The 144,179-nt window shown below is 37.4% G+C and overlaps 1 protein-coding gene across 1 annotated transcript; it reads left to right on the forward strand.

The window, feature by feature from the left end:
• The first annotated feature begins 501 nt into the window (after positions 1-501).
• SDHAF3 (succinate dehydrogenase complex assembly factor 3) lies at positions 502-66,794 on the forward strand. Its single transcript, XM_045494867.1, has 2 exons — positions 502-813; positions 64,592-66,794. The coding sequence occupies exons 1-2, from the start codon at positions 520-522 to the stop codon at positions 64,793-64,795; spliced, it is 498 nt and encodes a 165-aa protein (XP_045350823.1). The 5' UTR covers positions 502-519; the 3' UTR covers positions 64,796-66,794.
• Positions 66,795-144,179: the final 77,385 nt, after the last annotated feature.

A 144,179-nucleotide genomic window follows, 5' to 3' on the forward strand; every position in this document is an offset into this window, starting at 1 on the left:
AATGTTTTTCTGTGATTTTTCAGCCAATTTGACTGGAGCTAATGAAACCTGCTGGTTTAGGGCTCACTTGAAAGAGGCTACATTCAGGGCCCAAACTAAGAGCACACTGCTGTGCAAAGTATATGGGTAGGTGGTCTCGTGAATGTACATATTAATCCTAGTCCCTCTCTGATCCCTCTCGGAGAAGAGAAACACTCGAAGACACCTGAAGTGGGTCGATCCAACCACGGAAGGCTTCCTGGAGGGGCCCGACTTTGAAAAAAGCTTTCCCAGGCCTGTATCCGAGGGTAAGAAGAATAGAAAAGAGAGTGTGGCGTGACTGAGGGGGTAACAAAAGGCCCACGCCAGAACTCCGGTTGGCTGCCATTCTCCCGGGAACAAATTGGGCTTCAGTAACCGCGCCAAAGGTGTATCTCCACTAAGGCCACGCCTCCTCCAGGCAAGGACCCGCCCATTTCCCCGTCCGCCACTGCGGCTCAGGTTTCCGGAAGGTCCTGATTTTAGAGCGGACCAAACCGGATGAAGGTCGCGCGCCCTCTTCCGCCCGTGTGCCGGTTCACAAAGACCCCTCTTCTAAGTGGGGTGGGTACGCGTCGTCCTTTTGCGCAGGCGCGCGGTGTGAGGTCCACGCTCGCCTCTATGCCGGTAGGGCACGTCTCGCGGGTCCGCGCCTTGTATCGACGCATCTTGCTGCTGCACCGGGGTCTGCCCCCAGACCTTAAAGCCCTTGGTGACCAGTACGTGAAGGACGAGTTTAGGAGGCATAAGACCGTTGGTTCTGACGAGGCCCAGCGTTTCTTGCAGGAATGGGAGGCAAGTGAATGCCACCTTTTCTTTGCCCCAGACCCTCAAAGGTGTCCCGGTTTGTCCCCGTGAGAGCTTCTGTCCCTGCTGGTTTCCCGCGGGCTCCACGCAGGATCGAACAGCGGCAGCCTGTTGCGTTTGAATTAAACAGCGCAAAGCTGTTCAAACAGTACTTCCCAAAGTTACATCACCTGCGGGTCTATTTCTGCCACCGGTTCCTGGCAGGAGCAGATCCCGTTACATCAGCGTCTCCAAAACAATTCGTCTTGAGCTCATTCCCATGCCAGGCTCTGGAGGAATGAGGATGGGAGGTTACAAAATTGAATAAATCACCGTCAAGCAGCTTGTTGCCTCTCCAGTACCTTGCACGTAGCAAGCGCCTATTAATAAATTAATGGTTTTCTCGTAACGTAGTTTTCAGACTTAGAGGCTTGTTTCCATACTGTTTTCTAAATGTCCGTGCCCTTTCTCGGGTCTTAATAATGTTCTCAGTTGACTGATAACAGATACCGGATACAACCGCAAGCAGTGGAGGAGAAAAATGCTCAGAGTTAAGTCAGGTGAAAGTTGATTTCTCGGGAATTTCAAGTTTCGTTACTTTGTTGCATGCTGTACTGTACCATTGCATTAAATCTCAGACACGTGCATTGGGGATTAGCCCTTTGACTTCCCATCCCTTTTTTAGAGTGAGGCTATTTAGAATATTTCGTGGGGTTAGGGGCCTAGCATAATTGCCTTAGTTACGATTTGCGAATATCAATAAATGAATGGATTGGGAGTTAGAGCGTCATCTCAGGTATTTGAAAGCATGAAACAGTGTTAGTAAAAGAACAGAGGTAAGTGATTCTTTGAAAGCTTAAAGTTGATGGCCAAATTGATGTCGGGTTTGTTTTTTTTTTTTTAATTATAAAGATTATGGTTTGAGTGAACACAGAACGTTTTCACTGAATCTCAGAATTCTTGATTGTAGTTTGCAAGATGGTTATTTAGACAATGGTGAAATTTAGAACTTTTATAAAAATCATGTGTGTTGGAGGTAATTAGACTGCATGGAGACAGGGAAGTTGAATCTTAAATGCAAATTGCTTTCTTTTAATATGGTAACTTGGTCTTGGAGCCAGAACTGGATTCAGATTCAGGTTCTGGAATTTATTAAATTTCACATCGCTTAATTTTTCCTAGTCTTATTTTCTTATCTGTAAAATAATAACAGTATTTATGCGCCTCTAAATTAATGTCTGTAAATTTATTTGTAAGCACTTTTTAAATTGCTAATTGCAGTGAATCTGTAAGAAATTAGGGTGTTTAAGTGACATTTTTAAAGCTAAGTCAGTTTGTGACAGGACAGAAAGGAGAATCTAGCACTGTGCTGAGAAGATATAAGGGCACTTTGAGAGGTCCTAAAGTGTAAGAACTTGGAAGTTTTTTAGCAAGAGTAAAAACTCAGAATAAATTGATAATAGGCTGGAGGAGAGAGGCATAAAAATAGAAACAACCAGTTAAATAAAAAATGTGTTGATCAACCTACGAGGCTTGGTATCAGGAATTCAGCCTTTTTTAAAAAAAAAACCTGTCAAAATAATCTTAGGCTTACAGAAGAGTTTCAGAGACAGTACTGAGTTCCCATATATTCTATATCCAGCTTCCCCTTACATTAAGTTAACATTGTGCATAACCATGGTGCAGTTATCAAAAATAAGAATGTAACGTTAAAAAAAATAAAGGAAATTAACATTGCCACAGTGATGTTAACTACAGGCCTTATTCACATTTTGCCAGTATATCCCCTAATGCTCTTGTTCTGTTGCAGGATCCAATCCAGGATCCCACATTGCATTTTAGTCATCCTGTCTCCTTAATTTTCTCTCGTCTGTGACAGTTCTTCAATCTTTTATCTTTCATGTGTTTGACATTTTTTTGAAAAATGTTGGTAAGTTGTTTTGTAGAATATCTCTCAGTCTGGGTTTGCCTGATTTTTTCCCCTCATGATTAGATTGATGTTGTGCGTTAGTGGGAGGGTGATACCGTAAGAGTGATGAGTTTTCCTCAACACATCATATCAGAGGGCACGTCATACCAACATGACTTATTGTTTGTGATGTTAACTGTGGTCGCTTGGTTAAAGTGATTATCTGCCAAGTTTCTCCACTGTAAAGTTATTATTTTCCCTTTTGAAATTACTGTATCTATTGGGGGATACTCTGAAGATATACAAATATTTTGTTTCTCCTTAAAGTTTGCCAGTTAGTTTAGCATTCATCGATGGATCTTGCCATTGAGTTCTCGTTGTGATTTTCTACTGCCCTCATTCCCTCTGAATTTATTTCTTGGAATGTTTCTGTGGGTAAGCCTTGTCCCTTCTTCCCCATTATTGATCTAGCATTTTCATTTATTTTTTTGGAATGAAGAAAAGTGTATTTTAATGTGGCTAGGGCCCTGTAATTAATGAGTTCGCAGCTGGGTAAAGATTAGTTTAAACCTAGCGATCTAACTATTTGGGTAAAGTAATAATTCTCACAGTTTCAAGGCAGCTCAGTCTTTCTCAAGTCTGGGAGTTAGAAAGGGGGTAGGGTGGATTCTGCCAAGAGAGCTAGTTTTTCTATTCCAAGGATGAAGACTAGAGAAGATTCTAATGACTTGGAGGGGAATAGAACTTGGCTAGCACAGTGATACCAACAAGTGATATCCTTCAGCCTTCTGGGCTTTTTTTCTCTCCTATGTGTTCTTCAAAATATCTGATTTATGATTATGTTATATATGATGCTACTATTTATGGCATGGGTTTCTGTTGTTTTGGTTAATGATGATTACATATTTGGCACGCATAAGTATTACTAGCTTGATGCTTATGTTTATGTCAAGCTAATTAAGAGTAACACAGTTGTAGACTTACTGTTCTTTGTGGACTTTGGATTTTGATATTCTCATATATTTCTAAAATTACTTAAGAACTTGATTGTATTCTGAATTTGCTTTACTTTAAAGGGTAAATTTGGGTATGGGTACCACTGGGGAAAAGAGAAAGGAAGGATCAGGCATATTAGAGGTCCCAGCATTAGGAAGAAAGTTCTCTGTTCCTTTCGTTTGTAATCATGGAAAACTGGCAAATAATAGAGCGAATTCAGCTGGGGAACTTTCTGTTCAAGGACCACTTAGGGGAAGGTAGGAGGAAAGTATTTCATGTTTTCTAAGGATAAAAATGTATATGCTTACATACAGAGAAAATAGTGAATTTATATAATATCTTACCATAAGAGAAAAAAAAATGTAGGTTCAGGAAGAGTTGTTGGGAATCTGTTAGGGAGAATGTGTGTTGTAATCTTACCTCAGGTCTTTCAGGAGGCAACTCTTAGCAGTGGAATTGGGGCTGGGTAGATGAGGGGTCTTACTTATTATTGCATTTTTAAAGTTCTAACTGCTCAGTTTTGAAGAATAACTGATTTAGGTAATACTTTCCTTTTTTTTCCCCCTCTCTGTCTGCCCTGTTGTGGCGAGAAGGACTATTCACCACTTATTTTCTGGGAAATCAGAATAAACGTTGAAGATTAAATAGCAAGTAAAACATGGTTGTTATAGAATGTGAGATGAAGAGTGATAAACAGCTGTCAGGACTCACTCTGAACAGACTCTGTGTGTTTAATTTTTCCTTTTCTGCCCCATTTGTTTATGTCCATTGTTTTCTTGTCAGGTTTCTTTGTTTTTCCTAAATAGCTGTTTTGCTCTGAGTCTGTTGGGATATGTTTATAAGTAGAGATTATTTCTGGAAAGAAGTTGTTTCTTTTTGCTTACACATTCTATAAGTAGTTATCGATCATATTATCGATCACAATATCTATCTTATTATTGCCAGGCAAAGTGCTAGGCATTGTGGCACACAAATATGAATAATAATTGTATTTTATTTTCATAGTGTCCAAAATTTAGTAGCGTATATTAGACAATTGTAATACAGTACAGGGGCGCCTCAGTGGCTCAGTCGGTTGAGCATCCGACTTTAGCTCAGGTCATGATCTCATGGTTTGGTTCATGGGTTCGAGCCCTGCATCAGGCTCACTGCTGTAAGCACAGAATGCGCTTCAGATCCTCTGTCTCCCCCTTTTCTGCCCCTCCCCTGCTCACTCTGTCTCTCAAAAATAAATAAACATTAAAAAAATTCTAATACAGTATGAAAGTGTCTGTTAAATGCGATGGGAGCAAGTAGGGAGTGGAGACGGTGGAGGGCCACATATAATGTCTAGTTGAGTCTTGAGCAAATCAAAGTTACCATGTCAAGAAAAAGATTTTCTCAAAAGTGGGAATAACATATACAGAGGTTTTGAGGTAAGAAACAGTATGACTTTTTCTAGGATTTGCAGCGATGTATTTAGAATTTAGTGTTGTATATGAGAGATTAGGAAGAGATGAAGTTAGAGAGGTAGCAAGAGCCAGGATATTCTAAGGATTTTAGGAATCCCTGAATTTTAGGATTATTTGGAATTCCTAAAAGATTTTAAGCAGTGGTGAAATGATTCGAATTATATTCTAGAAAGATCACTTTAGCAGCAATATAAAGGAATGATGAAGGATGAGTCAGATTGAAGGTAGGGAGTATTATTAGGAGAGATGTTGTAATCCCAAATATATATGTGCCTGAACAAAGACAGGTGTTGAGAATGGGGAGTATGGATTTAAGTGTTATCCTTTATAATGTAGAATGGGACTTGACTTGGTGACTGATGGAGGATTAATGAAAGAAGAGGAAATAGAATGGATAACTCTCAGGTTTTCGAACATGATACCAGTAACCAGAGTAGGTCTGTAGAAAGGGCAGATGAAGAATGAGTACAGTATGGTACATTTTGTGTTAAGCATTTTGGTGGGACAGTCAGGTGGAAATGTTCTGAGGTGTAAGTCTCATACTTAGGAGACAGGTTGTGGCTGGAGATAGAGAGGTGGAATTCACTATCTGTAGTTAGCTGGTCGTTCAGAGGTATGGTTGAAAGTGCCCAGGTTGGGTAAAACCTGGGCGAAGGTAGGCAGAAATAGACCACTAACATTTAGGAGTTAAGAGAAAGAAGGTAGTAGGATAGTGCTGGAACTGTTTAGTTCTTTTCTTCTGCAGTTGGTTGGTTCTGGCCTCTTCTGCACAGGAATGTACTTTTGTCCTTATGTTTAATTGTGTAGATTTGTATGATGGTCTAGATATTATGTAACATTTGCTTTTTTGTTTTATTTTGTTGTATTTGAGAAGAGGATGTGCTTCAGAGTTCATGTAACCATCCATTTGTAACTCACAATATCCTTGTCTTAAAACTTTGAAGTAGATCATCAGATAAAAAATGTATGATTAAGTTGCATGTCACCTATATTTAGAGTTTCCCTAACTTAGGATAATTAGGCTTGAATGGGTATTTTGCAGTTTTTATAATTGTATGCCTTTCTTACCTGATTTGGGGACCTCATTTTGTCGCTTATTAACATCCCGATTTGTGGTTTGTGTTTGAGCTTGCAGAAGAAAAGGAATCCTCTGTTCCATAGATGGATCGTAGATGTTGGGGGATGCATCTACAAAGTAGGAGGGAGTCATTTGTGAACTTCTCAGTCGTGCTGTTTATTCAGCAAGTTCCTCAATATAGTGTTTTTGTGATGGTTTATTGAACGGTGATGTATATTTTCTTCATTAAGCTTTACCTTTTAAAAATTTTTGGCCATATTGTGATCCTTATCTAATGTGGAACAGGGGATAAAGGAGAGGATATGAAACTATCTTTGGAACATAAAATTTTTTCCCCTTTCTGAGGTATTTGGCTTTGTAGTGATGCTTTTAAGATGTTGTTTTTATTTAGGAATATTTAACTTTTATTGATGTCACGAGATGTGTTATAACAATGCTTGTGTTATAAATAGCTAAAGGTATTTTAAAAATCCCAATTTGATCAATATTGCATGTATTGACATTACTGAAACATGGAGGTGTATTTCTTTTATTTAAATGATTTAAAATTTATTTGATTTTTCAGGCTTAAAATAATGATAGTAGTATAATAATATTAATATGCTAGTGGTTATGGTTCTAAAATACATCTCTACACCCAATGTGAAGCTTGAGCTCACGACCCCAAGATCAAGAGTCAGGTGTTTTACTGGGTGAGCCAGTCAAGCACCCTAAAAAAATAAAGTAAAGAAAATAGATCTGTATGTGTGTGTGTATACATAACACACAGTCTTAAAAATTTGAAATAAATGTTTGCACAGAATTTAAGAAGATAAAGGATTGTATATGCATAAGTTTACTGGTTTAACATACTGTTTTTTTTTGAAATATATTTTACAGTTGCTTAAGAAGAATAAATGTCTGAAATTTTACATAGAGAGTATTAGAATTGACTGAAGGGGAGCTTCGGATTGCTAAAATAAATTCATTTTTTATTTTCAGTTAATGCACTTAAAAAAAGTCAAGGTAATGTACGCACATGGTTAAAAATTAGTATAGTACGGTTATAATAAAAAGCAATATTTTTTATTCCTTACTTATCTCTGTAATTGAACGTTTTTCATTATATTTCTTTATTATGTCTCAAATACCTTGTGAATTTTGGTCATCTGTCCTTATTTACAAATAAAGCAGTAAGAAACAGAATTCTGCATACAGATAGGCTTGTTGATTGGAAACTTACTTTCAGGGTTAGAGTTTCAATTAATCTCCCTTAGATTTGCTTCTCACTCCTAGTTTCTTTACCTACCTGTATTTGTGTTCAGTTGGTTCTGGTGGTTTGGCTTCATCTTCAGCTATATTCTCTGTTCTGTATTCTAAGCTTTGGCTCCCTGTATCTGCACTGTTTTATGAGCTATACTCTGCTACCTGCTTTCTGTCATGAGAAATGTATTGAAATCTCTTGGCTGGTAGTGGCTCCATTGTTCTTTAGTCATTATGGATTACTCCTTCTAGAAATTCTTTACTATCAGGTTAAGGAGGTTTTGAAGGGGAGGAAATAAGAAATACGCTGCTGCTGCTGCTGCTATGATTTCTCCAGTCTGCCATCTTAAACTGGAACCTCCATTCTTTCATTTTTAAAGATAAAGTAACTAAGGCTTACAGAAGTAAAATGACCTATTTGGTATCACACAGCTAGATAGGACAAAAATCTTGTGCTCTTACCTCATGAAATTAATGTTTCAAAAAAATACTAAACTTTTGCAATATAAAATGTTTATTGGTGTTTTTCCTTTGAATTTTGCTTGTTTGCTTGCAACAGTTTATTTGTATATTTGATTCTTCCTCCAGTTTTTGTATTTTTCCTAAGGGAAAGAGAAGCTTCTTAATCATATTTTTATCTTCTACACCTCTAGCATAATAAATAAAAGTTTAATTATTATTTACATAATGATTTATTTTTAAGTTTATTAGCCCAAGATGCTAGTTGCCACACATTTCTTTCTCAAAATTTTTTTCAGTAATGAAATGAGAATGGAAGTTGCTACGATACATCTGTTAAACTGTTGTTAAAGTTGGGCACATACATTTTTCTGTAATTTTTGGAAGGTTTATTTAGGCCTCAGTGGTCTCAGTAAGAATAGTATTTTATCCTTGAAGATAGGGATGGACCAATACATTTTTTTACCTCTAAGATATGCTTATATTAGATGAGTTAAAACCGTATCAAATTGGCTTAACTTATTTACACTTTTATGGTAACACTGATTTTTCTGTCTAATCTTTTCTGTTGGTTTTAGGGTAATATGTTTTTATAGTAATAGAATGGGTAAGAAAAAAACAAAACAAAAACATTGTATTTGTTTTTTTAAGATTTAATGTTTTTAATTTTTTTAAATTATTTTTTAATTTACATCCGAGTTAGTTAACATATAGTGCAACAGTGATTTCAGGAGTAGATTCCTTAATGCTCCTTACCCATTTAGCCCATCCCCCCTCCTCCAACCCCTCCAGCAATCTTCTGTTTGCTCCCTGTATTTAAGAGTCTCTTATGTTTTGTCCTCCTCCCTGTTTTTATATTATTTTTGCTTCCCTTCCCTTATGTTCAACTGTTTTGTATCTTAAATTCCTCAGATGAGTGAAGTCATATGATACTTGTCTTTCTCTGACTAATTTTGTTTAGCATAATACCCTCTAGTTCCATCCATGTAGTTGCAAATGGTACATTTTGTTTTTGCAATACAGTTAAAATTAATATAAAATTAAGAACTTCTCAATTTTAGAAAGTTAAAAAGGCAAATGGAATATATTTGGAATTAATGTGATATATGATTAACAGCATTAATATAAAACACTTATTAGCTTGGATAGTGAAAACACTAACAGCTTTAATAAAATAATGGGTAAAAGGGACTCTAATATGAGATCATTCTATGATTTATATACAAGGATGTTAATTGTGCTGCATGTATATGGTAATAATGAAAAATCTAAAGCAGTGTAGATATTCAATGATGGAGGAAGAATGAAATGATAGCATAGCCATATGATGGATGGGTTAGTATGCAGCTAGCAATAGCATTTCAGAAGCATTAACGGCATGGAAACCTGTTCATGATATAATTAAACAGAAACAGTGTTTATCTTTTGGTGTCATGGTTAAGGATGATTATACTTTTCTTCCTTGAACCTCATATTTTCCAGATTCCAGATCGAGTTTTGTAAATGCAATGAAAAAAACTATTCAACATTGTAAATGGCCAATGAAATAAGATAGAAGAAATAAAAGGTATCTGGATTGGAAAAAAGGAAGAAAACTGTGTTTATTCACAGACAATATGATTATGTAGAAAGTCTGATGGAATCTACAAAAAAATCTAGAATTAGTAAGTTAGTTTAACAAGGTTGTATGATAACATGATCAATACACAAAAATTAACTGTATTTTTATATACTAGCAATCCAAACTTGGAAATTAAGATTTAAAAATACTGCTTACCATAAAAAATATTAAATACTCAGAGATAATTCAGACAAAGGATATACAAACCTGTACACTGAAAACTATCAAGTATTGTAAAAAAAAAAAAAATATGTAGGCTCAAAATTAAACTTTATCTAGTTACTAACCACTAGAAGACCTATTTTAGAATTGTTAGTGCTCTAAACTGAGATCAGAAAAGAATCATCAGGGCCATTTTCTGGCATAAAGTTTTTGTTTTTTTTTTTTTAAACAACATGAAGAATCTTCTCCTGCTTAATTTCCTGGAGATCATACTTAACTATTCATTGATTCTCCAGTAACTTAATTTGATCAAAATTCAGTTGCTACTTAATAACTGTTAAAAATCTATTGTATTTTAATTTTTCACATTTGCTTTTTTCCAAGTATTGTAGAAGTTGTACCAGGCTGACAGGACTGAGAGGAGAGATTGGTTAACTGTTGGTTTGTCTGCTAGTAGGTCAGTCAGAGAGGATGAAGACTGGTGAGTGGGCTAACTTGGTGGCTTGGAAGCCAGTAGGTTTAGGACAGAGATTCCAGGTAGGAATGTGCCCCCCAAGATTGTGATTATAATTCCTGGTGATTGATCTTGTAGGTCTGGAATTGGACTTTGTGTACCAACATACCAATATACCCAGAGACGATCAGAGATGTTGGCATCAGACTCATACTAACTAAATTTATAAATATTGAAGTATGAATCAGAATGATGATTGAAGTATAAACCAGAATATTCATTTCTGTGGGTGGGGGAATGGGGACTGGTGAAGGGGGCTCTTCTTTTCCAGGAGTCAGAATATTTATATTTAGACCCAGGGATCTCTTTCTTTCTTTCTTTTTTTTTTTTTTTTTTTAATTTTTTTTAATGTTTATTTATTTTTGAGACAGAGAGAGAGGGGGAGAGGGTCAGAGAGAGAGGGAGACACAGAATCTGAAACAGGCTCCAGGCTCTGAGCTGTCACCACAAGCACAGAGCCTGACGCGGGGCTCGAACCCACGGACAGTGAGATCATGAACTGAGCCGAAGTCGGCCCCTTAACCGACTGAGCCACCCAGGCGCCCCGACCCAGGGATCTCTTTTACAGAGATCTCAGAATTCAGAATTTTTTAGATTTTTAGAAAGGTAATAAGGAGTATGACTGAATTTTATGAAATACTCCAGTGGAATCTGGGATCGTACCTGTAATCAAATATGTTAATATTTCTGTAGTAAAATATTTGACAGTTAATATTAAATAGAATAAATAAAGGGCTCATGTCCATTTAGGTTAAGATTTGTTGCCAGATAAGTTCTGAAAAAGCTTTGTTTTTTTGAAAGTTTTTTGACATCAGAATTTTAAGTGCGGGATTGTGGACCTCTATTAAGCTTTCTGGGAAACTGAATTAGTATTTAGAAGGTTGCCCGGTAAACATGGAATTAAAATAATGGGAAGTGGGTAGGCATGAGAGATTTTTCATCAGGCCTCACTGTATCTGCAGCAGAAAACATCGTGGGTTCTATTGCTTCACTGTTTTTTTTTTCCTGGATAGTGCTGAATGCATATCAGCAAGTTTGCCCCCTCTGAATAGTTTATTATTTTATTATTTTCATTGTAAGCACTTCATTTCTGTCAAAGCTTTGTTATTATTATTGCTATTAATGTGCTAATAGATTCAGCTACCTAATTTGTCATCTGGGCCTGAGAGAATTCAGATATTTCCCATTGTGTGTTGATTTAATTAGCTTGATTCCCAAGGAAGGATCATATTTATCTTATTTACAAGTTTTTGCTCTTCTCAACTTGTAAATCACTAGAGCTTGGAAGCATTTCCAAAATAAACTGCATTTTGACTTCTGTGCTCTCAAAAAATAAGTATTTATGCTTTATTTGAATAGAATTTAAATACACACATAAATGTTTTATTTTCCTTCAAAAAGATTTCATTATTATAAACAAATAAAAATAGAATATTACATACTGTATGTTTAAGTAACAAAGGTTTCTGGACTTTGATGCAGTGACTCTTCATTTTGCTGAAGGTGAGGAGACCTACAGCTTGTTTAAAAACTATCCCATTGAATAAAAAATACATACACTTCTCATAGAGACTTTCCCCCTTCCAAACTAAGACTGGCAGTAGATGGCATGGCAAATACATATATACATTTACCCCAAAACAACCACAACAACATCAGCATGTAGCATCAGTGGGCCTAGTTTCATAGCACACATTCTAAACCATGACTCCTCCAAAAGGCATCTTGTTCACTGCCTCACACTTCCCAGCATGGGCCGTGATAGTTTGTGTATGTTACTTAGCCATTTCATAAGCAATGGGTACCTAGATTGATAGCTCAGGATTCCTAGCCAATGACCCCAGTTAATACTGCTTATAAAAAATACCATGAACATCTTTAAATGCCTTTACAAAGCTAAGAGCAAGATGTGCAGAGTGAGAAAAACTTATTTTAAAAAATTTGGAAACATGTATAACTTTGATAATAGTGTCTGAGTGCTCTAAAACCCATGGCTACTTCATTCATGTAAATCACTTAATACTTCCAGGATGCTTTTAGAAAGTGCAGTATGATTCTGTTCTAATTTTGTAATTAAATCTAATGAGGGTAGAGACAGAGAGGTCTATACCACGTTTTCTTCACTCTGGAATTCATGTGGAGATACTCAGTTTTCTCTATCCTCCGCTCATCCTCAAACCCCTCCATCTCCCCTCCTCCTGTCATCCTCTTCACTTTCTTCCTCTTCCTCTTTTTTTCTTTTTTAGGCAACAAGCTATCTCCTTTGTACCATCAAGTTTTCCCTCCTGGCTAAATTCTTTTTCTTTTTTTTAGCCTCACTACCTTATTGTGAGGCTGGTTTTTTTTTTTTTTTTGGTTTTTTGTTTTTTTGCTGTCAGATTACTCAACATCTGTTTGGTCTTCAGTGGAGATGCTAGGGCTTTTGGCTTTGATCTTAGGGTGCACTCTGAACAGAACAGAAGAAATTAGCCAGTAATGGCCATTTGGGGGCGTTAGGATCTTTCCTCCTTCCCCAAATGGTCCAAAATGCTCCATTTTTGGATCATCAAATTTGGATTTCCTTTCCCTACATATTGTCTTCTATATCTCAGGGCACTTAGAACACTGCAAAGGAAAACAAAGCAAAAACTACGATGCTTATTGGGATCTCTGGATTTTTCTTCTTTTGTACAGATGCTGCTTTACCTGCATAAAGAAGGCAGCTGGACTGTTTGCTCTGGGCCACCTTTAGCCATATTAACTATGCCAGCCTCTGCGTATAGTTTTAAAGAAGAATTTGGTAGTTTAATGATTATTATTAGGATAGTTACAAAAGTATATAATTAAGAACTATTTAAAAATATATATTTCTATGCCATTTTCAGCTATTGTATTTAATCTATCAGTTTCACCTTCTAGATTTGTCAAGCTTTGGGGACAAAGATTGTAGTGATAGAAGTTTCTGAAGCTTGATACTTTTGTAACTACTTTTATACTATATTTTTGAAAAGTTGTTTATAAATGGATTTTTTTTTTAATGTAACTATACTTTAAATATACTGGCAAACTTACTATTAAGGGAATTCTTTGTGAATCCTTTTGTGGTGAATAATCAGCCCATAATTTGTTTCTTTGTGTAAACCTGCATTTGCATACATCAAATTTGTTTTAAATAGGGTGTGTCTACACATGTCGATGGCGTGTGTCTAAAAAGAATAAAATTTAATTTCTGTTTGATGTGAAGAACAAATTCAGATTTGGCACTTTTGATGAGTGAGACACACCAGATTATTTTAGTTCTATTCTTTTCAACTAAATGCTATCAAAATGTGCTCTACACCCTAAATTAAGGAGGTGGCAGTGTTCATATAGTAAGATTGAACTACAGTATATTTTTAAACTATATTTTCTTAAATACTCACTGGGCTAGTGTGAAGTTATCCAAAGTTTAAAAAGTTATTTAGTTTTTTTCTATCTTAAAAGCAAACTGTATCCCAAATCCTAATATTTTTTCTTTTTGTTTTATCTTTGTAGTCATAGAAGTAGATGTATATGTTGCTTTTTAGTTATGTTTGTTAGCTTTCTACTCTCTGTAGTTTGATTCCCAGTAGTTTATTGCTCTGCTTAATATTTGGAAGATACTAATGATAATGTGTCCTCCTTTTGTGGATTTTAAAATGGTGTTAACCAGAATTAGCCGTAAACATCTCTTTAGTCCATAATATAGCATAAACATGGTATATTTATAGTGAAAACATAAAATGTATTTGCTGTTGTGTAATATTCTAACTGCTCTGTGGTTAAATAGACTTTTTCTGCAAGGCTGTCTGGGGAGCCTAACTACTATTTGTTACATTGTTTCTCTGGGAAAGTTATACACAAATCAAAGCTGAGAGCGTTGGGAACTTGGCTGCATCTTTTAGATCCTTTGCACAGCCTACTGGATAGTCAGTCAAAGGAAAATCCTCTCTCAATTGAACATGGGTACTGTTGGGTCCCTTGGAAAGTAAAGCCTTTCCTTGACAACTGGAGGAGTAGTCAGTGGGTTAGGGAACCTTTGGAAATGTCCTGGGATTTAGGAGAAAAGCCTTTTGTACAAAAATAGAGCCAAACATTTGTTTTTCTATGGTCTTTACAAATTGAGTGTATTGAGGGATAGTCCAGAGGACATTATTAAGGTCAAAAACTGGAAGGGAAGTAAAGAATCAGAAATTGTTCCAAATATGGGCCTTGAATTGCGTGAGGATGTTGGTCACAGGATGTCAGGGAGGACTAGATGGAAGCAGCCCATCTGAGTTTATTGGTTCACTCATTCATTCAATGCCTACTCATTTTCAGGGGATTCAGAGATTAATACATGGTCAGTATCTTTAGGGAGTTTATTAAGTTGGCTACAAGACTGTGTAAGATAGTATGAGACACATTGTACCTTAAAGAATAGCAGCTGGAAATGTTGGTCTTTGGGCAGTAGGGCAAAAACCTGTATGAGTACAGGAGGAAAACTCCTTCAGCCAATTGCATCAATGATTAGGCAGTTTTCTACTCAGTGTATCTATCTTGTCTCTTGATGTTCCTTCATAGGGATCCATTCTGTTGTATTCTAAAGATCTTTTTATCTTTGAGTTTCTTTTACCCCGGGGCACCTGGGTGGCTCAGTAGGTTAAGTGTCCGACTTTGCTCAGGTCACAATCTGGTGGTCCGTGAGTTGGAGCCCTGTGTTGGTCTCTGTGCTGACAGTTCAGAGCCTGGTGTCTGCTTTGGGTTCTGTGTCTCCCTCTCTGCCCTTCCCCTGCTCGCTCTGTCTCTCTCTCACAAACATTAAAAATCTCCCTGTGGGAGATTCCATTGTAAACTGTTATCAGTAACACTTTAATGATTATCTGACATTGACTAGTCCAGTCACATACCCTGTGACCTTGGATAATTTGATTAACCACTCCAAGCCTGTTTCCTCATCAGTAAAATGGGAATACCAGCAGTAGTTACCTCTGAGGTTAAGGAGTCAGTAAGATAATGTATTCACAACGGTTGCCTTGAGCCATAATTAGTTCTCAATAAATGCTAGCTACTTAACCTCTGGCGTGGGGTAGGAAGGAGGCAAGATTTGTTGACGGTGCTAAAAACAAATTTTGTGATTTCATTTTTAACTCTTCTTTCTCTCTTATCATCTATATCCAATTAGTTGCTAAATTCTGTTGATTTTGTTTCCTATTACCATATCAGAACCCTGACCTATTTGCATTCTCATTACCTCTAGATGTTTATAGCAATATCATAAATAGTCTTGCCTCATCTCTTTTAATTGTCAGCTTATAAAACACAACTTTGACCGTATCATTGCTTTTGTCAAAAATCATCATTGTTTTCCCATTGGCCTCTCTTTAACCTAGAGTTTGAAACTGTGCAAAATCTGGCTTGAATATATTTTTCCTTCCATCTCAATATTCTCTACCATGTAGCCTACGATCCAGTCACATTTGACTGAGTGTTGTTCTCTAAACGTGACTTGAAGTTGTTTTGACTTTCACTATTCATTTGGTCTAAATGTTTTCCTTTTTCCATATGGCCAAATCCTAAAATTTCTTTCACAACAGCTTCAGTACTTTCCTATCTACTCTTTCTTAATTAATTCTTCAGTATATAGCAAAACTCTATCTTCTAATTTCCTAAAACATTCTTTTTTTGGCATTTTTGTTTTGATAATGTTTCAACATTGTAGTATAGTTATTTATGCACGTTCTTTTGGCACTAGTAGATGGTAAATCCCTTGAGGACAAAAATTCTGTTTTACCTATCTTTGTGTACTTTAAAGCTCCTGGGACAGTGTTTTGCTTATAAAAGCTGTTCAGTGAATCTTGTCTTTTTTTTCCCAAAAGAAAATTTGTGTGATTGTATTTCAGATGAAGACCAAACATACTAATAGCCATAGTTAGATTAAAAAATTAATCAGTTGAATGTGTGTAGCCTTTATAAAGATTAAGAGTTATGCAAAGTCTTTTACCCTGATACGAGAATTCTTAAATTGTATTTCATAAATACATAAGAATTCAGTGTTAAATTTCATAGGGTACTAGGCTTAGTCCAAGCAGTTTAATTCATGTTTTTGTCTAGATATATTGATAAGTCACTAGGCATATGAATGTAGGTACAGTTTATAATTGTGTTGTTGTTGTTGCTGTGTAGCTGTTACTAAGCTTTTGGTCTTTATAAAATTTATAACCAACATGTGTGGTTCTTAATTACTCAGGACAAGTTAAAGTAGTTTTATATTCCTGTTTCCTTTTCCATTGAAGATAGTTTTTAAAGTGCCTAAAGTGGGGAAGAGGTGAGGAACAAATATTTAAGGAATTTAAGATCATGAACTGCAAGAGACCTAGGATAGCCATAATTGCTAAGAATCTTGGAAACAAAAAAGAGGTTGAGTGTCCGTCATGCAGTTTCCTTAAGCCGCAGTCAACACCATCTTCTCTCAGGAAGAAGAGAGGAGCTAAGAGCAACTGTGCATAATCATTTTCACTAAATTCTTCTAAGAATATGTATCTTGTTTATAACTGGATTCTAATATTGGGAAACAAATCCTCTACCAAGACACTGGAATTTTCCAGTATCAGAAGAGATACTGGTATTTTTTGTGAAGTGTAATTTCAGAAGTTTCCACATGATGGCAGAAGATCCTTATATCTGGAAAGGCTGTTGAATAAATTTCAGAAAAGTTTGTTTCGATTTTATCAGAAATAGGGGCGCCTGGGTGGCTCAGTCAGTTAAGCATCCAACTTCGGCTCAGGTCATGATCTCATGGCTCCTGAGTTCAAGCCCCGTGTCGGTGTGTCGGGCCGTGTCAGGCCGTGTCAGGCCGTGTCGGGCTCTGTGCTGACAGCTCAGAGCCTGGAGCCTGCTTTGGATTCTGTGTCTCCCTCTCTCTCAGCCCCTGCCCTGCTCACACACTGTCTCTGTCTCTCAAAAAGTGAATAAACGTTAAAAAAATATATATTAAAAAAACTAAAAAAAAAATTTTTTTATCTGAAATAGTGTTTTGTCTTTTCATGTTGCAGCTAGTAATTTTCCTGTTTGTATTGTCTCATATAAATATGTATATCTATATCAAATATTCTTGCCATTTAAAGGATTTTAAATGTTTTCACTAATTTTAAAGTAGAACTTTTTTTCTATTTTCTTGTATACAGGTTTAATCCATTTTTGAAGGTTTCATGGGTTTCCCCTGAATAGTGTTTAAAATAATTGTTTTGGTAAGTGTATTTTTTCTTGATTAGTCAGTTTAGGGGAAATTTAGTTTGGTGGTTTACTATTTATAAATGTATCAAACCCAGTATGTGGACTTTTATTTGACTTTATTTTAGAAATTAAGGAATTGATGCAACATACATTCTTTTATGTTAACTTGCTTAGAATTTTGAATGGTTGTCTTAGGCTTACTGTTTTCACTATCATAGTCAGATCTTCTGTGAAAGTGCCCTTGTCTTAATTTAAGAAATTCATTTCATTCTGTAAATATTAATGCTTGCCATGTTTCATATACCACTGTAGACACTGATAATTCATAATCATAAAAAAATTTCACCAGGTATAATCTTTGTTTTCTGGAGTTGACAATCTTTCAAGGCAGATAGCTACCAAAATACATTATTGTTTTTGAGTTAATATTTGTGATTCTTACTAAAACAGTGTACTTTTAATAAAAATTTAAAGGTCATCATTTGACCTGAAAAAGATCAAAGTAAAAATTTGGAAATTTTGTGGAAATTTTGTTTTGAACATTAGATGATTATCTAGTTTGAAAAAAGGGAATGGCATGGCATTTTTTACCTGTGGCTAGAAACATTATGGCCTTTTTCAATGTGCAAGTGTTTTTTTTGTATTGTATAATTTGACAAAAGTGGGACACCTGGGTGTAAGGCATTAAAGTAAAATTGTACAACACACATACACATATATAAAAGGTATATTTATTGACCTACAAATTTGGCTTTTATTGATAGACCTATACAATAGTTCTTTATGAAAACTTTCCAAAAATAAATTTTCAAAATATAAAAATTATATATATCTGTTTACTTTAAGGCACCTCCCCCCCTTTATAGTGATTATATGAACAATACAAAAAGAACATAAATAGGATAATAACTCTTGGGATATAGTAATATCCTTTCTTTTTAGCTGTTTCTGTCTATAATACTGTGTCACTTTTTTCCTGAAGAACACAATTTTGGCAATATTGTTTTGTTATTTAAAATTTTTCCTTAAAATTGCCTGCAAGCCTTTTCAAAGTTACATTTTATCATTAACAGCTTTGAATTGTTGACTTCTTTGAGAAAAACATCTTTCTGTAGGTACTGAGATATCAAGGGAGCTAAAGGTAATTCTGCTCAATGGAGGATTTCTCAAATTAACCTTTTTTTTTTTTTTTTTGTATTTTAAGGTATCACTATTTAAGCCCAAATATTTTAACAGGTACTATCTTTTAATCTCCATTTAGAGTAACTTTCTTTGACAAATATTTTTACAAGACAGACCTTGTCAGATAAGTTGTCTTTATGATTATTTTGAATGTTTTGCCAAATTTAGATGCTCGAAAATCATAGGCCTTTTCAATTTTTATCCATTTTAGTGTGAGTATAAATATATCCATTTATAAATAGCTCCTTTAAAAAAGATTGCTGTCAAAAGTTGTAATAGATATGTAATGATGGAATTTCAGAATTAAATCTTATATGCTGTTTGTGCTTTTAAAATTTAATGTTTCTTTTAGTAGCAACAAATTTCAGTCTTCTTGTTTACAAACTTTGTTTTTTAAAAATGCCATTTGTTGTAAGTTAAAAGCTTAAACTTTTTGCTTCTTTGTCTCATAAAGAATTCCTACTGATTTGAACAAAATGCAACCAGAATTTAAAAACTTGTTTACAAAAATGTTCAATATTATTGTAGAACTCTTAGGTTGATGTACAAGTTAGTTTTTTTAAAGCTCCAATATTTTTAAAATTTTTAATGTTTATTTCTGAGAGAGTGTGAGCAGGGGAGGGGCAGAGAGAGAGGGAGACAGAATCCAAAGCACACTCCAGGCTCTGAGTTGTCAGCACAGAGCCCGACGCGGGGCTCAAACTCAGGGTCCCCGAGATCATGACCGAGCCGAAGTCGGACGCTTAACCGACTGTGCCACCCAGGCACGCCTTTACATCTATAGATAATAGGCAGCACAAACAGAAAGTTGATACAACTGTGCTGAAGCATTGCATTCAGTGTCAGCCTTGTTACAGAATTTTGTAGATTACTTTTACTGTGAAACTACAGATTCGTAAGAAGTGTTATTTTTAACAACAGGTACTGTTCTGATTAGAATATCACAGTTTGGGCACAGTTATAAATTACATACGCACCACAACTAATTACAAATACCGTATATTCCTTCTCTGAGAGTCTCTAAATTTAACAATCTCTGTTTCTTTGGCACTACACCAAAACATATTTGTATTATCACTGTAAAAATGATGTTGAGCTTTTTAACAGAATTTGAGTAGCACTGACAATAATGTCAGATATTTTACCTCCAAGAGAGTGAATTTCGGTCTACTCTGGACCAGGAAGTTATGAATCTGGAGCGTTTGTGTCTGAGTGCACTTGCTTATCAGTCAGGCCTTGCATGCCATCTTCAAAAAGAATATGTTACTTATACTGCATCAGGAAAGGGTTAGGCAAGAGTTGTGAATTATTAGTAGTCATCTTCCAGATTTAACCACTTAAACTGAGAGCTTGTCTTTGTTGCATCTCTGTCACTACTAGACTCGACTGGCTGAAGTTGGAAGTACAAAATGGAGGTATGCCAATACCACCCCAGCTGTCTTAATGCAACTGCTAATATTTTGGTAAAAAGTGACAAAATTCAGGACACATTTTAAACTGGATGAAATGTGAGAACAGTGGTAATAAACCAGGATGATCCTCTAACCAACCAGAATGTGTGGTTGTTATACTTTTATCCACTTAATCAGGTGATAGTTTTGGTAGGGAAGTGGTATACTATAGTTTTATGAATAAAGTACTGAATTTAGTCAAGATTTTTTTAGTTTTGGACTCTGTGCACTGATTTGCTCTATCACCTTTGTTATGTTTCATAGTTTATTCTTTACTTTCTCCATCTTCCAAATAAAAAGAATATTTGCTTTAGACCCATTTTGCTAGAAAGTACAAATTAGACCTGGCAAGATATTTGTATCTTATAGAAATCTAAACCTAAAAGAATTATTGGCCACATAACGTGAAAAGTTAGGGCTGCCAACAGCACTCCTAAGAAATACCAATGAAAATTTCCACTAAGCTTAAGTAAGAGCTTAGATCCAGACCTTGCTGGAGGGGGCACAGCTATAACTCACTGGATGACAGAGAAGTTGCTGTGGTGCCGTGCTGGCAGACCTTGCTAGAAATCTGTCATTTGGAACTTGCCGGAAATTAGCACCCAAGCTGTATACAGGGAGATGCCTCACTGAAGAGGGGAGCTGTTGGCTACTGGTGGTTTGGCCACCAGGCACTGTGTGAGCTGAGAGTTCTGGAGGCGCCCTGCTAGATCAAGTGCCAGGAGGCAGAGCCCTTTACCCAGGCAGTGTCTCCCCTGTGCCCTCTACTGACAAAGTGTAGCACTGCGCCAGCAGGCAGAAGGAAAGTATTTAAAGGGCCCAGGTCCATTTCACAAAGTAGGCTTTTGGTGAATTTGGAGCAGAGCAGCTATAAATTAATAATTGGCACAAAACCAAACAGCTTTCTTATTTTGCTCTGCTCTAGTAAATTACATTTTCCATTCATCATGAAATTTGTAATAGCTTCTTCCAGTTCTTCTGGCTTTTGGATCTATTCAATTCTGTATAATTCTGCATTAATATGTCTTTCTTTTAAATTTAAAGTTGTCCATACTAGAGTTTTAAGCTGAAACAAATGTAATTATATATAATTTTTAAAAGAGGTATTTTGACTTAATTACCAATCGATAGTTATACTGTAAGTCATGCTGTCTTGCATCAAGTATTCTAATGTGCATGACATTAGAGATCACTTGAACTGAATCGGTCTGTGGACACTAACTAGATTAGCTGTGTGCCTGTGTGTAGTGCTACAAGTAATGCTTGCACTTTCCTTCCCTAGTACAACACAGTAATATCTTACACAACACAGTTGTTAAAGTAAAATGTTTCCTATCAAAACAAGAAGTTTGTGTTTACTGGGAAAATATTTTATGCTGGTTCAGGTTTTTTTTTTTTTTTTTTTTAACTTTATTTTGAATTCGTTATAGATTTATAAGAAGTTGCAAAGATACGTACGGGGCGGGGAGGTGTTAAGCTACCTTTGCCCAGTGTTAACATTTGTATAACTGTAGTACATTATCAGATCTAATAGACATTGTTTATACCCCAGATGGTTTATTTTTATTTCTGCAGTTATAAATGCACTTGTGGCTGTGTATGTTGATCTATGCAGTTTTACATGGGAAGTTTGTGTAAGCACCACCACAATGATGACACAGATCTGTGCTATCATCACAAGGCTTGGGCCACCCCTTTGTAGCCACACTCGCCCCATCCCTTCCCCATCCCTAATCCCTGGGGACTACTAATCTCTTCTCCACCTGTGTAATTTTGCCATTCAGGAATGTCGTATAAATAATCATAAAGTGTGGAACTTTTTGAGATTTGCTTTTTCACATAGCATAATTCCCTTGAGATTCATCCAAATTGCTTTGTGTATCAATAGTTTGTTCTTTTTAATTGCTGAGTAGTATTCTGTGGTACACATGGTTCCACAGATGGCTTAACCATTGTGAAACCATTGTCCATTGGAGGACATTTGCATAATTTGCATTTCTTGGCTATTACGAATAAAACTGTTGTGAACATTTGCATATAAGCTCCTGTATGAGAATGTTGTAATTTTTCTGGGAGGAATCCCCAAGAGAGCAGTTGCTGGACTTGCAGTGCAAACCCATTCGAAAGGAATCGTCAAACTATATTCCGGAGTGACTGTACCATTTTATATACCTACCTGTAATGTATAATTGGCTAGTTTGTGTGTGTGTGTGTGTGGCCATTTTGATAGTTGTGTAGTGATCTCTCATTGTGTTTTAATTTGCATTTTTCTAGTGACTTACGATGGTGAACATCTTTTCATGTGCTTATTTGCCACCTGTATATTGTCCTTGAAATGTCTGTGCATGCCTTTTGCCCATTTTCTAATTGGATTTTTTTTGTGTTGTGTTTTGATAATTCTTTATATGTATTCTAGATACCAGTCTTTTGTAAGATATGTGGTTTGCAAAAATTTCCTCTAGTCTGTAATTTGTTGTTCATTCTTGTAACAGTCTTTTTCAGAGCAGAGATTGTTTTTTGTTTTTTAATTTTTTATAACATTTATTTTTGAGAGAGAGAGAGAGAGACAGTATGCGTGCATGTGAGTTAGGGAGGGGAGGAGAGAGGGAGACAGACGATCTGAAGCAGGCCCTGGAGCTGTAAGCACAGAGCCGGATGTGGGGCTCAAACTCACAAACCTGTGAGATCATGACCTCAGCCGAAGTCAAGAGTTGGCCACTTAACTAACTGAGCCATCCAGGTGCCCCCAGAGCAGAGGTTTTAAATTTTGAAGTCTAGTTTATCATTTTTTTCCTTTTATGGACTATATTTTTCAAGTCAAGTCAAAAAGTCTTCACCTACTCCTAGGTCCTGAAGATTTGCTCCTATGTTTGTTTGTTTGTTTTCTGGAAGTTTTATAGTTTAATATTTAAGCCAGTGATCCATCTTGAATTATACATGCACTGCAAGGTTTAGCTCAGGGTTCAAATTTTTTTGGCCTATGGATGTCCAATTGCTTCAGCACCATTTGTTGAAAAGACTATTTCTCTTCCATTGAATTGCTTTTGCACCTTGTTAAAAAATCATTTAGGCATGTTTGGGTGAGTCTGTTCCTTGGTTCTCTAATTGGTTCCTTGGTTCCTCTGGTTCTCTAATTTGTTCCATTGATCTGTATGGCTGTCCCTCCATCACACTGTCTTGTTTGCTGTAGCGATATAGTAAGTCCTAACACCAAGAAGTGTGACTCCTCCCATTTTATTTTTCTTTTCCAAAATTGTTTTAACTATTCTAAGACCCTTTTTTCCATATATACATTTTAGGATAAGCTTGTCTATGCCTACAAAAAGCATTTCTGGGATTTTGATAGGAATTGTGTTAAACTTGGAGAATTGATCTCTTTACTATGTTGAACTGCTTCAGTCTTAAACGAAATAAAATTAAGAATTCAGGTTCTCAGTAGTCCTATTTCAAGCGTTCAATACTCATGTTGGCGTATGGCTATACTCTTGGACAACATAGCTCTAGACTTCTGTACATGCTCGTCCCTCTTTCTGGGACAACTTCCTCCTATTTAGCTGACCACCTTCTTATCCCTTGAGTGTCAGCTTAGATGGCACCTTGTTCCAGGCACATTCTCTGCCTCATGTCTCATTTCTCAGCCCAAGTGCTCCCATTGAACTCTGTATTCATTTCTATTTTTGGCAGGTGTTTTCTTACTGTTTTTTATTACATTGTGTGCTAATTACCTTTTCACTTGTCTGTTTGATCACTAAATTATAAGCTGCTTTAAATCAAATTGTATGATTATCCTTGTATCTCTAGCACCTGATGTTTAATGTGTACTCAATAAATAATTGGTGATGTATTAACCGTTGTATCACATCTAATTAATCTACTCATAATTTTCTAGAATTGTGGTTTTTATGTTTTTGGGGCATAGATTTATATATACTTACTGTTTTATAAATTCTGAGTATGTCTTACCATTAGCTAACATTTAAATCACAATATGCATTTAAGGCAAAGTGTTCATCATTAACAGTAGTGAATGTAAATTTGTATTTCAAGTAGTCTTGTTACTTTTGAAAATTTTGGGCTGAGTTTTTTAGACTTGATTATATTGCCATTTTTCAAAACGTATGGCGTATTTGTCACAACCAAAGAACCAGTATTGTTACACTGTTACTAACAAAGTTCATCCTTTATTCATATTTGCCTAATTTTTACCTAATGACCTTTTTCTGTTTCAAGATTCCACCTAGGAGACCACATTGCATTTAGTTGTCATGTTTCCTTAGCCTTTTCTAGACTAGGAAAGTTTCTCCGATTTTCTCAGTTTTTGATGACCTTAACAGTTTTGAGGGGTGCAAGTTGGATATTTTGTAGAATGTCTTCCAACTTGGACTTGTCTGATGTTTTCCTCATGAATAAACTGGGGTTATCAGTTTGGGGGAGGAAGATCACAGGAGCAAATTCGATTCTCATCACATATCAAGGGTACATTTTTACCATTATTTTTACTTCATTAATCTGGTCGAGATACTAGTAGTACGTGTACTATTAGCATGATGTACTGGCATGATTACAGCAAGGCAATCCCCCAGGGTAAGGCAAGAAGATAGTCAGAATTTCTATAAGCTTCTCATTGAAAAAATAAGGGACATTTTGTTCTATTGGTATTTAAATTACAGGTTGTCACTGGCATCCTCCTAACTGTGTGACAGGATCTTGTAGGATTCACTCAGTAAATGAGGTTAGTTCTCCAGTACTTCCAGGCCACCCAAACTGACAGAGACCTCTCCCTATAACCTCTACATCTGCTTCTGGTGTATGGTGTTTGGAGTATATGTTTGGTATATGGCACAGCAGTAGGAAAAGTGTCTCTTCTCTGTTATTTTCTTTGCTGGTGCGTGTGTTATTAATACTGTGTTCAACCAGAAGATTCTTTATAGGCATCTTTTAAAGCCACCTGTCCATTTTATGGATTAGTTTAATTAAACTTGATAATATAAATGGAAAACCTATTTAATTGGCTTACCAAGCCAACACATCCAAATACCAAATAAGATATTTTCCAAATAAGGAAAAGAAATTCATGATACTTTTAAATATGGCATATGGCAACATGCTCAAGGAAGTTAGTATTTTATGTGTATATGATATTTTTTGAGATGCAGTTTCTGAAATTTTTTCTGTGTATTTTTGGAGCATTTTATAAAACTATTGTTATTTTTTTGTTAAAAATATGAATTCGAGATGAATACAGGTTTGGGGCTTTGGTCATTCCAGGTAAACCGTGCACAATTGCATGTTTTTCATTTGTTTCTTTGCCGTCCACAGCTTAAGTGATTCTCTTATTATTCACAGCTCTTCTTTGTCATATATTTCTCATCTGAAGCATTATTATTCAGAAGAATAATTGCATTGATTTGAATACAATTTGAATAGATTTGTATTGACTCTATTACTTTTCATTTTTAGCTTGAAAGTAGTTCGTAGTTGTTATTTTCAGTTCTTGGTCCCAGATGTTAATGCTAAAATTCTCTGAATGTGGTGAAACTCACTTTATAAGATAGATGTATTCTAGCAAAGTTAAATTTGAGTGTATGTAATTCCATTTACATAACGATATGTTTTATGTAATTTAAGATATGGTGGGGGGGTAGCTGCTATGCGCTTATAGAAGAATACGCCTATATACACATAGGAAAGCAGCCTATTTTTACATTTTTCTTGTTAATGTTTTTGTTAGTAATTCAGCAATATAAAGAAAATATATTTGTTGATAGACAAAGTGAACAGAACGTAGTATAAAAAGTCACTCACTTTTCTTTAAGCAAACTCTTCACTTTACAGCAAAATAACACACATGTCTTCTAGGTTCCTTAGATTCTAGGTCTGTATTATTCATATAATTAATGCCAATTTCTGTAACAAATAATCCCAAAGTCTCAGTGGCTTACGATAAAAATTTATGTCTTGCTCTTGAAAAGTGTGTGTGGATGTACCTGTTCAGGCAGCCCTCCTCAAGGGCTCTCCTCTAAGCAGTGGCACAGAGTCTAAACTTCTTCAACATTTTAGATATATGGCCCTGCATGTGACCTTTTAAATTCCCAGAAATATGTGGGTGCTTTTTAAAACCTTTACTTTGCAAAGCATCTCATTCATTAGCCTTTATTCCAGGTTTTTTGGTTAGTCTGTTGTTTGTCTTAACTGTTATCTCTTGCCCCAGGCATCAATAACCTGCCTTACAGGTTTTTGACAAATGTCCCTGGGTGGTCCCCTAGCACTGGGGGCGTTCTGAGAGGAGGAATTAAAGCAAGGCCTTTGAGCTGCTCCTGTAAGGAGTCACCAAACAGATCTCAACAACAACAAAAAAAATCCCAATTGTTTCAGAATAAGGTCTGTTCTGTTCCCTCTGATACTGGATACCTGTATTGGGAACATGAACTTTTGTCCTCAACCACTGCCCAGTTGGAGAACATGGGACGGGACCAGAATGCGTTAAAATACCACAGAGCTCTCTGACCAAGATTTGACTGTTTTTCTTGGCTAAACATTTACTTGATTGCTACAAGCTTTCCATTAATTTCCAGAGTTCTGAAAAAGTTGGTTTTGACCATTTTTGCTAGGAAATTTATTGCTTTTGTGGGGGGATGAACTGTTGGAGTTTCCTACTCTGCCATGTTTGGTGACATCTCTTTGTATGATTTATAATGTTTGTGAATGGTTCGATTCTGAGGATGTTGGGAAAGACAAGGACATGTTACCCACTGAGTGCTGATGGAAAAGTATCAAATAGAGATGAGCTCTAGGCAGTTGTAAATACAGGATTATAGTGAAAGGCAGAGGTGTCAAGGTTTGAGATTAGATTTTGGATTTGGTAATGTTGAACCTCTGGAATTTAGAAGTGAATTTGTAGAAAAAATAGCCAAGGGCTGCTGAGGCTTTTGTTTTGAAGAACTGTACACAGTCATTGTATAAAAGGAAACCTGTGTAACTGGTATAGTAGAACTTTTTTTTGAATGGGAAAATTATTTTTGGAATTTGGTATAAACTAACACCGTTTGTCATCTTTATTATTTATTTTTGAAATTTATTTATTGAAATATCATTTATTCATTATCCCATTAGTTTCAGGTTTAACATCCCAATGATTCAATATTTTTATACATTATGAAATCCCCACAATAAGTATAGTTACCATCTGTCACCGTACATAGTTATTACAATATTATTGACTGTATTTCCTATGCTTTACATTACATCCCCATGACTTATTTATTTTATAACTGGAAGTTTATCTCTTTAACCCCCTTCAACTGATTTAACCCTCCCAACCTCTCCCTGCTCTGGTAACCAATAGTTTGTCTCCTGGATCTTCAAGTATGTTTCTATTTTGTTTGGTTGGTTTTTTTTAGATTCCACATCGAAGTGAAATCATATAACGTGTTTTTGTCTGACTTATTTCACTTAGCATGGTACTCTCTAGGTGGATTCATGTTGTCATAAATGGCAGGATTTCATTATTTTTTAATGGCTGAGTAATATTTCATTATCATCCCCCTCCCCCCATTTCTTTATCCATTCGTCTGTCATTGGACACTTAAGCTGCTTCCACCTCTTGGCTACTGTAAACAATGCTGCAGTGAATGTAGGGCCTTTGTCATCTCTTAAAAGAATAACTAGATTGTGGTCTCCAGTTAATAATTAGCTGCTGTTGGTTGGGATTGGAAGAAGGAATGATTACAATAGCAGTGTTTCTCTGCTTAGTTTTTAATCAGAGGATCACTAATTTGTACTAAATAAGAAAGACCTAAATAGTGCCTTTATTTTTGTTACCTTTTTTTCACTTTGCCAAATTCCTTCTTCCTTCCAAAATTCAGGTAGCTTATTTCTAGTTACTATTGATACAAGGGCTTTTAAATCTCTGCTGAATCTACTTTGAACAACCAATTTAACAAATACTTTCTACCATCCTGTCTTTCAAGTAATCAAACTGATCTTATCCTGTTTTTTCTTCTCCCTCCCCTTTTCTCATATTTAACACTGTTACAAGCCTGCAGGCATTTAAGAAAAGGCAATGAGACAAAATCTGTCAAAAATTCCAATATACTTTGCCAATTTCCAGGGTGGAATAAATACCAGAGGTTTTAATTATTTGGAGCTGCCAAAAAAAAAACCCATTAAATTTCAAAAGTGTAGTTCATAAATATAATATTGACTGAATCATAGCCTCTTGGGAATTTCAAAATAATTTCTCTCTAGTGACTTGTAGGTTATTTGTCTTTTAAAAATCAATCCATAATTAGACTGGAAAGGGAAGAATCTATCATGAAAGTTTTAATTGCTCCCTTAGTGTATTTTACCAAAGTAGTAACATTTTTTTTTTTTTTTTAATTGGGAAAGGAGGACAGTATACTATAGACTGTGTTATTGAAAGTAGAAACATCGGGGTCCCTGGGTGGCTCAGTCGGTTAAGCGGCCAACTTCAGCTCAGGTCATGATCTTGCGGTCTGTGAGTTCGAGCCCCGTGTCGGGCTCTGTGCTGACAGCTCAGAGCCTGGAGCCTGTTTCAGATTCTGTGTCTCCCTCTCTCTGACCCTCCCCCGTTCATGCTCTGTCTCTCTGTCTCAAAAATAAATAAACGTTAAAAAAAAAAAAATAAAAAAAAAAGTAGAAACATCAAAAGCATTTTCCCTAGCATAGTGGTTTAGATTAACAATTTGTGTATCTACCATTGAAATGTAGAGATTTTAAGGAGATTCTGTTTAGGGTTGAATATTCAATTTTGTGAAAATGTACTCTTTAAAATATTCTTGTTCTATCATTGTATGAAGTTTAGCATAAAAACTTATTTTTGTACATTGGAGATTATGTACACGCTTTGGAAGCTGGTCTCATTATAAGGCCAGGGCCTAGCTCTGTGAAATGAGGAAACTTGTTAAGAGAGATAGGAGCATAAATCCCACGGAGTGCAGCGTCTCCATTTCTTTGCATTTTCTGACTGTTTGAATATGACCTTACCAGACTGGGAATCGAGAAAGGTGAGAAGTAGAGCATGCTGGCCAAGTTCCCCTTTACTCAGTAGGCAGTGTGGGAGAAGGGTCCAACGTACTCAGTCACTGTCTCATTCCTGGAAACCTGCAGTGATTAAGGTTCTTAGTAACTGCAGTGTCTGATACCAGCTTGTTTAAAACTATAGTCAGGCAGGTCACAGTGTTTTTGGAAAAATTGTCTAAAGTCCAGTGCAAGCTGAGTGGAGTATACATCAAATTTAACCATGTGTGACTTGTATTATCTTCATTATTTTATCTCTTCACTCTTATGACCGTTAAGACTATTTGTTATGGAAATTAATAATTTTTTTCATTTTATTGATTTTGTGGTTGTATTTAAGAGCCTTTTAAAAATTGACTCCTATTTCTGTTTGAGGAGTTATTTTATTTAAAAAGAGTGGGTAAGATTGTATTTGAAATGATAAATTTGTTTTGTAAAAGAGAATTATTTTTCTTAAGGTGATTCTACTATAGTATGGTGTAACATTGAGAAATAAACCGGAGTTTACAGTTGGACTTACTACAATAGGTATAATATATAAGAGAAATATGCCAGAGCTTAGAGTTGGACATACTATGTAGCCAGATGCATTATAAGTGATCAGAAATTATATCTTCATAGTTTGCATTTTGAGTCATTTTAGGGATTGGCCATCATAGAAATGTGTCTAAGTTTTCTTTATTTTGATTAAAGTCTAGAATTCTTACTTAAGGTGAAATTATTTGCCATATGTAACACAATATGGATCTCTTGTCTCTGGTAAATACAGGATTAACATGTTTAGGTAGATGAAATTTCCCAGAAACTTTACTTTGCTAACTATGTGATATGTATAAAACTGTTTTTTTTTTTTTTTTTTTGCATAATATTTTTCTTAAGTTAATCAATTGTAGGTCTGTTATTTTCATCTTGAGATCAAATTGAATGCAGTAAATTTCCATTTTAATATAATGAATAAAGATTTTATTGAGGAAAGTAACCCTCCTCCAGGCTCATACGACCTGAATATATTATTTGTGTTTATTTAAAAGTGCTTGAAGTTTAAGATATACCAAAGTAGAATAAAATAACAAAAAATCTTGCTAAGACTCTGACCTTTATAGTCACTTTAATTTTAATACTGATTAATTTTTACAGAAACTAAAACTAGCTACAAATTATGATTGCTTCCATTGAAATTTACTTTGGTACTAAGCTAAGCTCCATTTAACCATATTACTTTCTTCTCTAATAGACATTCAGTTGATTTCAGTTTTGTTCTAGGGTCCATGTTAGCTTTTCATGATTAGAATCACAATAACAATCGCAATTTATATATTGCTATGAAGAATTGAACACACTATATAACATTATAAAATACTAGTACTTTTATTTGAATCCTTTATTAAATCTTAAGCTGTCTTCCTGGCTACTAAAAATTGTTTAAAATTTAATTTAAAAATAGTCCTTAGAAACTTTGTTTGGTTTATTAGTATTTATGGACATGTGCTATAGAACACATTCTATGGTTTTGATTAAGAATTAAGAGAGGATGAGTCAAAGTGGTAAAAAGTGTGATATTGTAAAGTACTTTTTTTTTAAAGTTACTTATTTTGAGAGGGAGGAAGGGAGAGAGAGAGGGAGAGCATGAGTGGGGAAGGGGCAGAGATGTGGCTTGATGTTATCAACTGTGAGATCATGACCTGAGCCGAAGTCAAGAGTCAGATGTTCAGCTGACTGAGACACCCAGTACATCTTTCTTTTTTTAATGTTATAGTATTTATTTTGTTGTAATTTATAGTTAAGAAAGAGACTTTTAGGGGCGCCTGGGTGGCGCAGTCGGTTAAGCGTCCGACTTCAGCCAGGTCACGATCTCATGGTCCGTGAGTTCGAGCCCCGCGTCGGGCTCTGGGCTGATGGCTCAGAGCCTGGAGCCTGTTTCTGATTCTGTGTCTCCCTCTCTCTCTGACCCTCTCCTGTTCATGCTCTGTCTCTCTCTGTCCCAAAAATAAATAAACGTTGAAAAAAAAAAAAAGTAAAAAAAAAAAAAAAGAAAGAGACTTTTATTTGGTGAAAAGGTCTTCAGGGCATCTCTTCCATACTATTTCCTTTCATTAACACTTAAAACATTGCACATTTGTTATTAAACATCTATCATATCAGCTTCTGGATATTAGAGGGCCAAATAAAAAGCAGTGTTTATGATAATTGTCCCCTATTCCCCGGATGTTTATGTTAAGTAGAACCAATTTTTTGCATGGGCTGTGTGTGTGTGTGTGTGTGTGTGTGTGTGTGTATACATGTATATATATACATATATATGTATATATATATTTGTATGGAAATTGATAGGATGCAGCCTTTGTTAAGGAAGGAGTCAGGAAAAGAGAATGTTAAACCATTAATAGTAGTGGTTCTCAAACTTCAGGGTACATAAGAATCATCTGGAGGGCTTCTTGAAACACAGATTGTTGGATCCTACTTGAAGTTTCTGATTCTGTAGATCTAGGATGAGACTAGAAATTTACATATTTAACAAGTTTCAGATGATGCTAATGCTGACTCTTTCTGTCTTAGAGATTTAAGACAAATGAGGCTGACCGAAAAATCAGAGGAAAGACTTCGCTTTAGGAAATGAAGGCAGGTTGGAAATCTAAGAAGCAATTAGGGTATAGGGTCATGGAAAAACTGGATCTAGTTAAGCAACACCCATATCACCTGCCAAAAGAACATAATCATCATTCTTTTTATTTTTTCAAAGCTGTAAGTTTACACAGTTTCAAACTTCAAGTGGCACCAAAACATTTATAATAAAAACATTACTGCCCTATCCCATTTCTCCCCATTCTTGCTTTTTTTTTTGCTTCCTACAGGTAATCGCTTTTTTTTTTTTTTTTTGGAGGGTGAGGGTAGGGGCAGAGAAAGAGGGAGAGAGAATCCCAAGCAGGCTCCATGCTGTCAGCATGGAGCCCAGAGCTGATGTGGGGCTTGATCTCACTATCGTGAGATCGTGATCTGAGCCAAAATCAAGAGTTGGATGCTTAATGGACTGAACCACCCAGGTGCCCCAGGGCAATCACTTATTCTTAAGTCACGTGATTTGATGTGCAACTGATCTCACACAAACATGCCTTTTTAGTGTATGCATTTTACCTATACAAAACAAATTTATATGCATCTACTTGAAGTACAGAAAAGGGAAAGCATAAACATTTCTAATGTGCAAATAAGTAGAATTGAGTAAATTATATTGATATGTAAAATATCATTGATACTGACTTTATTCAGTTTGCTGTAATTTTTTTTTATGCAAATCTTAAGCTATAAAGAGCTTCTATAGCTATAGTTTCAATGTTGGTCTACCTATTTTCCCTGCAAGGTTTTAGACTGATAAATGAGAAAAGGGAGGGCATTTCAAATGGTAAGAATAGCTGGAGTAGAAGTTTAGAAGCAGGAAAAAGTGGACTTAGAAATGGATCTAATGAGGAAGGTGATTTGATATGTATTTTCTTAATTCATCTTTCATTGTCTATTATAGAATAAAACATCTTCGTTCCAAATAGCTTTAGATCTAGTGGCTGTGATAGATATATAAACAAGAAATTTAAAAAACTGGTACATGCCGGTGTAGAGTTGGAGATATATATATATGTGTGTATAGATAGATAGGCACATATACATACACAGTAGGATATACCTACTAGGAGTAGGGAATACCTATTAAGTTGAAAATAATTTGGTTGGTTGATAGAATTTAAATTTGATACAGTGAGAAATAGGACACCAATGTGGTTTCTAATGTAAGAGAATGACTGTATTTAATGTCATTGTTTCTGAATGTATAGTGGCAAGGTGATAATTATCCCCAAACTAAACTTAAGGTGTGCTGATTCATGGTTCTTTTATATAGCTGTGACAGTTATGCTGGTAGTCCTTTTGATGAATTGTTTGAATTAGCGAAGAGTGAAGTTTTGGAGTAAAACCAGTCTACCAATTTGGGGATGGAGGGAGGACAGACTAACATAATTTCTCATAATTTTCTGCACACTGAAGCCATATACTATTGTCATATAAAGCAATTGTGTAGTGAACTTAAACTACAATAAGAGTGGCAAAATAAATATATTAGGAACATAGTTGAAATGTTACCATGGCTATGAGGAAACTCTAATGGAAAACAGTAGCTTGGAGTTCTTTGATCAGTGAAGGAGTAACTCACTTTTTAAAAGATTAAGCTGTAGCTGGTTGAAAAGCAAAGAGATGGTATCTCAATGAGAATCATCCTCTGAAAACTGTTTTTTGTTAAGCAGGTTTAAAATCTATCATCATTTGAGAAAGTTTATACATATATAATGGCTACATTTTAGCCTTTAAATAAAAATTAAAAGCTAAAGGAAACTGATGTATTTACTGAGACTATTATGTTTAGTGATGCAGGTTTTACATAGAGAGAGGAGGGAAGAGAGGAAGGCATGGACATCCTTGGAACTGCTTTGAAGTTTAGTTTTAAGAAACCAGGTTATACTTGTATTTATATACTGGTAAAATACATTTCTTAAGATTAGCATATCTGAAATAAATTTTCCTGTTTTTGTTTTGTTGCTTTTCTTCATTTTTGTTACTATTTAGTATTTCTTTATATGGTTTTTAAAGTATTTTGTTTATTTAAAAATTAACATTTGACTCAAATATAGGATTAAAGAGACTTTCCTGCCTTTTACTATTTTTTTTAATTAAAAAAACTACAAAAAATCTTAGAGGAGGTTTTGTGAAACACAATAAAGGAGAAATGAAAACCACCCCCAGATAATCACATTTTTATTAATACAGAGTATCTTCATTTCATTGGGACAAATCAGGATCTGAATTCTGGTACTTAGATTTGCAAGTTCATCCATTCAAATTTGTCAAGTTGTGTGTTTTGTGAAATGTAAGAGGTAATATACAGACTGTAATGCTAAATTAGTGATTTCCCTTGTGAGACAAAATTTGTCAGGTGAATTGAGAACGTGGGTTTTAGTTGGCCAGCACATATTATTCCTTTTCCCTGCTTGTTTTCTTTAATAAACATATATTAAAACTTTGTAATGCTGGACTCTGGAGGCGTGAGTGTCTAGGCCTGTTCCTTTGCCTCCAGGTCTTTGCCTTCAAAGTCTTACATGAAGAACATAACATAAATAACCTGCTGTAAGATGTGTGCTCTAAAGAATGTATGCAGAGTGTCAGGGGAGCACCAGAGGCAAATGGGGTATGGGTACAGATGTAATGGAGAAGAAAGTGACACATGAGCTGAATCTTGAAGTCTTATGCCAAATGAGTAAGGACATTCCAAATAGAGGCAATATATGCCTGCTGTTGATGCAGGAATGAGAATGGGATGTATTTGGGAACTATAGGGAGTTTGTAATCAGGCTGGTGACATAAGCAGGGGCCAGATGATGAAGGATCTTGTAGAATAGTAGAAATAATAGTCACCATCCTTGGAATTTGAAGAAATGGCAAGTCCAAAAATAATTACACATACTGAGTGACGTATATGGGCTTTTATAACTAAGTTTTTATAATGGTAGAACTTTCTCCACCATAATGTCACACTTAGGGGATCAAAATACTCATTTGATCCAGTTACTCTGTCACTTGAAAATGCTTGATAACATTTTATAAAATGTAGTGCTGTTTTTCATGCCAAGGCATTTAAAGAGGAGTGTTAAGGATGGTTATACACTTCAGCTTTGTGTTTTCCTCATGCCTTTTAGTTTTTTATTGTGTTGTTTTATAAACAAATTTTTGTTTTCTCTTCCTGTTATTTCTTTTTGAACCTACCAATAAATATCCTAAGTTCATTTTTTATACGCTTAATCATACAGTCTCTTTTAGTGATTATTTGTTTTTTGTTTTTTTTTTGGTTATAGATAAGTGGTTTCTGGGTAGTTCATATAATATCATTGTGACAATGATAATGCTACACTTTCTTACTTGGTTCATTAGAATAATGTTTAGGGGTGCTTGGGTGGCTCAATTGGTTGAGTATCTGACTTCAGCTCAGGTCATGATCTCATGGTTCATGAGTTTGAGCCCCACATCGGACTCTGTGCTGACAGCTCAGAGCCTGGAACCTGCTTCAGATTCTGTGTATCCCTCTCTCTCTCTGCCCCTTTCCTGCTCACCCTGTGTCCCTCTCTCTTTCAAAAATAAAGAAACATTAAAAAAAATTAAAAAAATAAAAGTGCAACTAATGGTTCAGAACTAGTGATGGGTAAAATTAATGGCACTTGGGCACAAATTGAGGCCAGGGCACAGGTAAAATTGTATTCCTTACTGCTTTGCACTTGCAGTTTTCTTTTCCTCACTTAAAAAAAAAAATTACTCTGAGAGAGAGAGCAAGCAAGCAAGCAGGGGAGGGACAGAGAGGGAGGGAGAGAGAGAGAATCCCAAACAGTGTCTGCACTGTCAAAGAAGAGCCTGACACAGGGCTTGAGCTCAAGAACCAAACAATGAGATCATGACCTGAGCTGAAATCAAGAGTGGGACACTTAACCCACTAAGCCACCCAGGCGCCCCTGCAGGTTTTTTTTTTTAAATTTTTTTAAAATGTTTGTTTATTTTTCAGAGAGAGAGAGCATAGTGAGGGAGGAGCAGAGAGAGAGGGAGACACAAAGCAGAGTCTAGGCTCTGAGCTGTCAGCACAGATCCTGATGCAGGGCTCGAACCCATGAACCGTGACATCATGACCTGAGCCAAAGTCGGATGCTTAACCGACTGAGCCACACAGGTTCCCCTGCAGTTTTCTTTTTTTATTGAAGTATATAGTTAATAATGTCATATTGGTTTCCGGTGTACAGCACTGATTTGACAGTTCTATACATTACTTAGTCCTTACCACAATAGTGTAGTCACCATCTGTCACCGTGCAACATTATTACAATATTATTGACTATATTCCCTATGCTGTACTTTTAATCTCCATGACTTACTTATTTCATAACTAAATTTGTACCTCTTAATCTTAATCCCCTTGATCAGTTCACCCATTTCTGTCCCTCCCCACCCTACCCCCATCTCCCATTTGGCAACTATAAGTTCTTTGTATTTAAGAAGTTTTTTTTTTTTCCTTTGTTCGTTTTGTTCTCTAGATTCCAAATAAAAGTGAAATCATATGGGATTTGTCTTTCCCTATATGACTTACTTCACTTAGCGTAATACCCCCTCTGTCCATTCATGTAGTTGAAAATGGCAAGATCTCATTCTTTTTCGTGGCCCAGAAATATTACATTGTGTGTGTATGTGTGTGTGTGTGTGTTTGCATTTGCGTGTGTGTATGTGTATCCTGTCTCCATTCTTTCATCTATCAGTGGACACTTGAGTTGCTTTTGTATCTTGGCTGTTGTAAATATGGGGTTATGTATGTTCTTGAATTAGAGTTTTTGTTTTCTTTGCATAAATACCCAGTAGTGGAATTACTGGATCACATGGTATTTCTATTTTTAATTTTTTTAGGAACCTCCATACTGTTTTCCACACTGGTTGCACCAGTTTACATTCCCACCAACAGTGCATAAGTATTCCCTTTCTCCACGTCTTTACCAACACTTTTTTTTTTTTTTTTTGATACTAGCCATTCTGACTGATGTGAGGTGATATTTCACTGTGATTTTGGTTTGCATTTCCCTGATAATTAGTGATGTTGAGCAGTTTTTCATGTGCCTGATGGCCATCTGTATGTCTTCTTTGGAGAAATGTCTGTTCAGGTCCTCTGCCCATTTTTGAATTGGATTGTTTGTTTATTTGTTTGGTGTTGAGTTGTAGGGTTTTTTTTTTTTTAATATATTTTGGATATTAGACCCTAATCAGGTATATCATTTGCAAATATGACTTCTTCCATTCACTGGATTGCTTTTTTGCTTTGTTGATGGTTTCCTTTCCTGTGCAAAAGCATTTTATTGTGGTGTAGTTCCAGTGGCTTATTTTTTGCTTTGTTTCCCTTGCCCAAGGAGACCTCTCCATAAATACATTGTTAGGGGTAATGTCCAAGAGATTACTGCCTATGTTTTCTTTAGGAGTTTTAGGATTTCAGGTTGCACATTTAGGTTTTTAATCAATTTTGAGTTTATTTTTGTATATGGTATAAGAAAGGGGTTTGGTTTCATTTTTTTTTCCATATAGCTGTCCAGTTTTCCCAGCACCATTTATTGAAAATACTATTGGGGCGCATGGGTGGTTCAGTCAGTTAAGCGTCCGACTTCGGCTCGGGTCATGATCTCACAGTCCATAGGTTCGAGCCCCATGTCAGTCTCTGTGCTGTCAGTTCAAAGCCTGGAGCCTGCTTCAGATTCTGTGTCTCCCTCTCTCTCTGCCCCTCCCCTGCTTGTGCTCTCTCCCTCTCTCTCAAAAAATGAATAAATGTTAAAAAAAATATCTTTTTTCCACTGTATAGTCTTGACTCTTTTGTCATAGATTAATTGATGATATAGCCATGGATTTATTTCTGGGCTCTCTCTACTGCTCTGTTGACCTATATATCTTTTTTTTTTTTTTTGTCAGTAACATACTGTTTTGATTACTGTAGTTTGTAGTATATCATGAAATCTTGCGTTGTTGTATCCCCAGTTTTGTTTTTCTCTTTCAAAATTACTGTGGCTATCAGGGTCTTCTGTGGTTCCACACAAGTTTTAGTATTATTTGATCCAGTTCTGTGAAGAACATTGGTATTTTGAAAACACTGGTATTTTTATAGGGATTACATTGAATGTGTAGATTGCTTTGGGTAGTTTGGACATTTTAACAATATTCCTCCAGTCTATGAACATGGTATACATTTCCTTTTGTCATCTTCAGTTTCTTTTGTAAATGTCTTGCAAATTTCAGAGTATAGGTCTTTAACCTCCTCAGTTAAATTTATTTCTAGTTATGTTCTTTTTGGTGCAGTTGTAATTAGGATTGTTTTTTTTTTTTATTATTTTCTCTTTCTGCAACTTCATTATTACTTTATAGAAATGCAACTGGTTTCTGTAAGTTAATTTTGTATCTTGCAACTTTACTGAATTCATTCATTCTAATAACTATATAGTATGTCATCTGCAAATAGTGACAGTTTTGCTTCTTCCTAACCAATTTGGATGCCTTTTATTTCTTTTTCTTATTTCCTGATTGCTATAGCCAGGACTTCCAGTACTATGTTAAATAGAAGTGGTGAGAGTGGACATCCTTGCCTTGTTTCTGATCTTAGAGGAAAAGCTTTCTGTTTTTCACCATTGAGTATGATGTTAGCTGTGAGTTATTCATATATGACTTTTATTATGTTGAGGTATGTTCCCTTTAAATCCACTTTGCTCAGGGCTTTTATCATGAATGGATGGTTGTGCTTTTTCTGTTGTCACATGCTTTTTCTGCATCTATTGAGATGATCGTATGGTTTTATACTTGTGATTTTGGTGTATCACACTGATTGTGAATATTAAACCACCCTTGCATCCCTGGAATAAATCCTGCTTGATCATAGTGAATGGTATTTTAAATGTATTTTTGAATTTGGTTTGTTTAGTTGAGGATTTCTGCATCTACACACACCAGGGGTATTGGCTTATGGTTTTCTTTTTTATAGTGTCTTTGTTGGGTTTTGGTACAGAGTAATGCTGGTCTTGTACAAGTTTTCCTTTTCCTTTTTCTTTTTTATTTTTCTATTTAAAAAATTTTTAATGTTTTTATTTATTTTTGAGAGAGAGAGATTGTAAGCGGGGGGGGGGGGGGGGGGGGGTGGAGAGGGAACACAGTATCTGAAGTGGGCTCCAGGCTCTAAGCTGTCAGTGCAGAGCCTGTCGCAGGGCTCAAACTCACGAACTGTGAGATCATGACCTGAACCAAAGTTGGACACTTAACTGACTGAGCCACCCAGGTGCCCCTTTTTATTTTTTGGAATAGTTTGAGAAGCGTAGGTATTAACTCTTCTTTAAATATTTGGTAGAATTCATCTGTGAAGTCATCTGGTCCTGGACTTTTGTTTGGAGTTTCGTGATTTGTGATTCAGTTTTGTTACTAGCAATTGATTTGTTCAGATTTTATTTTTTTCCTCATTTAGTTTTTGAAGGATGTATATTTCTAGGAATTTACCCATTTCTCCTAAATTGTCCAATTTGTTGGCATATTCATTTTCATAATATTTTATTATAGTTCTTTGTATTTCTATGGTGTCAATTATTATTTCTCTTTCTTCGTTTCTGATTTTGAGTCCTCTTTTTCTTGATGAGTCTGGCTAAAGGTTTATCAATTTTATCTTTTCAGAGAACCAGCTCTTGGTTTCATTAATCTTTTCGTGTGTGTGTGTGTCGTATTAGTCTCTTTATTTATGCTTTAATCTCTATTATAATTTCCTTTCTTCTACTAGTTTAGGCGTTGTTTTATTCTTTAAGATTTTTTATTTTGTTGAGGTGGTCTGTATTGCTACGAACTGTTTTTGCTGTGTCCCAAAAATTTTGGATTGTGTGTTTTCATTTTTACTTGTCTCCATGTATTTTTTTATTTCTTCCTTGCTTTCTTGGTTAACCCATTCATTATTTAGTAGCATGTTGCTTACCCTCTGTGCATTTGTGTCCTTTCTAGATTTTTTTAAACTTCTAATTTTATATCATTGTGGTTGGAAAAGATGCATGACATTTCAATCTTCTTAAGTCTACTTTCCCCTCTACGTTTTATGTATATGACTTCGTATTTTATATCTTTTTGTGTCTCTTGAGTAATTTATTGAGAATTATTTTGTGGCCTAACATATGATCTATCCTGGAGAATAGTCCATTTGCACTTGAAAATAATGTATATTCTGCTGTTTTGGGATGGAATGTTCTATATATCTGGTTCATCTGGTCTGTTGTGTTGTTCAGAGCCATTGTTTCCTTTTGACTTTCTGTCTGATCTATTTATTGATGTAAGTGGATGTTAAAATTCCCTACTATTGTTATATTGTTGTCAATTTCTCCCTCCATGTTAATGGTTGCTTTACCTATCTACATGTTGCAATGTTGGGTGCTTAGATATTGACACTTGTTATGTCTTTTTGTTTGATAGTTCCCTCTATTGCATAGTACACTTCGTTGACTTTTTATAGTCTTTGTTTTAAAATCTATTTTGTCTGGGGTGCCTGGGTGGCTCAGTTGGTTAAGCGTCTGACTTCAGCTCAGGTCATGATCTTGTGGTTCATGAGTTTGAGCCCCACGTTGGGCTCTGTGCTGACAGCTCGGAGCCTGGAGCCTGCTTCAGTTTCTGTGTCTCCCTCTTTGCCCCTTCCCCACTTGAGCTCTCTCTCTCTCTCAAAAATAAATAAACATTAAAAAAATAATAAAATAAAATGTATTTTGTCTGATATAATTATTGCTACCAAGTTTTTTTTTTTTTTTTTTTTTCATTTGCATGATCTATGTTTTCCATTTTTTTCCCCCTTTTAACCTGTATGTATCTTCAGGTCCGAAGCAAGTCTCTTATAGACAGCATATAGATGGATCTATTTTTTTTTTTTTTTTTAAATCTATTCAGTCGCATATGTCTTATTAGTGGAGCATTTAGTCCATTTACACTCAGAGTAATTTTTGTTAGGTATGTACTTATTGCCATTTTGTTAACTGTTTTCTGGTTGTTTTTATAGTTCTTTTGGTTCCTCTTTTTTTGCTCTCTTTGCCTGTGTTTGATGGCTTTGTTTGTGTGTATAATAGGTTTTTTATTTGTTGTTACATTGGAGTGGTATACATGTGTATATCTGTCTATATTAAGTTGATGGTAACTTAAGTTCAAATCCATTCTTTTTTTTTTTTTTTAATTTTTTTTTTCAACGATTATTTATTTTTGGGACAGAGAGAGACAGAGCATGAACGGGGGAGGGGCAGAGAGAGAGGGAGACACAGAATCGGAAACAGGCTCCAGGCTCTGAGCCATCAGCCCAGAGCCTGACGCGGGGCTCGAACTCCCGGACTGCGAGATCGTGACCTGGCTGAAGTCGGACGCTTAACCGACTGCGCCACCCAGGCGCCCCAAGTTCAAATCCATTCTAAAAGTGCTCCATTTTTACCTCCCCTCCATATTTTGTGTATATGATTGCATATTTTACATCTTTTTATTTAGTCTCTTGACTAATTTTATCGACATAATTCATTTTACTACTTTTGTATTTTAATCTCCATACCAGCTTTATAAGTGATTAATCTACTACATTTCCTTTACTATATATTTGCTTTTATAATTTCCTTTTGGTTATAGACTTTTCACTTTAAGCCCCTCTAACATTTCTTAGGCTGGTTTAGTGGTGATGAACTCCTTTAACTCTTGTTTGTCTGGGAAACTCTTTATTTTTCATTCTATTCTTAGTGATAACTTTGCTGGGTAGAGTATTCTTTGTTGCAGGTTTTTTTCCTCTTAGGAATTTGAATATACCAGCAAAGTTTCTGCTGATAAATCAGCTGACAGTCTTAAGATAATCTTATGAAGTTTCTTTGTAACTCTTCTGTATACCTCTTTTATTTTCTCTTGCTGCTTTTAGAATTTTTTATCATTATTTTTTGCCATCTCAATTATTATATGTCTTGGTGTGGACCTCCTGGGGTTAATCTTGGTTTAGGGGATTTCTGTGCTTCCTGAATCTGGTTGTCTGTTTTCTTCCCCAAATTGGGGAAGTTTTCAGCTATTATTTCTTCAAACACATTTCTGTCCCTTTCTCTCTCACTTCTCTTTTAGGAATCCCTATAGTACAAATATTATTACACTTGATAGTGGCACTGAATTCCCTTAACCTATTCTTATTTTTTATTACTATTTTTTTCTTTTTGCTGTTCATCTTAGTTGCTTTCCATTATCCTATCTTCCAAATTGCTGATCCATTCTTCTGCATCCTCTAATCTGTGGATTCCCTCTAGTATATTTTTTTCATTTCTTGAATTCTTCAGCTCTATGGATTTTTTATATTCTCTGAGTTCTCAGTTCTTAACACTCCTTTCTCAAGTCCAGTGGGTATCTATGATTATTACTTTGCATTATTTATCAGACATTTTGCTTGTCTCCCATTTTATTTCATCCATTTTTTTTTTTTTTTTTTTTTTTGTCATTTTGTCCTCTTTTTTCATTTAGGACATATTCCTCTGTCTCCTGATTTTGTCTAACTCTTGTGTTTGTTCCTGTGTATTAGAGAAGTCGGTTCCATCTCCTGGTCTTGACAGTAGAGGCTTTGTGTACAGAAGATCCTGTGGTGCCGTGGAGCCCAGTCCCCTTTGGTCATCAGAACCAGGTGCTCCAGGGTATCTTCTGTGTGGACTGCATGCACCCTACTGTTGTGACTGTGTTTGGTTTCAGCCCAGCCAGCTGCAATGATCTGCTTAGCTTGCTGTGGGTGTACCTGGCAAGGTTTGGTCCCTGTGCTATTGAGAGGCTTCTCTGGGCCACCACAAGCCTGCAGGTGGGTGGGGCCAGCAGTCAGACTAGGTACCTGCAATTAACCCCTCAGCCACACTTGCAGGTGCATTGAAAGTCAGGGCTTTCTCCCTGTGCAGCCAGACCAGCTGAGAGGCCCAGCTACACAAGAACTGCGGGCATGCTGGTGTGTATGGTTACCTACCCCTCTCCTCAGAGCAGTAGTCACTTTGGAGCGATGGTCCCTGCTGAGGCTGCTTGCAGGGTGTGGTGGGGCTGGAGCTGCTTTGGACAGAAGTCAGCCAAGGCAGGCAGGCTGGATGGACGGGTCCTCAGGGAAATGTAGGGGCCAGGCATATGGTACTAGCAAGGTAGATGCTGTTAGTGCTGGCTTCCACAAATGTCTGGCTATCTAGGTTGCGACCTGCTACCACTTTGTTTTTGGAGAAACTTCCTGAAGATCCCTGCCCTTTCAGCACAGGTTCTGACATTAGTAAATAAACTTCATTCACATATTTCCTAGGCACTTTTCAAAGTGCTGCTTCTGTGCTGTGTCTCCAGCCCAGTTTATTATCATGCTGACTCTTTAAGGTCAGGGACTCAGTTTCCTGTCAATGTTGACTTTCCGTGGTATTAAGCCCAATGAATTCTAAAGTGCCTGGAATTAAGTCCCACTTATTTGAAAAGCTCCTGAAGTTAAGCCTCACTTGTTTTCAAAGCCAGGTGTTATGGAGACTGATCTTCTCAATGTGGGTCACCATTGCCAGTGTGTGTCTGATCTTCTGACTTTTCTGTGCTTGGGGTGTCCTCCCATTTATATTTAATCTTGCTGGAGTCTCCACCCCTCCTATCTTTTCAGTGTGGGCTCCTGTCTCTGATTACTTGCAGAAGGTCTCTTCTGCTAGTCTTCAGGTCATTTTCAGAGCTAGCTGTATACATGTAGCTGTTATCTTGTTGCATCTGGGATGAAGGGAGCTCAGGATCCTCTTCTGGATCTTCCCTGAAATCCTTTGCATTTTTTTAAAAGCAAATTTTGCTTAAGAATGTGCCTAACGAAACAGTAAATGTTATTTTATTAAACCTTTACCTTTGAGTACATGTCCTTTTAATATTCTGTGTGAAGAAACAGGAAGTACTCATGAAACGGTTTGGCTTCATACCAAAGTATAATGATTGTCTTGAGTCAAAGCGCTGATAAAGATATTTGAGTTGCAAGTTAAATTACTCATTTTTTAAATCGTATACAATTTTTACCTAAAAGAACTGGCAGGTAATCATTATTTGGACTTGGGTATTTGCAGACATTTTTTCAAAAGTGAGTGGAGTGAGCCTATTACTTCATGGAAAATTACTGATATTGTTTGCCAAAGATAAAATTTGACCTTTTAGGTAAAAAATTAGGATTTTGGAAAACTTGTATCTACCACTGTAAGCTTGACAGTTCCCAAGACAAAGATTTTTCTCATTTTATCAGTGGTGACATTAATAAATGTAATTTAAGAATATTGTGTAGTAAAATGTCAGCATTTGGGAGATTGGCATAACTTAGCACTATTTTACAAATGACCAGTGCATGGTATTACAGAATCACGTTGGAATAAAAACTTCATTCAAAGGGTGAAATGGAATGATGAATTTCAATGTAATAGAGTAGGAAAAATTCATTGATACATGGTATATTACAACCTTTCAGAAACTACCATTTGTTTAGTTTTGGGGTAGTCTCAATATTATCCACAATTATCAGAAAAAGTACTAAAAATGGATCCCTTTTCCAACTATTAATCAATGTGAGGTTAGATTTTCTTCAAATACTTCAATCCAAATTACATAGTACAACAGAAAAGAGTCTGTAGCTGCCTTTTGAGTAAACCAGTCATCAGATTTGCAGAAGTATAAAACAGCATCACTCTTCTAAGAGGTTTTGTTTTTGAAAAGTTATTTTTCATAAAAATGTGCTGTTACAATGAGTTTATTGATAATACATTTTAATGAATAATTTAAAAATGTTTTAATTTCTAATATGGTGAATATTGGTAGATATAATCTACATAAGCAAAAATTTTTACCTTGTATTTAAGAGTATAAAGTTCTGAGACCAAAATATTTAACAACCGTTGAGCAAAGATAACCTTTGAAAATGTCATCAGTGAGAAATAAGATATTGGGGTGTGTATGGATGTTTCCATACACTGAAGATATCAAATCTTAAGTTATGAATCTTTAAAAAAAACTAGATAAAGTAGGTGTATTTGAAGACTAGGCATTAACTTTGTATCTCTAATACCCTGAAAGAGCAGTTTCTAGTAGATATTTGGACAACATTCATTATTTATCATTAATATGGTAATGACTGAGCACTTTCTTTGATATAGGCACCGTGTTAGATGAAGGGAATATAGTGAAAAAGATAAGTGTGTCCCTGTTTTCATGGACTTCTCATTCTAGTGGGGGAAATGAAAAGATCAGATTCGGATCAGTACTGAGCAGGAAATGTAGGGTACCGAGGAAAAGAATGCCAGGGTTATATAGGAAGGGGTAAGGAAGGCCTTTCTGAGGAAGAGACATTTATGGTGTGACTTGAGGGTAAGAAGCTGGCTGTGAGAACATTCTAGGCAAGAGTGTTCACAAAGACACATAACCAACAAAGAGAATTCTGCAGTATTTTATACACTGAATACAAATGCCTTTTAAAAATATTAACTGTTAATCATTTAATTCTCACAATAATCCTGTACTATACATATTTGGTACTTCTGATTAATAAAGATGTCCAGGTTATTAGCTTGATAATAGTTTTTATCATTTTAAAATTTCCTGTGTTAATGGATTATAGTATTATACATTTAATTCTATATCTAGAACATAATAAAGTATTATAAAACTTACCAAAGCAAATCATGATATGAAAGAATAAAGTTCCTAAATAAATCATAAAAGGTACAAACAATACATTTACCTTCATAGTTTTTTTTTCCTTAAATTTTCTTTTAACATGGAGCTTGATCTCACAAACCATGAGATCATAACCTGAGCCTAAGTCCAGAGTTAGATACTCAATCAGCTGAGCCCCTTACCTTCATAGTTTTAAAAAATGATCAGGGTAATGTATTTTTTGAAATACTATGTTTATGTTTTTAGGCGGTAAAGAGTTACCTTTTAAGTAAGGTACCTTGTGTAAAAATACTCATCTTAAGTACGATGCTAGTATTAAGCTTCCAGGAACTTTTGAATGAAACATAAACAGAAATGTATTTAGTTTTTACTGACTTCTCATTTCTGCTATTGTGAAATATTTGATTTGTATGTGTCTAATGTCAAAGACATACAGAATTCATCGTAAACAAGTATAAAGAACATTTGTGAACCAGACCTTCTCCAAGTTTCCTTACTACATCCTTAGCCAGGAGGGAACCTTCCATGTTAATGTGTTTAGTGTCTGTCTGTCTGTCTCTCTCTCTCTCTCTTTCTCTCTTTTTGCTGTGCTGTGAGTAGCAGCTACCACCTTTTTTTTTTTTTTTTTTTTTTTTTTTTTTTGCTAATCCCTGGAGTCACAAGTGAATCCTGAGTTTATTTCACTTCACTGGGCAGAGGAACCTGGGGAACTTGATTCCAGAGGGGCCCAGCTTCATGGCCACCTGAGAAATAGTTATTCATGACACTGATGCTACTTTCTTTTCTTGTTGTTTGTATTCCGTGAATCAGTGTGATGATTATAACTATTTGGGTGTTAGGAAATAACACAGGTGGTATTTGATATGTTTTGTGCCATAAAAATGATCTGTCATCACTGACATGAAAATAATAAAATCTGTCAGAGAACCAAAAAATCAAATTTATTACTGACAACATAGATTCCTTTTTTCTGTAATATTAAATATTCTGTATTAATGACTTGGGCAGCTGTGCTTCAAATCTCTAAGGTGTCTTTGAATTATTGTAATTCAGGTAACTTTCAGGTTTCTTATGGGGGGGGGCAGTGTTTTTGTTGTTTTTGTTCCTTCAGGAGGCATGGCATTTTTAATCAGTTCTCTGGGGAAAGCTTGACTAAATGTTCTAAACTTTTTTGGTTTGATGTTGCTGAATAAAGCTTTACAGTAATTAAATAATTTTTGGGAGGGATCTAGGAGGTGTCTCTTTTGGAGTTTACATTGAAGGAGTACAAATAATTTAATTTAGCAAAACTCTGAAAAATTACTTATTTTAGCTTTCCAGGAAATTGTGGGCATGGCAACACCATATATACCTACCTTATAAGGGGAATTAATAATACATATAATATGTAGTTCAAAAGAAAGATAGCCTTCTTAAACCACTTGTTATCACTTTTAGAAGGGGCCTATGAAAAATGCTTTTCTAAGTTTAGCTTTTCTAAAACTGTTCTGTGAAAGTTATTTTTTTTTAATTTAGAGTTTGACAATTTGGATTATCATATTATGATTTCTTACAGAATTAAAACATTTCTGACTGTCTTTTGGGTTGTTCAGTTGCAATTTTGTTTTAAACAACAAGGGCCAAGTAGTAAATCTGTGATTAAACAAAATGTGAGAATTTGAGTTTTCGTTAATGTTTATGGCAAATTGATTTGGTTTCTGCTGTTAGGGCAAATCATGAAAAACCAGAGCTGTAACTTCCTCCACTCCAGAATGTCTCCTATAAAGCTTCTCTTTGTTTTGTTTTCCTTCCATTTAATTGTTTTATAATATATATTAAATAATAATAAAGAAACATTACAGAGGTGAAATGTTCAGAACAAAATATGAAAGACCACCCCTCAAACTTTTGTGGGCATCCTTTCAGTTTCATTTTCATGTATAAATATATAAATATTCTATTACATATATAAATTTGTACATATTTAAAAAAATACACAAATGACATTTACATAATATTCTGCAAGTTGCTTTTTTCACATGTCTTGGAGAGCTTTTTTGTTGTTGTTGTTGAGTTAGAGAGAGAGAGAGCACATGTGCAGGGGAGGAACAGAGAGGAGAGAGAGAATCCCAAGTGGGCTCCATGCTGTCAGCATAGAGCCCAGCATGGGGCTCAGTCCCAGGAACAGTGAGATCATGATCTTAATCGATACCAAGAGTCAGACTCCTAACCAGCTGAGCCGCCCAGGTGCTCCTTGGGGGGCTTTTTTTTTTTTTTTTTTTTTTTAAATTTTTTTTTTCAACGTTTATTTATTTTTGGGACAGAGAGAGACAGAGCATGAACGGGGGAGGGCATAGAGAGAGGGAGACACAGAATCGGAAACAGGCTCCAGGCTCCGAGCCATCAGCCCAGAGCCTGACGCGGGGCTCGAACTCCCGGACCGCGAGATCGTGACCTGGCTGAAGTCGGACGCTTAACCGACTGCGCCACCCAGGCGCCCCTTGGGGGGCTTTTTTTAAGCTGTTGCGTGCTATAGTACAGGTGTAGCATATTTAATTTGACCAACCCTTATATCTCTCTATATACATATAAGACTTTTTTTTTTAATTTTTTTTTTCAACGTTTATTTATTTTTGGGACAGAGAGAGACAGAGCATGAACGGGGAGGGGCAGAGAGAGAGGGAGACACAGAATCGGAAACAGGCTCCAGGCTCTGAGCCATCAGCCCAGAGCCTGACGCGGGGCTCGAACTCACGGACCGCGAGATCGTGACCTGGCTGAAGTCGGACTTAACCGACTGCGCCACCCAGGCGCCCCTAAGACTTTTTAAAGATATGAATGGGTCTAGTAGCTCTTCTGTCCTGGTATTCCTATCACTCACAATAGTCTCTGCTGTCAACAGTCCATAGATTTTTGTACTTGATTCCTGGCTTTCTGTGACTCTATCACTGTCCTGTGTTCAAATGTTACTCTCTTACTAACAGTGTTTGTTATTGGCATCTTAAAAAATTGTGGCCCAGGTTTGTTCATAAGAACCAACCAGTCTTAATTTTTTTATGCCAGGTGTAAAAGGAATCGTATTCCACTTTGATGCTAGTTTGTGGGGCAGCTGGTGCAAATCCAGTGATTCACATTATGAATACAAGTCGTAATTTAATGGTACACTAAGTGAATTTAATCAGGGTTCACAAGCATATGCTAAAGTATCAAGATGAAATCCTATTCTTTTGGTAAGGAAACTGTGAAACCTATTTAAAAATTATTTTGGTATGTTATGCTTAGATTTAAAAAAATATGTATGGCTTAAAAATTATTGTAATGGTAAGGTATTTAAGAAATATTTCCAGAAACAGAGAGAAGAAAAACTGCTGATAAATGTAGGCTTTTTTTTCTCTCCATTAAAGAACCTTAGTGTGTTCTCTAGTGAACACTTACTAGTGAGGAAGGAGAAACTTAAAGAAATGGTTAATTGGCAGTAGGAGAGAGTGAGGATAAAACAACATGAATTAACAATAGGAACTAAAAGGGAGAAAACTTTGTTACCTAGGCAATCATCATGACCTCATTAGAAATAAAGATCTCAGGATTAAGAAAGGACAGTGTCAAAGCAAACTAGTTTTCTTCTTTGAACGCTGATGACTCTTACGAGAAAAAAAAGTTTATTTTAGAAGTTGACATGGCAAAGAACAGATAATATTGAAATTAATTTAAATTTGGCATTAAAGACACCATGTCCCTCATTCACTGCAAGAAAAAGAATTGTGAGCTATGGTTTTTGGTTAGAGAAGTTAAAGCAATATGAGAGGAGACTCTAGAGTCACAGGGTTGTGCTTAGATTAGGCTGAAGGTAGCTTTCCAGTGCTTGGGAAGCTTTGTAGCCAAGTTGAACTTCAAATGCATAATTGAAATTTAGGAGTGATTGAAATAGTTTTAGTTGAATGGTATTTATACATGGCTAATTCTGTTTATTTCAGTTTGCCTCTGATTTTATTCTTTTAAGTTATATGTATGTATGTATATATATACATACACACATTTTTTTAGTTAATGGAAAAAATTTCAAACATACACATGTAGAGAGGATATAACAAACTACCATGTGTCTTTCAGCATTTATCAACTATGGCCAATCTTGTTTCATTTGTACCTTCATCGACTTTCTTCCCTCACCCTCAGATTATTTTAAAGCAAATCACAAGCATATAATTTTATTCACAAGTATTTTAACATTTATCTCTAAAAGAAACTCTAAAATTGTGATAATACCATTATACCTCCAAAATTAGCAGTAATTCTTAATATCCTCAAACATCCAATCAGGTGTTAAAATTTCCTAGTCATCTCTGTTAGTGTTTTTATTTGAATAAGAATCCAGATAAATTGATACGTTGTAATTGACATATCTGTTAAATCTCCCTTTTTTTGAAATTAAAAAAAACCTTAACTTTTGGAGTTAACTTGGGAGACTTGGGAGTGGCAAAAATAGTACAGCTTCCCTACATGTTAACATCTGGCATAATTATAGTGTAATTATAAGAACTAAGAAATTAATATTGGTACAATATCATTAACTACTTAGTATATTCTGCTTCACCAGTTTTTATACTAATGTTTTTTTTTTTCTATTCCTGGGCCTAATCCAGTACTCCACAGTGCATTTGGCTATCATGTTGCCATGGTTTCCTCTGGTCTATGACAGTTTTTAGTCTTTGCCTTCATGACATTAAAATGTTTGAAAACTACCAGTATTTTGTGACGAGTCCCTTAATTGTGCTTTGTCTGATGCTTTCTTACGATTATATTGAGGTTGTACGTTAATAGGAGAAATACTACAGAGGTGGTATACCCTTTTCAGGGCAGTATTATCAGGTGGTACCAAGCTGTCAATATCACATATTACTGGTGATGTTAACCTTGATCATTTGATTAAGGTGGTGTCTTCTTGGTTTCTCTGTTTAAAATTAATTTTCCTTTATTAGCTCTTAGATTGGGGTGCGTTTTGTAGTTTTTTGTTGTTTGGATTTTGCCGATTGGATTTCCATAGTGATGTTTAACACATTATTCTGTAAGTTGGGTTAGATGTATAGGCTTATTAGGTATAGGTTGATTTTTGGTATAGGTGATAAGTATTTCCATTAAGGGGTACATCTTGTGGTTTCTCTTCTTAGGTTATCCTTTTAGTTTTATTAATTTACAAAGCTGATAAAAAATCTCATACATTTCACTTTTATTCTTTAAAGCAAAAAAACAAAAAACCCTGTGCAATAGAAGTCAGTTTACTAATACTTTAGAGATAATTTTATTAAACTGACAATGTATTTTTATCTTTTATATACATTAAAGTCATAATCTAACAGATTCTATTCACTTTGTTGCCAGTATTTAGTGGTATCAGCTGGATTCACGTTTAATACACAGGTAGAGAAGTAGAAAGTATAGTGAAAGCAGAGCTAGTCTCTGAAAATTTTGTTTTATCACTGATAAACTGGTACTGTAGGTCCTTTGCTTTTTCAGAAACCCTGGTGAGAAATGGAATTAGCAAACTGCACCGAATTTTCCTTTTGGTTATACCCTAAGTTGTTATCATAGCATGGAGGGTAGTTTTTTTCTGTAGAAGACTTTTCCCAACGTGTTTCAGTAGTTTACTGCTGTATTAGTTTCCTGGGGCTGCTGTAACAGCACAACATGATGGTTTAACACCCTGAGGAAACACAGTGCATTTCTTTTCTTTCCTTTTTCTTTTCTTTTCATTCCTTTTCCTCTTTTCTTTCATCGACAGACCATAAGTCTTCCAATTTAAGGAAAATTCTGGGATAGCTTTATTTTTAGAGGCTAGCATGACCAAACTTGAAACCAAGGAATGCTGTAGCTCATGTGGTGTATTTTTCTATTGAGTTTCTTCCCTCCCTGGAGGTAGATTTCCTTGGCAGAGGACCTAGTTAGAAAATTCTTATTTTATTGCCGCTTCTTCCTGTATCTGGATACCCCATATTATGGTCCCAAAGTTGATATGTCTAGATCTGTATATTTTTTACTTTCTTCTTGTATCCTGCCAGTAAAGGAATGTTGAAAATACATGGGGCAGACTAGTAAGCAAGGCTGGGAGAAGGGGTGTTCTTTTTTCTGTTTGTGATAGTCTTTCCACCCAAAATGTGTATTGATCATTCCTCAGGTTTTTTTTTTCATTTCACTAAACAAACATGAGTTTGAGTCATCAGATTTTTTAAAAAAGGAGATATTGACATATAATATTGTGTTAGTTTCATATGTACAACAGATTTGAATACATAGTACTTTTTCTTTATCCATTTATCTGTCCATTGACAAATAGGTTATTTCCATGTCTTGACTACTGTAAATAGTGTTTCAATGCACTTGGGAGTACAGATATCTCTTCAAGTTAATGTTTTCTTGACCTTTGAATAAACATCTAGTAGTGAAATTGCTGGATCATATGGTAGTTCTATTTTTAATTTTTTGAAGAAACTTGATACTGTTTTCCACGGTGGCCGCACCACTTTACATTCCCACCAATAGTGCAGTAGAGTTCCCTTTTCTCTCTGCATCCTCCCTGACACTGATCTTTTCATTGTCAGCTGTTCTATCAGGTATGAGGTGAATATCTCACTGTAGTTTTGTTTTGCATTTCCCTGATGATTAGTGATGCTGAGTACCTTTTCATGAACCGGTTGATCACTTGTATGTCTTATTTGGAACAATGTCTATTTAGGCCCTCTGCCCATTTTTAATCAGATTTTTTTTTATTAAGTTGTATTATTCCTTTATATTGGATAAAGGATTTTGGATACTAACCCCTGAGCAGATATGATTTGTAAATATTTTCTTTTTCCATAGGTGGCCTTTTCGTTTGGTTGATGGTTCCCTTTACTATGCAGAAGATTTTTGTTTTGCTATAGTCCCACTTGTGTATTTTTGCTTTTGTTGCCTTTGCTTTTGGTATCAAATTCAAAAAATCATTGCCATGACTGATGTCAAGGAGTTACCCCCTGTTTTCTTCTAGGAGTTTTATGGTTTCTGATCTTACATTCAAGTCTTTAATCCATTTTGAGTTGATTTTTGTGTGTATGGAGTAAGGTAGGGGTACGGTTTTTTCAATGCCACTTATTGAAGAGACTGTCCTTGCTCCATTGTATGGTCTTGGCTCCCTTGTTGTAAGTTGACCATAAAGGCATGGTTTTATTTCTGGGCTATTTTGTTCTTTTGATCTATGTGTCTTTTTTTTTTTTTTTTTTTTTAAACACTGTACTGTTTTGATTACTATAGCTCTGCAGTATAGTTTGAAATCAGGAAGTGTAATGCCTCCTGCTTTGTTGTTTTTTCTCAAGTTTATTTGAGCTATTTGGGATACTTTGTGGTTCTATACACATCTTCTCTGAAAGTACCACAGAAATTTTGATAGGGATTGCATTGAAAACGTAGATTTCTTTGGGTAGTATGAACATGTTAGCAATATTAATTCTTGTCCATGAGCATGGAATACCTTTCCATTTATTTGTGTCTTTGGTTTCTATCATCAGGGTCTTATTGTTGTCAGTATACAGGTCTTTCACATCTTTGGTTAAATTTATTCCTGAGAATTTTATTCCTTTTGATGCATTTGTAAATAGGATTGTCTTCTTACTTTCTCTGATAGTTCATTATTAGTGTATAGAAATACAACTAATTTTTGTATATTGATTTTGTATCCTGCAATTTTACTGTATTAGTACTAACAGTTTCTGCTGGAGTCTTCATTATATTTATTATAATGTTATGTCACCTGCCAGTAGAGACAGTTTTACTTCTTTTTTTCCTATTTAGATGCCTTTTATTTTTCCTGCCTGATTGCTCTGTCTAGGACTGTCAGCAGTGTTGAATAAAAGTGGTGAGAATGGGCATCCTTGTTTTGTTTCTTGTTCTTAGTGGAAAAGATTTCAGGTTTTTATCAATGAGTCTGATGTTAGCTGTGGGTTTGTTCTTTATGGGCTTTATTAGGCTGAGGTACATTCCTTCTATGCTCAGTTTGAGAGTTTTTATCATAAATGGATATTGAATTTTGTCAAATGCTTTTTCTGTATCTACTGAGATGATATGATTTTTATCCCTTGTTAATGTGATTTATCACACTGATTTGTGGATATTGAACCATACTATGTCCCAGGGATAAATCCCACTTGATTATGGTGTATGATCCTTTTAATGTATTGTTGAATTGGGCTTTGTAATATTTTGTTGAGGATTTTTGCAGCTGTGTTCATCAGTGATATTGACCTCTAATTTTCTGGTGGTGCAGTGTCTTTGTCTGGTTTTGGTATCAGGGTAATGCTGTTTTGTAAAATAAGTAAAACAGGAAGTATTCTCTCTTCTATTTTTAGAAGAGTTTGAGATAGATTGGTGTTTTTAAGTGTTTGGTTGAATTTACCAGTGAGGCCATTGGGTCCTGGACTTTACTGATTATGTTTCTTACTAGTAATTGGTCTGTTCACATTTTCTATTCATGATTCAGTCTTCGTAAGTTGTATGTTTCTAAAAAATTATCCATATCTTGTAGGTTGTCCCAATTTGTTGGCATATAAGTGTTCATAGTAATCTTTTATCTTTTGTATTTTCTGTGGTATTGGTTGTAATGTATTTTTTTTTTCTTGGCAAATCTAGCTAAATGTTTGTTTTGTTTATCTTTAAAAAAAATGCATGGGGCGCCTGGGTGGCGCAGTCGGTTAAGCGTCCGACTTCAGCCAGGTCACGATCTCGCGGTCCGTGAGTTCGAGCCCCACGTCAGGCTCTGGGCTGATGGCTCAGAGCCTGGAGCCTGTTTCCGATTCTGTGTCTCCCTCTCTCTCTGCCCCTCCCCCGTTCATGCTCTGTCTCTCTCTGTCCCAAAAATAAATAAACGTTGAAAAAAAAATTTTATAAAAAAAAAAAATGCAGCTCTTAGTTATGTTGAACTTTTCTATTGTCTTTTTTTGGTCTCTACTTCATTTATTTCTGCTCTGATCTTTATTTCCCTCTTTCTATGAACTTTGGGCCTAGTATTTTCTTTGGTTCCTTCAGGTGTAAAGTTAGGTTTATTTTTTTTTATTTGAGGTGTTTCTTTATATAGTTGCTTATCACTGTGAACTTCCCTCTTAAAACTGGCCTTTCTGCATCCCGTAAGTTTTGGTGTGTTGTATTTCGTTTTTCTCAAGAGATTTTTTGAATTTATATTTTGATTTTTTTTTAATGTTTTTTTATTTTTGAGAGAGACAATGCAAGCAGGGAAGGGACAGAGAGAGAAGGAGATAACAGAATCTGAAGCAGGCTCTAGGCTCTGAGCTGTCAGCACAGAGCCTTTTGTGGGGCTCGAACCCATGGACTGTGAGATAGAGACCTGAGCCAAAGTCAGACGCTCAACCAACTGAGCCACCCAGGCGTCCCTAAATATGTAAAAGTTTTAGCATTATCCCACATAACATTGATCTTAAATTTATTTAATGTTTTTTTTTCTTTCAGATTGGATAACTTCTGATATTTTTAAGTTCATTGAATCTTTGTTCTTTCAACTCCAGTATGGAAAACGTTATGCTATTAAGCCCATTCAGTGAGGTTTTTGACATTTCAGATACTGCATTTTTGAGTTCTAGAGCTTTCATTTGGTTCTACTCATTCCTCATTTTGTTTTGAGATTTCTCATCTATGCATTTGTTATGACAAAATTTTTACTTACTTGCACATAGTCATAATAGCTGCTTTAAAATCCTTTTCCACTGGGTGTACCTGGCTGTCTCAGTCAGGAGAGCATGCAACTCTTGATGTTAGTGTTGTGAGTTGGAGCCCCACATTGGGTGTGGAGAAAAAAAATCCTTTTCCAATAATGTCTGAATCATTTCAGACATTGTCTTTTCTCTCAATTATGGATCACATTTTTCTGTTTCTTCATGGTTCTAGTAATCTTGGATTTTTTTTTTTCTGGACACTGAATGACAGATGCATTGTAGAGACATTATTCCACTATTTTTTTAAAGTGTATTGATTTTATTAAGCAGTTACCTGGCAGAACTCAGATTCTAAGCTCTGTGTCTTCTTTGACAAGAAGCTGCTGAAATTTCTATTCCTTTCTTTTTATGCCTTAACTGGGCTGTTTGAGTCTTGTCTTGAGCATTCATAGTTAAGGGATTAGCCAGAGATTTTGGCAGTTTATTTACAGGGTTCCCTTTCAGTAGCTCTTTTTTCCTGAGATTTCCCCTTATAATTTTCCAATTGCTGTGCTTATCCCACAGTGTCCTCTGATTGTTCAGTTACCTCTCAGTACCAACTGGGATCTTAGACAAGAAGTCATAAAAATGGGAGCCTAATCCAGTATTCTCTGTCATTTTCTGGAGTCAACTCTTTCTTATTTTCTGTGTGGCTTTCTTTGGTTGTTCTCCAGTGTCTTGGGTTTGTTGTTTGATTATATCTGTCCAGAGTTTACAAGTTTATCTTGTGGAGTTGTTCTGATAGACGCTACCTCACCATTAATTGAAGCAGAACTTCTTGCATAACCTTTTTTTAAAATGTGATAAAAATATAGAACATAAAATTTGCCATTTCAACCTTTTTTGCACATATAATTCATGAACATTAATTGCATTTATAGTGTTGTGCATTGTTTACCACTATCTGTACCCAAAACCTTTTTTACCCAAGCAGAAACACTATGCATGTTAAGCAATAAATCCCATTTTCCCAACCCATGGTAACCTCTATTCTGTTTTCTGTCTCTCTATTTGCTTATACTACATATTTCGTGTAAGTGGAATCCTATAATATTCTTTTGTGTCTTGCTTATTTCACTTACTATAATGTTTTCAAGGTTTGTCCATGTTATAGAATTACCACAACTTCATTCCTTTTTAAGGATAAATATTATTTTATTGTATATCTAGATCAGGTTTTGTTTATCATCTCATAATGGACACTTGGGTTGTTTCCACATATTACCTATTGTGAATAATGCTACTATCAACAGAGGTGTAGAAGTATCTGAATTCATGCTTTTATTTATTTTGAGTATATGAGTTGAATTGCTGGATCATGTGGTAATTCTTTAACCTTGTGAGGATCTGTCGTATTGTTTTCCACAGTGGCTTTACCATTTTGTGTTCCCATTAGCAATGTCCAAGGGTTCCATTTTCTTTAGGTTCTTGCCAACACAACAGGGCTTTGATTTGCATTTCCCTAATGATGTTTAGTATCTTTGAATGTGCTTGTTGACCATTTATATATCATCATTGGAGAAATGTCTGCTTAAGTCTTTGCCCACTTTTTAAATTGGGTTGTTGTCTTTTTGTTGTTGAGTTGTATCAATTTTTTATATAGTCTTGACATTTTTATCAACTATATAGTTTGTGAATATTTTTCCTATTCTGTAGTTTTTCACTTTCTTAATATTTTCTGGTGCACAGAAGCTTTTAATTTTGTAGAAGCCCAGTTTATTTTTTCTTTTGTTGCTTATGTTTAGGGGTCATATTTAAAAGTCCATTTCCAGGGCACCTGGGTGGCTCAGTTGGTTAAGCTTCCAACTTTGGCTCAGGTCATGATCCCACGTTGTGGGTTCGGGCCCCACATCGGGCTCTGTGCTGACAGCTCAGAGCCTAGAGCCTGCTTCAGATTCAAAAATAAAAATAAAAAAATTTTATTTTTAGGTCTGAAATTTCATGGATTTTGTGTTAATTTTTGTATATGATTGAAGGGTACAAATCTAGTTTTCCCAGAAGTATCTTTTTTTTTTTTTTTTAATGTTTTATTTCTTTTTGAGACAGAGAGAGACAGCGCGAACAGGGTAGGGTCAGAGAGAGAGTGAGATACAGAATCCAAAGCAGGGTCCAGGCTCTGAGCTGTCAGCACAGAGCCTGACGCAGGGCTCGAACTGATGGACTGTGAAATCATTACCTGAGCTGAAGTCAGACACTTAACTGAGCCACCCAGGTGCCCCCAGAAGTATCTCTTAAAAAGACTATTCTTTCCCCCCACTGAACTTGACACCCTTGTTGAAAATCAGTTGGCCATATGTGTAAGGCTTATTCCTGCACTCTCACTTCTCTTCTTTTGGTTTATATGTTTATCCTAAACCCAGTACCACACTGTTTTGATTATTTAATGTAGCTTTGTCAGTTTTGAAGCTGAATGCTGTGAATGCTCCAAATTTATTTTTTCTTTGATTGTTTTGGCTGTTCATGGCCTCTAACATTTCCATGTGAATTTGAGTGTCAGTTTTCCTATTTCTACAAATGAATAACTTTCTAAAATCCACTTTTAAGATTCTGTTGTGGACATCCATTCATGCTGATACATACACATTTAGTTCATTTACTGTTAATGGGTTATAAAGTAGTATCTGAAATTCCAGTCCAAGATGGTGAGACACTAAGACCTTGCTTCCAACATAGACATACCAAATCTACAACTATTTATAGACCAATTCCTCCTGGAAAAAAAAAAAAAAAGAGGGATGACTGAACAGTTTCTGTACAATTTCCATCTCTCTTGCTGTTCTCTATGTGGTAGCAAAGGGAACCCCTGCCTCCAGCCACTGCAAACTATACTGGGGAGGTATAGTACTGAGGGACAGTAAGCAGATATGCTTTCTCTAGGCCCCAGAAAAAAAAGTTGTGGTTTAAAAGGGCAGCTAGAGGGGCGCTTGGGTGGCTCAGTCAGTTGAGCATCTGGCTTCTACTCAAGCCCCGCATTGGGCTCTGTGCTGACAGCTCAGAGCCTGGAGCCTGCTTCAGATTCTGTCTCCCTCTCTCTCAGAAATAAACATTAAGATGATTAAAAATAAATAAAATAAAAGGGCAACTAGAATGTAAAGGAATGAGCCCTAGAACTCTGCCAAATGGCAGCAGAGTTGTTGGTGAGCACCAGACTTTATGCTTCCTCTACATTTTGAAAGTACAGATCAGAGGCTGGGTACCCTGACAGGACTGCTGCCTCAAGGGGCTGCAAGTCATCTAGCATACACCAGTGCCAACTGCCCTGAGGCACAGTAAAAAAGGCTGCCATTTAAAAGAGCAACTAGAAGAAAACCAAAACTGGAGATATTACAATTCCAGACTCAAATTATATTACAAAGTGGGAGTAATTAAAACAATACGGTATTGACATAAAAATAGAAACATAGATGAATGGAACAGGAAGCCCAGAAATGAACTCATGATTATATGGTTAATTGTTGACAAAGGAGGAATGAGTATGCGATAGGAAAATTTCTTCAACACATGGCGTCAGGAAAACTGGATAGCCACATGGAAAAGAATGGAACTGGGACCACTTTCTTTCACCATACACAAAAATGAACTGAAGATGTATTAAAGACCTAAATATAGGATCTGAAACCATAAAACTCCTTGAAGATAACACAGAAGTAATTTCTCTAACAGTGGCGGTAGCAACATTTTTCTAGATACGTCTCCTGAGGCAAAGGAAATAAAAGCAAAAATAAACTATTGGGACTATAGCAAAATAAAAAGCTTTTACACAGTAAAGGAAACAATCCACAAAACAAAAAAGCAAGAAGATATTGCAAATAATATACCCAATAAAAGACTTGTATCCAAAATATATAAAGAACTGATAAAACTCAACTCCCAAATAATCAAAAAATGGGCAGAACACATGAACAGACATTCCTCCAAGGAGGACATCCAGATGGCCAATAGACACATGAACAGATGCTCAATATCACTCATCATCAGGGAAATGCATATCAAAACTACAATGAGATATCAAGTCATGCCTGTCAGAATAGCTAAAATAAAAAACACAAGAAATAACAAGTGTTGGCAAGTATGTGAAGAAAAAGGAACACTCTTGCACTGTTGGTAGGAATGCAAACTGGTGTAGCTATTGTGCAAAACAGTATGGAGTTTTCTCAAAAAGTTAAAAATAGAACTACCCTGCTGTCCCACTATTGGGTATTTGCCCCAGAAATACAAAAACACTAATTCAAAGGAATATATGCACCCCTATATTTATTGAAACATTATTTATAATAGCCAAACTATGGAAGCAACCCAAGGGTCCTTTGATATATGAATGGATAGAGTATGGTATGTATATACAATGGAATATTACTCAGCCAAAAAAGGGAAAATCTCTCCTTTTGCAACAATGTGGATAGAACTAGAGAAGATAATGCTGTGTGAAATAAGTTAGAGAAAGACAAATACCATATTATTTCACTCATATTTGGAATTTAAGAAACAAAACAAATGAGCAAATGGAGGGAACACAGACAAACCAGGAAATAGACTCAACTATAGAGAACTGATGGTTACCAGAAGGGAGGTAGGTAGGAGAATGGTGAAATAGATGAAGAAGATTAAAGAGTACACTTACCATGATGGAAAAACTATAATATAAAGGATCCAAACAAGAAGGGAACTGCTGGGAGGGGCTGGCAAGAGCTATGGTTATGTTTTCCTTCCACCTTGATACCATGGACAGGAGAAAGGTCTGGGTGCCCTAGCTGACCTATCACCCTAGTGAGCCCCAGGACCCTAGCCTACACCAGCCCTCGCCATCCCATCAATGCAGCCTCAGAGCGACATAACCCAGGATGCTCATGGTCAGTACTTACTGCAGTTACAGACATTGTGCCAAGGTGACACAGGTGGAAAGCACCCTGGAACACTCTAGGCCTATACCACTTTGGTTCCAGAGGGCTTGCTAGGGCACCTATAGCTGAGAGTGCTTCTGCAACTCCCAGGTCCTACCTGCACTGAGCACCCTGGGACCCTCCCAGTGTGTGCCCCACCTTGGCTCCAGCCACCCACTACATAGCCATCCCCTACCCCACCAGGGCACCCTCTGCATTTAGTACCCCAGGACACCCCAGTTTTCCCTCACTTTACCTTTAGCTGTCCTGCCAGGGTGCCCTGTGCACAGACAGCTTTGGGACTCCCAGCCCACGACAGCTGTAGCTCCAGCCAGCCAAAGTCACCAGGCATACGTAGCTTCCAGTTGGGATGACCATACACAAGACCTTTCTTTCAAGTTTAGGAGAATTCTAATTCATATAAGCAAACAACAAATGTTAAGCAAAATGAGACAGAAGAATATGCTCCAAATGGAGATAAGCCATATGTCTGATAGAGTTTAAAGTAATGATCATAAAGATGGACTGGAGGAAAGAGTGGAATAACTCAGTAAGAACTTCAACAAAGAGAAAATACCAAAAAGAACCAATCAGAGTTGAATACAATAACTGAAATGAAAAATACACTAGAGGGAATCAACAGATTAATGGATGCAGAAGATAAGGTAATGGAAAGCACCCAAGCTGAACAGCAAAAAGAACTTTAAAAAATGAGGATAGATCAAAGGATGTCTTGGACAATATCAAGTGGACATTCACATTATAGAGATCCCAGAAGGGAAGGAGAGAGGGGAAGAAAATAGACATCCAGATTGAGCAATCACAGAGAATTCCAAACAAGATGAACCCAGAGAGGTCCACATACTTGACCCATAATAACTGAAATGTCAAGGGTTAAAGATAGAGAATTATAAAGCAGCAATAGAGAAGCAAAAAGTATATACAAGTGAAACCCCATAAAGCCTCTGCTTATTTTTCAGCAGAAACTTTGAATGTATAATGTCATGCCCTTTGGGCCTGCAAAGAGCTGAAAGGAAAAAATCCTACAAGCAAGAATATTCTATCTGGCAAGGAGAGAGAGTTTCCCAAAGAAAAGTTAAACTAAACCAACCTTAAATGTTAAAGGGGCTACTTTAAGTGGAAAAAAAAAAAAAGGCCCTAATTGCAAGTAGGGAAATTTTATGAATAAAAAGATGTAAAATATAACAACATTTACATGACCTGGGGAGGTGGGAGTAAAAAAAATTCTTTTAGAATTTTTTTGAACCTAAGTGGCCACCATTTTAATATAGATTGCTTTATAATTGGGATGTTATATGTAAACCTCATGGGAACCACAAACTAAAAATTTATAAGAGATATACATAGAAAATAAAGAGAAAAGAAGCCAAGCATAACACCACAGAAAGTCACCAATCGCAAGGGAAAAGAGCAAGAGAGGAAATGAACAGAGAAATACAAAAGCAACCAGAAAACAGTTTAACAAAATGACAGTAAGTACATACCTATCAATCATCACTTCAAATGTGAATGGTCTAGATGCTCCAATTAAAAGACATTAGATGACTGAATGGATAAAAAAACAAGACCCATTTATATGCTGTCTACAAGAGACTCACTTCAGAGCTGAAGACACACATAGGATGAACGTGAAAGAATGGAAAAAGACATTCCATGTAAAAGGGACAAAAAAAACAAAGTGGGGTAGCAATACTCATATCAGATAAAATAGATTTTAAAACAAAGACTATAACAAGAGACAAGGGCCCATGTAATGATAGAAGGATCATCCAGTGAAAGAATATAGCAATTATAAATATACACTCAACATTGGAGACCTAAATACAATAAAGCAAATAATAACAGATATAAAGAGAGAAATAGAGAGTAATACAATACACTCCACATTGGAGACCTAAATACAATAAAGCAAATAATAACAGATACAAAGAGAGAAATTGAGAGTAATACAATAATAGTAGGGGACTTTAGCACCCCACTTATATCAATGGATGGATCATTCAGGCAAAAAATTAATAAGGAAACAGTAGCTTTGCATTCAAGACCAGAGGGACTTTTATATTCAACATTCTATCCAGAAGAATGTATATTCTTTTCAAGTGGACATGGAATATTCTCCAGGATAGTTTACATGTTAGGCCATAAAACATGTGTCAAAAAATTTCAGAAGATTGAAATCATATCATGCATCTTTTCTGACCATAAGGGCATAAAACTATAAATCACAAGAAAAAAACTGGAAGAAACACAAACACGTAGAGACAAAACATGCTACTAAACAACCAGTGAGTCAACAAAGAAATCAAGAGGAATTTTTAAAAAATACATGGAGACAAATGAAAATGAGAGCACAACAGTCCAAAATCTTTGAGATGCAGTAAAAGCAATTTAAGAGGGAAATTTATAGTCATATAGGCCTACCTCAAGAAACCAGAAAAATCTAAAGGAACCTAACCTTACACCTATAGAAGCAAGAAAAAGAACAAAGCCCAAATCTAATAGAAGGAAGGAAATAAATCAGAGCAGAAATAGATCAAATAGAGGCTTAAAAAAACAGTGGAAAAGATCAATGAAACCAAGAGCTGGTTCTTGAAAAGATAAGTATCTTGAACAAACCTTAGTGTATTTGTCTTTTCTCTTACTGAAAAGTACAATGAGATTGTTTCCAATTTTTGCTTTAACAAGTAATGCCACACTTCTTGTGCTACTCATTCACATGTTTGAAAGTTTCTTTAGGACCATAGTTCTCAACCTGGGTCAGTTTCGCCTTCCAGGGAACATTTTGGTAATGTTTGGAGACGTTTTTGATTATAAAGACTGAGAGGAGGTATGCTACTGGAAACTAGTGGGTAGAGACTAGAGATACTGCTAAAACATCCTACCTACAATGCAAGAACAGACTTCCATTCACCCCACTACAAAGTATTGTCCAAATTATCCAATTTGTTAATACTGTGAGGGTTGAGAAACACTGTTCTGGGGCATATACTTAAAGGTGGGATTGATAAAGCTTGGAGTATGTGCAAGTTTTTTTCAGTTACATGAAATAGAGTTGTGTAAAACATGAAGAAAATATTTTCAATACAGGTTAAGTTTTGGAGTGTATTGAATTAAAGTTTCTGTGGTGATGATGGCAATCCAGCAATTATAATCAATTTAATTATCTTAAACCAGATAGAGTTAGTGGCATTATATAGAGTTAACTAATTTATCTACTTACCCAGAAGGTGCATATAATTTTTTAACTTCATGAACTAAAATACATTGTTACTTACTGTCTGATTAAAAGATTACGGAGTGAGAGTCTGCTTTAAAAAAGTATCATTTGTGCAAGACAATAGTAGCTGGACTATTTAGGCTGAAGATGCTAATTGAATGAGAGAAAAAATTAGAGCATGAAAAATGTAGAATTTTTTCCTGACAAAGATTATTATTAAATACAGAGAAGTTAAAGGTTTGAAAGCTTTCTCTCTAGTGTGATTTAAATTCTTTTTTAATGTTTATTTTTGAGGGAGAGAGACAGAGTGTGAGCGGGGGGGGGGGGGGGGGGGGGGGGGGGGAGGGGGGGCGTTGCAGAGAGAGAGAGGGAGACAGAATCGAAAGCAGGCTCTAGGCTCCTAGCTGTCAGCACAGAGCCCAACGCAGGGCTCAAACTCACCAACCGTGAGATCATGACCCAAGCAGAAGTTGGACACTCAGCCGGCTGAGCCACCCAGGTACTCCTACCTCTCCTACCTCTAGTGTGATTTATTTATTTATTTTTTTTTTTTAAAGTTTTTTTTTTTTTTTTTTTTTTTGGGACAGAGAGAGACAGAGCATGAACGGGGGAGGGGCAGAGAGAGAGGGAGACACAGAATCCGAAACAGGCTCCAGGCTCCGAGCCATCAGCCCAGAGCCCGACGCGGGGCTCGAACTCACGAACCGCGAGATTGTGACCTGGCTGAAGTCGGACGCTTAACCGACTGCGCCACCCAGGCGCCCCGACTCTAGTGTGATTTAAATTAATATTTTGGGATGCCTGGGTAGTTCAGGTTCAGCATCTGACTATTGATTTTGTCTCAGGTCATAATCTCATGGTTCGTGAGTTTGAGCCTTGCACCAGGCTCCACATTGATGGTGCTGGAGACTGCATGGGATTCTCTCTCCCTCTTCCTGTCACTACCCCCTCTCAAAAATAAGTAAACATTTTTAAATTTAAGTCTATAAGACCCACCTTTGAAAATTTGATAGTCCCAGATTTGAAAGCTATAACTCTGAAAAACTATAGCCCAAGAACTATCTGCAATGCTTGTGTGCATACAATTTAGTATCTGACTTTTGGGTGGTTTATGCATGTTCTTGAAGTCTATCTGCGGGCCACTCCCAGTCCCCAGATTTCCAGGTTAAGAACTTTGCTAAAAATCTATGAAAACTCTTAAAGTGCTAAAAATAAGATACATTTGAAATTATCACTGAGTAGTAAAGACACATCTATATTGTTTGCATCTTCAGTGATGGAGAAAAATAGGTGACTTGGAATTAGAATTTTTCAAATCCTCTAACATTGAAGGAGTGAATATGTATCTTAACTTTATAACCTTCATTTTTCTTTGTCTTCTGTTAGGTGTATGCAGCAGTGCTATGGCAACAAACTAATGAAAACAGACAAAATTCAACAGAAAGAGTGTGTTTTGGAGTTGCCCTACCAGAAGAAAAACTTAATGACTTTCGTGATGAACAGATTGGACAGTTGCAGGAGCTGATGCAAGAAGCTACTAAACCTAACAGACAATTTAGTATTCCTGAGTCTAGGAAACCAGAATTTTAGTCTATACAATAAAGCTTACACATTTTAAGTTCAGAACCCCTTACTGGGTTTCTAAAAATGTATTTCTTCAGCTTTTAGGCTTTGTGAATGCCTTGTGTTCATGAAATATTCTTTAATTTGGGATTGGTATTAATGTTGTCTACAATATGTAGATCAATATGGCTAGTAAACAAAGCTTTATATGATTGAAGTAACAGTACTTGCTGGATGGGATTTGATTTTTTAAGTACATAAGAAGGAATGACTTTAAAATGGACAAAGTTGTGGAATTTTGCCAAAAGGTTTTTTTGTATGTAAATTTAATGCTGTTCTTGTTCAAGCATTAGCCTCATGGCTTTAGCTTCAACAGACAAGTATGTTATGATAATGACAGATGTGGAGTTCCAACAAGGTTATTATTTACATACATGGATTGTCATCCTGAAAGTTTCTTCCTTTCTCTTTTAATAATACATGTATGATTACTCATGTAAATATGCCTTCCCTGAGTCACTATTTATATACAATGAAAGATTAAAAAGAAGCTTAAAGAGTCAGTATTATACACTGTATAATCTATCATGCAAATGATACTATAATGTTTGTACAGTGTCTGGTAGTAACAAATGACCCCTTAAATTATGTAATTTATAGTTACCTTGAGAATCTCATTTATTGCCTCATCATTGGGGAGATAAAAACACTTTCATAAATTTGTCGTAAGTTATAAACTGAAATAATCAAGTGGTAATCCCATTCATGTGTTTAAAATGTTTAATTTTTTAAAAATTACACACTTGTGGGGCGCCTGGGTGGGTCAGTCAGTTAAGTGTCCAACTTTGGCTCAGGTTATGATCTCATGGTTCATGGGTTCGGGCCCTGTGTCACACTCTGTGCTGACAGCTCGGAGCCTGGATTGTGTCTCCCTCTTTCTCTGCACCCCCCCCCCCCTTGCTCACACTCTATCTCTGTCTCTCATAAATAAGTGTTTAAAAAAGTAAATAAAAATTACACACTTATAACTTTAGTTTTGTATGTCTACTTTGAGATTCTGAAATGATCATTTTTCAGATGCTATTTCATTTATTCAACTACTTAAAAATTGACTCATACTTACTCTCTTTTGCTGGATTGGGCTTTTTCTTTGTGTATGGCTGCCAGACTCCTCAGTCCTTTTTAATATTCCTCATTGAATCAGTCTGGAGGTTGATGCTTGTCTTTTTTCATTGAGAGATAGGTGGTCAATCAGTAATGAATCTAGGCTCTACATTGTAGGCTCTAGGAATACAAGAAATGAATAAGATAAAAGCTCTTGCCCTCCAGGAGTTTAAAATCTAGCTGTGCATTTAGGAACCATTTCATCATGAACAAATATATCACATCCTCAAACTCTTTCAATCTTTTTTGTCTTCCTAGCTTATAGAATCTAATACCCATAAGGACACTGCTTCTCTGTGTTTTGTGAAGTGGGGGTTATGGGTCATTTTACATTCACTGTAATGTATAATCCCCTGCTAATGTCTCTTTCAACCCGTCACTGGGCTACCCTCACATAATTCTTTTTCATTTGTAGTGTTTTCTTTCTGGTTATACTTCCCTATTCATTTTCTTTGGCAACTGGCTCATACTTCTCCATCTCAAGTTTTGCTATCATTTTGGTGACCTTAACACTACAATCTGTATGGGTGACATATCTAGTACCTAACTGGTCTCTGATGGTTCATTATTCACCACCCATAAAAAATTTTTGGGAAATCATAGCCATATTTATTGGCCATCACACAAATTACTACCTTGAGGTATTTCACAGTTTTACTACTATATTGCAACATTCTTTTGGGTGACATATATTTGAGAAGCTGTGCTTTTAGTGATTGCTGTGGTAAAATTATCACAAACTAGTAAAATGCTCAATATGAGTACAAAGTTTGAAAATCTGTGTTGTGTCTAGTAGATGCTAAATTTTTAGGGCATAAAACCTAAGTTGTTTGGACTATGTAATAAATGAAACTGCAGTGTTTTTTGTTTGTTTCTGTTAGTTTTTGCTGTACGTATGCTGTGTAAATACTAAAACACTAAGAGTGTGTAAATTGAGAAAGTCTGGGAAGTGGTGCAAAAATTAGTGTTAACTGTGAACTCATTAGTGTTTTGACCAATTTGTTCAATGTTCTTTTATTTCATTTCTGTCTCAGTCTGACCTCGTTTCTGTGATCTTTCACTTCCTTCAACCATTTAGCAGTACCCTCAATGTCATTGTCTCCTTTTTCTTTAACCTCATCTACTGCTCTCACCAATGTAACCACTCACTTGCTAAAATCAATAGGATACTAATCAGTACAAGACGGATGTGTTATCCTGAGTCTTGATAGTGTTAACTATTCCCTACTGCTTTTAAATCACTCCTGCTTGGATGACATGATACTGTATATAGAAAACACTAAAGACTCCACCAAAAAACTATTAGAGCTGATAAGTGAATTCAGTAAAGTTGCAGAGTATAAAATCAATGTACAGAAATCTGTTGCATTTCTATATTCTAAAAATGAAGCAGTAGAAAGAGAAATTAAGCAATCCCTATCAAAATAACACCAGCATTTTTCACAGAGCTAGAACAAACAATCCTAAAATGTGTATGGAGCCAGAAAAGACCCTGAACAGCCAAAGCAATCTTGAAAAAGAAAACCAAAGCTGGAGGCATCACAATCCCAAACTTCAAGCTGTGTTGCGAAGCTGTAATCATCAAGAAAGCATGGTACTGGCACAAAAACAGATCAATGGAACAGAATAGAGAACCCATAAATGGAACCACAAAGGTATGGCCAACTCATCTTTGACAAAGCAGAAAGAATATCCAGTGGAATAAAGACAGTCTCTTCAGCAAATGGTGCTGGGAAAACTGGACAGTGACATGCAGAAAAATGAACCTGGACTACTTTCTTACACCATATGCAGAAATAAACTTAAAATGGATGAAAGACCTAAACATAAGACAGGAAGCCATCAAACTCCTAGAGGAGAAAGCAGGCAAAAACCTCTTTGACCTCAGCCACAGCAACTTCTTACTCAACACGTCTCCAGAGGCAAGGGAAACAAAAGCAAAAATGAACTATTAGAACCTCATCAAAATAAAAATCTGTTGCACAGCAAAGGAAACAATCAGCAAAACTAAAAGGCAACCGACAGAATGGGAGAAGATATGTGCAAACGACATATCAGGTAAAGGGTTAGTATCCAAAATCTATAAAGAACTTACCAAATTCAACATCCAAAAAACAAATAATCCAGTGAAGAAATAGGCAAAAGACATGAATAGATACTTCTCCAAAGAAGACATCCAGATGGCCAACCAACACATGAAAAAATGCTCAAGATCACTCACTCATCATCAGGGAAATACAAATCAAAACCACAATGAGCTACCACCTCACACCTGTCAGAATGGCTAACATTAACAACTCAGGCAACAACAGATGTTGGCGAGGATGCAGAGAAAGAGGATCTCTTTTGCCCTGCTAGTGGTAATGCAAACTGGTGCAGCCACTCTGGAAAAAAGGATGGAGGTTCCTCAAAAAATTAAAAATAGAACTATCTTACGACCCAGCAATTGCACTACTAGGTATTTATCCAAGGGATACAGGTGTGCTGTTTTCAAGGGGCATATTCACCCCAATGTTTATAGCTGCACTATTGATAATAGCCAAACTATGGAAAGGGCACAAATGTCCATAAACAGATGAATGGATAAAGAATATGTGGTGTGTGTGTGTGTGTGTGTGTGTACAAGTATTACTTGGCAACCAAAAAGATGAAATCTTGCCATTTGCAAGTGGATGGCACTATGTGGATGGAACTAGAGGGTATTCTAAGTGAAATTAAAGACAAGTATCATATGACTTCACTCATGAGGAATTTAAGCTACAAAACATATGAACATAAGGAAAGAGAAGCAAAAATAATCTAAAAACAGGGAGGCGGACAAAACATAAGAGACTCTTTTTTTTTTTTTTCAACGTTTATTTATTTTTGGGACAGAGAGAGACAGAGCATAAACGGGGGAGGGGCAGAGAGAGAGGGAGACACAGAATCGGAAACAGGCTCCAGGCTCTGAGCCATCAGCCCAGAGCCCGACGCGGGGCTCGAACTCACGGACCGCGAGATCGTGACCTGACTGAAGTCGGACGCTTAACCGACTGCGCCACCCAGGCGCCCCAAGAGACTCTTAAGTATAGAGAACAGAGGGTTGCTGGAGGGGTTGTGGGAGGGGGGATGGGCTGAATGGGTAAGGGGCATTAAGGAATCTACTCCTGAAATTATTGTTGCACTATATGTTAACTTGGATGTAAATTAAAAAATAAATTATTAAAAAAAGAAAGCAATCCCACTTACAGCTACACCAAAAATGATAAAATACTTAGGAATAAACCTAAACAAAGAGGTGAAAGATGTGTACTCTGAAAATTATAAAATACTGATAAAAGAAATTGAAGATGACACAAAGACATGCAAAGACACACCATGCTTGGATTGGAGGAATATTGTTAAAATGTTCATACTACTCAAAGCAAGCTATAGATTGAATGCAATCTCTGTCAAAATATGAACAGCGTTTTTTGTAGAACTAAAAATATCCTAAAATTGGTATGGTAACATAGAAGATCCTGAATAGTCAAAGCAATCTTGAAAAACAAAACTACAGGTATCACAATTCTAGAATTCAAGTTGTATTATGTAATTATACAATCAAAACAGTATGGTACTGGCACAAAAATAGACACAGATCAATGGAACAGAAAACCCAGAAAAAAACCCATGATCATATGGTCAATTAATATATAACAAAGGAGTAAAGAATATGCAGCGGAAAAAAGATAATCTCTTCAACAAATGGTGGGGAGAAACTACAGCTACAAGCAAAAGACAGACAGGTATGTGAAACTGGACCACTTTCTTACTCCATACACAACAATAAACAAAGTGGATTGAAGACCCAAATGTAAGACCTGAAACCATAAAAGTCCTTAAGAAGAGCACAGGCAGTAATTTCTCTGGCATTGGCTATAGCAACATTTTCCTAGATGTGACTCTTGAGGTAAGGGAAGCAAAGACAAAAATAAACAATTGAGACTACCTTCTGCACAGTGAAGGAAATAACAAAACTAAAAAGCAACTTACTGAATGGGAGAAGATATTTGCAAATGACATCTGATAAGGAGCTAGTATCTAAAATCTATAAAGAACCGATAAAACTCAACACCCCCAAAATGAATAATCCAATTATAAAATGGACAGAAGACATGAACAGACATTCCTTCAAAGATGACATCCAGATGGCCAACAGACACATGAAAAGATGCTTAACATCACTCGTCATCAGGAAAATCAGAACTACAATGAGATATGATCCTCACACCTGTCAGAATGACTAAAATAAAAAATGCAAAAACCAACAAGTATTGGCAAGGATGTGGAGTAAAAGGAATGTTCTTGCACTGTTGGTGGGAATGCAAAGTAGTCCAGCCACTGTGGAAAACAGTATGGAGTTTCCTCAAAAAGTTAAAAATAGAACTATCCTACGATACAGTAATCCCACTACTGAGTATCCCCCCACCCCAATACAAAAACAGTAATTCAAAGGGATACATGTACCCCTATGTTTATTGCAGCACTGTTTACAACAGCCAAAGTGGAAGCAGCCAAAGTGCCTATTGATAGATGAATGGATAAAGAAGATGTGGTTGTTAATACACACACAGGAATATTACTCAGCCATAAAAAGGAATGAAATCTTGCCTCTTGCAACAACATAGATGGAGCTAGAGAGTGATGAGGGAGCATAAGACAAGTTGGCAGGTTACAGCTCCCCCCACCCCCCACCAGGTGGGATATGTGTGATATTCCTCAGACACTCCTGGCTGCCCAAGAACAAAGAAAAGGGGAAAAACAAATGGTTAACTGATAGAGATCATAGTCCTGCAGGACCTATCATCCCTCCATAGTGATGTGGGAAACAAAGGCAGAAGGAAATGGCAGAACTAAATTTCCTTGTAACTTGCCGCCTATTGACAAACATTTGAGGCTGGCAGAGTAAAACGTTTCTCCAGGAACTCCCTAATGTCTTAATACTAATGCTTTGCTAGAGGAAAAAAACAATGCTAGCTTGACAATAGCTAGGCCTCCAGTATCCTGTGAGTCTTTAGTATATGAAAGTCTCACTGGAAACTTCCCCTGGACTTTACCTACCCCCAACACCACAGTATAAAACCAGTCTTTCCTCATGGTCTCCAGGCACCTCTTCCTACCCACGGGTCCTGTCCACGTGCTTCAATAAAATCACCTTTTCGCACCAAAGACGTCTTCAAGAATTCTTTGTTGGTCATTGACTCTGGACCTCACAAACCCCACTGTCACCCCCCCCCCCAAAAAAAAAACCTCATCAGAGAGTACAGTGCTACGCAAAATAAATCAAGGAAGACAAATACCCATATGATTTCACTTATTTGTGGAATTTAAGAGAGAAAACAAAAGAGCAAAGACAAACCAGACTCTTAACTATGGAGAACAAACTGTTACTAGAGGACAGGTGGGTGTGGGGATGGGTAAAATAAATGATGGGGATTAAAGAGTACACTTATGATGAGCACAGAGTAATGTATAGAGTTGTTGAATTACTATATTGTACACCTGAAACTAATAACATTACATGTTAACTATACTGAAATGTAAAAACTTAATAAGCCGCTCCTGCTTGGTTTGTATACTGCCTAACTCTCCTTTATGGTTGTAATTTTTCTTTCATTTTTTCTTTTCTAATAATGATGTTCTCTGAGATTTCATCTTTAGGACTCTTCACACATCCATTGCTACAAATACTAGCTGTACTCTTAAACCTATAACACCAACCTAAATCTCATTTTTGAACTTCAGATCTGTATTTGAAATTCTATTTGGCATTTCCAACTCATTTAAAGACGAACTTACTTTCAGGGAGTCTGGGTGGCTCAGTAGGTTTAGTGTCCAGCTCTTGGTTTCAGCTCGGGTCATGATCTCATGCTCATGAGATCAAGCCCCACGTGGGACTCTGCACTGACAGTGCAGAGCCTGCTTGGGATTTCTGCCCAACCCCTCCCAATCTGCCCCCGTCCTTTCCCTGCTCAATGCTCTCTCAACAATAAATAAAAATTTAAAAGAAAACAAACTTTCTTCCCTTATCAGTAAATGAATATTAATAAATAAAAAGTTTACCACTTCAAAATTCTGTAATTCAGACTAGATTTCACCATTTCTCTAGTGACCTCCTTCTCATTATACAGCAATTCTGACAGCTTCATATAGTGGATTGCAAAATGGCCATAGTTCTCTACTGCCTGGTACCCATGCCCTTTGCAATGTGACTTTGCAGTTCCTCCCATTAAGATTTCCGTCTACTTTCCAATGCTTCAAACCTGGACTGGACTTATTTCTTGATTTGCTCAAAAGAGTGTGGATAGTGACATCTTACAGTCTGGGACTCAGAGCCCTGTACACTCTACCTGCATTATTGGTAATCTACCCATCTACCATGTGAACAAGCTCGGATTGGCCTGCTAGAGATTGAGAGATCAAGTGGAGGAGGTGAACCACTCTAACTGAAGCAATCCTATATCAGCCAGCTCTTAGCCAACTGCAGATACATGAATAAGTCTAGCCAAAAACCAGAAAAAAACTGCCCAGCAAATTCCAGCCCAAATTGTCAGTGATTATCTAAACAAATGGTAGTTCTTTAAAATCATTATGTTTTTTGGTAGCTTGTTGTATAATTAAAGGTGATACACTCTACCCAAAACCATTCGCTTTTCTCCACTTATTAGTCTGATATTTTACACTTAGAATTTTTTATTGCCCCTGTAGTAACCTATGTGCAGTTTCCTTCCTATATGTGTCATGTCTTTGGCATGTATTAAGAACTTTAAAAATTATACCTTTTGGACCCATTATCTCTATTTCTAGGATTCTATCATAAAAAAAATTTCAGAAATGTGGGCAAAATTTTTGATATAAACATGTTATTAGAATTGGTTTTTAAGAGTGAAAACTTAAGAACAGAAAAATTCCATAAACATCAGAAAGATTAAAGTGATTTGTGATAATATGTATAGCTCAGAAATTTAAATTTAGGTTTACAAAGAATTTTTAATGACATGAGAAATGTCCTGATATTGATAACTGAGAAAACAATGCTACACAATATACCAACACTTTTACAAAGATGTTAGATTGCCTTTTCTGTAATGTGGCACAGTATATTAATCTGAGCAATTCTCTCACTGAAAACAAAAACTTAGAATACAAAACAAAAAATTTTTGAGAAGCATCTAGAAATTGGCAATGTCCTATAAGATTAAATAATTCCAAGGTTAATAACTAAGTGAAATTGCTGAAGACTCTGGCCTGTGGGTGAATTTCAGCTCTGGTTTTAATGGTCCTTTGGAACCCAGTGTGCAGCAAACAAAGCAGAGAGCCCACCTGAGGTGAAGAGCAAGCCAGAAACAAACCTGCCCCAATATTTGTGCAAAGTTGCAGGCTACCCAAATTCAAGCCATCTGAGTGGTAAAACACATAAGTGAATACAAGTGAATTTAGTAGCTCCAGAACGAATGCCTGGTTGATGTAAAATCTTTGGGGAATGCTACAGTCACAAATTTTTTTCCTTGAACATCTCAAGCTTAAATAAACAAACTCCACCAGTAAGACTAACACTGTGAATGAAAGTCAACAAAGACCATCAGAAAACAACTTTGGAATTAGTACATGTATAATATCAGACATCTATGTTTATATTAGTTTTTTAAAATTAAAAGTTTGAAGATATCTACAGAAAACACGGAAACATAAAAAAACTCACTAGTGTATTTGAAAACGAAGTTCTAGAAATGGAGAATAGGATGACTAAAATTAAAAATCAGTGGGAGGCTTAACAGAAGATAGGATGGGCCTGAAAAGAGAATGACTGCAAAATAGGACAGAATAACAATTCAGAATGTAGCATAGAAAAGGAGCTTGAAAATATGAAAGAGTGGAGGATCAACCAGAAGGATCTAATGTATAGCTAATAATAGTTTCAAATAGATAACAGAGCAGAAGCAATATTTGAAGTGAAATTTGCTGAGATTTTTTTCAAATCAATGAAAAATACCAGTCTACAGATTTATCCCTAGCAGGATAATATAAAATCCTCATTTGGATAAACCATCGTGAAGCCATGGACTACTAAAGACAGAAATGTATCAAAGCAGCCAAAACAAAAGTCACAGTTAACCTAGACTTTTCTTTAGCTGATTTCTCAACATTAATAACGGAAGTCAGAAACCTGTTGAATGACTATCACTGATGTGTGAGAGAAAATAACTTCCAACTTAAAATTCTATACTCAGCAAATATGTTTCAAAAATCATGGTGGAATAAAGATAGTTTCAGGCAACAGAATGTGAGCAAGGTTGTCACCTGCAGGTTTTTACTAAAGGAAATTCTAAGGGTGCGCTTTATATAGTAGGAAAGTGATAAAAGAGAGTATAAGAAAAACCAAGATGGTTGTAAATATGAATTCACATCACAATAGTGATCTTTCATAGGGTTAAAAAAATGAGAGATCTAAAATACCCAAGAATAAGTTGGTAGGTTAGTGATTGCTGTATGTGCTCTAAGTGTGGGTGGGCTGATGGAGAGAGGGGAAGATGGCAGAGAGGAGGATCCTGAGCTCACATCTTCCCACAGGCACACTGAGGCAACTACATGTAATTCAACTCCTTGAAAATGACCTGACACTAGCAGAACAGATCTTCCACAGCTAAAGGCATAAAGAGAGAGGTACATCAGGAAGAGCAGGCAGGGAAAACACAAGGTATGGAACCAAACTTCTGGTGCAGCGGTGACCCATGAAAGAGAGGAATATCGTAGGTGTAGATGAGTGAAGGGGTCAAGCTTTAAATTGGACACCCCTGGCCCTGGGGACCTGCACCAAGAAGATGAGCCCCCATAATGTCTGACTTTGAAACGCAGTGGGGCTTATCTCTGGGAGAATCAGAGGGCCACAGGAGTATATCACTTGGCCTGAAACCTAGCATTAAAGCAGCAATTTGAAAAGCACCTGGGGTATACATGAAGATTTATTGACTAATTTTAGGACATGTGCTGGAGAGGTAGAGGACCTTTAAGAGCTTTCTCCAGGAATGAAGGTGTTGGCTGGCACCATTTTCCTTGCCCTCCTTTGTCTAGCTAGCCACATGTTTGCGGAACCCAATTCTAACACTGTCTATCTACCTTGTTAGCACCACTTGCCCCACACCAGCAATTCACTGAGGGTCCACCACACCCAACCCACCAGGCCTGGCAGTTACCTCTCCTGCCACACGCAGTGGGCAGCCTGCAGTGTTCTCCCAGAGCAACTGCCATGCTGCCACACCTGGCAGGCAGCCACATTTGGGATAAGCACTGCTCTAAAGCGACTTCTGCTCCAGGGAGGGGAGAGCTAGCCCCACAATCTGCACATGCAGTAGGACAACTGGACCTCTCACTGAGCTGTGCCAGGAGTGAGCCTAACCCCCACCAGCAAGCCTGAAGTTGCTGCAGTTGAGCCTCTCGGGCAGCCATGCCAGGGCAAGCCCTGCCCACAAGTATACCAGCAGTAGTCATAGCTTGTTACTAACAGCTGGGCTGAAGGCCAGCCTTGCCCACTGGCCACCTGCAGCAGCGTAGGCCCAGCCACAACAGGAAGGCACATACAGCCTATGCAGAGGACACCCCCGGAATGCTTGGTTCTAGTGAACGGGGTGAGACTGCAATCCTGGACACCACAGGATGGTTTCTACATAAGATTACTGCTTTCAAGACCAGGAGATGAGGCTGACCTACCTAAAACGTAGTGACAAACACAGAAAGTCAGACACAATTAGCATAAAGAGGAATGTAACCCAAACAAAATAGCAAGACAAAACTCTAGAAAGAGAGCTAATGAAATGGAAATAAGTCTACCTGATTAAGAGTTCAAAGGAATGGTCATAAAGATACTCATTGAACTTAAGAGTAGATGAACTCTATGAGAACTTCAACAGAGAGAACATATTAAAATGACCAAGTCAGAGTTTAAATATACAATAACTGGGGTGCCTGGGTGGCTCAGTTGGTTAAGCGTCTGACTTCAGCTCAGGTCATGATCTCACAGCTTGGGAGTTTGAGCCTTGTGTTGGGCTCTGTGCTGACAGCTCAGAGCCTGGAGACTCCTTTGGATTCTGTGTCTCCCTCTCTCTCTGCCCCTCCCCCACTTGCTCATGCTCGCTCTCTCTCTCTCTCTCTCTCTCTCTCAAAAGTAAATAAACATTAAAAAAATTAAAAATAAAATTAAAAAAAATACAATAACTGAAATAAAGAAGATGCTAGAGGGAATCAACAGCAAATTAGAGGATGAAGCATGGATCACTAATCTGTAAAACAGGATAGTGCAAAGCAACCAAACTGAGCAGCAAAATAACAAATAAGTAAATAAGTAACTAAATGACACTTACATACATACATACACACACACACACATACATACATACATACAAATGAGGGTAGGTTAAGGAACCTCTACAATAGCATCAATTGTAATAACATTTGCATTACAGGCACTGCAGAAGGAGAAGAGAGAGAGAAAGGGACAGAAAACTTATTTGAAGAAACAATAGTCAAAAAAGCTTCCCTAACCTGAGAAAGGAAATAGATAATTTACGTGCAGGGAGCAAAGAGAGTCGCAAGCTAGATGAGCCCATGGTGGTCCATACCAAGACACATAACAATTAAAATGGCAAAATTAAAGATAAAGAGAGAATCTTAAAAGCAGCAAGAGAAAAAGCAAAGAGTTAAATACAAGGGGAACCCCATTTTTCAGTAGAAACTTTGCAGACCAGAAGGGCTGAAAGAAGAAAGCCTGTAATAAAGAATACTCCACCCAGTAAGATTAGCATTAAGAATTGAAGAAGAGAGGGGCGCCTGGGTGGCGCAGTCGGTTAGGCGTCCGACTTCAGCCAGGTCACGATCTCGCGGTCCGTGAGTTCGAGCCCCGCGTCGGGCTCTGGGCTGATGGCTCAGAGCCTGGAGCCTGTTTCTGATTCTGTGTCTCCCTCTCTCTCTGACCCTCCCCCGTTCATGTTCTGTCTCTCTCTGTCCCAAAAATAAATAAACGTTGAAAAAAAGAATTGAAGAAGAGAGAGAGTTTCCCAGACAAGCCAAAGTTTAAGAAGTTCATCACCACTAAACTGGCTTTACAAGAAATGTTAAAGCACCCTCTTTAAGGGGAAAATAAAAGGCCGTAACGAGAAGAAAATTAAAAAAAGGAAAAAGTTTTTACTGTATAATTAAACTTATAGGAAATGTAGTAGATCAATCACTTATAAAGCTAGTCTGAAAGTTAAAACACAAAAATAGAAAACCCATTTCATCTATAAAAATCAGTCAAGGAATATACAAAATAAAAAGATGTAATACGTGCATCATATGCATAAAAAGTAGAGGGGGGAGTAAAAATGTAGTGCTTTCAGAATGTGTTCCAACTTAAGCACCATCAACTTAATATAGACTGCTATATACGTGGGAGGTTTTACATAAACTTTCTGGTAACAGACTAAAAATCTATAATTGATACACAAAAAACAAAGAGAAAGGAAGACAAGCATAACACTAAATAAAGTCATCGAATCACAAGGGAAGAGACAAAAGAAGAAGAGAGAAAAACTACAAAAACAACCAGAAAACTGTTAACAAAATGGCAAACACCTGTTAGAAATTAAAATGTAAATGGTCTAAATGCACCAAAAGACATAGGATGATTGAATGGTTAAAAAAACAAGACCTGTCTATATGCTGCCTAAAAAAGACTCACTTCAGAGCTGAAGACACATAAGGACTGAAAGTGAAAGGATAAAAAAAGATATTCCACACAAAAGCAAACAAAAACAAAAGTCTGGGGTAGCAATAGTTATATTAGACGAAATAGACTTTAAAGCTGAGGCTGTAACAAGAGACAAGGGCACCACATAATGATACAACAATCATCCAACAACAGGATCTAACCATCATAAATATGCACACAAAATAAGAGCACCTAAATACATAAAGCAAATATTGAAGGACATCAAGGGACAAATTGAGAATAATACAATTATAGTAGAGGACTTTAACACTGTACTTACATCAACGAATAGGTCATCCAGACAGAAGTCAGTAAGAAAACAATGGCTTTGAATGACACATTACACTAGATGGACTTAACCAAAATACACAGAACATGCCCCCCCAAGCCAGCAGAATACAGTTTTTCAAGGGCCCATGGAACATTCTGCAGGATAGATCACATGTTAGGCCACAAAACAAGTCTCAACAAATTTTAGAAGACTAAAACCATATGCATTTTTTTCCAATCACCCTGGTATATAACTAAAAATAAATTTCAAGAAGGAAACTGGAAACACCACAAATACATGGAGGCTAAACAGCATGCTATAAAACAACCAATGGTCAATGAAGAAAACAAGGAGAATATAAAAAATAACTGTAGACAAACGGAAATGGAAACACAATAGTCCAAAATGTTTTGGACACGACAAAAGTGTTTTTAGAGGGAAGTTTATAGTAATGGGCTTACCTCAAGAAAGAAAAATCTCAAATAAACAATGTAACCTTACATCTAAAGGAACTAGAAAAAGAAAATCAAAGCCCAAAGTTAGAAGTTAGGAAATTATAAAGATTGTAGTGGTTATCAATATGAGACTAAAAAAAATCAACAGAAAGGATCAACAAAATGAAGAGCTGATTTTTTGAAAAGATCAACAAAATTTATAAACCTTTCACTAGACTCATTAGGAAAAAAGAGAAGACTCAAAGAAAATCAAAATGAAATGGAGGTTACAACAGAAACCACAAAAATACAAATGAGTATAAGAGACTACTACTACAAAACAAACAAACAAACAAAAACAATATGCCAACAAATTGAACAATTTAGAAGAAATGGATAAATTTCTAAAAACATACGGTCTTCCAAAAATGAATCAGGAAAAAAATAACAAACCCTAATAGATCAATTACTGCTAACAAAATGGAATCAATCAACTCCCAACAAACAAAAGTCCAGGACCTAAAAGCATTACTGCTGAATGTTACCTTAAAGAAGAGTTAATACATATCCTCAACTTATTCCGAAAATAGAAGTGATAGGAATGCTTCCAAATTCATTCTAAGAGGTCAGGATTACCCTGACACCAAAGCCAGATAAAAACACTACCAAAAGAAAAAAAAAAAAAAAAAAAAAGAATTACAGACTAATATCCCAGATGAACACAGCTGCAATAATCTTCAACAAAATGTTAGCAAACCAAATTTAAAAATATATTAAGAGGATCATTCACCATGATGAAGTGAGATTTATTTCAGGAATACAGGATGGTTGAATATCTGTAAATCAATCAACATAATATATCACTTGGACAAAAGGAAGGATAAAAATCATATGATCATTTCAATAGATGCAGAAAAAGCATGTGACAAAATCCAATGTTTATTCATGGTAAAATTCTCAACTAAGTGGGTTTAGAGGGAACCTACCTCAACATAATAAAGGCCATGTATAAAAAACCCATAGCTAATATCATACGCAATGGTCAAAAAAAAAAAAAAAAAGCTGAAAGTTGTTTTTTCTGAGAGCAGGATCAAAATAAGGATGTCTATTCTCACCACTTTTATTTAACACAGAACTAAAAGTCCCAGACAGGGGACTTTTCAGGCAAGAAAAAAAAAATAATAAAAGGCATCCAAAGTGATAATGAGGAAGCAAAACCATCTCTATTTGCAGATGACTTAATTTTATATATACAAAACCCTAAAGAGGCCAACAAAAACTATTAGAACCAATAAATGAATTCAGTAAAGTTGCAGTATACAAAATTTATAGACAGAAATCTCTTGCATTTTTATAAACTAAAGTTGAGCTGGCAGAAAGTGAAATTAAGAAACCAATCCCATTTACAATCACGTGAGAAAAAACAAAATACCTAGAAATAAATTTAACCAAGGAAATGAAAGACCTGTACTTTGAAAACTATAAGACATTGACTAAATAAACTAAAAACAACACAAATAAATGAAATAAATGGAAAGATACATACTACCCAAAGTAATCTACAGTTTCAATGTAATCCCTATCAACATATCAATAGTATTTTTCACAGAACTAGAACAAATAATATAAATATATATAATGGAATATTACTCAGCCATAAAAAGAATGAAATTTTGCCATTTGCAATGAAGTGGATGGAGCTAGAATGTATTATGTTAAGTGAAATAAGTCAACCAGAGAAAGACAAATACCATATGATTTCACTCATATGTGAAATTTGAGAAACAAAACAGATCAACATATGGGAAGGGGGGAAAACAGAAAAGAGGGAAACAAAACATAAGAGTCTCCTAACAATAGAGAACAAACTGAAGGTTTACAGAGGGATGCTGGTGGGGGATGAGCTAGATGGGTGATGGGTATTAAGGAGGGCACTTGTTATGATGAGCACTGGGTTTGAATGGAAGTGATGATTCCCTGAAGTCTACTCCTGAAACCAATATTGCACCGCATGTTAACTAACTACAATTTAAATAAATAAATAAATAAATAAATAAATAAATAAATAAAAGAAATTCTAATGGATCTTAAAATATATGTGGAACTGAACACTAGTGAAATACTTGATAAAACTATAGTCTGTAGTAGAAACAGTAGCTGGAGGAAAGTGATAGCTTTAAATGTGTCTAGCAGAAAGAAAGACTGAATATTAATGAGAAGCATCTAGCATCTATTTTAGTAAGTTAGAAAAACAGCACAAAATAATCTCAAAGGATATAAAGATTAGAGTGGAAAGTAATAAAAAAAATCAAGTTTATTCTTTGAGAAAAACTTTCTTCAGTGACAAGTCTCTGGAAAAGTGGATTGAGAAAGAAAGAGGAGTGATACCAGGTGTGAAAAAGAGGACATAACCATTTCTTTTGTGACATTAAATAGATGTGGCATTCTGAACAACCCAAAGCAAATAAATTAGTAACATAGAAGAAATGGGTTAATATTTAGAAATATATAGTTACCAAAATAGACAAAAAAAAAAAAAAAAAAAAAAGTGGTTCTATAGCTCTTAAATTAATTGTATCAATATTCATTGAAAGAAAATTCCAGGCCAGAACACCTTCTTTGGTGAGTATAGACAAATATTTCAGAAATAAATAATTCTTTGGTGAGTACTGCCAAATATTCAAGGACCTAAACAAGCTTTTCCAGAGAAGAGAAAGAGAGGGATAGCTTGTAACTCATGAGACCAGCAAATATCTGACATCAGATGATGGCATGAGAAAGGGAATTACAGGCCATTTTCATTTATGATACAGATGCACAATTCTAAACTAAGTATTAGTAAAACAAATACAGCAAAGGATGACGCAGCATGATCTGGTCAGATTTATCTTAGAAATACAAAGTTGTTTTTACATTAAAAAATCAATTACTGGGGCGCCTGGGTGGCGCAGTCGGTTAAGCGTCCGACTTCAGCCAGGTCACGATCTCGCGGTCCGTGAGTTCCAGCCCCGCGTCAGGCTCTGGGCTGATGGCTCAGAGCCTGGAGCCTGTTTCCGATTCTGTGTCTCCCTCTCTCTCTGCCCCTCCCCCGTTCATGCTCTGTCTCTCTCTGTCCCAAAAATAAATAAACTTTGGAAAAAAAAAATCAATTACTATGATCCACCACATAATTAAATTTAAGGAGATTTTATTGTGATCATCTCATTAGATGTATAAAAGAAATTTGCAGGGTGCCTGGATGGCTCCATCAGTTAAGCGTCCAATTCTTGATTTTGGCTCAGGTCATTTTTTTGCAGTGTGGAAGTTCACGCCCTGCATCGGTCTCTAGGCTGAAGTGCAGAGTCTGTCTGGGATTCTTTCCCCATCTCGGCCCTTTCTCTGTTCCCTCCCTCTCTCTCTCTCTCTCTCTCAAAATAAATAAACTTAAAAAAAAAAAAACCCAGCATTTGCCAAGCATTCAACATCTATTCATGATAAAGATGCTCTTAACAAACTAGATATGAAGGGCACTTTATCAATCTAATTAAAGGGTTTCTACCAAACATCTGCAGCAAACATAAAAGATGAATCCTTGAAAGCTTTCTCTTTGAGATTAGGAAAAAGACAAGAATGTCGGTCATCACTGCTTTTCAAGTCAAAACTTAGTCTGAGATAATATTAATGTATATGTTGAACATCCAAAAGAAACTAGAAATAATTAAAATGAGTAAGAGTTTTACAAGTTTGTTGGATGCCAAAATTGCTATTCAAAAATCAATTGCATTTCTATATAGCGGCAACAGAATGTAAAAAATTATGAAAATATTATCAAAATAATACCAACAAATATTAAACATTTACAAAGCCATTTCACAGAAGATGTTCAAAACTCTCTAGAGAAAATTCTGAAATTTAACTTAAACACACTGAAGATGTGGACCTCTCTTGTGGTATTCTCTTGTTCACTTGGTTGCATTTGAATAAAGTTCCGATTGCCAGGTTCTCAGGTAACAAGTGACAAGGCAGAATTCTTTAAAACATTGAAGTTCCTTTTCCTAAGGCTAAATCTTGAATACATTATTGAATTCATTAATAAATATCCTGATGGGTAGCATATCAACATCTTCACATTGGCATACTTCATTACTTCTTTTAAAATTTCTCATTGCAGATTTATTTAGAAATATACAGTAACTTTTGTAAACTTGTATCACGTTTATGAATAAAGAACTATTAAAAAAGTGGCACTCCATGCTCAAAGATTGGCAGATTTTTGAACTGTATCATAATTATTCCCAAATGCTTTATAGTTTCAATGCAATCTTCATACAAATTCCAAATGGTTTTTTTAAAGGTTTACTTATTTTCAGAGAGAGAGAGAAAGTGAGCGAGAATGGGGGAGGGACAGAGAGAGAAGGAGAGAAAGAATCCTAAGCAGGGTCCACATTGGCAGAACAAAGCCCCACGTGGGTCACGATCCCACCAACCATGAGATCGTGACCTGAGCCAAAACCAAGAGTCGGATGCTTAACTGACTAAGCCACCCAGATACCCCGAAATGGTGTTTTTTTTAAATTTTTTTTTTCAACGTTTTATTTATTTTTGGGACAGAGAGAGACAGAGCATGAACGGGGGAGGGGCAGAGAGAGAGGGAGACACAGAATCGGAAACAGGCTCCAGGCTCTGAGCCATCAGCCCAGAGCCTGACGCGGGGCTGGAACTCACGGACCGCGAGATCGTGACCTGGCTGAGGTCCGACGCTTAACCGACTGCGCCCCCCAGGCGCCCCCTGAAATGGTTTTTTAATTGAAAAGCATATTTTAAAATTTATATGGAAGTGCAAACAATAGCCAATGCACTAAGAAGAATGTAATAGAACTCACCCTGCCTGCCAAATATTGAAATACATTATAACTACAGTTATGAAGATAATGCAGCATTTTATTACATGGCTTATATACATTAGCTTATGGCAATGGTGGTACCATCCTATAGGGCAGAAAGGACTGCTTTTCAACAAACGGCTCTGGGACATTTAGCGGGAAAAGAATCTTGGGTACCTAGAATTGGTTGTATGTTTCTTCAAGATCAAAATGTTGAAGACAAAATTATAGCACTATAAGAACACAATATAAAGAATATCTTCAAAATATTGGAGATGATTTTTTAAAGACACAACCAGCTCTGGCTATAAAGGAAAACTGTGAATATATCTAAATACATTAACAAGTTACTTTTTCCATCAAAAGCAATAAAGAGTGCAAATGCAAACCTCGGAGTATGAAGAGACAGTTCCATCACGGACAATGCTCAAAAAAATAGTATACAGAACATCTAAAGAACTCCATATAGCAATAAGAAAGATGTAAAATACAATAGAAAATGGGGGAAAACCTGAATGAGAAATTCACAAATAAGGAAATTCACATGGTCAGTAAACAAAACTAAAAAATCCTTTGCTTCATTTGTAAGAGAGAAATGCAAGTATAAATCACAGTGAGGTTGCATCACACAAGTTTCAGATTGACTAACATAAGGAAGCTGACAATAACAGGTGTTGCAAAAGATAGGAAGTAATGGAAACTCTCTCATTCTGCTAATGACAGTGTTACTTAGTATAACTTCTTTGGAAAACAGTTTGACCTTCTCTAACAACTTTGAAGATGTTTCTACTGTATAAATACTATTGCATTATGACGTAGTGCTGCCAAGTACACGGATTGGAATCCCATCTTTTTACTTCTATGACCTGGAGTATACGACTTCAAAAATAAAAAGAGTAAGATTTTTTTCTGTCTTACCCTTAACTCCTGCCCCAAGAGCTAAATTTTGCCCTCATGGGATTTATTTTGTGAGGATTACATGAGTTAATCTATCTGAAATGCTCAGAACAGTATCTGGAATGTAATAAATAATATAAAGTGTTTTTTATCATTGTTATTGCTATTACTGTTAGTAATATTTTACAACCCACAAAACGCTCCAATGTATGTACACTAGATAATCTTGTGCATTTGTAGATTGGGTTTCTATACAAGATTGCTCATATAAGAATTATTTTAGCAGCCCCAAACCAGAAACAATCCCAATGTCCCTCAAACTGTAGAATGTATAAAAAGGTATTGTATAATCATACAGCAAAGAAACTGAGTGAACTATAGTTCTTCATAACTATAATACCAATGGAAAGAAATGTCAAATCCAAACATGGGCAGTATGAATCCATTGGCACCAAGTTCAAAACCAGGCAAAGTGAAACAATATTATAAGGAATGCTGATATTAGTGGTAAAACTATAAAGAAAATCAAGAAAATAATAGTCACAAAAATTAGGAGGATGGTTATGTCTAGGGGAGCAGAAAAGTTAGGATTGGGAATGGATACGTGAGGTCTTCAGGGATCCTGGGTGGCAAGATTGTATATTTTGATTGGGTAAGGTTTATATGAATGTATACCATCATTCTTGACCTCTCCGCCCCCAACATATGGTTTATTGGGCCTTGTTTAAAAAAAAAGAAAGGTCATTTCACTTTTAAATATGATGTTGGATTTTAAAAAATACAACAGGTGCCCACTCTAAATATTCAATAAAGTAAGAAAATAATAATTTTATTTTATTAAGGATCAACCACAGGTTTTCTTTCATTTAATATAAGTAGCTCCCCCCTTTCAGTGTAATCCAACTCTCTACAGTTTTGATTTATTCATAACATTTCTATGAATGTGTTCAATATGTAACAGAGGAACACGCTGGTTTGAGACGGAAAATAAAGAGAAGGGCTACATTTGTATTTGCACTTGTTGCTTTTATTTTTTATAAAGCTCTTTACATTCTAGACCTTGGCACTATTTTATGTTGATGTGTTTCAAGTAAACTTTGTTTTGCAGTGAACACTTGAGGACTGTTTGCATTTTCTCTTTGGTCTTTAATTTACTCTTTAGCAAGACAACTAATAGAGAAAAGGCTATAGGACCTTTGTAACGTCAATTAGATTCATACAAAGCTATTGAATTTGAAGACGTTGATAAGTTTAGCTAGTCTAACCCTAGTTAGACTAGTCTAGTTTTACCCTTTCACTTTTAGAATTTCTTTGATCAAGAAATGCATTCTAACTCTCAAGATTAGTGAATTTGAAACACAAATTTACTTATTCCAACTAGTTTTGTGCTTTGGATATCTCTAATTCTCATAGAAACATGTAGAAATGCTGGTTCAATTAGCAATTATTATTAGCTCTAATAAACGTATAATTTCTATACAAACTTTAAGACTGTGCTATTTTAGCAAAGAAGTAATGGAGTTGAATGCTAAATACCAGAAATAGTACACCCTTTTCAGGGTTTCAAAACATCTCAGTGCAAAAGCTGATAGGAGCTGAATGTTAAATAATTGTTGCTAGGCAACTTTAAAATAATAACTATGCGCAGAGTAACAGCATATCTACTGAATGCTGCCCCTCACACTAGAGGACTAAAACGAGAAGCGAGCACCAGGAAAAAAAATTGTAAAATTGTAAGTTTAAAATGTATGTTACAATGAACTTGTAAGACAAGCTCACTCAAAATAATGTGATTTTTAAATGGTTAAAAAAAATTACGGTAAAAACACTTGAATGAACTGGATTTGTACTAGTTGGTATTTTACACCAACTTTTCTAAAGTAGGGAAGAGATGTGAATTTGATCTCCAAGCTTCATGAAACATGTGAGGGTTATCTTCTGCCTTCTAGAGACAAGGAGACGTCTCACATCATTTAACTGTTGCTCCAATCTGTCTTCCTATAGAGAATGCAAATTCCTTAAGTGCAGGAATTTCATCTTCTGTATTGCTGTTTCATCAGGACTTATTATCTGTTATTAATTTTTTTAATGTTTATTTAATTTTGAGAGAGAGAGAAAGAAAGAATGGAAGCAGGGAGGGGGGCAGAGAGGGAGACACAGAATCTGAAGTAGGCTCCACGCTCCGAGCTGGCAGCACAGAACCCAACGTGAGTCTTGAATCCACCAACCATGAGATCATGACCTGAGCTGAAGTTGGATGCTCAACCGACTGAGCCAACCAGGCGCTCCATGTTTCATCAGTATTTACAACAGCGCCAAGCACACAGCAAGAATTCAATACATATGTGTTGAAGAAAATAATGACATCTAAAAATAGTGCATCAGTCAAAATCTATTCTGGAAACCAAAATCACCATTACTTTGAATGTAGAAGGTTTAATGTAAAAAAGTATTAAATATAATCAAGAAGCAACTAAAAAGATCTAAGGAAAACTCTAAAGGAAACACTAGGGCTGATGGAGAATATCCAAGGAAGGACACAGTTGGAATGGGGGGCCCTCCCCAAGGCTGGGACTCAGAACTCACTGGAGAAAGTATGGTTGTAGCCGATGGGACAGCAGAGATATTTGTTGTTTTTCCCAGGCTAGAAGTAGTCTATATTTGCTGGGCAAGCAGGAAGCTACGCTCTCGTGGGTGTGCTGGGGCTGGGAGGTGGGCTTGCAGAGAAAGTGGGGTATCTGCATACTGTTCATTGGCAGGGCAGTGTGCGGCCTGGGGTATGCACTGTTCATATCCGGAGGAGCTGGGGAAACAACATAGGGAGTGCAGGAGGGCCGAGGCTGGCAGCAGGCACACAGAGTGAGTCAGGGCATCAAAAGCCTATTTGTGGGCAAGGTGCCATGAGGCCTGGGATGCCCAGGGTCTATGTCAGGAGGGCCATGTGAAGTGTTCACCAGCCCAGGCCAGGCTGCAAGCTTGATAAGAGGCTATATATCCTGGGTGTGCAGCTGGGGCAAAGTATCTCTGGATATCTCAAACTCTGTCTCGCTGACATCTATACAGCAGGAGCAAGAAGCAAAAATGGCACACTGCAATCAGGGAGAGAAGTCCCTCCTCTTGCAGTAACCCTCCATTGACAAAGCTTAATACTATGCTCACTGCAAAGAAGCATTATTTAAATCTCCACTAGCACAGAGCTGGTATTGAGGATGACTTTGGAAAGGAGAGGCAATAAACTGATTTCTAGCACATACAGCTAACACAAAATGTTTATTTTATGCCGGGCACTGAGCTTTACGTGGATTCTCTCATTTAAATGCCAACTCTTCTGTAATTTGGGTTGCTATTATTTTCTATATTTTATAGATGAATCATCTGAAATTCAAGAAATGAAATAACTCGCTTGAGGTCAGATAGCTGCTAAGCGCAAGGACTGGGATCATATGTTTTAGTTTGCTAGCACCTGTGACTTTAACCACCATACTGTTACACTTCCTCCCAAAGGGAAATGTAATTGAGCTGGTAAAGGTGATAGACGGGTCCCCTGTTGGGTCAGCACTTATTGGTCATGTCCTCATCCAGTGACACTTTACTCACTTGCTTTTCAGTGGTCTTACTCTCTCAGAGGGTCTTATTTTGCTCACAAAGTTCTCAGCATGCTTTGAGGCACCTCTGCATCAATTCCTCCTGGATGAGCGCCCCACGCTGGCCAACTAGTAGTCATGCCAACAAATAGGGCCGTCCTCACTAGAGTCCCCGATGCCAGGAGACACTGATGGCGTGGCAGTAAACACTAGATGATAGCAGCTATCTCAAAAGGAGGAGACTGTGTGGCAAATTTCTGAGGTCCAGGGGTCACACAAATGGGCCCTAAATCTGAACAGAGTTGTTAGTATCTTTCAAATTCAGGAATGGAGAGAAATACACCTGTTTACTCTCAGAACCACACGAAACATCTTCATATTCATTAAGATTTTAGCCTTAGATGTATTTTCACTCCATTTTCTCTCTGGGTGCTCCATCAACTCCTTTGGCTCTCTGTACTGTGTATTTTGCTAATTCCCAAATCTCTCTGTTTCTCTTGATCTCCAGATCTGTGAATCTAACTACTAGATGTCCGAAGGCCCAAAGACCACAATTCAAAACTAAATTCATTTGATTGCGTTAAACCTGATTAACCCTCAGTGTTTGAGCTTCTTTTCTATGCATAAAATTACCCAGCTGTCATTACCAGAGACTATCAACCTTGCTGACTTCCTCATTGTCACTTCTTTTCTTTTTATTATTATTGTTTTTTAAATTTGCATTCAAGTTAGTTAGCATATAATGCAACAATGATTTCAGGAGTAGATTCCTTGATGCCCCTTACCCATTTAGCCCATGCCCTCTCCCACAGTCCTTCCAGTAACCCTCTGTTTGTTCTCCCTATTTAAGAGTCTCTTATGTTTCATCCCTCTCCCTGTTTTTACATTATTGTTGCTTCCCTTACCTTATATTCATCTCTTTTGTCTCTTAAAGTCCTCATATGAGTGAAGTCATATATTTGTCTTTCTCTAATTTTGCTTAGCATAATACCCTCTAGTTCCATCCACATAATTGTGAATGGCAAGATTTCATTCCTTTTGATTGCCGAGTAATACTCCATTGTATGTATGTATGTGTATATATATATATATGTGTGTGTGTGTGTGTGTGTGTGTGTACGTATATATATATATGTATGTATATGTATATATCTCATCCTCTTTATCCATTCATCCATCGAAGGACATTTGGGCTCTATCCATACTCTGGCTATTGTTGATAGTGCTGCTATAAACATTGGGGTGCATGTGCCCTTTCAAAACAGTACACCTATATCCTTTGGATAAATACCTAGTAGTGCAATTACTGGGTCATAGGGTAGTTCTTTTTTAAATTTTTTGAGAAACCTCCATCCTTTTTTCCGGAGTGGCTGCACTAGTTTGCATTCCCACCAGCAGTGCAAAAGAGATCCTCTTTCTCTGCATCCTCGCCAACATCTGTTGTTGCCTGAGTTGTTCATGTTAGCCATTGTGACAGGTGTGAGGTGGTATCTCATTGTGGTTTTGATTTGTATTTCCCTGATGATGAGTGATGTGGAGTATTGTTTCATGTGTCGGTTGGCCATCGGGATGTCTGCTTTGGAGAAATGTCTATTCATGTCTTTTGCCCATTTCTTCACTGGATTATTTGTTGTCCTGGTGTTGAGTTTGATACGTTCTTGATAGATTTTGGATACTAACCCTTTATCTGACATGTCGTTTGCAAATATCTCCTCCCATTCCGTCATTGCTTTTTAGTTTTGCTGATTGTTTCCTTCTCTGTGCAGAAGCTTTTTATTTTCACCTCTGTCACTTCCAAATGAAATAAACTTCTTGCCCTCCTTCCCTACCTTTATCCAATCCAACACCAAGTTCTGTTGGTCCTAACTATTTAATAGCTACTACTTCATTTTTTAAAGAATATTTATTTATTTTATTATTATTTTAATATGAAAATTATTTTCAAATTGGTTTCTGTACGACACCCAGTGTTCATCCCTAAAGGTGCCCTTCTCAATGCCCATCTCCCACTTTCCCCTTCCCCCATCCCCTATCAACTCTCAGTTTATTATCAGTATTTAAGAGTCTCTTATGGTTTGCCTCCTTCCCTCTCTGTAACCTCCCCCCTCCTTCTCCTCCCCCCTGGTCTTCTGTTGAGTTTCTCAGGATCCACATATGAGTGAAAACATATGGTATCTTTCTCTGCTTGACTTATTTCACTTAGAATAACGTTCTACAGTTCCATCCACATTGCTACAAAAGGCGAGATTTCATTTTTTCTCATTGCCATGTAGTATTCCACGTAGTATATATAAACCACAACTTCTTATCCATTCATCAGTTGATGGACATTTAGGCTCTTTCCATAATTTGGCTATTGTTGAGAGTGCTGCTATAAACATTGGGGTACAAGTGCCCCTATGCATCAGCACTTCTGTATCCCTTGGGTAAGTTCCTAGCAGTGCTATTGCTGAGTCATAGGGTAGGTCTATTTTTAATTTTTTGAGGAATCTCCACACTGTTATTCAGAGCAGCCACACCAGTTTGCATGCCCACCAACAGTGCAAGAGGGTTCCTGTTTCTCCACATCCTTGCCAGCATCTATAGTCTCCTGATTTGTTCACACACCTCTCTGACCAGTGTGAGGTGATATCTCAGTGTGGTTTTGATTTGTATCTCTCTGATGAGGAGTGACATTGAACATCATTTCATGTGCCTGTTGGCCATCTGGATGTCTTCTTTAAAGAAGTGTCTATTCATGTTTTCTGCCCATTTCATCACTGTATTATTTGTTTTTTGGGTGTGGAGTTTGGTGAGTTCTTTACAGATTTTGAATACTAGCCCTGTGTCTGATATGCCATTTGCAAATATCTTTTCCCATTCCTTGGGTTGCCTTTTACTTTGGTGATTGTTTCCTTTGCAGTGCAGAAGCTTTTTATTGTCATGAGGTCCCAATCATTCATTTTTGCTTTTAATTCCCTTGCCTTTGGAGATGTGTCAAGTAAGAAATTGCTGTGGCTGAGGTCAGAGAAGTTTTTTTCCTGCTTTCTATTCTAGGGTTTTGATGGTTTCCTGTCTCACACTCAGGTCCTTCATCCATTTTGAGTTTATCTTCGTGAATGGTGTAAGAAAGTGCTCTAGGTTCATCCTTCTGCATGTTGCTGTCCAGTTCTCCCAGCACCATTTGTTAAAGAGATTGTCTTTTTTCCACTGGATATTCTTTCCTGCTTTGTCAAAGATTAGTTGGCCATACGTTTGTGGGTCAAGTTCTGGGGTTTCTATTCTATTCCATTGGTCTATGTGTCTGTTTTTGTGCCAATACCATGCTGTCTTGATGATTACAGCTTTTAGTAGAGGCTAAAGTCTGGGATTGTGATGCCTCCTGCTTTGGTCTTCTTCTTCAAAATTACTTTGGCTATTCGGGGCCTTTTGTGGTTCCATATGAATTTTAGGATTGCTTGTTCTAGCTTCGAGAAGAATGCTGGTGCAATTTTGATTGGGATTGCATTGAATGTGCAGATAGCTTTGGGTAGTATTGACATTTTAACAATATTTATTCTTTCAACCCATGAGCATGGAATGTTTTTCCATTTCTTTATATCTTCTTCAATTTCCTTCATAAGCTTTCTATAGTTTGCAGCATACAGATCTTGTACATCTTTGGTAGATTTATTCTTAGGTATTTTATGCTTCTTGGTGCAATTGTGAATGGGATCAGTTTCTTTATTTGTCTTTCTGTTGCTTCATTATTAGTGTATAAGAATGCAACTGATTTCTGTACATTGATTTTGTATCCTGCAACTTTGTTGAATTCATGTATCAGTTCTAGCAGACTTTTGGTGGAGTCTATCAGGTTTTCCATGTATAGTATCATGTCATCTGCAAAAACTGAAAGCTTGACTTCATCTTTGCCAATTTTGATACCTTTAATTTCCTTTTGCTGTGATTGCTGATGCTAGAACTTCCAACATTATGTTAAACAACAGTGGTGAGAGTGGACATCCCTGTCATGTTTCTGATCTCCGTGGGAAAGCTCTCAGTTTTTCCCCATTGAGGATGATATCGGCTGTGGGCTTTTCATAAATGGCTTTTATGATCTTTAAGTATGTTCCTTCTATCCTGACTTTCTTGAGGGTTTTTATTAAGAAAGGATGCTGAATTTTGTCAAATGTTTTTTCTATATCAATTGACAGGATCATATGGTTCTTTTCTTTTATTAATTTGATGTATCACATTGATTGATTTGTGAATGTTGAACCAGCCCTGCATCCCAGGAATGAATCCCACTTGATCATCCATTCTTTTTATATGCTGTTGAATTTGATTTGCTAGTATCTTGTTGAGAATTTTTGCATCCATAGTCATTGGGGATATTGGCCTGTAGTTCTCTTTTTTTGCTGGGTCTCTGTCTGCTTTGGGAATCAAAGTAATGCTGGCTTCATAAAATGAGTCTGGAAGTTTTCCTTCCCTTTCTTTTTTTGGAATAGCTTGAGACGGATAGGTATTATCTCTGCTTTAAACGTCTGGTAGAACTCCCCTGGGAAGCCATCTGGTCCTGGACTCTTATTTGTTGGGAGATTTTTAATAACTGATACAATTTCTGAAGCAATGCTGCATTGCTTCTCGGTAGTAGCTGTCTGCAGGCTCTGTGCTGCTCTGGTGGAAATGCAGTTACCCAGTGCAAAGGGGAGTGGTTTGCTGAAATCTGAACCCACCTCCACTATGGGCCCTGGGAGTGATCCCTGAAGCCCTGCCTTGGTGGTGGTGGTGCGGGGGAATGGTGATCCTCCAGTCTCTTCTCCACGGAGCCTGACCAGTGGACTCAGTTTGAGTCATCCTCACTGTGCCGCGGGTGCAGACGGGGCGGTCCTTCTCTCTCCAACAACTCCCCTGACCCTGCGCTTGGCTAGGATTCAAAGTCCCGCTCCATGCGCTCTGGCCCTGAGGAAGCACCTCTCAGTGCCACGATATGTGGTCCTGGCTGGCTGGCTTTGTCTGTGCTGTAGCACTTCAGGGAGGACCGCCTTTTCCTACAGAGGACTGGGCCTCGACCCTCCACGCAAGCCTCCCCGGGGTGGTGGATGCAGGCAGGCTTTGTCTTTTCCCACAGCATTCCAGGGAAATGGTGGCCTTATCCTCCCGCAGACTGAGCTCTTGGCCCAACCACTGGGCCCTGGGGTGGCGGACGCTGGACTACCGTGCAGCCCTCCAGGGAGGGAACCACTTTCTCCAGCTGCAGACTGAGCCTCTGACCTAACACCGCACCCAGGCCTGGCTCCCCTCCTCCCCAGGTTGGGGAACAGGTAGCTGGCCCCAGTCCAAAGAAAGCGCTGCAGTTAGAGATCAGATCCCTCTCAGTCTCAGTCTGCGGACTTTCTCCCATCCAGATAAGGTCCTGCACTTCCCTAGCCACTCTTTCTCTTCCCTTTGTCTCTCTGCAGAAGGGGGTCCCTCCCCTCCGTGCCCATGTGGTCTTTTTTATCTCTCCCAGTTCGCAGTTACCCACCTATCTTTTCCCCAGCTTTCCTATTTTCTTCCTAGTAGATTCGGTCTCTTTTCCTCCCAGGCTCTGGTGTTCAAAGTCATTGGGCTTCTACACTTCTTTGTTTGAGAGACGCAGGATGTATGGATTCCTCCTACTTCTCTGCCATGTTGGCCGCCAGAGGAGTATGTGATTTTTTAAAAACAAATAACTAAGAAAGATTACAAAGATGTTTCACTTTAAAAAATAAGAAAGATCACAAAGATGCTTCATTTTACCACAAACTGATTCTGAAACTCTCTTTAATGTTGATTTTGCAATCAGAGTAGAGGCAGCTCAGAGCCAGTGCACCTCCCTGTGACTGGAGTCTCTGAAGGAGAAGAATGAGATCCCCTACTTCATTTTTAAAATCAATTTCACTTCTTCACTTCAAGCCACCATCTCATCTGGATTTCTGTGATCCCTTCCTAAATGCCTCTAGGATTGACCCCTCCAATGTATTCTCCAGAGTGCAGCCAGGGCACTTTTTCTCAAGTCCAAATCTGATTGCCACTTTCTTGGTTTAAAAATTATTCAATGCCATTTTACTGAGAATAAGTCCAAACTTCTTAATGGGTATCGTAAGATGCTTTGTAATCCAGCCTCTGTGTGTGTGTGTGTATTTATGCATGTATGTATGTATGTATGTATGTATGTATGTATGTACATATGTATTAGTCAGTGGCCATTCAGGGGACTGAAACTGCACCAGTCTTTGTTACTAAGAGAACTGAATATAAATAATTGTTAACTAGTTATTGAAGAGCTGTCAAAGCAAAAAGAGAACGCTAAGATAGCGTAGAGCAAAGAATGAAAGAAGTGGTTATTAATCCTAGGGCGGGAGGAATAAGGGAAGAAGTTGAATTGATTAAAGTTTAGAAGTTTAGAGGTGGTATCCTGAGTGGCTGAAGCTTAGATCTCTGCAGACACTGGTGCTGGTGTCTCTGAGATGGAGTAGGAGGACGCTAGTCTGCAATTGTTGGACATTGGGCTGCCACTTCTTGAGGGAAGAGGTGAGGCTGGGGTATCACTGACAGAAACAGAGAGCAAGTAAGAAGCAAACAGTAAGTAACAGGAAGGACCAGCCTCTTCTCCCTCCTATGTAGTTTTCTTGGCATTCCTATTGGCAGGATCTAACAAAGCCTTTTGGCAGAGCAGAAATGTGATTTGTAGAGCCCCAGCCTCAATGTCACAAACAGGGTAAAGAGGGGTGGGTTTTTAATTTTTTATTTATTTTTTAATATGAAATTTATTGTCAAATTGGTTTCCATACAACACCCAGTGCTCATCCCAACAGGTGGCTCCTAAATGCCCATTACCCACTTTCCCCTCTCTCCCATCCCCCATCAACCCTCAGTTTATTCTCAGTTTTTAAGAGTCTCTTATGGTCTGGCTCCCTCTAGAGGGGTGGGTTTGAAGATAACCAACAGTAACTTAATAACTGGCAAAACCCATCCCTGTGGCTAGTTAGCACACACAGGCACACCCTTTCTATGCCTATTTGTATCTCAACAAAAATAGCTCTCTTATTTCAACCAACAAGCTAACCATCCTTTTTTTACAAATGAAGATGTTCTCATCCTTTTCTCAAAATGAGAATCAAAATCTCAACAACAAATGCATCCAACTTCATTAGTAATCACACCTTTCATCTCTGAACTATAATACTTATTCCTCAATTTCAGTCACAATTCCACTCGAATATTTAATTGCCTAAAGACTAAATTGTAAACTTAACTGCCAACAAAACTTGTATAAATAAAAGAAATATGAAAGAAAAATAAATTTGTATTTACAAATACACAAACATACATCCATTCCTATAATCAGCAAAGAAGAAAAAAAATGTATGGCCATTAGTCATTGTTTCTATAATGAGCCACAGGACCATTGTTTATATTCTAACTTCCTTCTTCCTCTACACATCCCACGTTTCCTGTGCTTACAGCTATAACTTCAGAAGGTCAAAGTATTTTAATTGGTGGCTAAATCTTCATTCCTGATGGGTCTGCTTCTCCAAAGAACCTGCCTTTTTTGGGCAGACCAATCCCTGGATTTCACATATAGTCCTCCCTGTTTTAATGTATAGCAGCAGACCAGTTTCCTTCTAGTAATCAGGGATAATCATCTCAGCCAGTGGATTAAACCCACCGTCACCTATTGACTCAGTAGTCCGAGGAGCTCTAAATGGTCAAGTTGTAGTCTCAATTTCTAATTCAACAGAACTGTCATTGTGTCTCCTAATAGAAACATTTCCCCCTTCTAAACTGGAAAACCTCAAAGTTGTAGGGACAGAAAGCAGAAATTCTGCATGTGGATTATTAATAGTGGGGGGAACCACATGCAATTCCGTATGTTGATTTCTAGACCCATGTAGTCTAAATGTGGGAGAGACTGTTTTACTTATTGGTCACTGATTCCAATTATGAAGTGCATCCTGTAAAATAGAATCCTGTCCTTTCAGGATATCATTTCCCAGACAGAACCAGAGCTGAGTCTTCAGTAGGGTATTTCCCCATTCTACTGGGTTAATTCTTTCTAGGTGATAGGTACTGGAAGACTCATGAGCTCCATTGGCATGAGCCCACTGTGCACCTCTTTTGCTCTGGAATGAACTCCCTGATTAGAAATGATATTTGCATAATACCGTGATGACAAATGAAGCATTTCAGAGGTTCACAAATTGTGGTGCTGACAGGACATTATAAAGGATTCTTGGCTGCATATTTTTTTTTGTTCAACACATTGAAGATCTCCTGCCAATCCTCTCTGGCCTGCCAAGTTTCAAAAGAGAGATCAGTCACGAGTCTTATAGGTCTCCCTTTATATGTTAGGGCACGTTTATCCCTTGCTGCTTTCAGAATTTTCTCTTTATCCTTGTATTTTGCCAGTTTCACTATGATATGTCGTGCAGAAGATCGATTCAAGTTACGTCTGAAGGGAGTTCTCTGTGCCTCTTGGATTTCAATGCCTTTTTCCTTCTCCAGTTCAGGGAAGTTCTCAGCTATTATTTCTTCAAGTACCCTTCAGCACCTTTCCCTCTCTCTTCCTCCTCTGGGATACCAATTATGCATATATTATTTCTTTTTAGTGTATCACTTAGTTCTCTAATTTTCCCCTCATACTCCTGGATTTTTTTATCTCTCTTTCTCTCAGCTTCCTCTTTTTCCATAATTTTATCTTCTAGTTCACCTATTCTCTCCTCTGCCTCTTCAATCCGAGCCGTGGTCATTTCCATTTTATTTTGCATGTCGTTTAAAGCATTTTTCAGCTCCTCCTGACTGTTCTTTAGTCCCTTGATCTCTGTAGCAAGAGATTCTCTGCTGTCCTCTATACTGTTTTCAAGCTCAGCGATTAATTTTATGACTATTATTCTAAATTCACTTTCTGTTATATTATTTAAATCCTTTTTGATCAGTTCATTAGCTGTTGTTATTTCCTGGAGATTTTTTCGAGGGGAATTCTTCCGTTTGGTCATTTTGGATAGTCCCTGGAGTGGTGCGGACCTGCAGGGCACTTCCCCTGTGCTCTGGTGTATAACTGGAGTTGGTGGGCGGGGCCACAGTCAGACTGGTGTGTACCTTGTCTTCCCCTCTCCTAGGGGCAGGATTCACTGTGGGGTGGCATGGCCCGTCTGGGCTACTTGCACACTGCCAGGCTTGTGGTGCTGGGGATCTGGCATATTAGCTGGGGTGGGTAGGCAATGTGCACGCTGGGCAGGAGGGGCAGGCTTAGCTCGCTTCTCCTTAGGTGATCCACTTCGGGAGGGGCCTTGTGGCAGCGGGAGGGAGTCAGACCCACTGCCGGAGGGGTGGCTCTGTAGAAGCACAGCATTGGGTGTTTGCCAGTTCCTGGCAGGAACTGGTTCCCTTTGGGATTTTGGCTGGGGGATGGGCGAGGGAGATGGCGCTGGCGAGTGCCTTTGTTCCCCGCCAAACTGAGCTCTGTTGTCCCGGGGCTCAGCAACTCTCCCTCCCTTTGTCCTCCAGCCTTCCTGCTTTCTGAGCAGAGCTGTTAACTTATGACCTCCCAGATGCTAAGTCCTGCTTGCTGTCGGAACACACTCCGTCTGGCCCCTCCGCTTTTGCAAGCCAGATTCGGGGGTCTGCTTGGCCCAGAGGCTGCCCCTCCCCCCCGGCTCCCTCCCACCAGTCTGTGGAGTGCGCACCGCCTCGCCGCCCTTCCTACCCTCTTCCGTGGGCCTCTCGTCTGCACTTGGCTCCGGAGACTCCGTTCTGCTAGTCTTCTGGCGGTTTTCTGGGTTATTTAGGCAGGTGTAGGTGGAATCTAAGTGATCAGCAGGACATGCGGTGAGCCCAGCGTCCTCCTATGCCGCCATCTTCCGGAAAAACCAATTCAGTATATCCTGGCAGGACATTATAAATAGGGATGTCAATTCATGTCCAGAATATGTCTATTTGAATAAAGATAAATTCCTGTCTCTTCCGTGTAACGAATGTAATCAATCTGCCACTAGATATCTATCTTGTCCCTGTAGGGAATACTGGCAGACCAGGGGGCTTAATCTCTGGTGTTTGCAGATTAGACACTAACAACAGTGGTAGCCAAGTCAGCTTTGGTGTGGGGAAGTCAATGTTACTGAGCTCATTTATAGCCTCTGTTCCTGCCACCATGGCCACTTTGTACATGGGCCCATTGAGCAAGACCCAGGATGACTGGGGAGGGATTGACTGACATCTACATTCCATGTCATTTCACTTGATTACTGAGAACTTCCCCTGCAATAGATGTTTTCTGATGACCAATAGCATGGCATAAAAATATTTTCACATTCTGTACCCATTCTGTATGGTTAATCCTCGTATTTCTTCCCCAGACCTCACTGTCAGGTGTCTTCCAATATTGTTCTTTCCAAGTCCTTGATCATCCAGATCAACTCTTAACAACTGCCCATAAATCAATGTAGATACATACATTGGCCCATCATCTGGTGCACAGTGAACAATCAAATAAACTTCCCACTGGGAAAATCTTCCCTTAAGCTACCCTTCATTGCCAGCGCTGAGATGGATTGTGATGCTGCAGCCATTTACCTCTGGTTGGTGCTAGAATATTGTGCAGAAACACCTGTAAACCACGACTGAGTTTTTCTCTCTTCAACCTACTGTCATAGGAATTCCTATGGTGCTGTAAGTATGGACTAGGGGAAAATAGGTAATGCAATCAAAGTAGGTATCAAAGAAGTCTGAACCATCTACTCATGGGACGTGCTGATAGATGGCTGTTGTATACACTCAATTTATGGCTCAGTGAGTCAGCACCCAGGTTTGTATTGGCTGCTCAGTTCACATGGTCACTTGATATCTCATGGTGAGGCATTTAATCTATTGGTACCTGTAGCAGGCCAAAAACTGTTTCTCAGAAGGGTAGTTTTCTGCAGAAGAGGATGTGAGTTTGCTTCAAAACCCCCTAGCTCTATGCTGTGATTCTCCTTTTGTTGCTTATCATAGACTCGCACACCATCCCTATTTATCACAGGTATCTTGTGTCTCATTGGATCCGCTGAGTTATAAGGCCCAAAAGCAGCTTGCATTACAGTGTTGACTTGCTGTAGAGCCTTCTATTGCTTTGGACCCTACTCAAAAGTGGCAGTAATATGGGTTACATGGTATGGGTAAAAGTAGAAACCTCATCTTAGCCTTTCTCTTTTCCAGCTTGAATTTTCTTGTGAAGTTTGTGAACGTCATGCAGTTTCATTAATGTGGCATGCTTTATTTCTCAACCCTAGGACTTCACACATCATGCTCCACATTTCTGGAATGCCTGCTATCCCTCTTCTAGCCCTCACTTGTCATTTTGGCCTCAGTGGAGATGTTGTCTGCAGAGTAGTCTTCCCGTCTCCTTGAGCCCAGGTTAGGCGTCTCTATTTTGTGCTCTTACAGTCCACTTGGTTTATTACAGCATTTGTCACATTGTGTTGAAACTTCTTGTTAAATTTTCTTGTGTTTCTTGACCCATTTTTAATACCACTTCTCCCCAAAAACCTTTCTAGGCATTTTGTTCATAAGCACTATCCCTCCCATAAAATTTTAACACCACGTATATAGTGCGTATCTGTTTATTTATTGCATGTATGTCTGTGCTTTATAGGTTTAAAAACAGATATTTTTCACTCTGCCAAGAACCAATTTTCACCCACTTGTAGGTGATATTACCTCTTCCTTCCCTCCCTTCTCCCTCCTGAGAATGCCCGGTCTATAAGCACGAACCCCACCAAGGCAAAAGCTGTGTCTTGTTCTTCATTGAATTACCAGACTCAATATTCGGGAATCCACAGAGTTCAGAATGCCTGAACCTAAACACTTTGCTAATCACCTAGCACCCCAAAGGTCATGTGCTGAGCTCCCACTCTCTATTGCAGCTACAGTCCGTGTCCATGAAGTGTAAGTTCTAGAGCAAACAATCTTCCCAACTAAGTACAACATACTCAGGAACATTTTTGGCTCCCTCAACTGACCACAGTGGATATTTCCAAGAAGTTTAACTAAAGATCTAACCATGGTCAAGTATCTCTGAGGCTGGAGGAAGATTTACAGTTCAGCTATTAATTCTTTCCTTTCACCAGGTCACATGTAGAATCCTGGTTGAAAGGGAGTTTGGGAACAGCTTTCCTATCATCTATGGCCCAAGAATCCAGACAAGAAGAAAGTTGGGGCAGACTTCGTGTGGACCAGAGCACGGTAGTGCACATACTGCCTACGTGCTAAAGGCCTGGGGGTCTGGCAATGGGCCTCTAAACCATCTGTCCTAAGTGGGGACTCTGGACAAGTCACATACTCACTTGGGTTTTCAGCTTCCTTATCTGCCGCAAGAGACTTTTGGAGACTGTATTGCTTTTGCAATTAGTCTTGCTGTAGCATTATACGATTCCATAATTTGGGGCAGATCTATTCCAAATTCACTGAGCTTTAGCGCCACAGAGGATACATAAATAGGCCATGCGTAATTAAGGCCTTTAAATGAAAACTCCATCCCACGTCAGAACCTTAGCTCTTATGCATCGTTGTGCTATTTTCAGATTTTTAAAGTATTTTTCCTGCTCTTATGCTAATGGGGCTTATATAAAAGTCAGTTGGGTTTAATTCATGTTTATAATATTCAATTTCATAACGTTAAAATCTCTAACTATTTTTAATTGTTCTGGACACATTTGATTTCCAGAAAAAGAATACTTTTTTTGTAAAGAAAATAGCACTACATACTATTGTGTATATATTTTACATACACAAAATATTGTGTGTCAGGTGGCATTCACCAGCTTTTAAGGTAAAAATGAAACTGCCTCAATGTGACCTAAAGTCATAGTAAAGAGAAGCGTCATTTTATTACCTGCTAAGTCAAAACCCCTAAAGGAACTACCTTGGAATCTCTCTGTCTGGCTTGGCTTTCCTCACAAATTTGTTTAAATTCTTGCCAGAAGAATAGTAAAGCTCTATTCATTTCATTACTTCTTTAGAATGACATAAACTTTAGAAAGACATTGAAAGAGCATAATGATTACAGAAGCAGAACTGAGAGAGGTTCTATGATAAAATTAATTGAGAAATGAAAAACCTTCTGACAGGTGATATTCACCTGAGTGCAGTGGCTAACAAAAAGCCCCAAAGTTGGGTAAGCACATTTTTACAACCTTAATGAATTGGGATTGTGTTGTGTCATGTCATTTAGTCCAGATTACAGGGCTAACTGAGATTAAAAACATAAACTTACTTTGGCGAGTTCTTTAGGATATTTCTCAGGGGCAGCTTACCTTCTGCCTTTGAGGGTGGGATTGAGTTTGGAAAATGGGTGTAGCAAACACCATGGATGATTAATCTGACAGTACACAGCTATTATATAAAACATTCATGATAAATAGATTGGTTTCCTGTTCAGATGAAACCCAGTTCTGTTGAGGAGCTGGACACACAGCTGATAAAGCTTGTACGTTGAGAATTTTGTGGTCCAACTTTTGCTTTCACAGTTCTTCATGCTCCCCCTAATCCCCAACCTTCACAGTTGCAAAACTAATATACGTTTAGGTCTTGAATTACTTAGTTCTCAGTATGACCACCAGCTCTTTTGGCTTTTTCCTCTTAGTTTTAGAACAATGTGATGATAGAAGAGACCAGTACATGCTTTTACCTGAAAAGGTCTGAGAGCCATTATTGGCAGGGGATGGAAAAGATGGGGGGAAGCCAGAAATGCCACATGAAACCTTAGCAACCTCTGGGGAAAACAATTACAAAAATCATCTCTTCATGTGTCAACCTCCATGACATAAAAAAAAAAAAAAAATCCCCAAACCTTCTAGAGGTCCACGGGCCTATTCATGTTACCCTCAGAAAGTGACCAGAGGTTGGACTGTGATGACTTCATCAAGCCCGAGGCTGAGCAAATATTTCATATTTTATGATTTTGGCTTGAAAAATGTTGTAAGAAAAATTCTAACACAGAAAAGATGGCAACTTTGTCATCACATAGTGTCTGGTTTGTAATGAATTAAAGGAAGGACCAAAAAAGGATGCTTCAAGATTTTGATTCAAATCAAAAGAGTGGTGGTGCATCTGGGTAATTCAGTCGGTTGAGTGACCAACTCTTGATTCCAGCTCAGGTCATGATCCCAGGGTCATGGGATTGAGCCCCGTGTCAGGCTCTGCACTGAGCATGGAGCCTGTTTAAGATTCTCTCTCTCCCCCTCTGCCCCTCTTCCTGGCTCGTGCTCTCTCTAAAATATAAAAAGAGTGAGGTTTTATTATTTATTTATTTTGAAGCAAATAAAAATAGCAAAATAAAAAAAGCTGGAGAAGACTTCTAAGTAGAGCTGTTAAAAGGTAAGGCTGTGTCCTGGAAGATGATGGTGCTTCTATCATCACATTGTTCTACAACTAACTAGGAAGAACATTCCTTCACTGTTATTTCTGTTTAAGGATTGTCCTGATGTGTACCTTGGTGACAGGAGAGACAGTAAAAATTAGTAGAGGTCTGTGATTTCTGTTATCCCAGAAGAAAAATGGACAGACACTTCATTTGTCAACTATGGAATTAGAGTGCAAATAGGGACAGTCACTCAAGAGAGTGGGTCCATTTGGGAAAGAACACTGAGCAGGTCCTAGCAAAAGATGAAACACTTAGTCTCTGGGGTGATATCTGAGCAGGTGGGAAGAGATCTTAGAGGTAGGGTTGCCAGATTTAGTAAAAACAACAACCCAAAACATACAGCACAACAACAAACACACACAGGACAGTCAAATTTGAATTTCACATAAAAATAATTGTGTGTGTGTGGTATTTTTAGTCAGCCCCAAAGGACATACTAAATGAATCCAATAAATATACACAATTCAAATTTAACAGGGTATGCTGTATTTTATACCAGAGAAAGCCAAGCCAGCCCCAGGAGAGCATGGAAGCAAAACCAGACTGTGCGGGAGGGACTGGACACTATGGTACTATTTTTAGCAAGGAGGGGAGCAGCAGTTGAAAAGGGGTAAGAGGAGGAGCTAGAATTGGGTGCTTTGGAAAATGCTAGGTTTCCTGCAATCCTGAAGTGTCCTGTCCTCCTTTATGGCAGCCATCCTACCTGTCTGGACACATAAAGGACAAACTTCAGGAGAAAGGAGTTCTATCTGAAGCATCTCAAACTAAAAAAAAAAAAAAAAAAAAAAAATGGGACTGGGCAGTCAACAAACATGTCATCCACTTTTCTGGAAACATGAAGATTTTTCTGGTCTGTACTTCATTTTCTCCCTTTTGATAGAGGTAGGAGTATCCCCCCAAATTTTTTTTCATAAGAAAAACAAAAGAGCCCACATGATGATAAATGGTAGATGCTGGGGAAACAGAAAGATCTGGTGAGGACTGTGGAGATCTCCAGCATAGGAGTCCTGTCTGAAGGTGCTGGTATCATAACCCATACATAGGATGTACAACACAAAAAGTAACCCTAATGCAAACTGTTGACTTTTACTTAATGATAATCAATATTGGCTCCTCAACTGTAACAAATGTACCATACAAATACAAGATATTAATCATAAGGGGAAAAACTATGTGTTGTGGGAAAGGGTATATATGGGATTCTATACTTTTTTGTGAAATTATTCTGTTAACTGAAAAACTGTTCTAAAACGTAAAGTGTATTCATTTAAAAAAATGAATTTCGTGCTAGAAATCAGCTGGAGCTTGTTGGAAATGCAGAATCACGGGTCTCTGATGAAGCAGGCTGAATCAGAATGTATTTCAAGATCTTTGGTATCTATGAACGGCAAGTTTAAGAAACTAGCACAGCTGTCAGAAACCCGGGTTATGACGTCAGATGGACCTGGTTTTGCATTCTCTCATACCCTTTCTTCTAACTGGGCCCCTGTGGGCAAGTTACCTAACATCTTTAAACCTAGGGTTTTTTAAAATTTCCAACATAGAAGAGAATAACCTATCCCAAAGAAATATTAAGGGGAAAAAGTGAGATCCCGTTTACGAAGCTCTTACTATGGTGCTTGGCAAATCAGAAGTAGTCGATAAAAATTAAGGATCTATATCCCTAACAATGTCAATGGTAGAAAACACCTAGGAAGAATTTGAACTTATGTTAGAGCTTTGCCTTTTTAACTTCCAAGACACTTCTTTTTCGTAAGGAAGTAAGGAAGAAGGGAGTAGAATAAAGGAAAGAAAGAAGAAATGTCTTATTCCTTAAAGGAATAAGCATGCTAAAGTCACTCCTCAGATAGCTGGATTCTTCCTTTCTATTTGTGGAAATAATTGGCATTGTTCTCTTGGAGCTCTGCATGAAAAGCAAATGAATCAGTCTGCTGGATTGACACGACATAAATGAACTCATTTAGTCCAAGTGACTCGTTAGCTACTCATTTAGTCCAAGTGACTCCTTAGCTACTCATTTTGACTTGCCTTTTACATGGAAAGAAACACAAGGGTCCTCTTCTAGTCCTACTAGCACTCGAAGTCCCAGTGTGTCTCAGCAATGGAAACTGTTAGCTGGCACCCATCAATCTTTGGGATCCTATTATTTCTAGAAGATATTTAATGCTACAATAATTTCTTTCAGGTGGCAAGTTTAGGAAGTAGAATCGCACCTTATCTACACTGAACTCAGTTATAAGAAAGGTATTTGGATTAATCGTGCCTTTTTATTTTCTGTATTTCTGATGCTTTGACATCTTGAGGACTTGTTGACCCTGGGGAGTCTATCCCTTTCAGGGCTGGCCAATTCCTACAGATAGTAAACTCAGTAAACCCAGGAGTGTGCCCTTCACGTGCAAACTAATCCAGAGCCTCCCCACACCTCACCTCCTCTCTCTGGCTCTCCCTCTGGACCATTATCTACCTGCTCTAATCACCCCACAGCCAGGTACTAGGGACAGCCCATACACCACAGAGCCCACTGAAATTATCCAAACTAGTCAATCCTAAACCTGCTTACCTGGCCTTCCTTGGTTTCCCATGGAAACCACAACTAAGGTCCTTGCCTATGTTTTTCTCCTGCTCTCTCAGCCTCTTGACTAACACTGATGATTCCCCATGTGGCCCCAGCAGCAAATGGTGTGTCCCCTCCTCTTGGGAAGTGTAAGAAACTAGGCACGTATTCACTAATTGCCTCCTGATCTGTTGGCCTTACGATACCCGAATAACACCTATGTTTTATTACTTTATTTTAAAGTTTATTTCTTTATTTTGAGAAAGGGAGGGAGGGAGGGAGGGAGGGAGAGAGAGAGAGAGAGAGAATGCACAAACGTGTGCAAGTGGAGGAGGGGCAGAAAGAGAAGGAAACAGAATCCTAAGCAAGCTCTGCGATGTCAGCACGGAGCTCACCGTGGGGCTCAGTCTCACCAACCCGGTGAGATCGTGACCTGAGTCAAAATCAAGAGTTGGACACTTAACCTACTGAGGCACCCAGGCACCCCTACATTTTTAAAATAGTATTTTTAAGGGTGTCTTACACCTTTAAACAGGTGACTCTATTTGACAACAGAGTAATTGGTTTTGAGCAAACAAATGGACACCTTAGGGCAACTGCCTGTAATATCAAAAGTCAAAGGGTATATGATGGATAGAAGGTTATTTCTGTGGATTTGAATGTAGACAATAATTCAACTGGCCGTGACAATTAATATATGATGGGATCCTTTCCTAATGCTATTCCTTCTGTTTCAAAAGTTTGTTCCTCCTATTTCTATAGAATACCTACTTGTTCCTCAGATCTAGCCTCAAAGCCCCTTTTCTGTGAAGCCTTCTTCAATCACCGTAGCCATAGTTCACATGTCTACTCTCCTGTTTGGTACTTATCCCTATCTTATTCCATTGGTTCCCCTTGGTTAGTGCTGGTGGTTGGTGGGTCTGCCTCCCCGGACCTTGCTCCCCTGGAACTGTGAGTTCCTGGAAAGTGGGGATCATGCCATTCATCTCCATGTTCCTAGCACTCAGCATGGGGAGACAGTAGTGGATACCTAACAAATGGTTCTTGACTAAATGTATTAGCAGAAGTATTTCTTGGATGGTACATTAGGTTGCTAGGGCTGCTGTAATGAAGTGCCCCAAACTGGTGGCTTAAAATGAGAGAAATTTATTCTCTCTCAGTTCTGGAGGCTAGAAGTCTGAAATAAAGCTGTCAGTAGGACCTGCTTGCTCTAAGAAAAATTCATTCTTGCCTCTTTCAGCTTCTGGTAGCCCCAGGCATTCCTTGCCTTGTGACAGCAAAGCTCCATTTCTGCTTCAGTGTTCCCATGGCCCTCTTCCTTGTGTGTCTATGTCCAAATTTCTCTCTTGTTGAAAGGACACCAGTGGGGCACCTGGGTGGCTCAGTCAGTTAAGCGTCCAACTCCTGGTTTCTGCTCAGGTCATGATCACACAGTTTTGTGAGTTTGAGCCCTGTGTTAGGTTTTGTGCTGACAGCACAGAGACTGCTTGGGATTCTCTCTCTCTTTCTGCTCCTCCCCTACTTCTGCTGTCTCTGTCCCTCAAAATAATTAAATAAAATTTAAAAGAAAAAAACAGGACACCAGTCATACTGGATTAAGCACCCATCCTACTTCAGTATGACCTCATCTTAACCAATTATACCTATAACAAACCATTTCTAAATAAGGTCACATTCTGAAGTACTAAGGTTAGGAATTCAACATATGATTTGTGGGTGACACAAATTCAACCCCTAACAGATAGTAGAGATATTAAAGGAAATTCCAGAGAGGATGTGGTCTGTCTTTCTATGCCATCTTTTTATAGATAAATTCTGATTTAGAATTAAGATCACAGATAAGTCTAATAAATAGCAGCTGGAAATTGAATGTTAGAGAAACAAAGTAAAAAAAAAAACTACAGATGGAAATTCATTATTCTCTCAAGTGATATAAAAGTACCTCTCACCTAGAACTCTCTAACATTTATTAAATTAATGAAAATTAATTGACAGACATCTTTATAATTGTCAGTGGAATGAAATACCATTTACTCTTTACACAGGTCTGATCCAGATATTAGAATAATAAATATGCACTGTTATTTCATATTAAGTAAAATTAATTTGACAATTTACCAAAACATTGGCAGCTTGCATTCTAATAACTTCGGTAAATAACAAGAGAAGACCAAGTTAATTCTTGAGAACAGTATGGGAATATAATGAAAAGGATGAGATGTTGAGTCTAAGGTGTTACAAGCATGAGAGTTGGCACTGATGACAGACAGCATTCTCTGGACAGACATCAGTACCTGTGACATTCAGTCATTGTCCGCCTTATGCTAGTAGGAGCAGTGATGGGTATATAATGCAAACCTTGCTATGGGGGTCCCAGCAATGGTAGAAAACAAGAGCCTGCTAAGCTGGGACAGCTGAGGAAGACAACGGCAGCTTTTAACAGGTAGCAAAGGGGCCTTGACATGACCCACCTCAGATACTCTCTTCAGGTCCCAGAATAATTCGGGAGGAATTAGACAAAGCAGCAATTCTGTAGTTTTGGCAGAACACCGGAAGGCAGACCCAGACAACTGTGGAGTGGCGACGTTTATAGTGACGTTACTTTACTGCCAGACTAGTCTGACTTTAAGCTCCTGATTCTACAGAGAAAGCAATAAATATCAACCAGAAGTCCTGAGGGAGGAAGAAAGTGCACCTTGTCAGGGCGAGAGAGAGAGAGAGAGAGAGAGAGAGAGAGAGAGAGAGGGAGGGAGGGAGGTGATGTGAGGGAGGAAGATGACAGACTGAGAAAAGGAAAGAAAAGCCTGAGGGAGATCAGGGAGCCTTAACGATTCATCAGGGATGATCTGGATGACAGAGAACAGTGTAACAGGGATGGTGATGAGAAAGGGTGAGCCTGGGAAGATGTTGCTAACATGCTAAGAAGCATGTCAGAGAGAGGGAAAGATGGGTGAATAAGCTTTTTTTTTCCAGAAAATGGGAAGGGTGTGGGGAATATCTAGGTGGCTTTGAGAGGAAGGAATGGTGGGGGAGGGGGAAGGGCCAGGGAGCAGCTGGTGTGTGGTGATGGGATGGCTTGGGAAGGTTGCAAGGATGTGGCAGGAGGGCTGCTGACATGCTGTCCTGAATGTCCGTATACGTGAGAGGCGGGACTGTGTGTACAGTTGTTCAGGTGGGGCCCTTACAAGGGAAGCCGGCTGAGGGCATGTGTGAGGTTTAGAATCCACAGAGCTGTGAGCCCTGCCTCAAGATGGCATCCCCTTGGATGAAGCAGAGAGGCTTTGTAAACTTCATAAAGCACCGTGTGAACTGGTGTAGCCCCCCCAAATAACATTTTCTCTGGTCATTTTTGATACCTGAGCCACTAATGCTTTTTCTTCTGTTTACCTCCCCGTTTGGAAATAACTCATTCTGTAAAGTCTGGGGCCTGGGTGAATTTTCCCAGTCAGCTCTGACAGAAGCCATCAACACGAACTTGAGAAAGCTTTATGCTGCATCTCCCCATCAGTTACTGAATACTTTTCTTGCCTTCATATCCATACTTTTCTTGCCTGTTCAGGGCTCAGTCTTTCTTCATTCTCAACAAGGTTGCAGAGAGCTTTGTAACATTCGCTCCCAGTTCACTCACAAGCTTCTCTGAGAGGGAACGGCATGAAGTTTTCTCTTTGCCCTTCTTAGGCTAAAGCTTTCTCCTTTGGCTCTGGAAACCATTTGACTATGGTCTCTCCACACAAGTGTACACACACAATGACATCAATATTTTCAGTAGTTCCTGGATTCTATCAAACTCATTCAGAGCCCAGCCCAGAGACCATCTGAAGTAGTTACAGAGTCCTGTAGGCTGTAATATTTTTCTCATTTGTAAAACTCAGTCTCTAATGCGAAACAAAAACTTAACCAAATGTCTGTGGTACCTAGAAGCATCTGTATTTGCTGCCATTGCTCCAAGAATCCTGTACTATGGTTTTGCTGTAGTCTATCTCTTGGTCTCTAGCTTCATTCTCTGAATTCAGGCCTTACTAATTTCTAACCTGGTTTATTACATGTGGCTTCCTTGCTTATTATCCCGATTGTTACCCCGCTTCATTCCATGTTCCAGTCTGGCTTCAGAGTGATCTTTGTAAAATAAAATTCAAGTGCAATTGCCTTGCTTAAAACCATTCAAGGACTCCACTCCTGTTACTTATAGCTAGTATGTGATCACGAATCCTTCATGTATCACAGTGTAAAGCTTTGATCAATGTATAAAATCTGTTTTGTTCCAATTGAGATGACAGGATAATCAGGGAGAACGGGAGCCGAGAGGGTCATGTAATCCCACATAGATTGGGGAAGAGCGTGCTCTGACACTAACAACAAGCCAAGGACAAAAGAACGGTCATGTATTTCCTGGAGCTTCAGTCCCCTTGTCTCAGAAGTGGGGAAGAAATCTCCAGAGTGAGAAAAAGAGACAATTTTACCCAAAGACCACATAGTGCTATTGGATGACCAGAGTTATGTTCTGGTTGTTCTACTATAGTTTTCTGTCCAAATCTCTACATATTGGGATTTTTAACTCATAATCTTCTATAATTTTACAATGTGTGAAAAAGGAAAAAATTGGTTTCTGGAACATGAAATGAGGATTATAATTCTTTCCTCCTAACTTTTCCTAAAATACATAGATTAATATCCTAGACCCTGAGATAAGGATTATTTGGGGGGTGATCAGAGGAAGCATGGTGAGGGGTGGAGAAATGAGATAGGGAAGGAAAGAGAGCCAAATTACATATGTGTGACCCCACCAGACTGCATCATTGTCCGTGTTTTATATAAATTTGTATCCCCATCATCTACCACAAACTTAACATAGGATACTTAATGATTATTATTTAACTGCATGTATTTACTGCATCTCTGTAATGAGCTATACTGCTGTCTCTACAGCAGTTGTGTAGGTAAATTCATTCAGTCTTCTAAGACCAAGGTCAAAAGAAATAATAAAGGCAAGTGCATTTTTTTCTTTTCCATTGTGGTAAAGAGTTTGAATTTTATTCTAAAAGAAAAGCCATTGAAAGGATTTAAACAGAGGAGTCATATGACCCACTTTGCATTTTAAATATATCACTCTGGTATGCTTTCATTTGGATACTAAAGAAGCATTGTTCATGGGTACTGAACCATTTATGCCACACACATTATGCAAAAACAAGTCCACATCATTGACATCTTCAAGGATGATTAGAAAGAGAAATTTAAATGTGGCAAGTCAGACAAAAAAATTACCCTGCCACCTTCCTATTCTCCCATATGTGAATTTTCTATTGGGAATTCATAACCTTCCCAAAATAATATTTCAGCTAGAACATAGAAGTAGGTCTTTTAAATCTCTGGCAGAAAACCTAATCACAATTCCCAAGGTAAAAAGTATACAATGTCCTAATGATAAATTTATTGGAAGTTTAAAAAATGAGCAGCGTTTTTTTTTTTTTTTTGTGTGTGTGTGTGTGTGTATCATCATCATCATCAGGGCCTCTGGCAGGTTCCGCCAGATGAGATGTTAATAACAGACTGTTGGCCTGATCCAACCATCCCGTCCTCAGGAAGGTGAACATCTACAGTGTTTCTGAAGCCACACAGAACCTCTTGGTCTTCCATGTCTGAAGTCACCTGTCACATTTCCCACTCTGTGACCATCTCTGATGGATACTTTTCTTGACCCCTTGTTCACTAGCATTTACCCGGCGTTAGACATTTCTATTACAACAATGCCTGGAGCACGGCACTGACTGGGATTTTAGAATGAAAACCATTCTTCAAGGAAAACTGAACACAGTTAAAATTCAAAATTCAAATATACTTTACTACGTTATTCACATAGAAATGTTTCCTTCACTTCAGGTGGTCTGGGGGCATCCTGAAAGCAATAGCACGGAGAGGGTAAGGAGTCAGTCAGAGCTGCTACTGTGTGGTATTGGTCATATTTGACTTCTCTGACTCCAGTTTTGTCTTTTGTAACATGAGGAATAACAATACTTGCCATCCAGGGCTCTTACAAAGTTTGGAGTTGATGCATATACAGTGTCTGGTACATAATAGATGCTAAACTAATAATAGTGTTTATTACTTTTATATTTGCTGATTTGACATCTCCATGGAATTAATATCTTTCTAACCATGAAGGACTAAGTTAGAGTCACAGTCTCTTTTTTCCCTTTCGTATTTTCAGTCTGTCATTGACTTGGTCATACATCTTTTCTTTTCTCACAAAGGCAGTCATCCGTCCCTGAAGAGAGATGTCAGAACTCAATTCCCAAGCTTCCTTTGCAACTCACTTACATCTGTTGGGTTGCTGTAAATGGGACTTCTATTTTTTTTAATTTATTTACTAATTAATTAATTAATTAATTATTTGCTGGCACAGGTGATAGGAACAGCAGGGGTGGTGATTTCCCGCAACTTTGCGCAAGGTTGAGTTTCTGAGGCAGAAGCTACCCCGGTGATAGAGCTACCCATGGATGCGGTAAAATCAAGTTAGTAAAATTTCATGAGGTGGTTTGAGGCTTTGCTCCTTAGCTTTAAGAATCCTTCAAGTAACATCCTATATTAAGGTGATTTAGGTATTCTCCTTTCTGCTTTATCTAGCCAGAGCTGGTTCTGTGATGCTAGGGTTTTTGTTTGTTTGTTTTGTTTTTAAATAAACTTTTATTTGGAATAACTTTATATTTATAGAGAATTTGCAAAGCAATTTGCAAAGTTAGGAAACATTACACAAAATCACCTCACCTTACACCAGTTCCAAGTTCAGAGGTGCCCAAGACCACTCTCTGTTTCGATAATTCACTAGAAGGACTCACAAAACTCATTGAAATCTGTTACATTCTCAGCTACAATTTATTATGGCAAAAGGAAACATTAAAATCAGCCAAGGGAAGAGAGGCATAGACCAGAGTCCAGGAACGTTCAAAATATGGGCTTCCGCTTGCTCTCTTCTGAACTCTCAGATAGCTTCAACTTTACTGGCAAACATTGTTTGCCCCTAACCAGGGAAGCTCACCCAGACTGTGGTGCCCTGAGGCTTTACAGATCACTTAGACCTGGCTAGCTGTCCACATGGCTAATCTTACTCTCCAATTCATTGGAAGGCTGAGCTAATACTGTGTGAACAAAAGTCCCTATTCTAAGTCACATTGTTGGAATTCTTTGTGTACCAAAGCCCCCAGGTAAACAAAGACACTTCTGTTAGGATGTTTTCCAGACTCTCTTTGAGCTAGGTTAAATTCTTTAAAATACATACATGTAAATAATAATGTAAACATACTTCACATCAGTATTGACATGTTGCTACTCTTTGGGTATAGTAGCTACCATTTAAGTATCTTACATATTCCAGGCCGTTTCTAATCATTATTTCCAATCACTGTAGTGATATTTTAAGGCATTAGGATATTTTATAGATGACCTAACCAGGGATGTTTTATAGAGAAGAAGTATAAACATGCCCAAAGTCACAAAGGTCATAAGACACAGAATCATATTTCAGAACCAGCCATGATGCCAAAGTCAGTTTTCTTTTTATTTGGTTACACGGACTCCCATGAGGTGCTGGGTTTACCACGTGAGGGAAGCGTTTGCCCTGGGCTCTGCAAAGTATAGACAAGAATGATGACTATTGCCCACTACAATAAACTCTGATTATACATGCATATTTTTTGATCAGTCTTCATATTTATATTACTCACATGCATATGAGCATTTTAAAAAAGAAAATAGTAATTGACAACTTAATACAAATAGCATGAGTATAATACAAAGTTCACATCCCTGTCTTTTTTGCTGTAACTTTTCTTAAACTTATTTGAATCTCATTCCTTTCTCTCTTCACAAGCTTCAGTTAAGTGCTTGATGTTAGTATTCAAAATATTTCACATTCATCTCTTATAAAAAATTAAATCTAATTTTTCACCTTCTTAGGGAAGGCCATCAACGGTTTAATGTGTTTGGTGTGGGGTTTGTAAAAGTTCAGAGTTCAATTTTAATTCTAAAAAAATGAGTCCCCCAGCATTTTCTTCTCCTTCAAGGGTCAGAAGCACAATCTAAGCTCTTCACAAAGGTGTAGCACACTATTTCTGCTGAGGAAGTAGAGCCCTGGGAGTGGTGTTCTTGGGGTGTTAGGTGGGTTAATTAGTAAGCGCTAAGCAAGGAGCACTGCAGGGAACTGGTAGTAGGATGAAACTAACACCAAGTCAGACAATGAGAACTATACAATCTTAACAATTAAAATAGATTTGAATAAACCTAAGCCAGGAAGGCTGACAGAGTAAATCTGCATGCACACATTTCCAAGGAGATAGCAATTAAATTAGCTCCTACCCACTGTATTTTAAGATGAGAAAAACAGAAGCATGATGTTAGGTAGCAATATTGATAACAGCAGCAATTACAGCTACTATTTATTAAGAGGTTCCTGGGGACAGGTGCTGTATTACACACAGCACATTATATCACTCAGTACTCATGAAAACCTTGAGAAGAATGATTATAGCCCTTCTCTGCAAATTGAGGAATGGAGTTTTTAAAGGTTAAGTAACTTGCCCAAGTTTATACAATTGCTAAATGATGAGAATGGGATTTGAGTCAAGGAAGTCTATGTCCAAACTCATGCTTTTAACCCCTAGGTTCTATTTCTGAATAGGAACTCATAGCCAATAATGGAACCATAAGAAGAATCCATCTTTCCGCTGTTATAACTTGATAGAAATCAATATGCCTTTATGTCTCATTGTTGATTGACTTAATATTGCACTAGGAACAGATATGTTGTCAGAAAACAGAGTTGGGACAACTAATGGTCTCATGGAAGTCTTCTAATGAGGGTCCTATGGAGAGAAAGTATTTTTCTGGCCCTTCAGCCAAACTTCCCATCTTCCCCTGTTTGTCTTCTGTGAATCTTGTGCCCTTAGGAATATCAAAACACAACAGATCTTGAACTTTCCTAAGCAAACCAGTGGCCTCAGACTGATTTTCTTCCTCCTTCTCTCCCTTCCTCTCTGCCCTTCAGAACGTCATATTGATTCTGGCTCAGGTTGAAAAGGTGTAACAGATTAGAAATGAAAAGTGAAGTTGACAAGTGAACAATTTACCAATAAAGATATCTTCCATATAAGCCTATTCCCAAACTCTTGAAGTATAAATGAGAGGGAAAATACATGCCCAGGTCAAAAATGAGAGGCCTACTCTAAAAAAATTGAATGAATCTTCTGGGTAAATGAAAAGTCTCATAGTTTGTGTGTTAATTTGCTATAGTTTCATCGAACTTCCCAGATTTAATATGCTCCCCACATGAGTACTTATATTAATATCAAAAAAGGTGAGACATTGTGGCATCATAACGAGTGCAGGTTATGAAAATGGTTTAACACCAATGAATTGTATACATTAAATGACAAAGCAGCTAAATATATGAAGTAACCACTGTTATTAGATATGCAGGGATAAGATGATGAAAGCACAGTAATAGTGAGAGATTTTAATGTTTTCTTTTTCAGAATAAAATAGATCCACTAGACAAAAATAAGCAGGGATGTAGAAAAATAAAAAAAAATATTTTATTTAAAAGATAGGAATGGGATTTTTAATTCAACACAACATAAATTTTTTTTTTCAACGTTTATTTATTTTTTTGGGACAGAGAGAGACAGAGCATGAACGGGGGAGGGGCAGAGAGAGAGGGAGACACAGAATCGGAAACAGGCTCCAGGCTCTGAGCCATCAGCCCAGAGCCCTACGCGGGGCTCGAACCCACGGACCATGAGATCGTGACCTGGCTGAAGTCGGACGCTTAACCGACTGCGCCACCCAGGCGCCCCACAACATAAATTTTTTGTACAATAATAAAATTTACATTTGACCACATAGAAGGTCTTAACCATGTTTCTTAAATACAATCGAGAGTTTTACAGGCTATATACTCTGATCCTTACATGATGAAATTAGAAATTAAAAAAGGATAAATAACAAAAACTTCCTTAAAATTAAAGAAAAATCCTTTAAATAATTCTTGAATGAAAGAGGACATTCAAACTGAAATAACAAGATATTTAGAAAGCAGTGGAAAGGAGAACATCTCATACCCACATCAGTGGGACTCAGCTAATGTAGTTTAGAGGATAATTTGTTGCTTGAGAAGCCTTTAGTATTAAAAATAATACCAACATAAAGGAATTTTGTATCCATTTTAGAAATATAAAAAATGACAATAAAGTAATTCTAAGATTAAAAAGATGGTAACAAGAAATAAAAGCTGAAATTCACAAGAATAGAACAAAAGGAGAAATTGAAAATAAATGTAAAAACTTAAAAAAATGAAATAGATAATATTCTCAAGAACCTGAGAGGGAAGAAATAGCACAGAGAAAACAAAATCATACAAGATTATAAATATGAAAATAAGGTAATAAGCACAGGAATGAATGGGATTAAAATACCACCGTAATACCTGAAACTCTGTGGCAACAGATATGAAAACCTGGAGAAAAATGATTTGGTAAAAAGTATAAATTAGCATAACTTATTCCAAAAATAAGTTAAAAAATTGAATGGATCAATCATAATAAAAGAAATGGGAAAGGGAATAAAGATTTTTCATTATAAAAGGTACCAGGAGGTGCCTGGGCTCACTTGGTTAAGTGTTCGACTTCAGCTCAGGTCATGATATCACAATTTGTGAGTTGAAGCCCCGTGTCTGGCTATGTGCTGACAGCTCAGAGCCTGGAGCCTGCTTCGGATTCTGTCTCTCTGTCTCTGTCTCTCTCTCTCTGCATTTCCCCTGCTCGCTCTCAGTCTCTCTCTCTCAAAAATAAAAATTAAAAAAATTAAAAATAAATAAATAAAAGGCTATGAAACCATCTGATTCTGGCACCAATTTCAATGTGATTTAAACCATTCCAGACTGGGGCGCCTGGGTGGCGCAGTCGGTTAAGCGTCGACTTCAGCCAGGTCACGATCTCGCGGTCTGTGAGTTCGAGCCCCGCGTCGGGCTCTGGGAGCCTGGAGCCTGTTTCCGATTCTATGTCTCCCTCTCTCTCTGCCCCTCCCCCGTTCATGCTCTGTCTCTCTCTGTCCCAAAAATAAACGTTGAAAAAAAAAAATTAAAAAAAAAAAAAATAAAAAAAAAAAATAAACCATTCCAGACTAACCATGGAATATCAACAATCTCATGAGGTTAGCATTTAAGTTTAATAGACAAGATGATGAAAATAGTTCCGAAAAGCATATTATAGACCAATTTCATTCATAAGTGCAAAAATTCTACATAACACTACCAAGTAGAATTGGTCTAAAATTAAAATATCTGTCAACATGAAAAAAAGGAGAACATTATGTAAATATATCAAAAGATGCCAAACACATTTAATGAGACTCAAGATTCTCATGAAAATAAGAAAACACTATTAGCGTTATAATTTATCATATCACTGGAGGATATAGAAGCTACAATAAGAAGATGAAATCATTGGTATAACTTTTCAAAAAGAAGAGATAAATGCTTTCTTTTGCTAATCAAAACTATTTCTCTGTGAAGTTGTACAGACTTTACCAAAGAACTTTATATATCAAGGGATATTTAATAAGTGACTGAATATAAAGTGAATATACAAAAATCCATAACTCTTCTCTACAGTAACATCAGAGGTAGAAATGGAAAATTTTTCATTATTAATAGCAATGATTTTGTCAAATACTTTTTTTTTCTGCATCTACTGAGATGATTATATAATTTTTCTTTCATTCTGTTAATGTGGTGTATCATGCTTATTGATTGCATATATTGAACCATTTTTTCATTTCAGAAATAAATTCCACTTGGTCTCTTTACATGATACTTTTAATGTGCTGTTGAATTCAGTTTGCTAGTATTTTTGAGAGTTTTTACATCTATAGTCACAAAAAAACAGACCGAATTACAGTATTGGTTTGTCACTTTCTTTTTTTGAAGTGTCCTTATCTGACTTTGGTATGAGGGTAATGCTGGCCTCCTACCATAAGCTTGGACGCATTTTCTTCTCTTCGATTATATATATATATATATATATATATATATATATATATATATATATATATATATTTCTATTTATTTTTGAGAGACAGAGACACAGCATGAGCAGGGGAGGGACAGAGATTGAGAACAGAATCTGAACACAGAATCCAAAGCAGACTCCAGGCTCTGAGCTGTCAGTAGAAAGCCCAATGCAGGGCTCAAACTCATGAGTCATGAAATCATGACATGAGCTGAAGTAGGATGCTTAACTGACTGAGCCACAAGGCACCCCCCTTCAATTTTTTTTAAAGAGAATGAGAGGGATTGGTGTTAATTCCTTAAATGTTCGTAGAATTCACTCATGAAGCCATCTGGTCCTGGACTTTTCTTTGTGGGGAGGTTTTTTATTACTGATTCAAACTCCTTACCCATTATTGGTCTGTTCAGATTTTTAAAAAAATATTTTATTTTATTTTATTTTTTAAACTTAAAAAATGTTTATTTATTTTTGAGGGGGGGGGGGGAGAGGGGGAGGGAGGGGCAGAGGGAGAAAGAGAGAATCCCAAGCAGGCTCCATGCCATCAGTGCAAAGCCCCATGCAGGGTTCAAACCCCCGAACCGGGAGATCATGACCTGAGGCAAAACCAAGAGTGGGACACCTAAGTGGCTGAGCTTCCCCTAAATGTTTATTTATTTTGAGAGAGAGAATGCCAGTAACAAAATTATCAGTAATCAATAAACTTCCACCAAACAAGAAACCAGATGGTTTCCCAGGGGAATTCTACCAAACATTCAAAGAGTTAATACCTATTCTCCTCAAACTATTCCAAAAAACAGAAGAAGGAAAGCTTCCAAATATATTTGATGAGGCCAGCATCACCCTGATATCAAATCCAGAAAAAGACACTATAAAACTATAAAAACAGAAAACTACAGGCTAATATCCCTCATGAACATAGATGCAAAAATTCTCAACAAAATATTAGCAAAACAACTTTCAACAATACATTAAAATCTATGATCAAGTGGGATTTATTCAGGGATACAAAGATGGTTCATTCAATATTCTTACTTCAATTAATGTGATAGACCACATCAACAAAAGGAAAGATAAAAATTATATGAACATCTCAATAGATGCAGAAAAAGCATTTGACAAAATAAAACCTCTATTCATAATAAAAGCTTTCAAGAAAGTGGATTTGGAGGAAACATACTTCAACATGATGAAGGCCATATATGAAAGACCCATAGTTAACATCATACTCAATGGTGAAAAACTGAGAGCTTTTCCTCTAAGATCAGGAACAAGACAAGGATGTCCACTCTTACCACTTTTATTTGATACAGTGTGGCAAGTCTTAGCCACAGCAATCAGATAAGAAATAAAAGGCATCCAAATTGGTAAGAGAGAAGTTGAACTGTCACTGTTAGCAGATGACATACATAGAAAACCCTAAAGACTCCACCAAAAAAACTATTAGAAGTAATAAATGAGTTCAGTAAAATTATAGGATATAAAATTAATACTCAAAAATCAGTTTTGTTTTATACACTAATAATTAAGTATAAAAAAGAGAAATTAAGAAAACAATCCCTTTTATAATTGTACCAAAAAGAATAAAATACCTAGGAATACACTTAACCAAGGAGGTGAAAAACCACTACTCTGAAAACTATAAAACACTGATAAAAGAAATTGAAGAGGACAAAAACAAATGGAAAGATATTTCATGTTTGTGGATTATGAAAACAAATATTCTTTTTTCAACATTTTATTTTATTTTTGGGACAGAGAGAGACAGAGCATGAACGGGGGAGGGGCAGAGAGAGAGGGAGACACAGAATCAGAAACAGGCTCCAGGCTCTGAGCCATCAGCCCAGAGCCGACGCGGGGCTCGAACTCACGGACCGCGAGATCGTGACCTGGCTGAAGTCGGACACTTAACCGACTGCGCCACCCAGGCGCCCCGAAAACAAATATTCTTAAAATGTCTATACTACCCAAAGCAATCTACAGATTTCATGCAATCCCTAACAAAATACCAATAGCATTTTCCATAGAACTAGAACAAATATTACTAAAATTTGTGTGGAGCCACAAAAGACCCTGAATAGCTAAAACAATCTTGAGAAAGAAGAACAAGGCTGGAAGAATCAGAATACCAGATTTCAAGATACACTATAAATCTGTAGTAATCATAATAGTAGGGTACTGGCACAAAAATAGACACACAGATCAATGGAAAAGAACAGAGAGGCCCCAAACAAACCTAAGCTTATACAGTCCATTAACCTATGAAAAAGAATATACAGTAGGGAAAATACAGTCTCTTCAACAAATGGTGTAGAGAAAACTGGACAGCTACATGCAACAGAATGCAACTGGACTACTTTTTTACACCATACACAAAAATAAACTCAAAATGGATTAAAGACTTACATGTAATACCTGAAACCATAAAATTCCTAGAAGAAAACATAGGCAGCAATCTCTTTCAGTCTTAGCAACTTATTTACGGATATGTCCTCTCAGGCAAGGGAAACAAAAATGGAAATAAACTATTAAAACTATACCAAAGCTGGGGCACCTGGGTGGCTCGGTCGGTTAAGCGTCTGACTTCGGCTCAGGTCATGATCTCACGGTCCGTGAGTTCAAGCCCCGCATCGGGCTCTGTGCTGACAGCTCAGAGCCTGGAGCCTGTTTTGGATTCTGTGTCTCCCTCTCTCTCTGCCCCTCCCCTTTTCATGCTCTGTTTCTCTCTGCCTCAAAAATAAATAAACATTAAAAAAAAATTAAAAACAAACAAACCAACAAAAAACTACACCAAAGTAAAAAGCTTTTGTACAGTGAAAGAAACAATCAACAACACAAAAAGGCAAACTACTGAATGGGAGAAAATATGTTTGTAAATGATATATCTGATAAGGAGCAAATATCCAAAACATATAAGGTATTCCTACATCCTAACACCAATAAAACAAACAAACAAACAAACAAACAAATCTGATTAAAAATGAGCAGAGGATCTGAATAGACATTTTTCCAAAGTTGATATACAGTGGCCAACAGATGCTCAGCATTACTAACCATCAGGGAAAAGCAAGTCAAGACCACAATGAGATATCACCTTATACCAGTCAGAATGCCTAGAATCAAAAAGAAGACATAAAAAGTGTTGGTTAAGATGTGGAGAAAAGGGAACCCTTATATTCCTGTGGAAAACAGTACAGAGGTTCCTCAAAAAATTAAGAATAGAGTTACTATATGATGTAGTAATTCCATTACTGAGGATTTACCCAAAGAAACAAAAATACTAATTGAAAAGATATATGTACCCCTATGTTTATTGCATCATTATTTACAATAGCCAAATTATGGAAGCAACCCAAGTGTCCATTAATATATGTACAATGGAGTATTACTCAGACATTAAAACAAAAGAGAGACCTTGCTGTTTTCGACAACATAGATGGACTTAGAGGGTATTATGCTAAATGATACAAGTCAAACAGAGAAAGACAAATACCGTATCATTTTACTTATATATGGAATCTAAAAAATGAAACAAATGAAAATAAAATAAAGACAAAAGCAGAAACAGCCCCATAAATACAGAGAACAAACTGATGGTTGTCACCGGGGAGAGGGGTGGGAATATGGGCAATATGGATGAAGGGGAGTGGGAGATAGAGGCTTCCAGTTGTGGAATAAATATATCACAGTGATAAAAGGTACAGATTAGGGAATACAGTCAATGGTAATGTAATAACATTTTATGATGGCAGATGGTAGCTACACTTATGGGGTGAGCACAGCAGAACATACAGACTTGTTGAGTCACTACGTCGTACACCTAAAACGAATTTGACTTTGGTGTGTCAACTATACTCAATAAAAAGTTCCTATGAAAGTAGATCTTACATTAAGTGTTACTACAAAAAATCATAATAATAAAGGGGTGAGAGACAACACTGGGAGGTGATGGATATGTTTATAGCCTTGATGATAATGGTTTCACAGGTGTATACTTATCTTCAAATTTATCTAGTTGTATATAATAAATATACACAGCTTTTCACATGTCAACTAAACCTCAATAAAGTGGTTTAAAAACAAAATAGTAAATACAGTTACAAAAAAAAAAAAAAGGTGAAACACAGAAATAGTTACCTCTGGTGTATACAACTGAAGTTGGGATGGATAGGATAGGTATTTATTCTCTTGAATTCTGAGTTCTCTGTACGATTACATTTTTTTCACCAGTAAAGAACCTCTATGTTACCAGTTACCAGCCAGTTAACCTTGAGCAAGATATACTTCTTAAAGTCCCATCCCCACATCTATAAATGGGATAAGAAATAACAGCAGCTCTCTCACAGGGTTGACACAAGAATATTATGTAAATTTCAGACCATAGTGCTTATGATATAATAAATGCTCAGTGAATCGTGGCCACTATTTTTATGATTATATACTTTAAAATTTATAAATTTTATTCCAGTTTTTAGAGCCCAGTGCTTCTCATTGTCCTCAGATCTTCTCTCAGGGAGCTAAGAGCTCTGCTCCATAAGTTGTATTTCATCATCGTCACCAAAGGCAGAGATCTATATATAACTGAAAATGTGAATCCTTAAGGTTTGGATTTCTGGCAGTCACACAGTAGACTTCCAACCACACTATCTGCAGACCTATTCTGCCTTCTTCTGGCAAAGTGAGGATTCCTCTCACCTTTTGAAAGGAACACTGTAGATGGTACATGTGATATATGATATATGGTCAAAAGATTGACTTGGAAAATTGTCTCCTATGTATTACATGAAAGAGAAATCTGTACAACAGTATGTGTAGTTTGAGTTCATATTTCATTAAAAGTATAAATACAAAAACCCATATATTTGTGCATGCACACATGTTTTTACATAAACAGAGAGGAAGGAATGAAGTCAACATAGCAAAAGGAATTGAAGTCAAAAGAAGACTTAATTTTATGTCACATACCTTTGTACAGCTAAATTATTACAAGAACTGGACAGTATTTTTATTATTAGAACAAAACCACAATTATTTCAAAAGGAAAAATATAAGCAGACAGTGTGTTTGGTATTGGAGGAGGAAGTGTGGATCAGTGGCTAGGCAGTAAAGAACTCAGAAATTTATTTCCTATGAAGTATAGTTTAGGTACCAATTAATCACTAATGAGAATCAATCTGTGAAAGGATTCAAGACTACATTCATTTTCAAGACTAAGCCCCTTGCTTCTGTTGGTTATACTTGGTAGTTCACCTGTTATTTCAAGTGCAAGGCAAAGGTATTTCCTACTGGAACTATTAGCATACATGTTGCCAATGAAGTACCGGTTGAAATATGCTTCATCATATGAAATGTTACTGCATGAATTGTTACTGCATTCCCTCCTGCATGAATTTATGGACAACTTTTCCCAGACTTCAAAGGGCTTTAAAGCTATATTTCCACACAGAGGCCCAGAGCTTCTGAGTAGCTTCCGGGCAGTGTGAGATAATGAATATTCAAATAAAGGACAAGGGGAGAGAAGGGAATAAAGCATTGAAAGAAATATAGTGAGCTAAAATTCAGAGGCTGAGACTATGGGAACTTCTCTCCAAGTGAAAGGGTCCTGGCAGAGAGTCTTGGGGGACGGAGAGACACGACAAACAGAATCTGTCACTGTTTCTAGGCTGCACTTACTTTTCTCATGAATGACCAGGGCCTGCTCCCCTACTCCTTTTGCCAATAAGAATACCTCATTGTCATTTGGAAGGTGAATGGGAGTTAAAAAGAAACATTAGTAGCGGGGAGAAGCCCATGGAAAAGAATAATTGAGGAAGATGCCTCCCAAGTATAGGGATTAAACTATTTAACGGCTCCTGGATGTAACACAGGATTACTAATTGCTAAGACATAATTGTGTTCACCTGGGACACATTATTTTATACTGTAAAATAATAAGACCCCATTTACCAGAAGTGCTATCTTACTTGGACTACCGCTGAAAGCCTTCTTCTAGAAGGCTACAACTTTACTTTAAAAGGCAGTGGTGTTACCTCCTGAAATAGTTCTCAAAATACTCAAACTCTTTGGTGAAGTTTGGAATACTTTTGAATTGTTTCATAAAAATTGCACCAAAATAATGAAGAAAATGATCTGGCTGCAAGAAGGCAAGGCTTCCTATGGAATTTTTCATTTCCGGTCAGTAATTTTTTTGGCATAAGTTTTTTAAGTTAAACATTTTTTGGGGGGAGATAGTAGATTCACTTGTAGTTTTAAGAAATAACAGAGATCCCATATACCCTTCACCCTGTTGTGACACTTTGCGAAGCCATGGAAGAGGTCACAACCAGGAAACTGACATTGATACAGTCAGGATACATAACAATCTCATCACCACAAGGATCCCTCATGTTGCCTTTTTATGGTCAGATCCACTTTTCTCTCCAGTCACTTCTTCCCTGCCCCTGGAAACCATGTATCTATTGTGATATTGACAATGCTGTATAAATGGAATCCTAGAATATGTTACCTTTTAGGATTAGCTTTGCTACTTAAGCATAACTCTCTGTAGGTACATCCAGAATGAAGGACAGTGGCTAACTGGTAGTTTCCAGGTTGGGGCTATCATAAATGAAGATGCTGCAAACATTTGTGAGCAGATTTTGTGTGAAAATGTTTTTGTTTCTCTGGAATTAATGCCCAAGGTGTAAATGTTGGATTATATGATAGTAGCATTTTCAATTTTTAAGAATTGTTAAGCTATTTTCCAGACTGGCTATGCCACTTTACATGCCCCGAACAGTGTATAAGTGCTCCCGTTTCTCTGCTTCCTGCCACCGTTTGGGATGGTCAGCATTTTTTATTTTAGCCATTCTGAGAGTGAGGTGGTGATACCTCACACTGTAGCTTTAAATTGCATTACCTTAATAGCTAATAATGGTGAATATCTTTTCCTGTGCTTTTTCGGGCCATCCATATATTCTCTTGAGGAAAATGTCTGTTTAAATCTTTTGCTTGTTATCTAATTAGATTGTTTTATTTTACTGTTGAGTTTGAAAGTTCTTATATAGTCCTTGACAGATAAGCGCATTGTGAATATTTTCTCTCACTCTGTAGCTGACTTTTTTTTTTTTTTTCATCTTCACTGGGTATTTCACAAAGCAAATGTCTTAAATTTAGATGAAGTTTAATTTACCCACTTTTCCTTTTATGGACTGTGCTTTTTGTATCTAAGAACTCTGCCTACCCTATATGCCAAAGATTTTCTATGTTTTTTCCCCTAAATGTTTTACAGCTTTACATTTACATTTGAGTCTATAATCCATTTTGAGTTAATTTTTGTATAAGGTATGAAATTTAGGTGAAGGCACTTCCCCTCCCCCCCATGGATGTCTGGTTGCTCCAGCATTACATATGGAAAAATATTATGTCTTCTACAGAATTGCTTTTCTTTTTGAGTGCATCTCTTTGTATAGCTTTTTTAGTGGTTGCTTTAGGTGTTATACATACATAACTATCCCAATTGGAGTGAAATGCATAAAAACTTACCTCCTTCTAAATTCTATGCCTCTCCCCCATTTTAACGTAATCATCTTAAATGTTTTCTTTATGTACATTTAGAACCACATCAGAGAGTAGTATACTTTTTGCTTCCACCATCAAACATAATTTAGAAAATTCAAAAGAAGGAGGGAATCTATTGTAGTTATGCATGTTACAGAGGAAAACTGTACTGGCTCTTTTAGTTGTAATATGAAAAATTAATTCCAGGGAAGGAATTGGGTAACCAGTGTCTACTTTCAGTCCAGAAACCACAGAAAATTCCTTTAAAAAGGGAAAATGCCTTTTATCAGAAAACAGGTGAGGCAACAAATGGAGAATTATAGTGAGAGCTTCCAAGTGAGTCTTCTGTGAATATAGGGTATTATGATATAGCCATTTTACTAAAAATGATAGTATTATACCTGGTGATTTCTAGCATAAATTTTCAAGAATCAAAATAAGATTACACACACACACACACACACACACACACACACACACACACACACACACATAGACTTAAGAGTCTTTTTTTTCCCTAAAATTCTCTTTTGTTTCTATAATTATTACATACAGAGTAAGTAGTTTGGATTACTCATTTAATGCAGCTGCTTTTTCTAAGTGGTAATTTGAGGTTTGTTAATATTAAAGGAAGAAAAGCTGGGTAGATGGGTCTGACTTGAGGCGTGTGCATGCGTGTGCGGGTGGGGAGGAGTTGTCAATCAGCAGCTTTTTTAAATTGAAGTGTAGTTGACGCAATGTTACATTAGTTTCAGGTGTAGAACATAGGGATTGAACAAGTCCATACATTGTGCTCTCTCTGCTCATCACAAGTGTAGCTACCCTCTGTCATCATACAACACTATTATAATACTACTGACTATATTGCATATTCTGTACCTTTCATCCCTGTGACTTACTCTTCCATAACCAGAAGTCTGTATCTCCCACTTCCCTTCACCCATTTTGCTTACCTTCTCCACCCTCCCTCCCCTCTGGCAACCACCAATTTATTCTCTGTATTTACAGGTCTGTTTCGGCTTTTTTGTTTGTTCATGTTTTGCTTTTTAAATTCCACATATAAATGAAATCATACAATATTTGTTTTCTCCGTGTAAGAGTGCTGACGATACTGACTCCGTGTTTGGCTGCCACTTTGTCCATCCTAGCTATGTGGCCCTAGAGGTTAATGTTTGCCACGACTGGAATGCAGGGAGGCTTGTTCTTGTCTTCACTAATTTTGTTTAGATAACTAGTAGAGATAACATCCTTCCCCCACCTGCCATGCACAGATGGCACCATGAGGTCTGTTTAGTGTTACTTATCAGTTGAGTGTAGTCAGACCCTTTGACCTCATCATAATGCCCTCCTGCATATCCCTTCACTCTATAAAATCTGGGAACTAAGATATGGACTTAGTAGAGAATAACTGCATGGCTCTGGATCATCACCTGTCCAATCCTCCCTGTCAGTAAGTTGCCCCGAATAAAACTGTAAACTGTATGGAGTTGCCTGCTTCATTTTATAGTCTCAAAGTGCCTTCTCAGTTTGGAGGATAGTTTCTCCACCTTCCAACATTTTTATTTAATTTACTTCGCTTAGGATCGGGGGAAGATGGCGGCGTAGGAGGACGCTGGGCTCACCGCGCGTCCTGCTGATCACTTAGATTCCACCTACACCTGCCTAAATAACCCAGAAAACCGCCAGAGGATTAGCAGAACGGAGTCGCCGGAGCCAAGCGCAGACGAGAGGCCCACGGAAGAGGGTAGGAAGGGCGGCGAGGCGGTGCGCGCTCCACGGACTGGCGGGAGGGAGCCGGGGCGGAGGGGCGGCTCGCCGGCCAAGCAGAGCCCCGGAGTCTGGCTTGCAAAAGCGGAGGGGCCTGACGGACTGTGTTCCCACAGCAAGCGCGACTTAGCGTCTGGGAGGTCATAAGTTAACAGCTCTGCTCGGAAAGCGGGAAGGCTGGAGGACAAAGGGAGGGAGAGCTGCTGAGCCCCCGGACGACAGAGCTCAGTTTGGTGGGGAACAAAGGTGCTCGCCAGCGCCATCTCCCCCGCCCATCCCCCAGCCAAATTCCCAAAGAGAACCAGTTCCTGCCAGGAAACTTCCTCGCTCCGCGCAAACACCCAACTCTGTGCTTCTGCGGAGCCAAACCTCCGGCAGCGGATCTGACTCCCTCCCGCTGCCACAGGGCCCCTCCTGAAGTGGATCACCTAAGGAGAAGCGAGCTAAGCCTGCCCCTCCTGCCCCCGTGCACCTTGCCTACCCACCCCAGCTAATACGCCAGATCCCCAGCATCACAAGCCTGGCAGTGTGCAAGTAGCCCAGATGGCCACGCCACCCCACAGTGAATCCTGCCCCTAGGAGAGGGGAAGAGAAGGCACACACCAGTTTGACTGTGGCCCCAGCGGTGGGCTGAGGGCAGACATCAGGTCTGACTGCGGCCCCGCCCACCAACTCCAGTTATACACCACAGCACAGGGGAAGTGCCCTGCAGGTCCTCACCACGCCAGGGACTATCCAAAATGACCAAGAGGAAGAATTCCCCTCAGAAGAATCTCCAGGAAATAACAACAGCTAATGAGCTGATCAAAAAGGATTTAAATAATATAACAGAAAGTGAATTTAGAATAATAGTCATAAAATTAATTGCCGGGCTTGAAAACAGTATACAGGACAGCAGAGAATCCCTTGCTACAGAGATCAAGGGACTAAGGAACAGTCACGAGGAGCTGAAAAACGCTTTAAATGAAATGCAAAACAAAATGGAAACCACCACAGCTCGGATTGAAGAGGCAGAGGAGAGAATAGGTGAACTAGAAGATAAAGTTATGGAAAAAGAGGAAGCTGAGAGAAAGAGAGATAAAAAAATCCAGGAGTATGAGGGGAAAATTAGAGAACTAAGTGATACACTAAAAAGAAATAATATACGCATAATTGGTATCCCAGAGGAGGAAGAGAGAGGGAAAGGTGCTGAAGGGGTACTTGAAGAAATAATAGCTGAGAACTTCCCTGAACTGGGGAAGGAAAAAGGCATTGAAATCCAAGAGGCACAGAGAACTCCCTTCAGACGTAACTTGAATCGATCTTCTGCACGACATATCATAGTGAAACTGGCAAAATACAAGGATAAAGAGAAAATTCTGAAAGCAGCAAGGGGTAAACGTGCCCTCACATATAAAGGGGGACCTATAAGACTCGTGACTGATCTCTCTTTTGAAACTTGGCAGGCCAGAAAGAATTGGCACGAGATTTTCAGTGTGCTAGACAGAAAAAACATGCAGCCGAGAATCCTTTATCCAGCAAGTCTGTCATTTAGAATAGAAGGAGAGATAAAGGTCTTCCCAAACAAACAAAAACTGAAGGAATTTGTCACCACTAAACCAGCCCTACAAGAGATCCTAAGGGGGACCCTGTGAGACAAAATACTAGAGACATTACTACAAGCATAAAACATACAGACATCACAATGACTCTAAACCCGTATCTTTCTATAATAACACTGAATGTAAATGGATTAAATGCGCCAACCAAAAGACATAGGGTATCAGAATGGATAAAAAAACAAGACCCATCTATATGCTGTCTACAAGAGACTCATTTTAGACCTGCGGACACCTTTAGATTGAGAGTGAGGGGATGGAGAACTACTTATCATGCTACTGGAAGCCAAAAGAAAGCTGGAGTAGCCATACTTATATCAGACAAACTAGACTTTAAATTAAAGGCTGTAACAAGAGATGAAGAAGGACATTATATAATAGTTACAGGGTCTATTCATCAGGAAGAGCTAACAATTATAAATGTCTATGCGCCGAATACCGGAGCCCCCAAATATATAAAACAACTACTCATAAACATAAGCAACCTTATTGATAAGAATGTGGTAATTGCAGGGGACTTTAACACCCCACTTACAGAAATGGATAGATCATCTAGACACACGATCAATAAAGAAACAAGGGCCCTGAATGAGACACTGGATCAGATGGACTTGACAGATCTATTTAGAACTCTGCATCCCAAAGCAACAGAATATACGTTCTTCTCGAGTGCACATGGAACATTCTCCAAGATAGATCATATGCTGGGTCACAAAACAGCCCTTCATAAGTTTACCAGAATTGAAATTATACCATGCATACTTTCAGACCACAATGCTATGAAGCTTGAAATCAACCACAGAAAAAAGTCTGGAAAACCTCCAAAAGCATGGAGGTTAAAGAGCACCCTACTAACGAATGAGTGGGTCAACCAGGCAATTAGAGAAGAAATTAAAAAATATATGGAAACAAACGAAAATGAAAATACAACAATCCAAACGCTTTGGGACGCAGCGAAGGCAGTCCTGAGAGGAAAATACATTGCAATCCAGGCCTATCTCAAGAAACAAGAAAAATCCCAAATAGAAAATCTAACAGCACACCTAAAGGAAATAGAAGCAGAACAGCAAAGGCAGCCTAAACCCAGCAGAAGAAGAGAAATAATAAAGATCAGAGCAGAAATAAACAATATAGAGTCTAAAAAAACTGTAGAGCAGATCAACGAAACCAAGAGTTGGTTTTTTGAAAAAATAAACAAAATTGACAAACCTCTAGCCAGGCTTCTCAAAAAGAAAAGGGAGATGACCCAAATAGATAAAATCATGAATGAAAATGGAATTATTACAACCAATCCCTCAGAGATACAAACAATTATCAGGGAATACTATGAAAAATTATATGCCAACAAATTGGACAACCTGGAAGAAATGGACAAATTCCTGAACACCCACACTCTTCCAAAACTCAATCAGGAGGAAATAGAAAGCTTGAACAGACCCATAACCAGCGAAGAAATTGAATTGGTTATCAAAAATCTCCCAACAAATAAGAGTCCAGGACCAGATGGCTTCCCAGGGGAGTTCTACCAGACGTTTAAAGCAGAGATAATACCTATCCTTCTCAAGCTTTTCCAAGAAATAGAAAGGGAAGGAAAACTTCCAGACTCATTCTATGAAGCCAGTATTACTTTGATTCCTAAACCAGACAGAGACCCAGTTAAAAAAGAGAACTACCGGCCAATATCCCTGATGAATATGGATGCAAAAATTCTCAATAAGATACTAGCAAATCGAATTCAACGGCATATAAAAAGAATTATTCACCATGATCAAGTGGGATTCATTCCTGGGATGCAGGGCTGGTTCAACATTCACAAATCAATCAACGTGATACATCACATTAACAAAAAAAAAGAGAAGAACCATATGATCCTGTCAATCGATGCAGAAAAGGCCTTTGACAAAATCCAGCACCCTTTCTTAATAAAAACGCTTGAGAAAGTTGGGATAGAAGGAACATACTTAAAGATCATAAAAGCCATTTATGAAAAGCCCACAGCTAACATCATCCTCAACGGGGAAAAACTGAGAGCTTTTTCCCTGAGATCAGGAACACGACAGGGATGCCCACTCTCACCGCTGTTGTTTAACATAGTGCTGGAAGTTCTAGCATCAGCAATCAGACAACAAAAGGAAATCAAAGGCATCAAAATTGGCAAAGATGAAGTCAAGCTTTCGCTTTTTGCAGATGACATGATATTATACATGGAAAATCCGATAGACTCCACCAAAAGTCTGCTAGAGTTGATACATGAATTCGGCAAAGTCGCAGGATACAAAATCAATGTACAGAAATCAGTTGCATTCTTATACACTAAAAAGGAAGCAACAGAAAGACAACTAAAGAAACTGATCCCATTCACAATTGCACCAAGAAGCATAAAATACCTAGGAATAAATCTAACCAAAGATGTAAAGGATCTGTATGCTGAAAACTATAGAAAGCTTACAAAGGAAATTGAAGAAGATTTAAAGAAATGGAAAGACATTCCCTGCTCATGGATTGGAAGAATAAATATTGTCAAAATGTCAATACTACCCAAAGCTATCTACACATTCAATGCAATCCCAATCAAAATTGCACCAGCATTCTTCTCGAAACTAGAACAAGCAATCCTAAAATTCATATGGAACCACAAAAGGCCCCGAATAGCCAAAGGAATTTTGAAGAAGAAGACCAAAGCAGGAGGCATCACAATCCCAGACTTTAGCCTCTACTACAAAGCTGTCATCATCAAGACAGCATGGTATTGGCACAAAAACAGACACATAGACCAATGGAATAGAATAGAAACCCCAGAACTAGACCCACAAACGTATGGTCAACTCATCTTTGACAAAGCAGGAAAGAACATCCAATGGAAAAAAGACAGCCTCTTTAACAAATGGTGCTGGGAGAACTGGACAGCAACATGCAGAAGATTGAAACTAGACCACTTTCTCACACCATTCACAAAAATAAACTCAAAATGGATAAAGGACCTGAATGTGAGACAGGAAACCATCAAAACCTTAGAGGAGAAAGCAGGAAAAGACCTCTCTGACCTCAGCCGTAGTAATCTCTTACTCGACACATCCCCAAAGGCAAGGGAATTAAAAGCAAAAGTGAATTACTGGGACCTTATGAAGATAAAAAGCTTCTGCAAAGCAAAGGAAACAACCAACAAAACTAAAAGGCAACCAACGGAATGGGAAAAGATATTTGCAAATGACATATCGGACAAAGGGCTAGTATCCAGAATCTATAAAGAGCTCACCAAACTCCACACCCGAAAAACAAATAACCCAGTGAAGAAATGGGCAGAAAACACGAATAGACACTTCTCTAAAGAAGACATCCAGATGGCCAACAGGCACATGAAAAGATGTTCAGCGTCGCTCCTTATCAGGGAAATACAAATCAAAACCACACTCAGGTATCACCTCACGCCAGTCAGAGTGGCCAAAATGAACAAATCAGGAGACTCTAGATGCTGGAGAGGATGTGGAGAAATGGGAACCCTCTTGCACTGTTGGTGGGAATGCAAATTGGTGCAGCCGCTCTGGAAAGCAGTGTGGAGGTTCCTCAGAAAATTAAAAATAGACCTACCCTATGACCCAGCAATAGCACTGCTAGGAATTTATCCAAGGGATACAGGAGTACTGATGCATAGGGGCACTTGTACCCCAATGTTCATAGCAGCACTCTCAACAATAGCCAAATTATGGAAAGAGCCTAAATGTCCATCAACTGATGAATGGATAAAGAAATTGTGGTTTATATACACAATGGAATACTACGTGGCAATGAGAAAAAATGAAATATGGCCTTTTGTAGCAACGTGGATGGAACTGGAGAGTGTGATGCTAAGTGAAATAAGCCATACAGAGAAAGACAGATACCATATGGTTTCACTCTTATGTGGATCCTGAGAAACGTAACAGGAACCCATGGGGGAGGGGGAGGAAAAAAGAAAAAAAAAAAAAAAAGAGGTTAGAGTGGGAGAGAGCCAAAGCATAAGAGACTGTTAAAAACTGAGAACAAACTGAGGGTTGATGGGGGGTGGGAGGGAGGAGAGGGTGGGTGATGGGTATTGAGGAGGGCACCTTTTGGGATGAGCACTGGGTGTTTTATGGAAACCAATTTGACAATAAATTTCATATATTATAAAAATAAATAAATAAATAAATAAATTCACCTACCAAAAAAAAAAAAAAAATGAAAAGAGGAAAAAAAAAAAAAAATTTACTTCACTTAGCATAATGCCCTGTAGGTCAGTCCAGGTTTCAGTAAATGGCAAGATCTCATTCTTTCTTTATGGCTGAGTAATATTCCATTGTGAATATATAACTTCTTTATCCATTTATCTATCAATGGACACTTGGGTTGCTTCCATACCTTGGTTATTATAAACAATGATTCAGTAGGTTTGTTTTAAGCATTCCAGGAAAGGGCTAGGTTTGAGTTCTCAGATTTGAGGTTGGGGGCAAACCATACTGCCTTTTCTTTACTTATAAGATGTTATGAATTCAGTATTGTGTCCGACCCAAATTCATATGTTGCAATTCTAATTCCTAGTGTGTGGGTATCAGAAGGTGGGGGCCTTTAGGAGGTGACTAAATCATGGAAGTGGAGCCCTCCATGAATGGGATTAGTGTCTTTATAAAAGAGACCCCAGACACCTCTCCTGCTCTTTCTGCTATATGAGGATACAACAAGATGCCACCTGTCTGTGAACCAGAAAGCAAACTCTCATCAGACATGCAGTTGGCTAGTGCCTTGATCTTGGCCTTCTCAGCCTTAAGAACTCTGAGAAATAAATGCTTACTGCTTAAGCCACCTAGTCGATAGTATTTTTGTTACAGAAGCTTCAACAGATTATGATATAGACATGGGTCCGGTTTAAGTCCAAGTTCTGCTTCCTAGTGGCTTTGTGACTTGGGCAAAGAATTGACCTTTTCTATAGAGCAAAACTGCTTTATAGAGAGGGCTTCATTGGCTAAGTTCCTGTATCTGTCCATGGTATCTGAATCAGGGCTAGATACTTGGCAAATTTCACCACTTCATCCCTTGAGTTCCCAATGTGTTCCTTGCAAAATTTACATATACATTTCTATTCTCATCTACTCAGCTCAGAAAGACCTTGAAGGCAGAAATTCAGTCTTATTTGTTTTTTTTTTATTTCCTCAATTAACATAATTCTTAGTACATAGTGGGAGCTCAACAAATGTTTATTGAATAAATCTCACTAAATATGATTTTAAAGATCTGAAGTTACAGAACTTGTAGGAGCTCAAGCTTAAAATCTTTTAAGTTCCTGGGGTGCCTGGGTGGCTCAGTTGGTTAAGCGTCCAACTTCAGGTCATGATCTCATGGTCTGTGAGTTCAAGTCCCGAGTCCAGCTCTGTGGGGACAACTCAGAGACTGGAGCTTGCTTCTGAGTCTGTGTCTCCCTCTCTCTCTGCCCCTCTCTCTCTGCCCCTCTCCTGCTCACACTCTGTCTCTTCCTCTCAAAAACAAACATTAAAAAAGAAAAACCTAAAATCTTATAAGTTCCTTTTTAATTTTTTAGGTTTATTTATTTATTTATTTTGAGAGAAAGAGAGAGCACAAGCAGGGGAGGGAAACAGAGAAAGAGAGCGAGACAATCCCAGGCAGACCCCATGCTGTAGGGCACCAACTTAAGAACCATGAGATCGTGACCTGAGCCAAAACCAAGAGTTGGGCACTTAACCAACTGAGCCACCCAGGTGCCCTTAAATTCCTTTTTAAAACCCCAACCATAATCTAAATACCATGCATATTACTTCTATATAGGAATGATGCCTAATGATTAATAGTGATAATGGAATAATTAGGTTAAAATTGTTAGCTTTTATTCATTCTGAGATACTCTTTGAAACTTTCTCTATTATTTTCTTAATATTTAATATTTTAATTAATTATTAAAATTAGACCTAATACTAGGTAGAATTAATCATAAAAGTATTTCCTCAGGTTTCAACTATGAGCTGAATTGTTCCACTTTCCATAAAGCTGTGTATTGTTCAGTTCTTTTTTCAGAGTTATATATCACTGTAATGTAATTCTCTTTTTTTTTTAATGTTTTTTTTTTTTTATTCTTGATAGAGAGAGAGAGCATGAGTGGGGGAGGAGCAGAGTGAGAGAGGGACACAGAATTCGAAGCAGGCTCCAGGCTCTGAGCTGTCAGCACAGAGTCTGACGTGAGGCTCGAACTCACAAGCAGCGAGATCATGACCTGAGTTGAAGTCGGATGCTCAACTGACTGAGCCACCCAGGTGCCCCTGTTATTCTGTTTCTAGGCTTATGGTTGCCTAGAACTTGGGTGGTATCCCACCAGCTGGAGATGTCTTGGTCAAATCCTTCTTCTCATATTTTAATTCAATTCTTACCAGATTCTTTTTCTAGTTTACTCATGTTTAACTTACTGTTTTCATAGAAGGAAAGGAAATTTAGTATAGGTGTGAATATATCATACTTGTATGCAGAATGTAGAAATTGATGTTAAGTTCATTTCAGCTATGAATCTCATATTCTTTATACTTTCAGTGCCACCTCTCTGGATCAAGTTATTACATTTTTTTTGATTATTACAGTATTATCTTAACCCACTGATCTTAGTTTTGCTTGATTCTAGTTCTCCAACACTGCTCCTGTAATGGGTATCTATTGAATTCCTTCCTAGAAGGCTTTTTCCAAAAACTGTCCCCCCTTCCTTCATGTTATGATTACAACAGAAACAGAGCAAGGGCAATACATGCTAAGATTCTTGTCTTCTTTGAGGAAAATGTTGAGAAGATCTACTAGGAAACCAAATATGAGCCTTAAGTTTCAAACAGAGGAAGGTGGGGAAAAAAATTAAAAGAAAGCATGGAAATTGAAAACAGGAAATAAGAAAGCAGAAATGAGATTGAATATAATACTAATAAATAATTTACATACAAATGTATCTAAAACACTAATGAAAAGATACTCTCAAATTAGATTTAAAAAGTTATTACTGCTTTGTTTATAAAAGGCATATTTGGAAAAAAAAACAATGCATAGTAATTTAAAATAAAAAATATATACTACACAAAAAGGAACCAAATAATGCTGTGATATCCAATATCAAACAAAACTAATTTAAGACGAGAATAAGACCAAGAAGGACATTAAATACTCATAAAAAGGAAAAAATAGAGTAGAGGAGTTTAAATCCTAAACGTATGCACATAATAATATAGTTTTAAATATATATAGCAACAATGAATGGAGCTATTGGGAGAAAATTAAATCAGCATTTATGGTGAGCCACTTCATATACCTTTCTCAGAAAATGGTAGAAAAGTGAATTAGATAAATATGTTGAGAAAAATTTAAGTTTCTTGCTGATATGAAATACTTAACATTCACATAGATAACGCAAGATTCATAATAAGCTACTGGAGGTTAATGACAAACTGGTGGGATGTCACCAATTCAGAATATTTTAAGAGATGTCAGTTACTGAAATGTCCTGAAATCTTATATAAAAATGACTTGATATAAGTTGTCTTGAATTTGACAACAATCTTAAAAATTGGACTTATCACGAATGAGATATACACCTGAAAGTTTCTAAACTATCGATAATAAAAGCAAATTACAATCTGCTGTAAAAGAAGAGACTCAATTAGTTTTATGGTAATTCTATAAAAAATTACTACAAAATTGTTTTCATATGAATATGTGATCAATGAATATATAGTTAAAAATATACGAAAATAAGTATTATAGAGGTGTGTTGTACAGTTAGTTAATAAAAACATTGTTGTCTTTCTGATTCTTTTTTGATGTCTTTCCAATTTTAAGTTAATTCACTTGTGTACCTAACTGTATTTGTAATTCAAAATTCTTCTTCCTAAGTATATGCTTTGTGCTCCACAAAACCTAAATGTGCGCCTTCCTCCTGAATAGGACAAGCTGTTTTTGAAGAAAATCTCCAAAATTTGTTGGAAGTACACCAAGGATCTGAATAAGTGAAGAGAGATCTTATTCATGGATGTCCAGCTATTTTTTTTCAAAGTGATTCTCTGCAAATTAATCTGTACATTTAAAGCAACTGAAATAAGAATATCACAAAATTTTTCTTTTCGAGCTTGACTGATTCTGAACTTTACGTGTGTGTCAGTCAAGGATTTAGTCAGAAATAAAAAGCCAAACCAGTTATTTGACAGAGGGAATTTAAGATATATAGAATTATTAAGCGGGCAGTGCAGAACCAAGAGGCAAGAAGGGCAATGAGGTGGTCTCTGTTGGGGGAACAAACAGATGGAGCTAGAAGCCGGAGGAGGGGTGTTGTGGAGCCGGGATTCAGACCTTTAAGGAGGGGGCCTTGCTTGGTTATGTAGGGGGATATCTTTGTGCCATATGTATGAGAAAAGATTATTTAAACCAAACGAAAGCATAAACCATATGGCAGAAACCAGGATTTCTGTTATGTGAGGTCACCATAGACATAATTAAGAAATGCGAGGCAGAAAATACTTGTAGCATCTAAAACTGACAAGAAATAAATATTATTCTAGAATATACAAGGAACTCCAATCAATCAAGGGGGGGCAAAGGAAAACCCAATTAAAAATGGGCAAAATAGGGGCGCCTGGGTGGGGCAGTCAGTTAAGCGTCCGACTTCAGCTCAGGTCACGATCTCGCGGTCCGTGAGTTCGAGCCCCACGTCAGGCTCTGAGCTGATGGCTCAGAGCCTGGAGCCTGCTTCCGATTCTGTGTCTCCCTCTCTCTCTGCCCCTCCCCCGTTCATGCTCTGTCTCTCTCTGTCCCCCAAAAAATAAATAAACGTTGAAAAAAAAATGGGCAAAATATATGAATAGGCCTTTTGTAGAAGGGGAAACTGAAATGGAAAAATATAATGGTACTGTAATTTTTTTAAGTTTATTTATTTTAAGAGAAACAGAGACAGCATGAGTGAGGGAAGGGCAGAGAGACAATCCCATGCAGGCTCCATGCTGCCAGCACAGAGTCTGATGAGGGGCTTGAACTCATGAAACCGTGAGATCATGACCTGAGCCAAAACCAAGAGTCGGACATTTAACCAACTGAGCCACCCAGGTGCCCCAATGGTAATGTCATTTTAAATTTATGTGAAAGGTAGCAGGAATGTATTTCATGAGCTACTTACACTCTCCTACAATAAAGAAAACAACAGTAAATGATGTCCCCTTTATGTTCAGTACTTCTTTCAGACTTAAAATTTAAAGATTACATTATAGGAATTTAAATACGGTGGTAAAGTTTTAACATGATTTTTTTTTGCATGTAATAAAGCAAAAACATAGTAAAATTTACATTTAAATGTACTCAGCACCTTGCTTCAATTGGGTCAATCAACTCAAACTCTTTAACTTTAGTTTTCTTATCGGGTCAAAATAAGCCCTATCAGAGAACATCGTCTATTTAAAATTTTGTAGGTCCAAAGTCTGTATTTTGGTCAGTCCTAAGTATATTTGAATTCTACGTGTTGTCTTAAGAAAAGAGATGTACACAAGCGTGTGTGTGTGTGTGTGTGTGTGTGTGTGTGTGTGTGAGTGTGCGTGCGCTTATTTGTAGTTGTATGTATATGATGCCTGGTATCATCAGGTGGACCAAAGTTATAAAACTGGATAATATTGAGTGTTGGTGAGGATGTGGAGACATAGGATTCCACTGCTGGTGGACATTTAAACTGACACAGCTTTGCTGAAGATTGGTGAAATTGAATATGCATTGATCATTTGATCACTTCCCTCCACCCCACTCCTGATTATACGGGACATGAACAGGGACTCTTATGACAGCACTGCTTATGACAACAAGGGGTTGGAGGCACCTGACTGGCTCATCACCAGGGAAACCATTCATTGTGCTCTGGAAGATGCAAGTAGGCAGTGCCCTATATCAGTCAGAAGTAATAAACTAGCGGTTTATTAGCAGCAACATAGATGGGAATTACAAACAGTATTGAATAAAAAAAAAAAAAGAATAACCTCTGTGGTGCAAAGAATTCATGTATATCAAGAAAGAAAACAATCTCTACAGCACAAAAGTAAAATGTGTTTCATATTTACATAAGATTCAGTTATCCATATTAAACAGGGATATACATCTATATCTCTATTTAAAATGATGCATATATTTTTCCACAGATACATAGACTACAAAAAATGTAACCACATTGGAGCCATAATCAATGTGGGAGAAGGAAATAAGTGTGGGAGTGGAGTATGATGGGGGAAAAATAACAAATAAAACAAGAAGCAGACCCAAGTTGAAAAGGATGCTCCCCTAAATGACAAATATGATAACATAAATCTCCTGCTCAAAATCTTTGGCTCCGCAGGGTGAACTGAATGAAGTCTATACTTTTTAGTTAGGTATGAAATGCCTTGGTCATCTGTTCCAAACAATTTTCCACCTTCTATCACCCTACAGCTCCCTTCATCTCACTGAAGTAGCCTGCTCACTGCTCTCTGAGTACTGCCCAGCCTTTCTAGGAGAAAAATTGCTCACAGTAGCCACCGTGTATTGAATACCTACTATGTGCCCGAAACTGAACCAGAAGCTTTAACATTCAGATGTCATTGACTCCCCAAACATTCCAATGGGGAAGGCATTGCTGTGACAGTTTTAAAGATTCTAAGGTAAATGGAAGCTCTGAGTGCCTGGTTGCAGTCAAAAGGCTTGTATTATTCCTGCCAACCCGAACACCTTATTCTCGCCTCACTGCACGATTTCCACACATCACAGTCATATCTATCCTTCAAACCCTTCAAGGTTCCAGTCCAAGGTGGTGACATAGGAAGATCCTGAATTCACCTCCTCCAGGCAACACACCAAATTATACCTATTAATGGAACAATTTCTCGAACGGACTGAATAGCTATTGAACAACCCAAGACAGAATGGCAAGAGAATAGCAAGAGATGGAGACACAGTAACAAAGGCCCCTGCTAAAAAACCAAAAAACAAGCAAACAAAAAAGCAAAGGGAACCCCCAACTCCCAACGCTGTGAATGGTAGTGGGGAGGGATAGTGCTCTATCCCTCTGTCCTTGGGCACAGAAAAAAAGTGGTTTAAAAGAGTAACTAGCATACCAAAGAGACAACACTAGCGTTCTGCCAAGTGGTGGAGGAGCTGTGGGAAACCCTCCAGGTCAGAGGGACTGGAGAATGCCATGGTTTCTGTTCCCACTCCACCTGAAAAACCTGCAAGGCAGGTCTGGCAGTAACTGAGCTTGCACCCTCAATAAGGCAAGTCCATGCCAACCTGGCTGAGTATCTTAGCTGTGGGGTTTTCAGATACGGCTTTTATTATGTTGAGGTATGTTACCTCTAAACCTATTTTGTTGAGGGTTTTTATCTTAAATGGATGTCGTACTTTGTCAAATGCTTTTCTTGCATCTATTGAAATGACCATATGGTTTTTATCCTTTCTCTTGGTGATGTGATATAACACACTGATTAATTTGTGAGTATCAAAGCACCCTTATATCCTGCAAATAAATCCTACTTGATCATGGTGAATGATTTTCTTAATGCGTCATATGCAGTTTGCTAATGTTTAGTTGAGGATTTTTGCATCTATGTTCATCAGAGATATTGGCCTATAGTTGTTGTTGCTGTTGTTGTTGTTGTTGTTGTTCTTCTTCTCCTTCTCCTCCTCCTCCTCCTCCTCCTCCTCCTCCTCCTCCTCCTCCTTCTTCTTGTAGTAGCTCTGGTTTTTGTATCAGGGTAATGCTGGACTAATAAAATAAATTTGGAGTCTTTCCTTCCTCTTCTACTTTTTGGAATAGTTTGAGAAGATTCACTATTAACTCTTCTTATATATTTGGTAGAATTTACCTGCGAAGCCATGTGGTCTTGGATTTTTGTTTGTTGGAAGTTTGATTACTGATTCAATTTCACTGCTGGTAATTGGTCTGTTCAAATTTTCCATTCCTTCTTGATTTAGTTTTGGGAGGAATTTATCCTTTACTTCTAGTTTGTTCAATTTGTTGCCATATAATTTTTCATAATATTTTCTTACCATCTTTTGTATTTCTGTGGCATCAGTTGTTATTTCTCCTCATTCATTTCTGATTTTACTTATTTCAAAGAACCAGCTTCTCATTTCATTGATATATTCCATTGTGTTTTTTCTTAGTTTTTATTTCATTGATTTCTGCTCGAATCTTTATTATTTCCTTCCTTATACTGTTTTTGGATTTTCACTGTTCTTTTTCTAGCTCCTTTAGGTGTAAGGTTGGGATGTTTGAGATTTTTCTTATTTCTTGAGGTAGGTCTGTATTTCTATAAACGTCCCTCTTAGACCAGTTTTTGCTACATCTCAAAGATTTTGGACCGTAATATTTTTTTCATTTTCATTGGTCTCCATGTATTTTTTAAAAATTTCCTCTTTGATTTCTTGGTTGACCCATGCATTGTTTAATAGCATGTTATCAAACCTCCATGTATTTATGTTCTTTACATATTTTTCCCTTGTGGTTGATTTCTAGTTTCAGAGTGTTATGGTCAGAAAAGATGCATGGTAGGACTTCAATCTTTTTAAATTTTTTGAGACTTGTTTGTGACCTAACATGGGGCCTATTTTGGAGAATGTTCTATGTACACTCAAAAAGAATGTGTATTCCTATTTTTTAGGATGGAGTTTAATGAATATATATGTTAGATCCACCTGGTCCAATGTGTTATTCAAAGCCATCATTTCCCATTGCTTCTCGGCCTTTAGGCTAAGATCAAGTCCAAAGCCATCGTTTCCTTTTTTATTTTCTGTTTGGATGATTTCTCCATTGGTATAAGTGGGGTATTAAAGTCCCCCACTATTATTGTATTACTAAAGATTACTTCCTTTATTTTTGTTATTAGGTGGTTTATATACTTGCGTGTTACATGAATATAAGCTTCTGCACAGCGAAGGAAACAATCAATAAAATAAAAAGACAACCAACTGATTAGGAGAAGATATTTGCAAATGTATATGTGACATAGGGTTAGTATCCAAAATATATAAATAACTTCTACAACTCAACACCAAAAAACCAAAAAGTGGGTAGAAGACATGAATAGACATTCCTCCAAAGAAGACATACAGATGGCCAACAGACAAATGAAAAGACACTCAACATCATTCATCATTAAGGAAATGCAAATGAAAACAAACCACAATGAAACATCACCTCACAACTGTCAGAATGGCTAAAATCAAAAACACAAGAAACAATGGTGTTCTCAAGTATGTGGAGAAAAAGGAACCCTTCTGTACTGTTGGTGGGAATGCAAACTGGTGCAGCCACTGTGGAAGACAGTATGGACGTTCCTCAGAAAATTAAAAAATAGAATTACCATATGATCAAGTAACTCTACTGCTGAGTGTTTACCCAAGGAATACAAAACCCACTAATTTGTAAAGATATAGGCACCCCTATGTTGATTGCAGCAGTATTTATAATAGCTAAATTATGGAAGCAACTCAAGTATCCATCAATAACTGAATGCATAAAGAATATTACTCAGCCAAAAGAGAAAAGAATAAAATATTGCCATTTGTAACAACATGGATGTATCTATAGGGTATGATGCTAAATGAAATAAGTCAGTCAAAGACAAATACTACATGATCTCACTCATAAGTGGAATGTAAGAAGCAAAACAAATAAATAAAGAGACAAACAAAAAAGCATACTCTTAACTATAGAGAACAAACTTAGTTACCAGAGGAGAGCTGGGTGGAGGGAGGGGTGAAATAGTTGAAGGGGATTAACGTTATTTTTACTGTGATAAGCACTGAGTAATTTATCAAATAGTTGAATCACTATATTGGGCATCTGAAACTAATATAATACTGTATGTTACTTATGCTGGAATTAAAATAAAAAAATTTAAGGGACTATTATGTGGCATACTGTATGAGAATTAAAAACATAATAATAAAACAAAAGGACCAACGAGCTATGGAAACACTCTCTTCCCCTCCACTTAAAAGCCCAGACAGGAAGCAGGGTCTGGACATCATAATGAGTGTGTCTGGATGCCATAACTGGTGGGTTCCAATGCCATAACTGGCAGGTCACGCTAGTCACAGAGAGCTTATGACTACAGCAAGCCCAGCATCCTCAAGACTACACCAGCCCCTGTCACACTGGGACACAGAAAAAAGCCAGGATTTAAAAGGGCTGAGCTGTTCTGGGAATGCTCTTACCCCTTCCATCTTAAAACACTCATAGAGCAAGGTTTGGATGCCATAACAGGCAGGTCCCAATGCCATAACTAGCACGTCTGTTCATCACAGGGAGCCTGTGACCTCAGCAAGCCCAGTCTCTATGAGCCCACACTGGGACGCAGAAAATAAGCCATGTTTTTTTAATGTGTTTTTTGTTGTTTTTTAACTTAAAAAGTTTTTATTTTATTTTTTTCTATTTTGTCTTGCCTTGCTTTATTTTCATTTTTCTCTTCCTTTTTTCCCTTTTCCCTATATTTTTTTCTTCTCTTTTTCTCTTTTTTCTTTTCTTCTTCTATTTTCTTTTTTCTTTCATTATTATTTTCTTTCTGTAAAAAGCTGCAGTTTAAAAGAATAACTAGGAAATACAGCCAGAGCTCCAGGAAGTCAGCAAAAGTCACCAAGCACACACAGTCGACACAGAAAATATAACACACAGGACCACTCCTTCAAGTTTAGGACAAGTAGATGTTTCACCTAATCCATACAAACAAATGCAGAAAGTCAAGCTAAATGAGGAGACAGAGGAATATCCTCTAAAAGCAAGAAATAAAAATCTCAGAAAAAAAACTATATGAAACAGAGATAAGCAATATGCCTGATAAAGATTTTAAAGTAATAATCATAAAGATACTCACTGGGGTGAAGGGAAGAAGAACTCAGTAAGACCTTCAATAAAAATATAGAAAATATTTTTAAAAATAATCAGAGTTGAAGAATACAATAACTGAAATTACAAAACACACTTGAGGGAATCAACAGATTAGAGGGTGCAGACAGATGTATCAGTGATCTGTAAGAGTAATGGGAAGCACACAATCTGAAGAGTAAAAAGTGAAAAGTATAAAAAAATGAGAATACATTAAGAGATCTCTCAGATGACATCAAACAAACACTTGCATTATAGGGGGCTCAGAAGAAGAAGAGAGAGAACAGTATAGAAAACGTATTTGAAGAAATAACCAAAAACTTTCCTAACTTAGTTAAGGGAAATAGATATCCAATTCAAGAAGCAAAGAGTTCCAAACCAGATGAACCCAAGGATGTCTATATCATGGCACATAATAATTAAAACGTGAAAGTTTAAAGACAAAGAGAGATCTTAAAAGCAGCAACAGAGAAATGAAAAGTTCCCTACAAGAGAAAACCTACAAGGCTATCAGATGCTGATTTTTCAGGAACTTTGCAGGCTAGAAGGGAATGGCATGATCTATTCAAAGTGCTGGAAGGAAAAAACCTATAACCATAAATACTCTACCAAGGAAAGCTATTATTTAGATTTGAAGGTGAAATGAAGAGTTTTCCAGACAAACAAAAATTAAAGGAGTTTATCACCATTAAAGCATCCTTAAAAGAAATCTTAAAGGGACTTCTTTAAATGGAAAAGAAATGACCATAATTAGATGTAAGAAAATTATGAAGATGCAAAATAGGACAATGTATACATAAAATGTGGACAATGGAGTAGAAAGAGAAGGAGAAAAACATTTTTTTCTTTTTAAGAATGTGTTTGAACTTACATAACCATCAAATTAATATGGACTGCTACTTATTTAGGATGTTACATATGAGCCCATGGTAATCACAAACCCAAAACCTATGGTGATACGCAAAAAAATAAAGAGAAAGACAGACCTAACACTATAGAAACTCATCAATAACAAAGAAGGAGAGCAAGAAACGAAGAAAGGAATAAAGAAGAACTACAAAAACCACAGAAAACTGTTAACAAAATGGCAATAAGTACATATCAATCATTATTTAAAAAAAATTTTTTTTTAAATCTTTTTATTTATTTTTGAAAGAGAGACAGAGATAGAGTATGAGTGGAAAGGGGCAGAGAGAAAGGGAGACACAGGCTCTGAAGCAGGCTCCAGGCTCTGAGCTGTCAGCACAGAGCCTGATGTGGGGCTTGAACTCACAAACCATAAGATCATGACCTGAGCCCAAGTCAGACGCTGAACTGACCGAGCCACCCAGGCGTCCCAATCATTACTTTAAATGGCCTAAATGCTCTGATCAAAAGACAGGGTGACTGCATGGATAAAAAACAGGCAACTATATGCTGCCTATAAGAAACTCAACTCAGACCTAATGACATACAGACTGAAAATGAAGGTATAAAAAAATCCTTCACTATGCAAATGGAAGTGAAAATAAAGCCAGTGTAGCAATAATTATATTAGATAAAATAGACTTTAACAGGACTGTGACAAGAGACAAAGAAGGGCATTACATAATGATAAAGAGATCAATTCAACAAGAGGATATAATAATTGTAAATATCTATGCATCCAACACTGGAGCAT

Source organism: Leopardus geoffroyi, chromosome A2 (genome assembly GCF_018350155.1).
Source record: "Leopardus geoffroyi isolate Oge1 chromosome A2, O.geoffroyi_Oge1_pat1.0, whole genome shotgun sequence".
In the NCBI taxonomy this organism is placed as follows: domain Eukaryota; kingdom Metazoa; phylum Chordata; class Mammalia; order Carnivora; family Felidae; genus Leopardus; species Leopardus geoffroyi.

Bases quoted from the DNA above. Each gene is read 5' to 3' on its own strand.
- SDHAF3 (XM_045494867.1), top strand. From the start codon at position 520: ATGAAGGTCGCGCGCCCTCTTCCGCCCGTGTGCCGGTTCACAAAGACC. The intron at 814-64,591 runs GCAAGTGAATGC...GTCTTCTGTTAG, and splicing joins GTTTCTTGCAGGAATGGGAG to GTGTATGCAGCAGTGCTATG.